General features: G+C 36.9%; 2 protein-coding genes and 1 non-coding gene across 5 annotated transcripts; 2 read left to right on the forward strand and 1 right to left on the reverse strand.

Moving 5' to 3' along the window:
• The first annotated feature begins 15,114 nt into the window (after positions 1-15,114).
• Positions 15,115-34,367, forward strand: DUSP19 (dual specificity phosphatase 19). The gene is made up of 4 exons (XM_046657744.1): positions 15,115-15,513; positions 20,621-20,667; positions 27,973-28,125; positions 33,008-34,367. Exons 1-4 carry the CDS (start codon positions 15,288-15,290, stop codon positions 33,245-33,247), a joined length of 666 nt encoding a protein of 221 aa, XP_046513700.1. The 5' UTR covers positions 15,115-15,287; the 3' UTR covers positions 33,248-34,367.
• Positions 34,368-53,525: 19,158 nt separating this feature from the next.
• On the forward strand, positions 53,526-91,495 carry NUP35 (nucleoporin 35). 3 transcript variants are annotated; one of them, XM_046659235.1, is made up of 9 exons: positions 53,526-53,636; positions 62,977-63,147; positions 65,173-65,300; positions 68,004-68,064; positions 84,202-84,343; positions 87,438-87,507; positions 88,536-88,664; positions 89,735-89,899; positions 90,842-91,495. In XM_046659235.1, the coding sequence occupies exons 1-9, from the start codon at positions 53,597-53,599 to the stop codon at positions 90,917-90,919; spliced, it is 984 nt and encodes a 327-aa protein (XP_046515191.1). In that variant the 5' UTR covers positions 53,526-53,596; the 3' UTR covers positions 90,920-91,495. The 3 variants fall into 3 exon arrangements, with proteins under 3 accessions (XP_046515191.1, XP_046515192.1, XP_046515193.1); XM_046659236.1 differs by lacking the exon at positions 53,526-53,636 and adding an exon at positions 54,098-54,248; XM_046659237.1 differs by lacking the exon at positions 53,526-53,636 and adding an exon at positions 55,729-55,827.
• A 45,471-nt stretch (positions 91,496-136,966) lies between these two features.
• LOC124238762 (U6 spliceosomal RNA) lies at positions 136,967-137,073 on the reverse strand. The gene has a single exon (XR_006888368.1). It is a non-coding gene; the product is annotated as a U6 spliceosomal RNA (small nuclear RNA).
• Between the last annotated feature and the right edge of the window lie 7,106 nt (positions 137,074-144,179).

Below are 144,179 nucleotides of genomic sequence, written 5' to 3' on the forward strand. Positions count from 1 at the left end.
TGACATAGACCTAAAGCCCATGAATTGAATCCGAAGAAAGGAATGAAAGGAACAACTCATCTTTACTCATTTCCCCCAAGAACTCAAAGAAGAAACAAAAACAAAGCTGCCATCATTTTTTCTTTACATGTTGGTCTTTACAGGCCAAATTAATTCCTGGTTCTAACTAAGATTCCTAATTAGCTTTGCATCATGGACCCCAATATAAATTTAATGAAGCTATGCATCCTGTCCATAAAAATATACACATGTTTAGCACAATCTTAAAGAGTTTATGGTCTCACTAAAGACTGTATAAAGCTCCAAAGACCCAAGATTCAGAACCATTCTGGATTGTAATGAGTCCACCCAAAAAGGCACAAGAGGAGCAATAGTACCTAAGTAATCATGTGATTAAGTGTCCACAATGTTAAGAAACAAACTTTTTAGACCATCATTCAGAGATGTAAAAAGCATCTCTTTCCTGATCAGTTCGATGCATTACAACCAACTCTATAGTAATCTTCCCACAGAAGCCATAGGGTAGCCTCTGTAATCAACAACTAAATATCCCACTGTAGATGGATTACTCAAGTTCACTCTTTTATCTGCCTCCTCTGGCTGCCAGACCTTTGGCGCCTCCAAGGGAAGGTGAGAAAGAGATCTGAAAGCAGGAAACTCAAGTGGTTTTGTTTTACTTTCAATTGAATACTTTGACTAAACAGTTGAGTACAGAGATAAAAATGGAAACTGCTGTTTAGCACTAAGTCTTTGAATTGCACGCAAGTTATCATTTGCCTACATACCCCTTTCTCTTATTGCTATACATACTACGGGGTTGTCTGCCTTCTTAATGAAATGTACAGTGCTTTAAAGAGATCCTGTGGCTTCTGCACGTTACATAAGCCACAGTCTGCCTCAGAATGATGCAGGAAAATTGTAAATTTAATCTCGGAAACCTGCTGCTAAAGCAGACTCAGCCAGCTTTTCAGCTTTCAAAGCTGCTCTGTATAAAGCAGCACATTTGGAAATCTGTTGCTAATTCACCCTGTTCATAACAAGTAAAACTTAACACAAGAAAGAAAGGGACATAGGACATATGAAAGGATCACAAAAATGGAAGAAGCAATGAATTCTAAGAATATCCAGTATTGGTTAGGTTTTCAAATACCTAGACATTAATATGTCTCTGAATGTTGACAATATACTCTTGTTAATGAAATAACTCCCCTCTTGATTTCTCTGCCAGTGGCAAATTCCCACTCTAGCAGCCCACAATTAGCTCTATGTTTCATACTGTTATTGCTTTGCCAGGTAGGCAAAAAGTAAATATAAAATAAATACCACCACCACCATCATTTAGCATTAAATAACAGTTTGACACAAAGCAATGGACTTGACCTCAATTATCTGGGTTAGGTTAGCTGCCTCAAATTCCTTGTAGAACGAAGTCATGTAAAAATACAATCAAACATTAGGATTAAGGGATTTTTCTTTCTTCCCTCCATGGGAGCCAGATTAATTTTATGTGAAAGATTTCTTTTTCTTTTATGTCTCTTTTATTTCAAGAATTATTCCTATCTTTAGGAAAGTTTTTTAAATTTTAACGTTTTGTTACAAATTGTTTCAAACATGAAAAGAGTAGAGAGAAGAGTATAATAACCTCCTGTATACCCATTAGCCAGCTTTGACACAATATTTTTTCAAACTTGAATGTAAAGGATTTTAATTTGTCTATAATCTAAATCAGAATTTTTTAGTTTATACTATAAATAATAGAATATAAATAATATAAATAACAAACAACAACAAGACATTCTTGAAAGAGATCACTGAATTATTTTTAAAAAGACAACTATTTATTGTTCCCTCAGAAAGGACCTGGAGTTATAAACAGTATTCTTAATGTGGAGTTAATTTTATTTTCATATTTCTTAATGGTAATTTTTAGAAAGATTTTTTTTAAAAGGAGACTATAAGAATAAATATCAAAATGGCATGCCTAGCAATAGCCAAACCAGGGGTAAAACTTATGAAGATAATTTAAATACATATCTCTCTATTAAATGGAAGCGAAGCTAACAGCATGTGATATCATGAGTGTGTGAATAGTGCTTCCTAAATCAAGAAGCAAGTGAAGAATGTAGCCAGTGCACTCATTATGCTGAGTCGCTGGGTTGGAAGAGAGAAAGCTAATCCCCCACTGAACAATGACGTTTTTTTCTTCTACGTGAGTCACAATTCTTTGAGGACTGGCAGGCATGAAGCCACCAGGCCTTGTGCTACCTGTCCTGTCTACAATAATACCTGGAGTTTGTTCCATGTATTTTGATTCCAGGCAACTCTGATTATTTGATTATGTAAAAAGCTCTCTGGCTAGTATGTAGGTGTAAGCAAAAACATTTTTAACTCAGATAATATTCAGAATCACGGTGAAGTATTTTATTGACTAAAACCTGTCTCAGTTAGTATTAAACACTTGCGAGATATTTAAGCTAATTGACAAGAAAAACTACAAAATCATTTTGATTGACTTAGTCTAAGCACCGTTTCTCCTTTTCTTATTTCCAAAGAATCATGGAAAAGCATTTTTGCTGGCAATATTAGCTGTCTTTTTGGGAAATTCAAGTTATTACAATGACAATCTTGATTAATATACTCTTCATTTAATTTTTTGTTAGTAAATTTTAAGTTAAGCCTATGATTTCTTGTAAGAAAAAGAGCTATAATAAAATTGAGAAATATTAATCTTTATAATTTTGTATTGTTTGTGATATCAAATGCCTTTTCTTCTCTATAACACACAAAAAAATCCAAACCGTATTTTCTTCATGAATTTACAACATAGGACAAAAAGAGGTCTCCAAAATTTAGAGCAGCAAGATTCCATGCTTTGGAAAACAGGAAAAATTAAGTTTAAAAATAAATTGCTTTTGTAGTAAAAACGGCACTTTCCTACAGTGCTGTAATCCTTTGGGAGATCAATTTGGACATATCTGTAAAGAACATTCAAAATATCCATGCCTTCTAAATATGAATATACATTCATACATTTGAATATTCAACTCCTGGAAATATTCCCTAAGAAAAAAATCCTAAATAAAAAAAATTTGTGCACGAGTACTATTTATAATAACATGGATTAGACACAACCTAAATTCTCAACAGTAGGGAATAATAGTTATAGGAGTTATAGTATACCTGCACCTAGAAATCTAAGCAATTCCATGTCAATGAAAGAAAACATGGATATCCAAGTCTTACTAAAACCTGTTTTATATCTGCTGCTAGCCTGGGCTTTTTTTTTTAAGGAAGATTAGCCCTGAGCTAACGTCTGCCACCAATCCTCCTCTTTTTGCTGAGGAAGACTGGCCCTGAGCTAACATCCATGCTAACATCTTCCTCTACTTTATATGTGAGACACCTGCCACAGCACGGCTTGACAAGTGGTGTGTAGGTCCACACTCAGGATTCAAACCAGCAACCCCGGTCCACCATAGCAGAATGTGCAAACTTAATCCCTGCGCCAAGAGGCTGGCCCCCCTAGCTGGGGCTTTTGACTGAAGTTCTTCGTCCTCTGTTAGCTTTTGAGAACTAAAACGTGGGTTTTTATTGGTGGAGTAGGTCCCATAACAAAACCAAGAAGATCACCAACTTGATGTGATATGAGTAAGACTGTAAGCTCTTGATATTCAAAGTATTATGGTATTACTTATCCTTAGCTCAGATTCTATAGCAGAAGGGAGAAGGAGGGTGAAATACTAAACTCTCTCTCAAGCCCCTTTAAAGGCACTAGGGTCATAACTCAAGATTAAGTAATTTAGACAAGAGGGCCCTCAGAGAGGGGTACCTAGAACCTTGGTGGTCTGACAAGAGGTCAGGACAAGGCAGGCACAGCAGTTTTGAGCTCCACTTGGCCTATGGACAATGACTGATAGAGGTGGACTTTTGAGGTACAAAATCCACTAACTTGTGGGGGCAAAATGAAGTTTCCACTTGGGGTTCTTTTCATCCTCTGGCACTCACAAAGCCCAATGCCCAAACCACCACTCTCATGGATTGAAGAGGCCAATGGTAAAACCGTGCCTTTTGTAGGCATTCTATGGTGCTGCTCTACCCTTTTAAAACCCTCAACACTCTTTAGTGTGGCCAAAAAATGTAATGGCATTGACTGCAAAGGGCTGCTTTTTAAATGACTTATATCCAAAAGGTAGATACAAATTCTCCAATCTTTTCTTTTCCTTTGTTAGCATGGATTAAGTCAGTAGGCAGCCTTGTACCTATCGGGAAGACCTAAGAGGACTTAGTACATTTGGGAGTGAGTTTGGATTGGTACAAGAACTAACAGTGATAGTCTTGGTGGTCTGGCCAGGATGTGCTGATAGGAACACCTATGCCTAGATAAGAGAAAGAAGAAGTTTCCATTCTCTGAAGACAGCAGATGAGGAGGACTTGTCAGCATTCAGGTGTGTTGTGAGGGAAGATGAGACACCCCAAAGGCAGGAAACAATTTAAAAGGAATTTTGAAGGAGTTGGGCCTAAAGTAAGAATTGCCCTCCAAGGAAAAGTATGGTGTCACAATTCTGCCTGAGGCTGCTCTGAACAAAGGTTTAGGGAAGCTGCCTCCTCCCTATCCTTATAAATCTTGGAGCAGAGAGAATTTAATGGCCCTGGAGGTTGTTGTGGGAGGGGGAGTAGCAGAGATGCTAAAACCCAAGGAATCAGCCTTCCATTCGCCAGGAACTGAAAGGGGCTGGGTAGAATCAGTCCTGCTTTTTCTGTTCTCTCCATTGACTACATTCTGGCCCAGCCCATCCGAGGATCACAAAGACTTTCCTGATCCCTTGGGGAACCCTGACATTGAAACTCCATCAGAGGAGATGTGGAGGAGTATGTGCAAAATGAGTACCTTTAAAACTACAGAAAGGATTCTCCCTAATGTAAGTACCCCTTTCAATCCGGCCTCATTTTAGAAAATTAAGATATTCTAAAGGTTAAGAAAATGTTGCTAACTCTAATAGGAAAAAAAAAGACGGGGTTAGGGTTAGGGTTGTTATGGTAAATAGTTTTAAAACTCTCCTTTATCTAACCTGGTAAAAGAAAAAGATTACCAGGCTTAGGTTTCAATTATCTTTATTTCCTGAACTCATGTTCTCATAATGGTTCAGATTGAGTAGATAAGTTATAAAATCATAAAGTTTTAGAGCCGAAAGAGACCCGGGAGATCATTTCTGCCTCTTCATTTTATAGCCGAAAAATCTCAGAAAGGATAAAAGGCTAAAATGTAGGAAGTCAAAAAGTTGCAGGAGAAGCAATAAGTATAGATAATCCATAAGAAGAAAACCAGTCTGACTGAAATCTTGAGTTTATTATAGAAAGTATCTTTGCACTTAACCATAGCTTTTCTGCAGGTCTGGATATATGTGTGTCCTTTCTGTTTTCGTTGGTTAAGGAATAGAACAAGGTTTTTCAAAGTTATTTTTTGCTGCTACAGTGGAAATCTACAAAAACAAGTAATAGACTATTTTGGGACCATTGTTCAGAAGTGCATTTATCTTAGAAATGGTTACCATGGAGATGAGCACATGTTGTGTGACTCTACAGCTTTCGAGTTAGAGTCATCTATGGTACCAAGACATAAATAGCCTTATATACACAAAGATGCACATGAGGCCATGCGCACATGCACACTGAAGTTATATTGTTCCTCTCTTTTTGTAAAATAGTAATAAAATCCCAACCAGTCTTATCTCTGATGGTGGAAGGACCTGCAAACTCTAGACATTTTAAAATGTAATATTGTACAATGATATAAAAACTACCTTTTAAAAACATTGTAAGTTAGTCTGAATGAAGCTTAAAGACTAATGACATAATTAACATGCAAAGTAAATGATGAGAATATACTTCTTAGACATCATTACTCTTTAAAGTAGTATAATAAAAATAAGAAAGTAAAAAAAGAAATAAACCAGGAGTATATTACGAAAAAGTTATTGAGTAATTTTTTCCAAGGTACTCAATAATATTGGGCATAGTTTTTTGGCTAGTCTTTCTCTCCCCGCTCCCTCTCTCTAGCTAACTAGCTAGGTAATTTCTTTTTTTGTTTGTTTGTTTCCTTTCTTTTCTTTGCTTTTTCTTCTCCTTCAATAAATAAAAATTTTAAAATACGCTTAAGTTCCCAAGAGACTGGCCACTATCAAGAGATCACAAAAGTATATATTCTGATAAAAGTTAATATGCTTTTATCTATTTTACTTTTTTGCTTACTTTTCAATAATGGACATTTTCAAATTTTCAAACAAGGAGAAAGGAGAGTAAAATTAACACTGCTCCCATGTACCCGTCATTTAGCTTCAATCCTTATCAATGGATCACTAATTCCATTCAATTTATAACCCTCCTTCCACCATCATTTTAAATCAAATCCCAAACATCACAATAAAGACTCTTGAATAACCTCACTAACCAATAAGAAAACTTTTTTCCTCCATTATTTAATTTTTCAAATATTTTTCTTGGAAACTTCAAAGGTTTCATTGTGTGTAGGATGCAATACTAGGTGCTAAACATAGTAGTGTAAGTAATAATGAATAGAACTACAATAATAATAATAATAATGCTTCCTCACACATTCAAGCAATTTAATACACCAATGATTTAACCACATTTAGCTTTGAAGCTACACACCATCGTTTGTTTCTTTTCTTATGTGAAAAGTAATCTTTTCTTATACACCAGCATTAATTTTTTTTCAGACTTATTAGTACATATGTATTTAAAAGTATGTTAAATTAAGCCATGCACTTTGACTTATTTTATAGAAACACAAGAAATGTATATAAACAAGCAAAACCAATATATCTTTTTGCTTTTTTTCCCCAAGACAGCTATATTAACATATTTGATTAGTAAACACATACTCTAATAGCTAAAGAGTACACAAAAAGTACATCTATAAAACAGCACATAATTGTTGGCAGTCTTCTCATAAAAAATAATCACATAAAGTTTCTCAATATTTGCTGCTATTTTCAAACTGAAGCATCGTGTAGTTTGAGCTGGGGTAAATTCCTTAATTGAAAATCAACCAGATCCAAAACTGAGGTCAGCAAAAAGGAGCACTATAACCTTTATTCCTTGACTTTTGCTTCACTACTCTTCAACACTGCCTTCTAGAATTTCAGCACTGGAAGATTTGTGAAATTTGCGTTCTTTCCCAAATTCATCAATCCAATATGCCTTACTCTCTTCATGTTAAATACTTATTTATCAATGTACTTACATTAAATTCAAGTCTTTAAAAATTTAAAGTTTTTAAATATAAGTGTCAGGAAATGAAAAACTTACCTCTCATAGAATGAGAAACCTCTCAAATCTCAGGAAAAAAAAATCCTTTCACTCTATGTAGTCTCATCTCAAATTATTATAGTTATAATTAACTGAAAAGAATGAGTGCTTTCTCCTATATGCATAGCTCTAGTGATTCTGGCTTCTACTATTCATCCTCATAGAATATCTATAGGGACATTTCCAGAGAAATATATAATTCTTTGAGAGTATTTCCAGGGGAAAAAAGTTACTAGGAACTCTTGACTCAATTGAGAGAGGATTGACGATAAAAATAGAAGACATGTCATATTGCATTGGACCAATGGGTCATCTAACTGAATGTTGAGACCAAGACACATCTTGAAAGGAAGCACTATGGCTTTCTAATTCATTCATCTAAAATCCAGAAATATAGATGATTTCCTTAATGAATTAGATCCACTGATGTATGATCCAAACATTTTCTAAACTTCTTGGCTGTTATTCTGTTGTTTGCTTATTCCAGTGCTTTAGACAACATATTTTGTTAACTTGACTACCCACCATGTTCTTTTGGTTGACATAAAATTACTTCTTTTAAACTTCAAGAGACACTCCCTAGTATATTTAATATCCCAGGATTTTATTAACTTAGTTAACATTATCCATATTATTCCTGAGTCTTTTAAATAATTTATTCATAGTTCTCAGCTTTTTATCATTTTAAATAAAAATATCACATACATTTTATATATACACATACATTTTTATAACTAACATAATTAAAGAAGTTTAGAGGATGATAAATTCCTGGCAGAAAGTGGAGACATTAACATTCCTTGAGGATGACACTGTGGAAGGGAACTTTCTGTCACTGACTATTTAGTATTTTCTGAGCACGACCTACATCTGCACCACTTCCAATCCATCAAATCTCCTCATCTCCTCTAACTTGACAGCTGTCCCTACACTCTATCAAAGCTGTTCTATGTAAAAACACCAGTTAATCTCATTTTATCGTGTCAAGTTCTCTCTTCTCAGTGCTCTCTATCCTAGCCTCTCTGTAACTTTTTATACCATTGGACAACTTTTTTTTTCTAAACCATAATTAACCTTTGATTACGTGGCCCAGGTTTTCTACTGGCTTCTATAACTTCTCCTTATTGTTTTTTCCTCAAATTTCACTTGCTTTTCAGGTCCCCAAAGTTTGTCCTCAGGGCATTGTCCTTGACTGAGTGTTCTCTAAACTGGCTCCATTGAGAAATTCATATTTTCTGACTCAACCATCACCTCTACATGAATGACCTCAGGTCAACTAGATGTCTTGGCTTCACTCACTCTTTTATCCATTCATGAAATACTTACTGAATGCTTATGATATGACAGGCACTAAATAAAGAAATTGGGTTCCTCAACACTCTATAAAAATATGACTCATAACCCTTATTAGACTAGTGTCCAAGTTTCCCTAGCTTTAAACTGTCAAGCCATCTCTGATAATCCTCTTTCTTCAATCCCTGTATTCATTCTTTTAATATCTTTCATTTATTTTTTAAAAGTGACTTTTGAGTCATCAGTTTTTTGTATGGGCTTCAACATAATCCAAGTTGTCACGTCCCTTATACCTGGATTATTACTTTAGCTTCCTAGTTGGTCCTCTGACTATTTTCTTCAACCTGTATAATAGTATTTTTTTCTCATGTCACTGCTACAGTTCGTAAACACAACAAGCCCAAACACCACCTGATTTTTGAAGCTTATATAATCTAGACTCACCATACTATGTAAGTTTTATTCCCAATATGCACCCTTTTTACAGCTAGCAAGTTTCTCCACAATATGAATTATTACTTCCATGTTTTTGCTAATACTATTTTTTTTATTCTGTGATTTATTTTTTCTCAGCTGATTTTCCCCCTTCCAAATGGAATTGTAAGCTCTTGGAAATTAGGATCTATTTTTAGTTGTGGAATTTTATCAATTCTGAAATGCACATTTTTTCATATTATTAACTTCCCTGATATCAAGACGCATGTTATAAGCAATGATGTTTTAAACATTGTAATAGATTAACTGGAAGTACTTTTTCTTTCTTGGTGGTACATGAAATAATGGTGTGTCTTATAATCAATGGTATCTTAAATTCAATGAAATACCTTTTTTTTAACCTTTGCAGCCCTTGATGGAGTATTAAGCTCACTGTAGATATTCCATAAATGCTTGTTGGTTTATTTATTTCCTAGTTATATGGTTTTGAACCACAGAAGTGGATGCAGAAAAAGATAACCCACATATCCAGCATGTTACTAATTTCAAAAAATTTTTAATGGTTTATTTTATTTTTCAAGAAAGATTAGCCCTGAGCTAACATCTGCCACCAATCTTCCTCCTTTTTTTTTGCTAAGGAAGATTGGGTCTGAGCTAACATCCCTGCCCATCTTCCTCTACTTTAAATGTGGGACTCCTGCCACAGCAAAGCTTGACAAGCAGTGCATAGGTCCACACCCAGGATCTGAACTGGTGAACCCCGGGCTGCCGAAGAGGACCATGTGAACTTAACCACTGCACCACTGGGCTGGCCCCTTAACGGTTTATTTTTTGAGGGAGGTAGAAAAGGTGAAAAAGCATTAGACAAGTTTGTGAAGCCTACTTTTTCTTTTAAATGTGTATCACAAAGGATTGAACTCTAAACTTCTGAATTTTATCCTAAGCTCTCTTTCTCCAGGCTTTGAGAAGATCTCACTTATTTTGGGCCATGTGAAATCCTTAAATATCACCACAGACATGGAAATAATTAATATTTGGAAGGAAATGTAGAAAATTTCTACTTCCGTTTTTATTGCTTCTTTTTATATTATCCCTATAACAATGCTTATATAAGCCAAAAATGCTGTATGATCAAAGTGCTCCAGCAACAAATTCACATGAGGCATTGTATTCATAAAGAAAATACACATTCAAACTTGCTTTAATTGAACTAATTTTTTTGAAAATGTCTTTAAAAATCTCTTACAGGGAGTGATGCCATAATCACGAGAGAAGTTTGGTTTTTCTCTGTATTCATTTCAGGCTGTGTCTGCGTGTTCTCAGTCAAGTGCAGAATTGAGACTTTCAACTCAAGCCAAAAATTGTAATACAAAGTAGACTTTTGATTATTTATAAGTGTTTTTACCCATATAAGTCATATCTCAATTAATGAAGGTTACATGTTCCCATGATGATTTTATTGTATAATATGTCAGAATGTGTAATGCAGTGGGATGAAAGTGGGCCTTGGGATCCAAGAGACCTGAGACTGAACACAAGACCTACTGCTTACTAGCTCTTTGCATTTCAATTACTTTATCTAAAAGTGGGATTTTTGAGAGGATTAGAGATAATACTTGGAAAATGCCTAGTATAGCACTTGGGATAGATCCTCCAACTCTATAAGGAGAGAGAAATTATATGGCGGGGCACAGGGACATATTCCAGCATGCACTCACTTCACACTTTCCTCTTTTCCCCAGACCCAGGGCCCCTTAGTCCTTGTAAGCATATGCCCCCTCTTTCAGGAGAATCCCTTGCCAAGCATGCTCTAGTGTAGGCAACGCCTCCTTTATGGATGGAATGCTGCCCTCTCTCTCTAGCCTGGGTCTCACAACCCTTTGCCTCTTATTTCTCTTCTGCCAGCACCCCAGGCCTGAGAAACTGGTGCTTCTCCCAATCCCTCTGCATCCAGCCTAGCTATGTGAAAAGGAGTTTTGCCCTTAATGGACTTTTTGGAAAACCATGGAAAACTAGTGAAGTAGAACAAGCATTAAATATTGAGCCAAGAGGCCTGGCATAATGAGTGATGTGACATTAAACAAATCAGTTTACTTCTCTGGACCTTGGTCCTTCTTCTGTAAAATGAAGGGTTGAGTTGGGTAGACCCAGACAATGAATCAGTGTAGTATTAGTATCCAATGCTACTGCAGGCATGCTAGTACTACAGTATGATTAGCAGGGACGGCAGCTATCAATGTGGAACCAACAGCTCCACCCATCCTCTATAGCATGATGTGATACAAAGAACATGGGCTTTTGAGTAAGACAGAACTGTGTTCAACCATCCGTGTTACTAGAGTCTAACAAACAAATCCAAACTCTGTAACCAAAGGCTAGGTCCTTAAGTTCCAAATTAAATGTCCTTCTCTTTTAAAAATGTAGTAATTACCCATCTCATTCAGTTGTCATGAGGACTAAATCACATAATGTTTGTGTAGCGCTGGGACATAGCATCTGCTCTTGCTGAGGAAGTCTTTAAATCCAGTATTAGTGCTCAGTCTTCATCTTACTCAGCAGTATCAGCAGCATATGACACAGCTGATCACACTGTCCTCCTTGAAACACTTTCTATACTCTCAGATCTCTCTCTTTTTCTTTGCCTCCTATCTTCTGGCTGTCTCCTTCTTAGTCTCCTTTGCTGGATCCTCCTCATTTTCCTCACCCCTTAATGAGGGCATACATCAGGCGTCTCTATCCACCATCACTACTAGATCATCTCATTCAGTCCCATGGCTTTAAATGGCATCTTCAAGCTGATTGCTCCAAAATTTACGTCTCCAGTGGAAATCTCTTCTACAAAGTCCAGAATCACATGTGCAGCTGCCCACCTGATAACTCCATTTGGTTGACTAATAAGCATATTAAACTTAACCTGTCATAAACTGAACTTTTCAATTCCACATCATTCCTTTCTTGGTAAACGGCAAATCTATGCTTCAGTTGCTTAGGCCAAAAAACTTTGGAATTCTCCTAATATCCCCCACATCAAACTACTAATAAATCATTTTGGCTTGGCTCTCATATGTCTAGACTCTAACTACGTGTTACCTCCCCCTCTGCTGTCATTCCACCCCAAGCAACTGTCATCTTCCATCTGGAACATTGTAGTAGTCTCCTAACAAATCTCCCTGCTTCCGTTTTACCCCCTCTCCTCACAGCAGCCAGAAAGATCCTTCTGCAGTGCAAACATGATATCATGTCACTTATCACAGATTGGGTTTCCCTGGAAGCAGACTGAGGTAGAGTTTAGCATGCAGAACTTTTTTAAAGAAGTGTCCTTGGGATTGACATCTGTGGAAGGGCAGGGAAGGATCAGGACTGGGCAGATGAGGAAGTCAAAAGTCACCAGGCCCAATGACGGGCTTGGCTGACCACATGTTGGCCTTTAGAGCTAGAATGGCCCTTCAGAGTTGTTTCAAGTTGGGCCAAGATGACCAGGCCTTTGTTCTCCCTCATCAATCAGTCATGGCTGTGGTCTGTCCTGTGAAGTATGCAACCTCGGGCAAGGAAGCCCTCCACAGCTGAGGCAGTCCCTGAAGAGACTGTTTCAAGTCAGCCAACAGCACTCTCAGACAACAGATATTGGTTGAAGGGGGACCTGGGTAGCACAACACAAGATCCACCACTCCTCTCTAGCCATTTCCCTCCAGTGGCTTCCCATCTCACTCAGAATAAAATCCAAAGTCTTTATCATTTCTCTGTGATCTCATCTCCTACCACTGTTCCCTTCACTCACCCTCAAAAGCCACATTCACTTGGAAGTTTCTTAAACCTCCCCATCTCCTACCTCCCACCAGTTGGCTCCTGTCTCAGCACTTACTACTCCTTCTGTCTGCAAAGCTCTTCCCCCAGATATCTACAGGGCTGGTTCCTGCACTTTATTTAAGTCTCTGCTCAAATTTCACTTTATCAGAGGGGCCATTTCTCACCAACCATAGCAAATGGCACTCTGCTCTTTCATTCTCTTCCCTTATTTCACTTATCTTTTTTCCTTTTAGGACTTAAAGCATGACCTAATCTGGTTATATATTTATTTATTGTCTGTCTATCCTCTCCCTCCACTTGGATATAAGCTCCATAAAAGAGAGGATTTTGTTTTTATTCACTGCTATATCCCCAGTGATTATAACAGTGCCTGGCACATAGTAGATGCTTAGTAAATATTTGTTAACTACAATTGTTTTGGGAGCAGGGCAGTGTTCCATAGTAAATAAGAGCTAAGGCATTGGACTGAAACAAACCGAGGTTTTATTTCTGGTTATAATCTTAGGAGCTGGGAGATGCAGGGTATGTTATTTGCTATCTCTGCATCTTGAGTTTCCTCAGTGGTAAAATGTAGATGATCATAATACCACATACAGAACAGATTTATGGTGAGATCAAATGTGTAAAGCATCATTAAGCATTTGATGGATAACACTGAGAAATTAAAAACTGCTTATAAACACAGTACCTAGCATGTAGTAAGTGCTCAATGGTTGGTCATTATTTTTTTGATCATTTTATGATAAATATATGGAATAATTTGTGGTTAGAGTTGTTTTTGATGAACCTGTGATTGTTTGGTGCAAATAATTTGTTCAACTCTTCATTTTAGAGCACCCTGTTGATAGTCTGGGCTGACATCTCACTCTTTTCAACAGGGAGAAATTTGGTTTTTTAAATTTTACATCAGAAAATTTCAACAACAACAATTTTAATGTGGTGTTGGAGAATAAGTTTTCATTAAGTACAACTTCACTTTATACATGTGTTCATGCATTGTGTCTAAGTCGATTTAAATTTAAAAAGAAATTATTTTTATTGAGGTAACTGGTTTATAACCTTATATGAATTTCAAGTGTACATCATTATATTTTGACTTCTATATAGACTACATCATATTCACCACCAAAAGTCTAGTTGCCATCCATCACCTACAAATGTGCCCCTTTACCTCTTTCGCCCTTCTCTCTTACTGCCTTCCCTTTGGTAACCATCAGTCTATTCTCTACGAGCTTGTTTGTTGTTGTTTTATCCTCCGCATATGAATGAAATCGTAGTGTATTTGGCTTTCTCCATTTGACTTATTTTGCTTAGCATACTACCCTCAAGGTCCACTTAAAATTGCATTTTAGTGGTGTAAGGAAAATTCCTATTTAAGGTAATCTTGTGATTTCTTTTGCAAAACAAATCATCCTTTTGTAATCAGAGTCATCATTCTATCATTGATCTGTTTTGTAAGTGTGGATGTTTATACGTCCAATTTTCTGAAACTCTGAAGGGGACTTGCTGCAAATGCTTCCTATAAACCGAGTGCATATTTATTGCATAGGCTTCTTCAGCAGTGTTGCTGATGGTGAGAACGTAGGAGGGAAGTCAGAAAACACATGTTTCAAGCTCTTGCCAATCTGCATATAGAAACAATTTAGAAATTAAAAAGAAGAAATTAGAATTAAAGAATTAAAGAAAGAATTTAGAATTAAAAAGAAGATTTTAAGTTGTTGCCTCACAAATACACACAACAGTTTCGTCCAGTAAGTTCCTCTCGGCAGTAACAGCAGAAAAAGAAAGTGTGCAGGACAGAAGCAGGGAGAAAGAACTTTTAACGTGTGCTGTAGCCCCCCGGATTAGCGGAAAAACAGGCGGGCAGGAAAGGCTCTGCCAACTTAGAAGGTTTGCACTGGGACTCCTCCGCCTTATTAAAGCAAGAGCCATACCCACCCAGGTCATACCCAGGTCAGCCCGTGTCGTGCACAGTCATACCACTAGTGACACCAATCGAACATATCTAAGAAATCGCTGCTTTTAAAGAGCGAGGAAATATCAGCTCTCTCTTCAATTAAGTCATAGTTTACCACTCTGCGCAAACAATAAAGCTGGATCTAAACAGCAACAGGAAGAAGACTCTTAGCAGATTCCCTGAGCCTGTAAGGATAACGCAGATTTTCCGTCGACCGGAAGAAGAAACAGCATCCAATCGGCGCCCGTTTCTCAACGGCCAATCATACTTCGTCTTACATTGCAGCGCTGGGACGAACGGAGCTAGAGTTCTCTGTCTCTCGGCATTTTGCTACTACTGTCACCTGGAGCGGAGTGCACCCCTGCGGCTGTATGTATTGTCACCTGAGCACTAAGGGACGAGCAGTTCAGCCCTTCTCAGTGCTGGCTGGATTTGCTTGTATTTGTTCCCAGTCGCCGCTCATGTAATGCACTCCCTTAACCAGGAAATTAAGGCATTCTCCCGGAATAATCTCAGGAAGCAATGCACCAGGGTGACCACGCTATCTGGAAAGAAAATTATAGAAACATGGAAAGATGCCAGAATTTATGTTGTGGAAGAAGTAGAGGCGAGCAGTGGGGGTGGCTGTGGTTATGTGCAGGACGTTAGCTTGGACCTGCAAGTTGGCGTTATTAAGCCTTGGTTGCTCCTGGGTGAGTATATCTATTTGCCACTAAGTCATTGAGTGCTTTTAACGATGTTACTTTCTCTTTTTTTCTCCTAATGTGTAATAGTCTGTACTATCAGCTCTCCTGACGAAAAGTTGAAATGTTTCCTTTTTTGGATGTGGAACGTACATTAGCTAGTTAGGGATGTTTCTGCACCACAATATATCCATAAGAAGCATAGATTTTAGTAGCACATAGCACACACATAGGATAACACATTGATGTTGTGTTTTCTTGGATTATAAAAGGATATAGCCTTTAAAAAATTAAATTAAAAAAATGCTTTTATTAGGCAAAACTACAAGTGACAAGGATTAGAGTTGTAGAAAAGTTAATCCTTGAAATAATCAAGTGCTTGTTTGCCTGCTTTACTGTTACAAACCATATGGAATGCATGCCTTCTATGGCCACATCTGTTCATATCTGCTGTGAGAGTTTGGGAGAAGGCGGGCTTTTATTTTATAGCTATGAGTCTGATGTTATTATGATTTCTTGTATTATGGAAAATATTGTTTCCCTATACAAAGCATAATCCACAAATAGAAAAACGATGCAAGATTGTAAAAGTACGAGCTTGTTAGCTTGGCGAGAATACTACATGGTATTCTTAAAAAAAGTCAACAATGTTTTCAAGTAGGTTTGAATTATTTTTCATTTATGAATAGAGAAATTAAGACTTGGAAAGATCAATGATTTGTCAATATTTATGCAGTCAAGCCATTCTTGAGTAAAAGGAACACTGAACGGGGAGTCAGAAATAGCCAGGTACTATGCAAAGTGCACACAGCATCTCACTCCTTTTTTAAAAAAACTGTGAAGTAGAGATTATCACCTCCATTTTACAGATGAGAACTGGATTTAAGATTGGTGAAGTACTTTCACAAAGTAACACACCTAGTAAATAGCAGAGCTGGGCATCAAGCTCAGCTCTAATTGGCACCTCCTCTCCATCCTTGTATAGCCTGCCTCAGGGAGTCCAGATTTTCAGCCCTGCTCTGCCTCGAACTTAATGGAGGAGCCAGTGCAAGTCATTTATCCTCTCTGGTCCTCTAAAAACCTATCTGTAAAACTGATGTTAACAGTATCTGCTTATCTCCTAGGGTTGTCCTGACGTGGTTGTGAAAAGTTTTGAAACAAATCAATTGCAGTATATGAGTTATGATTGTATTATGTATTATATGAATTGTTACATAAGCCATCTTTAAATTCACCAAATAAATATCTCCAACTCGGGTCTACCCAGTGGCGTAGTGGTTAAGTTCTCATGCTCCTGCTTTGGCAGCATGGGGTATGCGGGTTTGGATCCCGAGCGCGGACCTACGCACCACTCATCAAGCCATGCTGTGGCGGCATCCGACACAAAAAATAGAGGAAGATTGCCACAGATGTTAGCTCAGGGCCAGTCTTCCTTACCAAAAAGCAAAACAAATCTCCAACTAATTTCTGTAGCCCAGTGAAAAATTAAGTGGGTCATTTAGCTGGTCTGGAGGGTTCACCCAGGAATTGCACACCATGTCTAGGAAAGAAAATATGTACAGGCACATTTTTCGGTTATTTGGCTTCCATTTTAGTAATAATGGTTTTAAGTAATTACAGTAGAACTTTAAAATATCATTCACCTCAGAGTCTTCATGAACTTTGCTTGTTATTTTTTATCTAGACTTACGCCGCATGAACTGATCAAGGAAATGTTCTCAGTTTGGCTTTGGAACCCTTCCCAGGATCCTGGGAGAGTTCTGGGAGGGACTTGTGAAACTAGGCCTTATCTGGTCTCCTCTCTGAACGAGGAAATGGGATATTTTCATCAGGCACAACCTCCTTTCTTCTGAGAGGTAGATGGACCTTTTTCTGCCTAGTTACAAGTGCCTTGTTCCTGAGGGACCTGCGGATGGTTACAGCTAAAGTTCTTCCACATGAATGATGCAGGGGTTGTTACTGACCAGACTAGGTTTCTCTCTGGAGATGGGGGTTGTTTTTAGGTTGCTTCAAAGAGCTTCCTTCATCTCTTCAAAGCAACATCACTCCCACCTAGCGCTCCATGCCAATTAACTTTTGGTTTTGGTGGGGAATAAAGAAAATGGAGAGTTGTAAAGATAATCTGTCTTTTTTGGTTAGCTCATAAATTCAAACAAGCTTCTGCATTTCAAAAATCTTACATAGGCCCTTGAACTATCTAACATAGTCAATGAACATTTTCATCCTAAGCTTTGCAAATTATATTTTTACAAGAAAAAATCACTAGGACTTTTCTTAAATCCAGCTTGATTTGTAAAAGTAGAAAATTCCATTTCTCTTGGGTAGTTAAAAGGCACACTTATTATTTGTTATATCCATCCTGTTAAGAAGTCCCAACTGCTGACATTTTCAGATCGTCTCTTCAATTCTAGGTGAAAAGCTTGGCATTCTTTATAAGGTTCTAGAGGATTTCTGATATCTAGGAAGCCCAATAACCATGGGAGGCAGATACTACATTAAATTTGTATAGCTCTTTATTTTTAAAATGATTTCACAAATATTATGTTACCTTATCCTTACAGTAATTTATGATCCTATTTCTATCCACTTATGAATGTTTACTCATACAAATTTTCTCTAATAAAACATTTCTGTTTGGAATATCCTTTATTTCCCTTTTCAATAATGTAATAATGTTTTTTGGTTTGTTTTCATGATGATGAAAATAACAGTTTGTAAATTAAGACATGCTACATCAGAATTTATACAATACTTGGCATTTTCATAAAAAGGATTTCTTAAAAAAATAGAAAAAGGATTCTAGAGATCTTATGTAGCCTATTTTTTACGTTACATATAGTATGATTGCAAAACATTGAACTTGTTAGAAGTCCCAACTCCAGTAGCATGTATTCTTTCTAAACCAATCACCTCATCTGTAATACTTTCATAATAATCATTGGCCAAGATAATAAATATTAGTGGTTTGTAAGTGTCAATGTAAAATATAACTATAAATTGTTATCATTATTAGACCCCTTTGTTTAGTTGTATTCCTATTCATTAACTTCTTTTATATTATTTTTAAAGTTATCATACAGTAAAATTAACTTGGTGTTCAGTTCTATGAATTTCAACACAATTATAGATTCATATAGCCATTGTTAAAATCATCAAATTCTTAAAGTTGGTATTTGTTTTTAAATTTTGATTGAGAGAGTTTATAAAAGGATAACATTCTGCTTTTTCAAAACAAAGGTCTAAATAACACATTGTCCTAATATATGATTTACAGTGTTTTTATCTTTTAATGATGTTTTTCCAATAAAAGTTTTAACACAAGACTGCAACATAAAACAACCATTTAAAATTGGAGAAAAGCTAATGTTTGTAGCTAGAATTTAGAGAGAATTAACTTGAACTGACTACTCTCAAGTATTGAAACACAAGCCAATGACCTGAAGTCCGTTTGTGCGGACTAAAACTGTTCCCCACACTATTAACACTCATGTAATTTTGCTATTGTTTGAAATGGCAGAACATATAAGTTGCATTTTTCTCATGTCGAGAACACTAAATTTGTATCAATATAGTCATATTCTGGAAGTCACTTTCAAAATATGACAGCCAACTCTAAAATATTATCCACCTGTTCTGTTTGGTGTGTGTGTGTGTTTAATGGAAATGATCAAAGTGTCCAGCTTTGATAAATATAATAATTACGGTCTAGGGTGAAAAAAGGAAAGAATTTCATTCATGCATGTTTCATGTTTTTGCTATTTTAAGAAATGGGCAGAGTAGAATTATTATTTAAAAGATGACATGCATAGTAAACCACCAAATTTCAGTTAACTTATTTGAACTTATCTTTTTTCCTGAAGATAATTAGAACTTTCCACAGAAAACTGAAAAAGAGAAATTACTTTTTAATTATGAAGTATTTAAAATGTATAGAAAATTACAATAATATAACACACAATTATGTATCCATCATCCATTTTTAGCAAATGTTAATGTTTTGATAGGCTAACTTTTAAGTAGAATAAAGTTGAATGTAGGCTCAGTAAGGAGACCATGAGCTACCTATTACCAAGAGAGTATTGGCCAACCAGCATGCTTGCTGGCTTTTCAGCTACCTAAAATCATGTAATAGAAGCTGGCAGATTTCCCAGATAGGTAAGGTAAGAATAGCATTGTTTATGGAAATGGACCCTAATTCAGGAAAGTAAAATACTTGACATCTTTCAATAATAAATGCCCTATCTTTTTCAGTTGTGTAACTCACTTTATTTTAACTAGTTATCCTCCTGTATGAATTTGCTTATTAACTAGAGTCATCTTCCGAGTGTGGGAGATCTGGAAAGCCAGCTTTGACAGGAGGAAACTGTAGATGCATACAGCCCTAGTGGTACATGGAACGTGGGTGGACTTCTACAGACCAGCAATGTTTGCTCTAAGCTACTCGGTGTTCCCAAACCAGCTGGCATGAAGTCATTTTGTGGGTATCTTTTTTTTAATATCCTTTTTTAAGTTACAAAAGAATTAGATATTCATTATAAAAAATACAAATGAGCATAAAGAAGGAAAAAATCACCTGAATCCCACTGCTAACATTTATTTCTATATACTTCCTGTCCGTTTTTAAGCATGTATTTTTTGCTTTTACAGAAATGGGTGATGGTATTTTGTAACTTGCTTTTATCACCTATTTATTGAGAACATATTTCCATGCCATGTATTCTTCTACATTTCTCATTTCTAATGGGTGTATATATTTCACTACATAATTGTACCATCTTTTATTCAACCCAACCCCTATTATTGGGCTTTTGGGGTTTTTTGCTTGTTTTGCTTTTTGTATTACGAACAATACTATGATGAACATCCTGATAGCTAATCTTTGCAACATCCAGGACTTTTAGGACAAATTCCTAGAAGTGGGATTTCAGAGCCCAAGAGTATATACAAGATGAATATTTTTTGGTGAATATTCCCAAATTGTCTTTCAGAAAGTCAGACTGAAGTCCTCCCAAGTTGTATTTTTTAAAATAAATGAATGACGGAATTGTTGCAAAATTGGATAAAAAGTCAGGATGATTATTTTTGTGTTCAAGGTGATATGATTTATTTCTTACAGGGTCACAAGACGCTGCTCATGATCTGGATACACTGAAAAAGCACAAGGTAAAAAAAAATGCTTCAGGTCTGGGACTATGTATAGGAAGTATTTTAATTGTTACATTTATTTAAGAAAAACTATTGGTCCATTTCAGAGTTTAATTGGTAACATTTTAAGCTATCATTTTAATAAAGCTGCAAAAATTATTGCACCTAATTCAAATATGTGGATTTGTAATCCATCTTTCCAGTTTTATATTCTCTCAGTCTCCCTTCAGGTATCCTCATGAACCTGACTTTGGAGGCACGTCTTCTTGCCCTGCTTATGTAGTTTCTCTTTGTGGGCCAGACTTTCCTCTCCTTTCTTCTTGTTCAAGACCTACCCATTCCTTGAGTCCCAACCCACATACCACTTCTTCCCTAATGCCATTTCCTCCCACCCTCCCCTATACAACTATGTGGTTTATTACTTACTTCAATATTTACTAAAACAGTTTTAGCCGTCTATTTTGTCAAGCACTGTATCAGCCTCTTGGAATTGCTATAGTCAGAGGAATGCAAGAGGTTCCTGTTTACATGAACCTTATGATCTGAGGGGCAGGGGAGGGAGAAAGAAAAATAACCACCTACAGTATAGTGTATTAGGTGCTTTCATAGGGAAGTGCAGGGTGCTATAGGAGTGCATAGGAGATGATGCCCCTAACCCATACTGGGTTAGGTTGAGTTGAGATCGGAAGGTCAGAGAAGTCGTCCTGGAGGAAGTAATATTAAAGTTTTGCTCTGAAGGAGATAGGGAGGGAATAGACAGAAAAGTGTTCAGATAGAAGAAATGGTTTATGTGAAGGCCCAGAGGCAAAAGACAGGCTGATGGTTTTCGGGACAGAAAAGAAGTTCAGTAACCCTGGAACAGAAAGTGTGAGAGAGAAGGGTACCAAGAGACAAGGCCGGAGAGAGAAGCGTGAGCCAGGTCATGAGAGTCCCTGTAATCCAGTGTAAATTGTTTGAACTTGATCCAAATGACAGTGGAAAGCCATTGGAAGGTTTTACCCAGGGATGTAACAGGATCAAATTTGCGTTTTGGAAAGTTGCTTGTTGGAGGCAGTGTGGAAAATAGATTAGAGGGTTGCTCAAGCTAGAAATGGGGAGACTAGTTATAAAGCTGTTGCAGTAATCTAAAAAAGATGATGGTGGTTTAGATTAGTATTCAGTGGGAGTAGAGAGAAATGGATGGATTGGAGGGTTTTTGTAGGAGGGTAGAATTCTCACAATTTAGTGATCGACTACCTAGGACAGGATTGGAGGGGAGGGCAAGGTTGAGGGAGAAGGAGTCAAAGCTGATATCCAGCTTTCTTGAGTCAGTAAGTAGGATTGGTGCCATTCCATGAGATAGGGAAAAAAGTAGGGAAGAGCTGGTTTTGGAGGAAAAAGAATGAGGTCAGTTTTGAACATTTTAAATTTCAGATGCTGTGGATAATCTCGGTTGTTATTCAGTAGACAGTGTGGATATATGGGGTCTGAAGTTCAGGAGAGGTAAAACTAGAGATTTAGGAATCTTCAGCTTATAAACAGTGATTGAAACCATTGGAGTAGAAGAAACTACCTGGGAAAGATGTAAAATGAGCAGAGAAGGAGGCCTATGACGGATCCCTGAATGCTACCAACCTATAAGAAATTGTCAAAGGAAGAAGACTCTGCAGCAGGAAAGGAGGAACTAAGGGAGGTCGTAGGAAGTCAAAAAAGTGTGGTGTCATGGAAGCATAAGAAGGAGTGTTTTAAGAGGAAAGAGTCACTGGTGTCAGATGCTGCCAGAAGTTTAAGTACAATGAGTACTAAATTAGGTCCGCTGAACTTTGCAACAAAGAATTTGTTAGTGACTTTGGTGGGAACAGTTTCATATGAATTGGAGGCAAAAGCCAGATTTCTGAAGATTGAGAATTGGAAGAAATGATGGCAGCAAAACAAAAAGAGAGGAAAACGGCAAGAGCCAGAAGTGATGAGATCAAAGGAGGGAGATGGGAAAGTTCTAAGTATGTTTTAAGGCTGATGGTAGAGGAAGGAACTGAAAATACAGGAGAGCAAGAATTGTGGCTAGAGGGAGGTGCCAAAAAAGTAGGAGGCAGTATGACCACAAACACAGGTACCAGAATGAGCCTTATAAAGGATGTTGGAACACATCTTCCACTGTAATAAGAAGGCAGACGGAAAGGGTGGGTACACATGTAGGCAAGGTTGTTAAGTTTGATGGTAAGATGTGCGGGTTCCTAGGTGATGGCTTCTCTTTTTATTCTAAAGTAGTAAGTGATGTGATCTGCTGGGAGTAAGGAAGAGATGGTAGGGTTGAAAGTTATTAGGAGAGTGGGGAAGGTTTGAAAGAGCTGATATGGAGAATGAGGGAGAGAGCCGACTAGGGAAATAGAGTAGCTAAGCATTGCTGAGGGTCAAGAGAGGTTGGCTCTGATGAGTTTATGGTGGCATGAATGGCAATATTGTGACTTTTCTCCAGCAATGCTTAGCAGTCTGGGGACAGAGTGAATTTTTACCAGACAGGTGCAGGGAGGGTGGACCATGGACCATAAGCTGAATAGAAAAGGAAGTGAAGGCAAGAGGGGGCTGACAGATAGGAAGAAAATATAAAGATCAAGGACTCAATGGCTCTTGTGAGGTCTGGTGGGAGTAACTGAATGAAAGAGCTAGAAAGAGAAAGAGTGGGATGCCTAAATTAATGTCATCAGAGTTGGAACAGTTCTGGATATTGGCCGTGAAGGAGTGTGATTGAAGTGAAGGGGTGGTGAAAGTCACTGGAGATGAGGTAGTCAGGGAACTGTTAAGCCCAAATGGAAATTGATGTCACCCAGGATAATGGTAGGACTTGAGGTGGGATTCAGACAACTGACAGCCAGGTGCTTGAGGAATGCAGCGGATAGAAGATGGAATAATCAGTTTGTATGAACCTCAAAGAACAAGGATTTTTACTGGACAGTGAAAAGATGTGAATTGGAAGAGGCAAAGAATAGCCAAAAAGAATGCAGCCCTGCCTGTCACCATGAGGTAAACGGGATGCTAGGCCCTTTTGTAGGTGCCGGAGATACAGAAATGAACAAGCAATAAGGTCCTTGCTCTTAAAATATGATACTTTCAGATGAGAATACATTCTCTGAAAGAATCAAAACAAGGCAATGGGAGGAGGGGCAGGAGGCCGCACAAGTCAGGCTAGGGCTGTCTGAGGGTCTTACATTTCAACTGAGACCCTAAGACAGGGTCAGCCATACTTGGATCAGGGAAGAGCACGTCAGGCTGAGAGATTAGCAAATGCGAAGGCTCTGGAGGGAAACAAGTAATCTCTTCTTCCCTTTTGGTCCCAGAACATTTTGTTCTTCTCCTACAGTGCTTAATACCACTGCTTTGTGTTAATAACCATCAGTGAATGTGTTTTCTCCTCCTCTATCATTTAGCTAACTTCTAGAGGATTGGAAACCTTGTTACCCACAGTTCTGAGAAAAGGTTTTGATTGAATTAAGCCTAAAAATTTTAAGTGATAAATACTTGCCATTAATTTCTCCAAGGAAATAACTACTAACCAATTCGATAACTAATTTGATGTTTACTTGTCAGCTTACTTATTTGTGTTTAAACTGGACTCTCCTTGTTTTGTTATAGTAATTACTGGCTGACAATAAGAGATAATGGCCTGGAATTGCATAAGGATATGAGAATTACTGTATTTCTGAATAGGAACCCTCTTTGATCAATATTTTAACATAAATAGAACAAGTTTCAAAGTCTCACTTACACTAATAAATTAATATTTCTCAGGGTAAAAATGAAAAATAGAAAAATGGATAAATTTGTTCATTGGCAAGTCTTGTTATTATTTATGCCCTCTTATGTTACACTAGTTCAGATTATGTTTCATCCTGGTGATGTGAGCCTAGTAGCTGTTTATAAGTTCCTTCTGCTCTGCACACATGACCCTGTACACAAGAGGCAAAGGTAAACTGAGCAGCTGAATAGAGGGTTTCTAGAAAAATTTAAGGATGCTGCAAACCAAAATTATTGATTTAAATGCATGGCACATTTCAAAGGGATATCCTAGCATTCAAGTAAAGTGCTGTGACTAGTAGAAATTCCTACAGAAATTTAATTTTAATGTTTAGATAGGGTAATAATAGTTGCTTTATTAATAAGGTACTCATTGAGTGCTTGTTGTGTGCAGAATAAAGCACTATGGGGGATAGAAAACTAAGTGTAACCTAAAATGTTCCAAGTTATTTATTGCAGCATTGTGTTTAATAGCAAATTATTGAAAAAAAGCATGTGTCCATCAATGGGGACTTAGTTACGTGAACAGTAGCACACACACCATAGAATACTATATAACTATAAAAAAGAACACACACAAAGGGCCTCTACATACTGATATGAAAAGATCTCCAGGACATATTTCAATGGGGGAAAAAACCCCAAAGTGTTGCCTTTATGAAAGAAAGGGAGTAAATAAAATATCTGCATAAAGATACTCTGAGAGAATGTACAAGAAACCAACAAAGCTGGTTACTGTTAGGGTGGGAGATACTGGAGTAGAGAGGGACAGGGTGAGAGCAAGACTTCTTAATGTTTCTTTTTATAATTTTTTATTTTTGAGCCAATTCAAAAAATAAAGTTTTATTAAAAATAGAAATAATAATGCCTAAATGTGAGGATTAAGTGAGATAACCTGTATACCTAGCACATACTAAGCATTCAATAAAGGGGCTGGGGCCGGCCTGGTGGCACAGCAGTTAAGCGCTCACGGTCTGCTTCGGCGGCCCGGGTTCGCTGGTTCGGATCCCAGGTGTGGACATGGCACTGCTTGGCACGCCATGCTGTGGTAGGCGTCCCACATATAAAGTAGAGGATGATGGGCACGGATGTTAGCTCAGGGCTAGTCTTCCTCAGCAAAAAGAGGAGGATTGGCAGCAGTTAGCTCAGGGCTAATCCTCCTCCTCAAAAAAAAATAAAAGATAAGGACTTCAAAATGTATTAAAAAAAAATAAAGGGGCTCTTTTTATTATCCCCATTATGAAGGGCATCCCAAGGACAGCCATCGTTAGGACCTCTATAACTACATTTGGAAGTATGCTTGATTACTAGAAGGGTTTTAGGCTGAGTCCCCAGCACCAACACTACCTGTGATTCAGAACAGTTCTTTTCAATCAGGACCATTCAATCAATACATACATAAATTACATTTCCAAATAGCTGAACTACCCAGGCATTGGGTAGTTCAGTAATCCACAGTATTTGTAAAGCACTTTTACCTTTTTACATGTTGTACCAAGATTCTTATTTGGTCTTCTCCATAATCCTGTAATGAGAGATATCTATCTCATTACCCTATATATCTTCGCTGTATATCACAGGATGTGTGTGTGTATATATATTCTGTTAGAGGTCAGAATACACATATATTCCTGGTCTTTGGAAATCTAGAAAATGGTTGCGAAGACAAGGCAAATACATCAATATTATAAGACATTGGAGGATATCACGTAATTAAGGACAGAATCATATAATCCTGGGAGTGAGAAAGTGACTTGACATAGTCAGGTAAGACTTCACTGGGGAAAGCAGAAAGACTTTTCACACTTTAATCTCCTAATGAGGTTCTTCTCTTCTTTCTGGTTTCTCCCATCTCCTCTCAGAGTCTCTCCTGAGTAGACATTTGAGGTTTTTTCTCTTGTCTTTCTTTCACAAGGCAGTTAGGGTAGGAAATGGCCTATGGCTCCTTCTTCATGAGGCCTTGCTCCATGAGTGTCTTAGTCCTCTTTTAGTTTTGAACCATGGAAACATGAACCTTCTAAATAAGGAAGAAGAATGTGTACGCTGGTACAGGGCGATCTCTGGAACGAGGACAGAGAGTGGCCATACCAGAGAATGGATGGCTATCCAAGCTAGCCCTTCTCTCCCACTGGTACCATGGCCTCTCTGCACATTGACTCTAATTTTCTCACTTGGCAGCAGGAATTTTTCAGTTTCTCTGAGCACTTAATAGAAAATGGCCGTCTTAAAGCTCTCAAGGTTGTGGATCATTTTAGCTGTCTTTTAAACCTATTTAAAAAATTTCTAAAGATAATATGATCAGTCTAGCTTAAGTCAAGTGTCCATCCAAATCCAGTCAGCTGTGCTGAGAGGAGAACTGGGGCCCTGCCAGAGCCATACGTGTGAGGGTGGTGGGGGCAAGAGAGGCAGGGCTAGACAAAGACTCTAAAATATGTGTGAAATACGTGAGAATACTGAGATTAGGTGAAACCTAAGACTCATGCTAAGAAAAAGAATAAATACAATGAGAAACATTGTCATGACAAGAAACAGTGACTCATTTTTCTGATCCATTTAGCCTTTGGATTCCCTTAATGGACTTTCCACATGGCTCCTTCCTCATGCTTGGTGGACTCAAGGAAAGAGGCTCAAATGCAAGGAGGAAGTAGGAGGTTGCTTATGTGCACCACCTGAAGGAAAATCTTTCATGGCCATCCCCTCTTTCAACCAGACTAATTCATAAGAATCTCTGGATATGAGGCCCTGTGGCATTGATAGTTTTAAAATCTCACCAGGTGATTCCAAGGTGCAGCCACACTTGAGAGTCGTTGTACTAATAAAGAATCTTAAAGAAAATAGGGAAATAATTATTGAAAGGGAAGTTGCATGCCACTGATGCACTTCCCCTGTTTAATAAGCTTTTTATCTGGACGTTCTTTGATTGATTGATTGATTTTTTTGGTGTTTTTTTTTTTGAGGAAGATTAGCCCAGAGCTAATATCTGCCACCAATCTTCTTCTTTTTGCTGAGGAAGACTGTCCCTGACCTAACATCCATGCCCATCTTCCTCTACTTTATATATGGGACACCTGCCACAGCATGGCTTGACAAGTGGTGCATACATCTACACCCAGGATCCAAACTGGTGAACCCTGGGCCACTGAAGCAGAATGTGTGAACTTAACCACTGCACCACCAGGCTGGACTCTATTTAACAAATATTTTAAGCATTTTCTGTGCTAAGCTCACTCACAATGCTTACTTATACTGGTGAGTAAGCTAAACCTGGTCCCTACCCTCATGGAGTTTATAGCACAGTGCAGGAGACAAATAATCTCTAAGTGATAGGGGATGTAATAGGACAAGTATAGGGGGCTATGAGAGTATATAGAAACAGCACTCCTGGTGAGGGATGAGGCAGTCAGAGAAGGCTTCCTGGAGGAAGTATCATTCAAATGAGTCATACTTAAATTTTTTGTTATTCTTGTTACAGATCTCAACATCCTAGTTTCTTTTTAATTAACCTAATTCATGGGAATTTTTAAAAATCATCTCCTTTTTTTGTTCTTTAAGGTGACTCATATTCTCAATGTTGCATATGGAGTTGAAAATGCTTTCCTCAGTGACTTTATATATAAGAGCATTTCTATATTGGATCTGCCTGAAACCAATATCCTGTCTTATTTTCCAGAATGTTTTGAATTTATTGAACAAGTGAAAATGAAGGTAAGTATTGTTTTGATCTGCAGTTCTTCAAAAGGAGAAATTTAAAAGTATGGGTCCATTACCCAATCTTTATTCTTTTTGTAAAGAATATATAAAGAACCAGTAGGAAATTTCCCCTCCAGTAATATTTCGTTATTCCCTACAATTATTTAGTTATGTAATTGCTCTTTTCTCAATGTCATATTTACTTTTAACATTAATTCAGTTTCTCATCTTCCTAGGCCTTCCTGAGAAATCTTAGGGGATAAAATTCTCCACTTACGGAATTTTCCTGTGAATATATGCACTTAGATTTCCTTTGACAGTTTGTGACCATCTGCCTTCTGACCACATGTCATACTCCATCTGATTATCTTGCAATAAGACTGCTCTAGTCCTGTTAGTGTATTTATGAGGATTAATATGCATTCATTTTCATGGCTGAGGTGGGGATTGTGAATCTAAGCATTTTTGACAATGGAATTTTAGGGCCCTCTAAGGTCTAAATGTGTTGCTTTACTGAGATTGGATGAAAGTGCTGATCAGAAGCTGTCCATTGGGTCTCTGACTTTAGAGGACCAACAGATAATATAATACTTCAATCTTGGTATTGGATTCGAGCCAGCACTCTGACAGGCAGGGCTTCTAGGTTGGCTATTACCAATAATTATACCTTGAAATGACATCACTTTTAGTAGTGTATAATTCTTACAGAATTTATGTGGGATAAATGGATGGGACTGTAGAAGTGCTTACAGAAAGAAGTTAACTCTCCTGGTGCACCTAACAATTAATGACGGTTAAGATTGGAATCCAGCTTAAATGAATTCTGTCTGATGATCTCCCTTCTACCTGCTCTCCTTCTCTTTCATTCTCCCTTCCTTCCTTCCATTTAGTAATATTTATTGAGTGCCTTATGTGCTCAGCACTGTTCTGGGTGTCTTCCTGTAGATTACCAGGAAAATATAAAAGTATTCAACCCTACTGTTCAACTTTATTTAATAGCAGATATTTGGATGAAAGAAAAGGAAGAGGTTTTCTAAAACAAAGCCTAATATTGGCCACTCTGTTCTCTTGTGAAAAGTTTTATAGGCTCTAGATTGTAACATTTCATTGTGCCAGTTAATAGTGTTAAAAATAAAAATGATAAAGTTTCTGTGTTAGCCGCTTCTCTAAGGAGATATAGAATATACCTTAGATGGTAAAGGAAAAATGTAGACATCATCCATATTCATATTAATATTAGAAGATATATACATGTTGCTAGTAAAAAGTGGAAAGGGTAATAGTTAATTAAAATGGTTCTTAACTTGGGTTTCCTAAAAAATGAAGCCTGAATTAAGGATTAAGAGCCGATGCTTCATTTGAGAGATGCAATCCCTAGGCAGTGAGAGTGAGAAGAAAGAGAAGTGATTCAGAGAAGTCTGAGAAGCAATGCAAAATGATGTGTTCACCTGCTGAGCACAACTTTACAATGGGCTGACTGTGAAATAGCTGGGTGCTCAGCAGGTACACCTGCTCTGCCACCTAAGACATCTCTGGGCAGGGAGTACAAAGAAACTGTGCCTCAATATAGACTTTGGGAGGGAGAGGAGAGAGAGAATTTATCTGCCTGGCTCTCTGTCAGCTCCTACTTCCCATTGGTCAAAGTTTACCCATGGAGGAGGTAACTAACCCCACAATTCCAGATTACAACACTCCACTCCTTTAGCAGCCACCTTGAAGACTAACCCAATGCCCTGGGTGTGACTTTCTATCCAGGTGCAGAAGCAACAAGAGAATCCAGAACTCAGGGTGAACCTTCTATGCAGAGGTCACCACAGGGAAGAGTCAGGCCTTCTTAAGCAAACAAAACTCAGTAGACCTAAGGAGAGCAGCTGGCCAGAGGTGGCAGCCGGGGTGGAGCAAGCTGAGTGACCATGTGATGATGGCACGAAGAGAATCTGAGAAGGTGCATAAAGTGTTTCTGCTGCAAGATGTATTAGAATTCCACAATGTGTTCTAATTTCTCAAGCTGTGTGTTTTATACTGGGACCCTAACCTCAGCCAATAATTCCTTGTCCTGAAGACTCTTTCTTGTTTAGATTAATACATATTTAGTTTTAGCAATAGACTTCATGAATTTTCTTCATTTTTTCTAGAAGAGATATCTTCATGACTTTGTCTATTGTATACGCAACTGTTGTTAAATCTAATTACTCAGTGAATTGCTTATTTCAAAACTACCTTTTAGGCTCTAGTTTGTTGTTTTCATCTTTTTACATACAGCTACCAAATGGAATGTCTTCCATTTTCCCACATCTGTCTTCATTTCCCTCTGTACTTATAAAACTCTGTTTGGTTTCTCTGTCCTTCCTCTCTCTCTGCCTCATGCATCATTTGTCAGGTTTCTGCCCAACGGGACAGAAATACACATGAAAGGAAAATAGTAAGGTAACTTCTATAGCCTCAGGAGTTCTTTTAGGAGCTAAATTTACTTGGCCTCTCTTTTTATGTGCAAAAGGTTTTGCCTGTTAGTATGAAAATGACTATTTGATATTCTATGCATATTATTTATTTTATAAGATATGGTTTTAAAAACATGAGATAAGTAATCCATGTTCACTATAGAAAAATTGGAAAATACAGATAAATAAAAATTAAGATCACCCTACTCTCACCACTTAGACATAACCACTGTTAGCATTTTGATATATTTTTCTAGACCTTTATCATTTACTTATTTAAAAAAGACCTGGATTTGGCTCAGTTAATCTGTCAACAAGTATTAATTACACATTCTGAGAAGATGTGAGGGATACCTATTGCTGCCCTCAAGGAGCCTGCAATCTAGTTGAAAAGCTATTCATAACAGTGTGAGAACAAAGAAAACATTAAAGTGGAAATACTGTAGCATTAATAATAACTATCCGCCCATAGCAAAATGGTGATTTGACTTTTTTGAGAGAACACTTTCCTCTGAGGAATGCAGAACAAAATGAATTTATTCATTTAGCACACTTTTATGGGCTACCTACTATGCGCCAAGAATTGCACTAAGCAGTAGGCATAAAAGATGGCTAAGATATCCCTCCTGTCCTCATCTCACTTGGAGAGAGCCAGGCCTCTTGGAAGGGGAGCCAGAGTTAGCTGGACCAAGAAGAGGAGCAAAGGTCTTCCGGCGGAGGACAACAGCAAGTGCAAAAGAAAAATTGCTTTATAAATTATTTCATTGTCACTATTTTGAGTTCTGGAAAGGGGACCTAAAGCCAATAATTTTTCTGGAAATACTTTCAAGGACAATATGATACCTAACGAGTAATGAAACATAAATACGTCAATTTAAATGTTGTAGGAACCAACAGAAAGGTAGCTGTCACCTAAATAATGTAAGAGAGAAGAAAATACTAACATTAAACACTAGCTAAAAATGGATGTACAGTGTATAGGACTGAAAATAAAGCTAGTTTCATTTTCAAAGGTATATGTATGGATCATAAATAGAGATGACTAGTATGTAGTCAAATATTAAAAATGACATTGAAGGTTGTATCTTATAACCTTATGATTCCAAGTTTCTTTGGAATATCTAATTTGCTTTGAGTTCAAAGAAGTTCATTAATAGTTTTCATCAGTTACTGTAATATGATTTTTAAATGTCTTAAGTCTCATAAAAATGAGCTATTGTACAAAGTGGTAAAAGTTCCATGTATGTATAGTGAATATTTGTGTTTTGCTTTTCTTGTACAGAAACAGTTAAAATTTGTAAATGAGTCGAAAACAATTGAAATTGTATTTTTGATATGAGGATTTGCAAAATATTAACACATTTTGTTGTCAGTCATTTGGCTTTCTTGAAGTGAGATGCACTTGCAAATTTAATACAACACATCTGGAAAAGGAATTTTGCAACAGATTTATGAATCTGAGAAAACTGCCTTGCAAAAGTAGAATAATCCAATGAGTCATAAACATGGTATTGTTAATGTATGCTTTGGGTAGAGAGTTTTCAGGAGTAAGTTTTGTTTTTTTCCCCCTTTCCCTGTTCCCATCTTTCTTTTGTGTTTTATCCAAGAAGAATAAGGAAATGAAGAAACTAAAACATTTAATTCTGTAGGATGTGCTCACAGTTCGCTACATTTCATTTAGATCATTAACTTTTTAAAAGGCTGAGCTAGGTCACCCTGCGTCAGTGCTGCCCCATCAGATCTATCACGTTCATTATTAATGCGCTATTACCCCATCAGCATTGGTCTTGCACTGTGTCCCTTTTTACTTGTAAAGTATCACTTGCAAGTTACCTGAAACGTTTTTCATTTCTTGACCTCATGCTGGTGTCTAATTACCTTTTCCACTTCACATTGTCATGAGCTATTTGTGTCATCATTTTACTACCTCATAAATTTAACTATTTTTTAAGTTACTTCCCTCCAGAATAAAATATATCCAGTGTTTCCTTGCTGATCATTTTACACATAGATTTCCAAGCCAGTGACACTAGTTTCTTTATGGGAATGCTCTGTGGACCTAGAGTGACTCAGGCTTTCTGTTTAGTTTTACAATTATGGTTTTATTTATGTTTGCATATTTATTCCCTGTGATTTTTCTCTTGTTTATAGACATGTAGCTACTAAGTTACAGGCCTTTATGTATTCTTTACTGGATTGGTTCAGTTTATAAAAGATACTATTTCAAAATTCCAAAAACATCATGAAAGCATTTCATTCCTGGGGGATGGAAAGAAAAGGTGTTGGTTGGTTGATTGATTTTTCCATTCATTGCTTACAATGAATTGTATTTTGATAATTGTATAAATTGAGAAAATGATTTTTATTTTATAATTTTAAGCAGTATAAGAATGTGCAGTTGATTTAATAACCTTTCTTAAGTGAATAATGAAGATTTTTGTTGGATTTTATTGCAGGATGGAGTGGTTCTTGTTCATTGTAATGCGGGAGTTTCCAGGGCTGCTGCAATTGTAATAGGCTTCCTGATGAATTCTGATGAAATCTCATTTACCAGTGCTTTTTCTTTGGTGAAAAATGCAAGGCCTTCCATATGTCCAAATGCTGGCTTCATGGAGCAGCTTCGTACATATCAAGAGGGCAAAGAAAGCCATAAATGTGACAAAATACAGGAATTAGAAGGGGATAACAGGTCGTGAGTTACATTTTAGTGGATGATGGACCGCTGTAATTTCTGAATTGGCCTCTCCAGTCACCTCTCCACTTTTTTGAAGTAGACTAGTGAAAACTTCCTTTTCTCTTGCTGTTTTCAAGTGGAAATGGAAGTCAATGGATTGTCCTGAGCTAGTGTATAAATAAACATTTAAGTTATATTAGTTTTCTTTGGTATTATAGTGTGTGATTAAATGCTTCTTTGATTTGCTAAGGGAAAATAACAGTGTATTACCAATAATTGACTTCTGTAGAAGGAAAAGGTTTAAATTTAAAATCCGTATTAGAGCATGGAAAAATCAGTTGATTGAAACTTTTGCTATTTTTATATTCCAGCAACTGTTTCCATGAAGGAAAAAACTTGAAGTGCTATTTGACGTACTGTTTCAGAGGGAAGTAAATTTCTTTGTAAAGAATTTAAGATTAAAAACGAATACCTTAAACTTCCCAAGAGAGGTAACCAAAATCTGGAGGTTTACACAATATCTATATAGTGGTTACAATATTCACAAAATTTTTGTTCTTTTATGAAAACTTACCCACTTTTCATTTTTATTTTTACTTTAATTCTATCGCTTGCGTTTATTTTTTATTTTTAAAATTTTTTGCATACATGTTCTCTCTTACGTTATTGTGAGCTTATGGTTCTTTAATTAGGTGACCTGGGCTGTTTTTTTTAATCCTGGGTCCCTAGCATTCTGTTTTTGAGTCCCATGTCATAATTTTTGGTCTTCTTGGATCTGTTTTACACTGAAAGTTCATTTTTTAGATGGGATTTGTTCAATGATCTGTTTTCTAGTTTGGTATTCGACTAGAGGACATTTTTAAGGAAAGAAGACTTATGGTTTTGTAGGAAATTTGAAATACATTGTTAGGAAGCCTAACATAATTTGCTATTTTATTTCCAGCCAGAGACTTTGAATCATTTCTTTTTTTTTTTTCATTGTCTCCATATTGGCAAGGCTGAATTCTGTACATTATAAATTTGCTTAGGGGTCAGCCCCGTGGCTGAATGATTAAGTTTGAGCGCTCTTCTTTGGCGGCCCTGGGTTTTGCTGGTTCAGATCTTGGGCGCGGATATGGCACCACTCGTCAGGCCATGCTGAGGTGGCATCCCACATAGCACAACCAGAAGGACCTACAGCTAGAATATACAACTACTTACTGGGGGGGCTTTGAGGAGGAGAAGAAGAAGAAAAAAAGAAGATTGGCAACAGATGTTAGCATAGGTGCCAATCTTTAATAAATAAATAAATAAATTCGCTTAAAGATATTCTTTGAATTATTCAGAATAAAATGTACTTAAAATTAATTATGGTAATTAAGATAGAATTCATTTAATAGCTTTCAAGTAGCCTCTCATGACTTAGACAATATCATTGCCATTTAGGTTTTATTGACAAAGTCCTGAGCTCTCTTTAAATACACATTATAGAGAGCAAGCACATTCCTACACGTAAGTTGGAAAGTGCCCATTGAGCACATCTGTGCCTTTGAGAAGGCAGGCTTTCTTATGCTGTCATGAGCAAAAAGTATAAGTGATAAATACAAATTATGTTTCGAGATTGCTTATAGTCTGAAAGGTGCCATCAAATGCAAAACTGTGAACTTTGCTTCTGTTGAGAAGCAACATAAATGTAATCAACCTACAGTGAGCTGTTTGAAGCCACCCATGGAGACAGAATCCTCTTAAAATATAAGACTGATGTATAATGTTGTCTTTATGGTCAGTATTGCTGAGGGTCTGCTAGGTGAAACTTTTCCATTCACATGAAAGCATTTATTTAAATATGGTTTCTTTGGCTAGGTGCGGTTTAGTTTTCAGCTTTTAAGTGTTGTGACATGAAGCCTTGAGTAGAACCCGTTCATAACGGATAGTATATTATTTATGTCTGTAGTTTGTGTGCTTAGTAGTTTTCTGTAGTTATCTGGTTATGGTGCAAACACATATCTTCTGTATCAGCTACAGAAGTGCTTTGAGCATCAGTGTTGTTTTATCTTAAATGATAGTAGTTTGCTGTATCTAAAATGGATCAATGAATGTAATTCAGTCTTTTAAATTAGGAGTACTGTGTGCGGTACTATGTACAATAGGTCATATATATTATATAGTAGGTTTATTGCTCTTCCCATGGACATAAGTCACTATGTCATACCTCGCTATTTATAAAAAGGAAACTCTTTCATTATGATCCTCCATCTCACATATTATACATTTTAAACAATGTATACCAAATATAGGTCTGTTTTGAGGAAGAGGAAAAAATATTTCAAGGAGTTTTTGCATGTATTTTAAAACACATTTTTCTACCATTTTTTAAAGGGAATAGGAAATGAAAATATTACTTGTTTTTAAACATTGGAAACAAATAAAGAGCCTTCTTAGCAACCTGAAAAAGATAAGCAGAACAAAGGTATTGGAACATATGATAAAATTCTACTTATTTAAGGTTAATGTTTTTTAAATGTTTTGCTTACTTTATGTTTTAATATAGGTTTATGATTATATATAATTCGAATTGAAAACCCAAGAAGTATTTAGATTTTTGGAAAACCAAAGAAATATTTTTCTTAGATTCTTCTGGGAAAAATTTAGACCATTATATTGATTTAAAGACAAAGATTTCAGAAGAAATGGAGTATAGGATTTAAAATTGTTATTGCAGTTTTACGTTTGCATCCCTTCTTCTCTACCGAAACTTGATTGAAATGTATGACTATAGCACTTGGAATTTTTGTTTTTTACATGTGACTTGGGGAACCTACTTTGATTCTGATTGGTAATTTCACTGGTGATGGGGAAACCTCTTGAACTTGTCAGTGTCATTATTAGAAACTCACATGGTTCAAATATGTATAGAAAGTACCCCTCAAAGTAGTTTTTCCAAATAGTCTTGAATGTAGCAAGTATAAATCAGAGTATTGTTTTATAATGTTATCTAGTGAATTAACTCAATGAATGAATACCTTCATAAGCAAAACTATAATACATTTTAAAGTAACAAATGTAGCACAATGAATTATTTGGTTTTGCCAGGCGAATCTAAATAGTTGATTTTTCTGCCCAAGGATCCTGAGCATATTTAGTCACTCTGTAGTTATTTAAGAATTTAAACCAGAAGATTTGAATGTTTTATATTCTTGTAATACATATAGTAGCATTTACAGTTAACAAATTTATGGTTTGTTTCCATTATTATACTTTTAAACATAACATAGTTAAACTTTTCTATTTCAAGTGAAGTTTTGACTTACTTATTTTATATCTATATTTATAATGTACTCTTTATTATTTCTAGATATTGATAAACTGTAATAAAAATAATAAATTTACTATTTCCCCCTGTTAATATCTTTATTTCTTTGAGGTTACTTGTTTTAAAAGACTTAACACTTATTTGCTGTCAAATTCTGGGTTAAAAAAATCTGTTGGGAGCCAGCCCTGGTGGTCTAGTGGTTAAGATTCGGAGCTCTCACTGCTGCAGCCCGAGTTCATTTCCCGGTCAAGGAACCACACCACCTGTCTGTCAGTTGTTGTACTGTGGTGGCAGCTCACATAGAGAACTAAACTAACAACTAAGATAGACAACCATGCGCTGAAGCTTTAAAAAAAATCTGTTAGAAGGACACAAAATTATACCTTTTGGAATATAAATTAGTTTAAGGTCTATGGAGATTTGTTGTTCTAGCTAATTCAGGAAATGAAAAGCTAAAGTAAGGTCTTATAATTGGCATTACTGGGGGTGAATTGGCAGTGAAAATTCAATAGAACATCCTACTACTTGAAGTCAAGAGAAGATGCCGGATTACTCTGGGCTTAAACCACTGACTGTTCCAACCATGACAACACTGAGACTGTTTGGACAAAGTCCGGCTCCCACCTCCCGCCTTCACACATCGGGACTTGTTCTGACCTCAGTGCTGACTGTTTTCTCCCTCACTCTCTGCTTTAACCACACTGGCTTCTTTCCTATTCCTTGAAAATGCATAATCAAGACCCCATTTCATTACCTGCCGTTCCCTCTACCTGCAACACTTTTCCCCCAGAAACAGCAGATCTTTGCTCCAATGTTATCTTCTTAGTAAAGCCTTCTCTGACCACCTTATTTAAATTTGCCCCCATCCCTAAAACTTATATCTCCCTTTCCTGTTTTATTTACTGCATAGCCCTAATTATTACCAACATTCTACATATTGTACTTATTTATTACTTTTTCCATCAAAATTTGGGCTCCCCATGAGGGCAGAGATTTTTACCATGCTGTTTATCTATACCAATGTATATTCCATTGCAGGCTTTCAAAAATTGCTTGTTAGGAGGAAAGGAGGGAGGAAGGAAGGAAAAAAAATTGATGCATGCTGTTGTGGCAGCCTAATAGTACCCACTGTAGATTACAGTTCAAACTCTGGAATGACCCAAAATGTACATCTGTAGCCATGTCTGATAGTTCATGAAGGTGACAGCTTGAAATGACAGGTATGAAACAGGATCCACATAGGACCCTAAGCAGCAGCAAATATGAGTGTCCTTTTCCTAAGGTAAAGTCTTCTACCAAAATTATTTAGAAATTAAAAAGTTGATCAAATAACCAGCAAGAGTATTCAATATATGGTATTTTGGATTCACTGAAGATATGAAAGAACCGGGGCTCATGTGGCCAATTATCAATTTATTGTCTCTGAGCTCCAAACCCACTCTTCCTTGCCCCTGCAAAAAGCAAGATGAGCCATTGAAATATTTTTCCTTTGACAACTGGCATGATGTTGAACTTTGTCAGTAGAAGTCACTGTGTTGGAGAGAGCTTTCAGGATTAAGGCACATTTCTACCTGGTTCTGGTGTGCTCTCTAGGCAGGCTCCTGCAGTACAGACAGCTTCCTGGGAGCCAGGATCCTACAGTGCTCACAGCTTCTCTACCGCTGGTCCTGTAGTTCTGGTGGCTTCTCCAGCACTTGGCACCTGTTGCATCCTGAGGCCAGCGGCTTTCCCAGATAATGCTCTGGGCGGTTTTATAGCAGAGTATCTATGATGAGAAACCTTGGTCAACAGCTTTACTTAGCATCCTAGAGGGTGGATTTCCAGCAAGTTCTACCAGTCAACACAACAGTGATATCTCTGCCATTCAGTCAGCCATAGTTTCACTCTGCAATAAGATCCAGATTTCAACTCCAGGGTTCCTCTTCCTTGAACTCTCATCCCCAGGGATGGCGGCTGTTCTTTACATCTGCTGTTCCTTTATTGTTCAGAGTTTTATTTACTTCTTTCTTTCTAACCAATCCCTTATTACTCTACTCCTGTTACAGTTAATAAATCTTTGTATTAAACTTTCCCTGTTCAAATTATTGTGTGATTTATCTCTTCTGATTGGACCCAGACTGATGCAGCCTATAATTTACAGTCAATTATTTTAATAATTGTCCTTGTGGAATATTTCTAACAGTAGTTCAAGCTATTTTACAATCATGCAGATTGTGATAATATAAAAGCTCAAATGGCAATTAATGTAGGAATTTTTTTGAGAGTCTAGTTCTATCAATATAAATACTGCTCAATGTAAGAATATATACACGATGATCTGATGTTGTTAATGCTTGTTATCTACAGAGTGGTGAATCCTTCAAAGTTAAAAAAAAAAAAAAGCACACAAATAGTGCAATTTGGTTTGCTCTTCTGTTTCTTACCCACTCTTCCCACCTGTATGTCATTCCAGTAGGAGAGGAAATGTGTTCTATTCTTGCACTAAGCCTGCACTCCCCTCTTTCCACAGTTCAGTTCTGCTAACTTTGTGAATTTACTTCATAATAGTTGTAATTACTGCTAATGCAACTTCATGAACTCTGAGGGGTAAATGACAACAGATAATGCCTCACCACTAGAGATTTGTTTAAATACACATTTTATAGAAGCAAATGTGTTCTTCTCTGAAATAAGGGCCTGAGCTCTGACGTCAGATTGTCTTAGTTTAAATTTCTACTCCACTGCTTACTTGGGCAAGTTAACTTCTCCAGGCCCTTCACAGAGTTGTTTTAAAGATTAAAAGAGATAATGAAAGCTCATCATTTAGCACCTAGTTCTCAACAAGTATTAGTTACTATTATCATAGTAGTAAAAGTATAATAGTTACCGGAGTGGGATCAAGCTGGCAGCCTCACCTGATAAACTTACACCCTTAGAAATGACTGAAGAGACAGATAAGTACATATATAAATCTTCAAGAGCACAGGAACATAAGAAACAATGTCACCAGTGGAGTAGAAATTTTGAGCAATTTCTGAAAGATAACATGGGACTAGGGATAAAAGCAACCACAGCTCAAATCACGTCACTTAGGACTACAGTGTTGGTGGAGTCATTGCAGAATTGCTCTAAGCTCAGAGACTATGCATGGATACTGTCCGGGGAAGGAGTATTTTGGTGAGGGCTGGGAATGGGGAGCACGAGGGGGTGAGATGTGCATTTGGCCAGCTCCTCCCCACTTCCTTGTGCTGAGGAACTAGCAGTGAAGGCCTTTAATAAAACAGGGATGTGGGTGCTTTGGCTAGTGGGGCAGATAGCTACTGAGGAATAAGGAGCATTCTCCCCGCCATTGAAAAGACAAACTCCCCAAATGCCCCTAATGGCATTTAGCGTCATTCAAATAGTGTGATGTTTATGCAAGAAGAGACAGATCAATGGCACAGAATGGAGTATAGAGTAGATCTATGTATATGTGAGTATGACTTCTCTTGTTCTGGCCACTGATAGTGGCACTAGAGCAACTGAAAGTTTTATGCTTTCCCAGGAGCCTTGTCACATTGCTTATATTTTCATATTGCATTTGTAATTAACTATAACTCCTGCTTTTTTTTTCACATCTCCATATTATGCTTTTTGGGGGGGGCCAATCTAAATAGAATTTAAATATAGGTGAAAAGATGTCATACTCAAAAAGTAAAGATAATTTAATAAAGAATCTAATTACAAAGGTGTGGACAGAGTAAGGGAACATTCAAGAGATGGAGAAGCGCCTTGATCTAGCAATAGTGGACAGCCATTGCAACCACTTGGATGGAACGTGTGGGGGCGAGGAGAGAAGGTACCAGAACATTGAGAGAGCTGTAGCCATAGACAGGAACTGCTGAATAGGTGCATTGGCCTTAGGTAAAGGCACACAGCCATTGCCAAACTGTGGCATGACAGGGAGGGAAGCCCCTGAACTTCTCTTCCCTCCTGTCCTCCAATCTCTTCCCTGTGACTTTAATAGGCCAAACTCAGCTGGAAGCAGGAAGTCAGTGGAGCCCAGGATGATGCAGTCTTTAGATATAGATCTCCTGGAGTGCAAGGCAGGACAGAAAAAGGTGGAAGGTAGATCTATAGGAGCCAAGAGAAAAGATCCAGCACACTAAACATTGAAAATCATTTTGGATCCTCATTCTGTCACCTCCATATTTATTATTATTCTTGGTTTCATAAAATCTGTGAACTTTGTAAGAATGCCATAGATATCTTTATTCAAGTTATTGACAAAAGCGTTCAACTGCCTAGCATAGAGCAACTCTACTTATATATATACTTACAACTGAGATAAAATGGACCACTCCCTTGAAAAACACAACCTACCACAACCCATCCAATATGATTAGAAAACCTGAATAGCTCTACAATGTTAGTTTGGAAACTGGCCGCTGTACACAGAGGGCAGGGAGAGACTAAGAAAGAGGCAGGCCATTCCAGATTGGTATGTGGCAGGTTTAATAAGCAAGGGAACTTACATATGAGGCTTGTCTTGGGTAGGTACAGGATGAGTAGACTTCCACATCCATCAGTCAGAATCTTAAAAGTTTATATAGGGCCTTACCTGTGTTCAGTCACATGCACATCCAGATGGTCTCAACAGCACATTACTGTCTCAAGGCTGTGTCCTTTAGGCCACTTCTAGTTTGGGAAAGGCAAGTGGAATGCACATTCCAAGGATGGAGGAGGAGATGAGCAGCCTCTGATTGCCCGGGTCCAGCTTATGGGTCAACCAGTGGTCACGCCCTCTTGATGACCTCCTCTAGCATATAACTATTAAGTAAATTGAATTAGTAATTTAAAAGCTGCTAAAAAAAGGAAACAACCATGGTCAGATTTTCCTAGAAGTTCATTGGAGAGTTCTACCAAATGTTTAGGAGGCATTAACACCAATTCTACAAAATCTCTTCCAGAAATTGAAGAGGAGGGAATACTTCCCAATTCATTTTATGAAGCTAGTATTAGTCTGATACCCAAACCAGACCAAGACAATATAAAAAAACAAAACTACAGCCAATATCACTCCTGAAATATAATTGCAAAAATCCTTGACAAAATATTAGCAAGTAGAATTTTGCTATATATAAAGAGAATTATATAGCATGACTGAGTGGGGTTTATTTCAGGGATGCAAACCTGGCTCAACATTTGAAAATCTGTCAGTATAATCCACCATATTATAAGGCAAAAGAAGATACATCACATAATAATGTTAATCAATGCAGAAAAAGTATTTGACAAACTTCAATACCCATTCAACACCCTCCCAGAAAAATGAGAAGAAGGGGGAACCATCTCAACTTGATAAAGAGAATCCACAAAAAACCTACAGATAACATTATAGTTAATGGTGAAAGACTGAATACTTTCCTCTTAAGATCAGGAACAAGGCAAGGATGTGCATTCTTGCCACTCTTCTTCAAAATATTGCTGCAATTTCCAGCCAGTGCAATAAATCAAGAAAAGGAAATAAAGGGTATACATTTCAAAGAGGAAGAAATAAAAGTGTTCCTTTCTATGTAGACAGCACAATTATCTACATAGAAAATCCCAAGTAATCTACAAAAATACCAGAACTAATAAGTGAGTTTAGCAAAGTTGCAGGATACCAGATAAATATACTAAAGTAATTTGCATTTCTACATACTAGTGATGAACACTTGGTTACCAAAATTAAAAATACAATACCATTTACAATCACTGAAAAGAGAGAGAGAGGGAGATAGACTTACATCTTACAAAACATGTATAGAACTTATATGCCCCAAACTACAAAATGCTGATGAAAGAAATCAAAGAAGATCTAAATAAATGGGGCAATATACTGTGTTTTTGGATTGGAAAACTTACCATAGTAAAGATGTCAATTCTCCCCAGACTGATGTATAGGCTTAATGCAATTCCTATCAAAATCTCGGCAGGAATTTTTATAGATATAGATAAGATTATTCTAAAATGTATATGGAAGGGCAGGGAACAAGAATAACTACAATAATTTTGAAAAAGGAGAATAAAATTTACTTACTATATAGCTATATGACTTACCATACTGCTACAGTAATCGAGATTGTGTGTATTGGCACAGAGATAGACACATAGATTAGTGGAACAGAACAGAAAACCCAAAAATAGACCTACACAAACACGCTTCACTCAACTGATTTTGGACAAAGGTGCAAAAGTAATTCAATGGAGGAAAGATGTCTTTTCAACAAATGACGCTGGAGCAGTTGGACATCTGGACTTCAATAGGCAAAAAAATGAACCTGGATGCAGCCTGATACCTTCAACAAAATTTCTTAAATTTTGTTGAAAAATTCACTCAAAATAGAACACAAACTTAAATGTAAGACTGTAAAATTCTATACAAAAATTCTAGAAAAAACAGGAGAAAATCTTTGGGATCTAGGGCTAGGCAAAAAGTCCTTAGACTTGACACCACACTCATGATCCATAAAAGTAAAAATTTATAAATTAGACTTAATCAAAATAAAAATTTTTCTCTGTGAAAGACTTCACTAAGAGGATGAAATGATAAGCTACCAAGTGCAAGAAAATATCTGCAAACCACATATCCAACAAAAGAGTAGTGCAAGGAATATATAAAGAAATCTCAAAATGCAACAATAAGAAATCCGTCTAATTAGAAAGTGTACAAAAGACATAGAGAGACATTTTACTGAAGAGGATATACATATGGCAAAGAAGCACATGATAAGATGTTCAACATCATTAGCCACCTGGGAAGTGCAAGTTAAAACCACAAAGAAATATCACTACATACCTATCAGAATGGTTAAAATAAAAAATAGTGACAAAACCAAATGTTGTCAAGGATGTGGACAAACCAGATCACATATATGTTGCTGGAAGGATTGTAAAATGGTACAGCCACTCTGGAAAACAGTTTGGCAGTTTCTTAAAAAACTAAACATGCAACTACCATTTGACCTAGTAACTGCAATCCTGGGCATTTTCTGCAGAAAAATAACAATGTATAACAATACAAAAACCTGTACATGAATGTTTGGAGCAGCTTTATTTGCAATCGTCCAAACTGGAAACAACTCAGATGTTCTTCAGTGAGTGAATGCTTAACCAAACTGTTGTGCATTCATACTGTGGAATACTACTCATCAACAAAAAGGAACAAACTACTGATACCTGCAACAACCTGGATGGATCTCCAGAGAATTATGCTGAGTGAAAAAGCCAATCCCCAAATGTTACATACTGTATTATTTCATTAATACAACATTTTTTTTGTTTGTTTTTTGGCTCCAGAGTTTGGCTTCCAGTGTTTTTTGTTTTTTGTTTTTTTGGTGAGGAAGATTGGCCCTGGGCTAACATCTGTTGCCAATCTTTCTCTTTTTTTTCCTGCCCAAAGCCGCAGTACATAGTTGTATATCCTAGTCGTAAGTCATTCTAGATCTTCTATGTGGGAGGCTGCCACTGCATGGTTTGATGAGCGGTGCTAGGTCCACGGCCAGGATCCAAACCAGTGAACCCCAGGCCACCGAAGCAGAGTGCACAAACTTAACCACTGGGCCAAGGGGCTGGCCCCAGTACAACATTCTTGAAATGACAAAATTCTGGAAACAGACCAGATTAATGGTTGCCAGGGGTTAAGAAGGTGGTGGCAGGAGAGGGAAGTGGGTATGGTTATAAAATGGAAATATCTTGTAGCTTGATCAAATTGAAATATTCTGTATCAGTGTTCAATATTCTGGTTGTGACATTGTATTATAGTTTGGAAAAAAGTTACCATTGGGGGAAACTGCATAAAGGATATATAGGATCTCTCTGCATTATGTTTTACAACTTGTGAATCTACAAATAGCTCAAAATAAAAAAGTTTAATTTAGAAAAATATTAACCAAAAAAACACAAAGTACCTGACTTCATGGAGCTTACAATGTAGTTGGGGGGATAGATATTATTTTAAAAATTACAGAAGTCTGTAATTCAAATTATGACCTTGTCTAGTTATAAGGGAAAACTTTCCTGACTTCTGAGTGACATTTGAGATCACTTCTAAAAGATAAGTAGGAGTTAACTGAGGGGGAGTGGGTTGTTGGAGACCTTCCAGAACTCAAAGAACACATGTAAAGACCCGGGGGTGTAAAGGAGCATGACGCATGGGAGTAATGGAGAGAAGGCTGAGTGGCTGCAGCAGGGAACAAAAGGAGATGAGATGGCATCAGGTGAGACTGAGCTGTTAGGCCGGATGAAGCAAAGGCTTGTAGGCAGCCTTAGGGTTTTCGTGTTTTAGAGCAGTGGAAGAAATTGAAAGCTTTTAAGCAGGAGAGCAACTTGCTCAGAATATTATTTTTAAAAGCTCACTCTAGCTGCACTGTGGAGAGTGGATTAGGGAAGGAGGGTAAGACTAACCAGGAAGCTAAATCCAATTACCAGATGGTAAAGCTGGGATGTGGTTAAAGCAGTAAAAATGAAAAAAAGTAGATGTATTTGAAAGGTATTTAGGAGGTAGAATTCGCAGTACCTGGCATTGGACTGATGTTGGAAAGAGGTTTTCAAAGCCATTTCAAGGTTTCAGGCTTTAACAACTAGATGGCTGATGGTGCCATTCTCAGAAATAAATATTCATGTTTTATAGAAAGGACCATAAGTTTGGCTTTTTCTACGTGATTTTGAGGTGCCTTTGAGATATTCAAGTGGAAATGTTGTGTAGACAGTTGAATATGTAAATTTGGACCTCAGAGAACGATCTGGATTGTTGGTATGAATTGAGAGTCATTAGGGCAAAGGATGTGGATGAGGTTATATACAGAAAGAGTTTAGAGTAAGACCAGACCATAAGATGGAGGCTCGGGAACAGCATTTCAAGGCTGGACAGGGGAGGATAAGTCAAGAAAAGAGACTTAGACATATGGTCAGGGAAGTAGGAGGGAAACCAAGGGAGTCAAAGACACTCAGAAGAATTTTGGAGTATTTAGTGTGAACTAATGCTATTGAGAGTTCCAAAGACTGAAAATGTCTTGGATTTAGCCTCATGGAGGTCTTTGGTGACCTTGGCAAGAGCTGTTGGGTGGATTAACGGGGGAAGAAGCCAAATTAGTTTATTAAAAGCTATGTAATATGCTGAATCACAGATAAGAGTGTTAGGATAAATTTCAGTTAGTGAATACATATTACATATAATGTATTTCTATCACCAGGTGAATAAGTCAATGTATTACATATGAGGTAGCTACCATTATTCCCACTATTCAGATTAAAAAACTAAGTCCTAGAGATGTTAATGTCACACAACTATTAAGTATTTAAAGTCAAGATTTGCACCCGTCCTCAACAAAATGCTACTTCACTAAATGAAGACATTATCAAGTAAGAAAAGATTTATTTTTTTCATTGATTTTTCACTCTCATTTTTTCACACGAGCTGGGACAGAATATATGACCTTTGAACACCCTAGAATTTAGGCTTATTGATTAAAAAAGAATTTAATGAGGGGAAAATGTCAAACATACACAAAATTATAGAGAATAGCATTATCGATTAACCATCAACAGTTATCAGCTCACGGCTTTTCTTGTTTAAAGGACACCCTCGGCCATCCTCCTCCTCCCCTGCTCCTGCCCTCCCCTACTCCAGCAAATTATTTCAGGGCAAATCCCATACAAAGCTCTTTCTAAAGTCAATCCTATATTTTTTCCAACGTCCATTTTGCCTGCTATAAACTCCCAAGGGGCTTTCAAATATCTGATTAAACCCATCTGATCGTTCAAATGTAAAAGCAGGAAATAAAATTCAACCTGAAAGTTATGTTTTTTTAGAGTAGTTTTTCACAGCAAAATTGAGCAGTAGGTACAGAGATTTCCCATGTACCCTTCGCCTCCCCACATGCTTAGACCCCCTCATTATCAACACCTCCCATCAGAGTGATACATTTGTTACAATTGGTGAAACTACATTGACACATCATTATTACTCTAAATCCATAGTTTACATTAGGGTTCACTCTTGGTGTTGTACATTCTATGGGTTTGAACAAATTTATAATGACATGTATCTACCATTATAGTATCATACAGAATAGTTTCACTGCCATAAAATTCTTCTGTGCGCTGCCCATTCATCCCTCCCTCCCAAAGTTATGTAAGTTTTTTAAAAATTTGAGTTCATAATAGTTTACATCATTGTGAAATTTCAGTTGTACATTATTTCTTGTCTGTCACCACATAGGTGCTCCCCTCCATCCCCTGTGCCCACCTCCCACTCCCCTTCCCCTGGTAACCATTGAACTGTTTTCTTTGTCCATGTGCTTGTTTATATTCCACATATGAGTGAAATCATCTGGTGTTTGTCTTTCTCAGTCTGGCTTATTTCGCTCAGCATAATTCCCTCCAGGTCCATCCATGTTGTTGCAAAGTGGATGATTTTGTCTTTTTTCATGCCTGGGTAGTATGCCTTTGTATATACATACCACATCTTCTTTATCCAATCATCAGTCGATGGGCACTTCGATAGTTTCCATGTCTTGGCTATTGTGAATAGTGCTGTGATGAACATAGGGGTGCATATGTTACTTTGGATTGTTGATTTCAAGCTGTTTGGGTAGACACCCAGTAGTGGGATAGCTGGGTCATATGGTAGTTCTATTTCTAGTTTTTTGAGGAATCTCCATACTGTTTTCCATAGTGGCTGCACCAGTTTGTGTTCCCACTACAGTGTATGAGTGTTCCCTTCTCCCCACACCCTCTCCAACCTTTGTAATTTTTAGTCTTAGTGATTATAGCCATTTCAACAGGCATAAGGTGCTATCTTAGTTATCTTAGTGTAGTTTTGATTTGCATTTCCCTGATGATTAGTGATGTTGAACATCTTTTCATGTGTTTATTGGCTACCTGTACATCTTTTTTGGAAAAATGTCTGTTCAAATCCTCTGCCCATTTTTTGATTGGGCTGTTTGTTTTTTTGTTGTTCAGTTGTGTGAGTTCCTTATATATTAAGGAGCTTAAACCCTTATCGGATATATGATTTGCAAAAATTTTCTCCCAATTGGTGGGTTGTCTTTTGGTGTTGATCCTAGTTTCCTTTGCCTTGCAGAAGCTCTTTAGTCTGATGAACTCCCACTTGCCTATTTTTTCTTTTGTTTCCCTTGTCTGAGAAGACATGGTATTTGAAAAGATCCTTTTAAGTTTGATGTCAAAGAGTGTACTACCTATATTATCTTCCAGGAGTTTTATGGTTTCAGGATTTGTCTTCAAGCCTTCATGCATTTTGAGTTTATTTTTGTGTATGGCATGAGATAATGGTCTACTTTCATTCTTTTGCATGTGGCTGTCCAGTTTTCCCAACACCATTTATTGAAGAGACTGTCCCAAAGTTATGTGAGTTTTGATGTTACTATTTCACTTCCAGTAGGTGATAGGAAGCATTTAATTGATTAAAACACAACAGAGGAATCAGCCAAACTCATGTTTCCTTTGATATTTGGCTGTCCCCTTTGTGCCAGTTGTTTACTGGAATGATCAGAAAAAACTCATAAATTTCCAAAAGTAATACTGTTTTAATCTATAAAGATGTAGGTTTGGTCATTATTATTTATAGAGGCAAATAACCACTAATGGACTTGTATTTTTCTGGACACCATCTCCACATCTTAAACACCATGAACCTCTTTTGGGGATCACTTGTCCTTGGGCCCTATGAAGCCATGGTTCCTCTGTGTGCTTTATGTGACATCACAGTCTAAGTGACTGACAGCCCATGTTACACCAACTGCCAAAGACTGAGATGATGAGCACATGAGTGACAAGATGTTCCCTCTCCTTGCTCTCTTTCCGAAGGTGACAAACTCCATCCTTTTCCTAAAGTCTTACTAAAGGTGGGTATCTTTTTTCTTCATTTCAATTTCTAAAAATTCTTAGTTTTTATTTTTAAAATAGACTGAGAGTGAGATGTTAAGATAAACAAGTTGAATTTATATTTATGTACAAATACTGCATATTAACAGACACTTATAACTAAGATGATGGTATTCAGCATATGTGATAGATACACAAGCAGTTTGGCTATGTATATATCAAATACATTGAAAATAGATAAATTTTTAGATTTCACATATTTATGAATTTTTAAAAATTTGTTTTGAGTCTAGAAGAAAGTTGAAATATATATAGCCCAGAGCTAATTTTGAGGTTGGCCTCTCTGCAGCCCTAGGTATTTCAGGGGTCATCTGGAGGTGTGAGAGTCAGCCGACAGTTTAGGGGGCAAGAACCCTGAGTTAGTGGGACTTGTATTCTTCCATTTTTTCCCCCCCAACCAGAGTAGTTCTGTTGTAGGTATTAAGTATCTGCATAATACCTTGTTTAAAGAAAGGATTCCCCATCTAAGTTTGAAAATCAATGTCTAAAAAAATAGCACTTTGATGAAATCTTTTGTCAGTGGAGGGCAGCATTCAGGGAAGCACAAATCCAAGTGTTCCACTTTGTGATATTTTATTTAATATGTTCAGAAAAGAAAGTAGGAAAGCAAATATTGTAATTAAGATAACAATATTCATGTACAGAAGAATATGGTGAACATGCGTTATTTCTAAAGATTGCTGTTTAACAAGAAATTTTATAAAAAAGTAAAATTGTGCCATACAAGTATTTCTCATTCAAGATAATCCAGGTATGAAAATCTCATTTTACCAAAAAAAAAGATAATTATAACTACAAACAGGTCTTCATTTTATAATATAAATAATAAGCACTTCTGATAGAATTAATGTGCAAAATTATGATTTTAAAAATCTGAAAACATGCAAAATTGCATCAAATAAGTTATGTCAGGTAATTACCCTTTATTCAATGTTTATTTAATTAGAGCTTGTCATTAATTTGTTCATTCACTTACTTTTACAACATATATTTATTGAAAAGAGATAGAAATATAGAAAAGAAAAAGCTATGGTCCCTGTCCTCAAGAAAATCCATCTAGTGGGGCCGAAAAGAAAACTTACAAAGCAAGTATCTTACAGCAAATGAGCTGCAGAAATAATGTGTTCCAAAATGGGATGATGATTGAGGGCTGGCAGGGCTGGGGCAAGTTTCATGGCGCAGGAGAGCTGCTACTTGTAGGAAGGACAAGACTTTGTAAATTGGGGTGGAAAGCAAAGAGATGCTAGGCAGGGGGGTGCTGTGAGCAAGGAATACAATGTGAAGATCCTTCACAGGGTAAAGGTTTGTAAAGGGGAATAATGGGAGAACTAATGGGAGCAGAAGGTTAGGGTGAGAGGGTAAAGAGGCCTTATTTTTGAAGCCAGGATTGTCAATCATACTAGGTGAATGTGTATTCCCTTTAGTGGTGCCTATTGAAATCTCTTGATGCTCCTACCCTCCTGTCTCAATCTGTTTGGCCTGTTATAACAGAATAGTATAGACTAGGTGACTTATGAACAACAGAAATTTATTTCTCACAGTTCTGTGAACTGTGGAGGCTGGGAAGTCCAAGATAAGGCACTAGCATATTTGGTATCTGGTGGGAGCCTGCTTCCTGATTCATAGACAGCAGTTTTGTGGCTATATCCTTACACGTGCAGGTGGAGGTGGTGAGGGGAGTTTTCTGGGATCTCTTTCATAAGAGCACTAATCTCATTCATGAGGGCTCCACCCTCATGGCCTAATCACTTCCCAAAGGCCCCACCTCCAAATACCATCATATTGGGAGTTAGGATTTCAACTACGAATTTTGGGGGACACAAACATTCAGTCTATGACACCTTCCGCCCTAAGAGACTCTGTTTTTCCCCTTTCCTTGCTGCCCGGGTGAGAATGTATCTAGTGTAATGAGGGACATTGTTCGGTGTCATGCATTGCACACGTGAATCTTGTAGAGCTGAAGAAAACAGGCTGCTGTAGAGAATTGGAAGTCAGTGAGGGGTTTTGGGTAGCCAAGTAACATGAACAAAGAAGGGAGTATTGGCTAGTGGTGTGTTAGATTTGGTGGGGGCCACTGAAGGCAGGAAGATGTAAAGAGTTAACTGAAATTGTCTAGGAATTGAGGAGGGAAAGAATAGGACTTGTATCTGATGGTTTGATGGCAGGTAAGGTGGAAGCCAAAAAAAGCAAAGTGGCCCAGGAACTAAGCATAACCACCTTTCAAAGTAGGTATTGTTTCTATTTTACACAAAATAAAATCTACAGAGATTTAGTACAAATTCAAATAATATAAGATTTAAGTTGGAAAGTTGGGCTCTGAATTTAGGTCTGTTTGGCTTTAAATTCTGCTCTAACACCCTGTGCTTTTAATTTTCAGTTTCTAAGAGACTAACAGAAAAAGGGACAACTGGAATAGGGCTAGTTTTAGGGGTAAGATGAATTTGTTTTTAAGGTTTGATGCGTTGGTAGGTGTTTAGCACGCATCTGGAAAAGTATCATTTGGCTTTAGAAAGAAGTGGGGCAGACAATAGCGGAAATTATTTGCATAGACGTGACAACTGATGAGGACTCCAAGGGAGACCATAAAGAACTGAGGAAGAGAGAGAGGACAAAGGCTTGACTAACAAGATTATGTCCAGGTGAGAATGAAATGGGATTAGGTATGGAAAATACAAGGAAAGAGTAGAAAGTTGTGAGGAGAAACAGGAAGCATAGCATCACCAAAACAAGGCAAACACTCATATATAAGGAGAGATCGTCAAAGCTGTTGAATACTGCAGAGTCAAGGAGACAGGTCTAATTTGGCAATTAGGAGAAAAATAGTTGGGGTCAGTGGTTTCAGAAGAGGATTTACACAGGAAGCAGTGTTTAGTGAACTGGTGAAGTTAGGGAAACAGACCATCTACTAAAGTCTGTAGACCTTTTTTTTGGATCTTGAAAAAAAGAAGACATGTGAAAGAAATTAGTACATGATAGCTAGAAGAAAAAGCGACTTCTAGGAAAGGTTTTTTGATATGGTAAACTGGGCATCTTTATAACTTAATAAGGAAAGAGCCAGTTGAAAGGGTAGAAGATTGAAATGAAAGTGAAGAAAGGAAAATGACTTTCTTTCTTAAAGGAAAAAAGTTTTTAATTTGAATACTAAAAATAATAAATAACACCTAATAATAAATAACACCTCTAATCAACCACTAAAACTTATATAAAGTGAATTACAGGCCCTTCTTAGCCCTCCAATTTACAAACTCCTCTCCCCCTCCATCTTTCCTTTTAATGGTTTGGCACAAATGTTTTCCAACTTCTTCCCTTATTTAAACAAGCATCTCTCTCTTTGCATCTGTGCCCAGATATACTTTTTTTGTTAAATGAAAATAAAATGATGCCATATATATGTTTTCAAATTGCTTCTTTCAGTATATCAATCATGGAGATTTTTCTAGGTCAATACACACACACATATCAAATCCACCTTAGTTCTTTTTAATAGATGTATAATGTTCTTTTGTTTGGCTAAATCATAATTTATACAGAAATTCCTTCATTGATGAACCTTTCTTGGTACCTAAATTCTACAAAGGAGATTGCTGGGTGTGGTGGGCTGAATGATAGCCCCTAAAGATAGGCACACTCAAATCTCTGGAACCTATGAATGTTAGCTTATATGGCAAAAGGTACGTCGCAGATGTGATTATTAACTCAATCATCACAACTGGATATTGAAGTGGGAAGATTATCCCGGATTATCTGAGTAGGCCCTAAATGTAATTCCACATGTTCTTATAAGAGGTAGGCAGAGGGAGATTTTACTATGAGAGAAAAAGGCCATGTAATGACAGAAGCAGAGAGAAGCAGTGTCAGAGAGAGAGAAGATGCTATGCCTCTGGCTTTGAAGGGAGAAGACAGGGCAAAAGCCAAGGAATAAAGTTAGCCTCCAGAAGTTAGAAAAGGCAAGGAAAAATTTTCCCTTGGAGCCTTCAGAAGAAACCAGTCTTCCTGACACCTTGACTTTAGCCCCATAAACTCATTTTGAATTTCTGGTCTCCAGAACTATAAAAGACAAATTTCTGTTGGTTTAAGCTATCAAATTGGTGGTAATTCAGTATGACCTCATCTGAACTTGATTGCATCTGCAAAGACTCTCCAAATAGGGTCATATTCATATGTACTGGAGGTTAGGACTTAAACATATCTTTTTCCACAGTTCAACTCATATGCTTGTTAAAAAAAAAAGGTCAAGTCATCTGTAAGCGGTTTTAAATTTTAATTTCTGGGAAGTTGCCACTTAATGCTGGAATTGTTATTGCCTTACTCAAATTACAAAATTCTTACTGGATTTGGGATTTCAGGAAATCCCAGAGGAAATAGTGACGGAAGTTGGGTGGGTATTTTGAGGATAATGAGTTTGGTATGGACCAGAGAGCATCCTGGAACATAAACATGTAGCACATCACTTTTACAAAGTCAGTAAGTGAGCAAAACTAAACAACATATTTTTGTACACACCTATATAGAATGTGTGTGTGATATCGGAATATACTCTAAAGAAAAGCACCAAAGTGAGGGGAGGACAGTCGGGATGGGACAGAGAGCAGCACACAGGATTCCGCGCTGCAGTGGGTTCACGGATGTTTATTATTAGCCTCTGTTATTTAATATCTTTTGTATGTATTAGTATGTAATAAAACAGTAAGTATGCGTTATGCTTTAATATAAAATTGCGCCTATATCACACAAAATTTTAAAAAATGGCATACATATGGTAGAAAACACGCTTTGAGAATGGGCTCTTACTTGGAAAAGCTGACAGACGACAGAGCACTAGGTAAACTCACGCTGACTATAAAACCGTGAGTAAAAGAACTTGTGCTTTTATGAAACTCAAGGAGCAACCAATCAGGAGGCTCACAGCATCCTGAGCTTTGAGCAAAAGCATTCCCAGAACCAGTTCCCACGCTGGTTTATCCCCTTACCAGTGAAAGCCGCCTCCCAGATGCTGAGTTTGCGCAGACTATTGCCCTATTCCAAAATGACGGCTCCGGCGCCCACTACCTAAGTACGGCGCATGTCCGGAAGTTGCGCAACCCCATAAGGTAGGGTGCCCCTCCCCATGGGGAGAGTTTCCGCCATTTTTGAAAATCGGAAGGTCTGGAGCTAAGTGCAGTTGCCGCCGGGATGGCAGCCTTTGCCGTGGAGTCCCAGGCGCCCACGTTGGGTGAGTGAGAACCTGCTTTTCCTCGCTGGCACTGCGGTCCACGCCGTCGGCCTGGCTGCGGGAAACACTGACAGGCAGCGGTCATCAGGCTCTCCTCTGCTAGTTTGAGTCGCGCAGGGGGAGTCCCTGGCTCGGCCCCAACTTCCCGAGAGGCCCCCTGCTCCAGGCGTCGCCGCACTGCCGCTACCAAGGCGGCTCCGGGAAGCCGCGGGCCCTGGGGAGGGGGAGAAAACGGCCGTCGAGTGGTGACTGAGCCGTTTTGTGCCCCGACACGACAGCCACACCACACCTGCCCATACCTGAGACTCCCCCAGTGCCCAGTACGCGCTGCTGGGTTCCGGGATCCCGCGAAGCGTCGATGGGAAGGAACTGCCCGGAGTACACGTGGGTGGGCGGTGCCCAGGAGGTGGGGTTGCAGGCCTCCGCTCTCTGGTCACCTAGGCTTCTAGTTCCTGAGTCCTTCCGTCTTCTGGGCTTTGCAAAAAGGAATGTGTTATTAATGGACGCTTGAGTCGAGCGACATTTATTTAACCAGGTGATGACAGCCATCGAGATATTGGCCTTAATAGGAAGCCTGGAATTGGCATCTGCCTTTATCTTGAGAGTGACCAGGTATTGTAGGTGGTCTTTTCCTATAATTAGTCACGTAGTGAAAATTCATTCCATTATTTAATGGGGGGCCTTGCTGAAATTTGTTGTCGTTGGAGAAAATGTACCGAATTAACAGGATGTCGATTTCCTTTTTGTCTCTTGAGTTTTGGGACTTGTGAGAACCGTCGAAAATTTTAGAAGAGAAAATAAACTGTCTGCTGTCATAGAGACATTTGAAAATTGGGTTACGTCTTGCTGAGTTTGGAAAAGAGCAAGCGCTATATCTATCAGTAGAATGAGTGTTTTTGGATTTGAAGGCTATATAATGCCATCTTTTGTGCAAAATAAGTTTCTTTTGAGAATTGAGTAACGAACTGTTTTAGTGTTAGTCATGAGAAACTAAATGCATGTCAGTGCAGATACTCGGCTATGTTTAAACTTGTGTACAGATGTTGGTCTAGGTATTTATGTTTTGTATTATTTTAGAGATCAGAAAACTGTTCATTTCCAGTTCGAGAGTTTTGTACTCAACAGAAACATTTTGGAGTGCATATTTCTTGGGGTTACAAATGTGAATAAACCTGTTCCTTTTTTATTGCCTGGTCAGAAATCTGACATGAACTGATATTAGTTGTTCAAGCCCATATATTGCAGATATTCCAGGTGAGGAATAAACATTTTCTCGGCACCTGATGATATCTTAAAACTAAGGGTTACTTCGGCAAACAGTGCTAGCCGAGTAAGATATAATGCTTATTTTAGGAGTACAGACTGTGAAATGGAATGTAAGACTTGCAGGATCCATTGGTATAGTTGACTTTAAGGGATATTTATCCCGAGGGGTGGTTAATGACAGTTTGTTTGAGTCCTTTGTGCTCTCCTCGCTCTGGTCCCTTCTACTGTATCACAATATATCTCCAGATATATCAGAACTTTTCTTGACTTAATTCTTCTTATACTTGCCCTGTATATGTTTTTTCTTTTGGAGGATGGGAGAGTGAAGGTAGTTGGTGGTACCTAAAATTTTGTATTTATTATGGTGGAACAGATAAGCATATATCTATTCAGAATATGCTTTTGGTGTGTAATGTTCTTTGGAAATATGTAATAGTACCATAGTAACATAATAACTAGCATTTTAAAATAATTACAATGAAACTATAGTTCTTTACACCTATTTCAGTATTTGTTTTATTCTTTTCCAGAATTACTTTGTCTTTTTCTCTTTTATATGCTTGCATTGTTCATATCTAGGTCAACTGTAATGAGAAATAAGAGGAAGAATAAATAATTGACAGCATTTGGATAGCAAGAAACAAATTTTTCTTGTGTGTGAGAGGAAGATTCACCCTGAGCTAACATCCGTTGCCAATCTTCCTCTTTTTTTGCTTGAGGAAGATTAGCCCTGAGCTAACATCTGTGTCAGTCTTCATCTGTTTTGTATGTGGGATGCCTCCACAGCATGGCTAATGAGTGGAGTAGGTCCGGGCCTGGGATCTGGACCCACAAACACTGGGCCACTGAAGCAGAATGTGTTGAACTTTAACCACTCAGCCATGGAGCCGGCCTCAAGAAACAAATTTTTGATACTCTTTAGAAGTTAAGTAATACTTAATAAAGACTGTATAAACAACATAGCAAATGTTTGACTTTTCTGAGTGCCATGAGTCACATTCCGCTTTTCACTTAGTTGAAAAATTAAATTTTCATCAGCAGAAATTGCAAATTTTACATTTATACGTTAGTTACTCAGTTTTTGCTATTATAAGATACTGTTGGAATAATAACTAATATTTGTTGAATGCTTACTGTCTATTAGGCACTGGGCCAAGTGTTTCACTTGTTATAATTCTAATCAAAGCTGTGTGAGTGGCTACTACCATTATGCCCATTTTGCTGAGATAGTAGAACCCAGGTTTCTGACTCCAGAGCCCTTGTTTTCCTTACTGTGCTACTTTGCTCTGAAATTAGACTAAGTATGGCTTCCTTATTTCGTAATGGGAATAATAATACCTACACTGTACTCTGTGTGAAGATTAATTTTGAATTGATTGTGGAGTGTCAGTTCTCTTTTTAAATTGGTTGTGACTTTTATTGATTATTTCTAACTTTAAAATGAATGATTTTAAAAAATGATCCAAAGAATAATCTTTCCAAATCTTTTCAGTCTGTTTCTTAGTTGGGATGCTAATCATCACTGTTATTTCATATGTGCTCTAATGTGTGTATGATTACACCTTTATTATGAAAATGATTTGCAATTTTTGTGTATGGGGAAGAAAAAAATGGGACATGTAGTGAGCTAAACACATCGTGTTTGGTTTGCTAAGGAGCTTTGTGTGAGTGGATAGTGCGCTCTATCCTTGTTTTTGATTGTTATATAGTAGAAGCTGACCCAGAAATGGAAAGAGGTCATTCTGTATGTATTAGGGATTTTTTTTAGATAATAAACTAAAATTTTTAAATTTAAAGATAAATGTTGATTCTTAAACCTGTGAGGAAATGTAAACAAAAACAGCTGTCAAAGATTAATATTGTTAGTACAAAATACTTTCACATTTTTCTAGAAATAATTTTTATTGGTTTTTAAAATAATAACTTCAACTATGGTTCTGGTATTTAGCAGGTTTTGTTTTTGTTTTAATTTTTGTTGAGTTAATGATAGGTTACAATCTTGTGAAATTTCACTTGTACATTATTGTTTGTCAGTCATGTTGTAGGTGCACCCCTTCACCCTTTGTGCCCACCCCCCACCCCATCTTTCCCCTGGTAGCCACTAATCTGTTCTCTTTGTCCACATTTTTAAATTCCTCATATGAGTGGAGTCATACAGAGATTGTCCTTCTCTAACTGGCTTATTTCACTTAACATAATTCCCTTAAGGTCCATCCATGTTGTTGCAAATGGGATGATTTTGTTCTGTTTTACGGCTGAGTAGTATTCCATGGTATATATATACCACATCTTTATCCACTCATCTGTTGATGGGCACTTAGGTTGCTTCCATGTCTTGGCTATTATAAATAATGCTGCAGTAAACATTGGGGTGCATAGGACTTTTGGAATTGCTGACTTCAAGCTCTTTGGATAGATACCCAGTAGTGGGATAGCTGGGTCATATGGTAGTTCTATTTTTAATTTTTTGAGGAATCTCCATACTGTTTTCCATAGTGGCTGCACCAGTTTGCATTCCCACCAGCAGTGTATGAGAGTTCCTTTTTCTCCACAACCTCTCCAACATTTGTTACTATTAGTTTTAGATATTTTTGTTATTCTAATGTGTGTAAGGTGATATCTTAGTGTAGTTTTGATTTGCATTTCCCTGATGATCAGCGATGATGAACATCTTTTCATGTGCCTATTGGCCATCCCTATATCTTCTTTGGAGAAATGTCTGTTCATGTCTCCAGCCCATATTTTGATCGGGTTGTTTGAGTTTTTGTTGTTGAGTTGTGTGAGTTCTTTATATATTATGGATATTAAGCCTTTGTCAGATGTATGACTTGCAAATATTTTTTCCCAGTTAGTGGGTTGTTTTTTTGTTTCAATCCTGTTTTCATTTGCCTTGAAGGAGCTCTTTAGTCTGATGAAGTCCCATTTGTTTATTCTTTCTATTGTTTCTCTTCTCTGAGAAGACATGGTGTCTGAAAAGATCCGTTTAATACTGATATCAAAGAATGTACTGCTTACATTTTCTTCTAGAAGCCTTATGGTTTCAGGTCTCACCTTTAGGTCTTTGATCCATTTTGAGTTTATCTTTGTGAATGGTGAGAAAGAATGGTCAATTTTCATTCTTTTACATATGGCTTTCCAGTTTCCCCAGCACCATTTGTTGAAGAGACTTTCTTTTCTCCATTGTATGCCCTCAGCTCCTTTGTCGAAGATAAGCTGTCCATAGATGTGTGGTTTTATTTCTGGGCTTTCAATTCTGTTCCATTGATCTGTGCACCTTTTGTACCAGTACCATGCTGTTTTGATTACTGTAGCTTTGTAGTATGTTTTGAAGTCAGGGATTGTGATGCCTCCCGTTTTGTTCTTTTTTCTCAGGATTGCTTTAGCAATTCGGGGTCTTTTGTTGCCCCATATGAATTTTAGGATTCTTTGTTCTAATTCTGTAAAGAATGTTATTGGGATTCTGATTGGGATAGCATTGAATCTGTAGATTGCTTTAGGTAGAATGGACATTTTAACTATGTTTATTCTTCCAATCCATGTACATGGAATGTCTTTCCATCTCTTTATGTTGTCATCCAATTCTTTCAGAAAGACCTTGTAATTTTCATTGTATAGATCTTTCACTTCCTTAGTTAAATTCACCCCGAGGTATTTTATTCTTTTTGTAGTGATTGTGAATGGTATTGTGTTCTTGAGTTCTTTTTCTGTTAGTTCATTATTAGAATATAGAAATGCTACTGATTTATGCAAATTGATTTTATACCCTGCAACTTTGCTGTAGTTGTTGATTACTTCTAAAAGTTTTCCAATGGATTCTTTGGGGGTTTCTATATATAAGATCATGTCATCTGCAAACAGCGAGAGTTTCACTTCTTCCTTCCTTATTTGGATTCCTTTTATTCCTTTTTTTTGCCTAATTGCTCTGGCCAGGACCTCCAGTACTATGTTAAATAAGAGTGGTGATAGAGGGCATCCTTGCCTCATTCCTGTTTTCAGGGGAATGGTGCTCAGTTATCGCCCATTGAGTATGATGTTGGCAGTGGGTTTGTCGTATATGGCCCTTATTATGCTGAGGTAGTTCCCTTCTGTGCCCATTTTGTTCAGAGTTTTTATCATAAATGGCTGTTGGATCTTGTCAAATGCTTTCTCTGCATCTATTGAGATGATCATGTGGTTTTTATTCCTCACTTTGGTGATGTGGTGTGTCACGTTGATTGATTTGCAGATGTTGAACCATTCCTGTGTCCCTGGTATGAATCCCACTTGATCATGATGTATAATCTTTTTGATGAATTGCTGAATTCTGGTTGCCAAAATTTTGTTCAGAATTTTTGCATCTGTGTTCATCAGCGATATTGGCCTGTAGTTCTCTTTTTTCGTGGTGTCTTTGTCAGGCTTTGGTGTCAGCGTGATGTTGGCTTCGTAGAATGTGTTAGGAAGTGTTCCATCCTCCCTAATTTTTTGGAATAGCTTGAAAAGTATAGGTATTAAATCCTCTCTGAAAGTTTGGTAGAATTCCCCAGGAAAGCCATCTGGTCCTGGGGTTTTATTTTATTCTGGATGTTTTTGATTGCTGTTTCAATCTCTTTCCTTGTGATTGGTCTGTTCAAATTGTCTGCTTCTTCTTGAGTGAGCTTTGGGAGATTGTAGGAGTCCAAGAATTTATCCATTTCCTCTAGGTTATCCATTTTGTTGGCATATAGTTTTTTGTAGTATTCTCTTATAATCTGTTATACTTCTGCAGAGTCTGTTGTTATTTCTCCTCTTTCATTTCTGATTTTGTTTATTTGAGCTTTCTCCCTTTTTTTCTTTGTAAGTCTGGCTAAGGGTTTGTCAATTTTATTTATCTTCTCAAAGAACCAGCTCTTTCTTTTTCATTGATCCTTTCTACTGCCTTTTTCATTTCAATAGCATTTATTTCTGCTCTGATTTTTATTATTTATCTCCTTCTGCTGACTTTGGGCTTTGTTCTTTTTTCTCTAGTTCAGTTAGGTGTAGTTTAAGATTGCTTATTTGGGATTTTTCTTGTTTGTTAATATGTGTCTGTATTGTGATGAGTTTTCCTCTTAATACAGCTTTTGCTGTATCCCATATGAGTTGGTATGGCATGTTATCATTTTCGTTTGTCTCCAGGTATTTTTTGATTTCTTCTTTAATTTCTTCAATGATCCATTGCTTGTTCAATAGCGTATTGTTTAGTCTCCACATCCTTGTGCCTTTCTCAGCTTTTTTCTTGTAATTAATTTCTAGACTTATAGCATTATGATCGGAGAAGATGCTTGTTATTATTTCAAGTTTTTTAAATTTGTAGAGGCTTACCTTGTTTCCCAACATATGGTCTATCCTAGAGAATGTTCCATGCGCACTTGAGAAGAATGTGTGTTCTGTTTTTGGATGAAGTGTTCTATATATGTCTGTTAAGTCCCATTGTTTTAGCTTTTCGTTTAGCTCCACTATTTCCTGGTTGATTTTCTGTCTGGATGATCTGTGCATTGATGTGAGTGGGGTGTTGAGGTCCCCTACTATTATTGTGTTGATTTTAACATCTTCCTTTAGGTCTGTTAATAGTTGCTTTATGAACTTTGGTGCTTCTGTGTTGGCTGCATAGATATTTATAAGCGTTATTTCTTCTTGATGAAGTGTCCCTTTGATCATTATATATTGTCCCTCTGTGTCTCTCTTTACCTGCCTTATTTTGAAATCCATTTTGTCTGATATAAGTACTGCAACACCTGCTTTCTTTTGCTTTCTATTAGCTTGAAGTATTGTCTTCCACCCCTTCACTCTCAGCCTGTGTTTGTCCTTGGGGCTGAGGTGTGTTTCCTGGAGGCAACAAATTGTTGGATCCTGTTCTTTAATCCATTTTGCCACTCTGTGTCTTTTTATTGGAGAGTTCAATCCGTTTACATTGAGGGTGATTATTGATGCATGAGGGCTTAAAGCTGTCAATCTGTCGCTCTTTATCTCCTTGTTCAATCCGTTTACATTGAGGGTGATTATTGATGCATGAGGGCTTAAAGCTGTCAATCTGTCGCTCTTTATCTCCTTTTCCTGTGTTACCTTTGTTTCTCGTCCTGTGTTTTTTAGCCTACCCATTGACTTCTGCAATTTCTTATGCTGGGTTTCTTAGATTATTCCTTATTTATGTTTTGTGGCTCTGTTCTGTTTTTTAGTTTAGTGGCTACCCTGAAGTTTGTATTTAGAATCTCGTGTATAATATAGTCCATTCTCTGGTGGTCTCTTACTTACTTGGCCTAGACTGATTTAATCCCTTTCCTCTTCCCCTCCTAAATTATTATTTTCATCTGTTATTCCTACTCTTGTTATGAGTTTATAGTTAGAGTGATAAGCTTGTCTTTGCTTTGGTGGTTTCCTTACCTTTATTCTAATGCTATAGTTGAATATTTGTATCCTGTTCTGGTTCTATCTGTCTCCCTACTCTATGGTTTGTGACTGCTTTCTGCCTTTTCTTCTTTTTTCAGGTAAGAGAGCCTTCTTGAGAATTTCTTGTAGTGGAGGACTTTTGGTTACAAATTCCCTTAACTTTTGTTTGTCTGGAAAAGATTTAATTTCTCACTTACATCTGAATGATATTTTTGCTGGATAGAGTATTCTTGGCTGAAGATTTTTATCTTTTAAAGTTTTGAATATGTCACTCCATTCTCTCCTAGATTGTAAGGTTTCTGTAGAGAAATCCGCTGAAAGTCTGATAGGAGTTCCTTTGTAGGTTATTTTCTTCTGTCTTGCTGCCCTGAGTATTCTTTCTTTGTTGTTCATTTTTGCCATTTTTACTATTATATGCCTTTCAGTATGTCTTTTTACATTGACAAATCTAGGAGATCTGAAAGCTTCCTCCACACACGTCTCTCTCAATCCCTAGATTTGGGAAGTTCTCTTCTATAATTTCATTAAGCACACTTTCTGCTCCATTTTCCTTTTCCACGCCCTCAGGAATTCTGATGATTCTTAAATTGGTTCTCCTCATTGAATCCGCTATTTCTCTGATATTTTCCTCGTTCTTTTTAATCCTTAGTTCTCTTTTTTCCTCTGTCTGGAGCCATTCAGCCTGTCTATGTTCGATTTTGCTAATTTGCTCCTCTATGGTGTCTACACGGGCATTCAGGGAATCCGTATTCTGTTTTATCTGATCCATTGTATTTTTCATCTCTAGTGTTTCTGATTGATTCTTCTTTATAGTTTCAATCTCTTTTGTGAAGTAACTCCAGAACTCGTTGACTTGTTTCTCTATATTTCCCTTTACCTCATAGAGTTTTTTGATGATAGCTACTCTGAACTCATTTTCACTTAGTTTACCTATGTCCAAGTCCTCAGGACTTAATTCTGTGTTTTTATTGTTTTCCTTCTGGTCTGGAGCTTTTATAAATTGCTGAATGGTAGAGGAGCAGTTTTTGCACATGATGGTAGTATTCGGTTGCAGTTACAGCCTGTCACCACTAGATGGGGGTCAAGAGCCGTGTGTGCTGAGCCCTCCGCCTTCAGCCGCGATGGCAGGTGCGCAGCGCGGGTTGGGGAAGGAGGGGCACTTTCTCTCATGTGCTGATCTGGATTCTGATCAGCTCTCACTCTCTGGTCTCCCAGGGCCGTGGCTTGATGGGGTCCCTGCACTCAGAAGGTTTCCCCCGTCAGTGGGTTTCCACTGCATTGGCGGTGGGAGTCCTGGACGATCTCTGGACGCACGATCTGCCCCCTGCTCCTACCCTCACCTGCGACAGCGATCCCAGTCTCTTGGGGAGGGAGCGAAGTTCTCTCTTACCCCGTTCCAGCTCCTCCAAGGCCGGCTGCACCCTCTTCATCCTCTGTCGTCTTGCTGCTGTAGGTCTCTGACAGTCTCTGTATTAGGGTTGTTGGTTGAAATTCAGTTGTTCCGGTTCTTCAGTTGTAGTTTGGAGGGGAGAGAGTCCCGGGTCAGCTCACCAGCCATTTTGCTCTCACTTGTGCCTAGTATTTAACAGTTTTGATTAAATTATCAAAATTATGCTATATTCTTGCATCTTTTTGTTAGATATTGTAGCATTAAAATCCTTACTTCGTTTTTATTTTTTGATTAATTTAGGATCTGAACCAATGATGCTGGGTTCACCCACGTCTCCAAAGCCAGGGGTGAATGCCCAGTTCTTACCTGGATTTTTAATGGGAGATTTACCAGCTCCAGTGACTCCACAACCTCGGTCACTTAGTGGCCCTTCAGTAGGAGTAATGGAAATGAGATCACCTTTACTTGCAGGTAGGTAAATTGCTTAAAATAGTTTCATAGTACTATCAGTACATGTACTAGAATTTTAAAAAGAATAATGGTGCAACTTTCACCCTCATCAACATGTTTTTTAATTTAAAAAAATTAAGCACTGCATCTGTTTTTTATTTTAAGACTCTTGGAATAGAGGTGTAAGCAGTAAGCTATTATATATAAGCTACTATAATTCCAAGAACCACTTATTAAAAATATGTGTACTACATTTCATCCAATCTAAGATGTTATTGATTATGAAACTCACCATTATTTTAAGTACCACTGAGAAAGAAAAACACTAAATATGATACAGTGCCAAGATGCCAATTTTTTGTAAAGTATCCCTGTTTCAGAGATGTTGAAGTGTGGGAGCAAGAAAAATATGGTCGTTTAACTTCAACTGAATTCAGTTTAAATAATTCCTAGTAAATATAATAATGGGCAAATATTCAGTTAAAAGAAGTGTAATTTGAAATTTGTAGATATGAGTTGTACTTCTAATTATAATGAATTAAATTCTCACTTGTGTGTTTTCTGAAAGGACTAACTCCACAAACTATGGGGAAATCTTTTACGCAGAATTTGCGGTTGTCAGCACAAAATATTGTTACCTAAATGCAATGTGTATCTTTTATAAGACTCCTTTAGTAAAGAAAGATCTTGAAAGATAACTTTTGAAGTTTTGACTATGAGTAGTGAGGATTAGCTACAAAAGTGGTTGAATTCCAAATGTGAGCTAATATCCCTTTAGTAGGTGTTTAAATAGAAACTCTTCTGATTTTAATTGTCCTTAAGCTATTGTTTGGTTTAAAGTGGTTTATTAATTTTTTTAGGATTGATCAGGGAGAATTACTTAAATTGTATTTGAAATAGTTGACTAGAAAACCTTATTCTGGACATATTTTTGTTTTTTATATATTTCAAATGTATTTGTTATTGTAGCTACCATATATTGAGTATGTATGAGCCAGGCAGTATGCTAAGCATTTTATATGTTACTTTCACTCTTTCATCAATCTTAAAGGCTAGTAGTAGTATCCCTGTTTTTCAAAGGAGAAAACTGAGGCTAACTGCAATAAAGAACTTGCTGAAGGAGCCGATCCAGTGGCATTAGTGGTTAAGTTCGTGCGCTCCACTTTGGAGGCCTGGGGTTTGCTGGTTCGGATTCTGGTTGCTGATCTAGCACTGCTCACCAAGTGGTACTGTGGCAGCACCCCACATGGAAGAACTAGAAGGACTTACAGCTATGATACACAATTATGTACTGGGGCTTTAAAAAAAAAAAAGAACTTGCTGAAGCTGACTTGTTAATAACTGACAGAGCAGGAGGTTAAAGCCAGGTCAGTCTTGTTCTATAGCCTGTTCTCAATGGCTTATGCTGTACCGTCTAGGCTCAGACATTAATCTTACAGAGGGCCTGAACTACTTCACTATTTGGCATTGCTCATACTCTGACTTATAAAGACATCTTTATATCCCCAAAAGTTGGTGCTTTTCCTGTATCTTCATGATGTACTTAAATATATTTCTACTGTGAGAAACATGAATGGGATCTGTTTAATCTTGACAGTCAAGTTCCACTTTAGGGGATGCTATTTATTAAAGTGTATACAAACTGGAGCTGTTTAATACCTACTTTCAAGTGAGAAATAGGATCAAATTTTGTATTGAAATGTTAAGCGTTTTGTAGAAAAAGCAAAAGTTACATATGTTTACTAAAAACTCAAGTTTCTATTTACTTATTCTGGACACTTTTATTCCAAGTGCAGTCTGTGGATCACCAGTGTTGGCATTACTGGGAACTTGTTAGAGATTCATATTCTCAGGCTCTGCCTAATTAACATTCTGAATCACAATCTGAATTTTAACAAGAACCTGACGTGACTCTTAGGTCTATTAAAGTTTGAGAAGCACTAGGAGACAGGAGTTTGTCTGTTTTAAAAATATAAATTGAAAAAATCTTATCAGAGAGATGGAAAATTTGTTTACTCATCTAACTGTAATTTTTGTACATTGTAGGGGGGTCACCACCTCAGCCAGTTGTACCAGCTCATAAAGATAAAAGTGGAGCTCCACCAGTTAGGAGTATATATGATGACATTTCCAGCCCTGGACTTGGATCAACACCTTTGACTTCAAGAAAACAGGTGATGCATGTACCATCATTCACGATCCACAATAGATAATTTCATGTTTTTATGTGGCTATACAGTGAGGGTCAGTAATTTGAAATGGTTCCCTGAGGTCTATTTAATGTAACGAAATATGTAGCTGCACAGAATAAGCATTAAGGACGTTTATCATGGAATCTACTTAAACTGTGTTTATCATGAAATGTATTTTAAAATGTAGCAGAGCTCCAGATTATTTTCTCATATAGGCAGTTCCGAGGTTTTTATAGGTATGGCTTATTTATCTGTCCATACCCCAACCTACTTAATATACAGGTAGAAATGATCATGGTTTTAAGTCATTTGTATTGTTTAAAAAGTTCAGTATTTATACATAATTTTGTGAAAGAACAAATGAAGATTCAGGGTTTTATCCAGATGCAAGGCACTTTGTAATCATTTGAGACCTTTGTTTTAAGAATGATTTTATTATTTTAAGACCAATAGCCTTTTAGAGCTACGTTCACACTTTACTTATTTTACTAAAAATGCTGCCTCCTGCATATTTATGAGCTGATGGTTTAGTATGTTCCAGGTGGCGGTGTTCTGATGGTGCTGTTTAGTTTTGGTTGGTGTAGGTGTAGGTGGTCTGATGGTGGTGTTTTCAGTCATACAGTGTGCAAGGTAGGGATTCTCTGTTTTGATGGGACTGATAGCTACAAGAAAGTGTCTGTTCTTATGAATTATCTGCTGTGCACAGGCCCTGATCTTATAGCTTCTTGTGTATTATCTCAATTAATCCTCACAGTGAATCTATGAGGTAGCTACGAATGAGCTTTGTTTTATCATTGAGGAAAACTAGGGCACAGAAAGCTTAAGTAATTTGTCAAGGGTAAGGCAGCCAATCTAGCAGAGCCAGGCTTTAAACCCAGGCAGCTGTGAATCTAGAGCCACTGTTTGTGACAGCCAGTCCATGCTTATATTATATGATAGCTCTTGGTTGTCAGTTGAAAGATAGCATGAATTTTTCTTTTAATTAGGAAGTTTAGTAGCTTTTATAGTCACAAGTGCTCTACTATCACTATTGTGCTTAGCATAAACAAAGTATCAGTTAAACTGATAAGTTCTTGGTATAAAGATATTTCTGCTGTTTGGTTTGGAGAAATAAATAAGATATAGCATAAATAAAATTCCCTAAATAAAATATAGCATAGTTGTTGGAAAGTTTAAGAATAGTAGAAAGCATCTTTCGGTAAATTTTGTCTGTTTATTCGCTTGATATGCCTAGCATGGTAGTCCTATTTGTCAAGCAAAGCAAAATTAATTCACTGTGTTGAACAGAATACTTTCTCTTTCCGACATTTCTAAACCTGCAGTACTATCCAATACAGTGGCCACTAGCCAAGTGTGGCTGTCGACGCTTGAAATGTGGCTAGTCCTGTACTTAATTGAGATACACTTAAGTGTAAAATATACACTAAATTTTGAAGACTCAGAAATAAAGAATGTAGACTATCTCATTTATCTTTTTATGTTAATTACATATTGAAATGATAATATTTTGGATGTATTAGGTTAAATAAACTATACCTAGTTTTATTTTTTTAATGTATCTACTATAAAATTTAAAATTACTTGTATGGCTTGTGTTATTTTGGGACAGTAGTGTTCTGGACTCACTAAATCTAGAATATTCTGTTCTGGAATATTTTTCTAAAGGTTGATAAATAAATCTGATGTTTAGTTTGATATGAAACCACTGGCTTATAAATTTACACTAGTTTTCATTACTCTGATGATGATATGTTAGAAGAAAGATAGTTCACCATTACTACTATGTTCAGAATTTTTAAAAGTCTTGTGGGTCATAATTTGTAGAGAATATTTTTGACTTGAAAGTTGATGAGAATATTATTAGATTAACGCCCAAATTAGTTTTTCCCCCTGAGAATCTGTTTAACCTCTCTCTAATCATGAAAGAAGTTGACATTAAAAATTGACCAGTACATTTTGTATCTCTCCTAACCATATCTCAACATTTGGTTCTGGTTGCTAGATAGTAGCCAAATTTTAGATTTCTTTAGTTTAATTAGAACTTGTTTAAAAAAATCTTTATTTATATAATTACTTATAGAGAAAGAGCCTGTTCTCATTCTTGATTGGATATTGTTGTCTTTGTTTATAGAAGGACATTTAACTATTTTAATCTTTAATTTTCTCACATTTAAAGAAAATAGTACTGATAATTTTCCTGCTTTGTAACTTTCAACTAGTAGAAGCAGAGGTATGCTGTCTTTTATTGTGTAGACTGATTTGAATCTGTAGTATTTCATGGTTTGTAAATGGCTGTTTAAAAATAGAATTGTGCAATCTTTCTATTTTTCTATGTGAGCTTGGTAATTTGAAGAATCACCATTCTCTCTGATTTCAAATATTCTACCTTAAGAACTAAAAACAACTAGCAGTGTTACTTTCTACTAAAAATAACGTCTTTTTACCTAATGTAACTTTTGTTATTTTAAACAAATATTCTGAAGGGTCTAGCATATTTTAGATTAATACTGCTTAACTTAAAGAAACATTGGAGTACTCTTAGATTATTAGCTAATTAGAGGTATCTTTCAGTACCTGGTAGGCATTCAGTTGCTTGTTGAATGAAGCTTTTCAACACTTACTGTGTTTCTGTTACGGTTAGAGCTTTGCATTTTTGCCTGAACACTTTCTTCTGTTTTTGTGTAGCTAAACATTTCAGTAATGCAGAGTCCTCTTGTTGGAGTTATGACAACTACTCCTGGAGCAGGTGAGTAGTGCCTTTCAACACCAAAGACTATTCTCTACTCTTTGAATGAAGATAATATACTACCTTTGTTGATAATTGCTAAAATTTTTTCTTTTATATTTCAAACTGGCAGACTTTCTCAAATGTCAGTAACTTCCTTCAGGGAGGAAATACTTTGTATATTGATTCTTTTCTGAACCTATAGATAAGTTGTGGTATTTTGCTCAAAAATATTAAGAATTGAAAAAATATGTGTATACTTAATATTATCTCCTAAGTTATTAAAAACTGTGGTTAAAAAAAGAGCTGTTGCAATTGAGAAGAAAAGGAATACAGAGACTGAATAATAAAAGTGTTTTGAGAGATGTTAATGCATAGCTATAAATCTAAATGTCATTGAGTATAAACAGCCACTGATTATATCTAGTTTTTCTTTAAGATTAATGGTATTTTTGTCACCATCAGCATTATCATTAGCATCACTCTTCTAACATATTCATATATTTATAATTTATCAAATGTCATTCAGCAAATATTTGAGCACATAACCATGTACCAGGCCCTGGGAAACTGAAAAAAATAGATAACCCTTGCCTTTATGGAACTTTTATTTATTTACAGAATTTACATTTATATGTAAAGTTTGTTAGAAGATAATACGTTTTATGGAGGAAAACCAAGCAGCAAAGGAGAGTGGGGTGAGGGCTTGTGGTTTTAAATAGGGTAGTGTATTGGTTTTCTATTGCTGCCATAACAAAATTACACAAACTTAAAAGTGGCTTAAACAATATGGATGTATTTCATAGTTCTGGAGGTGAGAAGTCTGAGGTGGGTCTCAAAGGGTAAAAATCAAGGCATTGGTAGAGTTACATTAATTTATGGAGGCTCTAGGGGACTATCTATTTTCTTGCCTTTTCCATCTTCTAGAGGCTGCACATTTCTTTGTTGTGGGGCTGTCCCCTCCTCCATTGTCAAAGCCAGCAACTTTGCCTCTCTCTGACCATTCTTTTGTAGTCACATCTCCCTCTCTCTCTTTAAGGACCCTTGTGAATACATTGGGCCTTTCTGGATAGTCCAGGGTAATCTCCTTGTTTTAAGGTTGGCTGATTAGAAGCCTTAATTCCACCTGCAACTTTAATTCTCCTTTGCCATGCAATGTAACATATTCCCAGGTTCCAGGGATAAGGGTATGGATGTCTTTGCGGGGGGCCATTATTCTGCTTACTACAGGTAAGTTAGGGGAAAAGTAACATTTGCTCAAAAACCTGACCTAGGTAGGGGAGATAGGGAAAGTGTTGTAGACGGAGGAAATAGCAAGTACAAAGGCTGCTTGTTGTGGTGAGAAGAGCCTTTGGGGTAAGGGGCAAGGGTGGAAGCAAGGAGACAGACGGGAGGCTACTGTGTTAATCCAGATGAGAGGAGCGGGTGGCTTAGACTTAAAGGAAGGCGGTAAGGGAAGAAAAGAGGAAAAAGAACAACCAAAAGATGGAACCAAAGAAACAATAGCAAGACAGTAGATTTAAAATGAACCAAATCAACAGTTCTATAAAACGAAATGCACTAAACACTCCTGTTAGAAGGCAGAGAGTGTCAGAATGGGTAACAAAAGCAACGTCCAATGACAAGTCAGATCTTTTTATCCTCCAAATCCACATTTCTTCAAGCAGTCTGTGGATCCTCACTGGCAGTATCCTTAAAGTCTAAATTTCTACTTCCAGTTTGTTCAAGGCTATATAGGCTTTTTCTATCATGCTCCTTAAATTTCTTCCAGTATCTACTGACTGCTCGATTCGAAAGCCACTTCCACGTTTTCAGGTATGTTACAGCAGTACCGCTTGTGGTACCAAAATCTGTGGTAGTTTTAAATTGCTGTCATAACAAATTACCACAAATTTAGTGACTTAAAACAGCACAAATTTATCTTCTCAGTTTCTCTAGATCGGATGTCTGGGCACAGCTTGCCTCTTTGCTTCAGAGCTCAGGTGTCAGCAGGGCTGTGTTCCTTTCTGGAGGCTCTGGCATGACTCTGCTTCCAAGGTCTTCAGGTTCTTGGCTGAATTCAGTTCCGTGTGGTTCTAGGGCTGAGGTCCCTTTTCCTTTGATGGCTGTCACCCAAAGGTTCTCAGCTTCTAGAGGCTGCCCTCATTCCTTGACTTGTGGCTCCCCTTCTATCTTCAAAGACAGCAATGGAAGATCAAGTCCGTTTTATGCTTTGCGTCTCTCTGACTTCCTTTTTCTGTTGTATCTCTGACTTGACTTTTCTGCCATCTGCTGCTAAGGGCTTATTTGATTACATTGGGCCCACTGGAATAATCCAGGGTAATTCCTTATTTTAAGATCAGTTGATTGATTAGTAACCTTAATTCTATCTGCAAAGTTTCTTCACAGCAGAACCTATTAGCATTTGATTGAATTACCCACCAATTAATCACACCAGGGGACAGAAACTTTGGGGGTATATCTTTAGATTTCTGTCCACCACATGCATCATGGTGAAAAATCTAGGATGCCACCTCAGCCTCAGTTACATACTTGGGGTGGGATCTTCTAGGGGAGTTAGTTTAGGTTTTAACAGTCTTAATCTGATCAAACAAATAGGTAGATAGATGACAATGCTTTTGTTATGTGTGACTGTTTGTTGCAGTAGTGATTATTCAGTTTTTTAATTGAGTCAGTAAGCGATCCCAAGGACATTGAAAATGCGAAAGCATAATGTTAAGTAATGTATTTTATGCTTTAAAGGATCTCTTAGTTGTCTGAAAAGCATGTGTGATAATATTCTTATTGTTGTCAAGGGGAAGAGTACAGGATTAAAGTTAGCTAAATAGTCTTTTAACTTATTTTTTTCTAATGTAATTTCTTTAGGGTTCTAACAATTTTGGAAATCATATATGAAAATACAAGAACTGTGATAGGAAAATATACCTATCATAAATTGGCCACTGGGAGCCACTGCTGCTTCTGCTTTGAGTTTAAGGAATTTATATTTATAAAATCTTAGTGGGGCATAAGTGAAAAAGAACATTTTTGAAAAGATATGACTGGTATGCAGACCTATCATGCGTGGCCAATAATAAACAAGAAATGGAAAAAAGATGTTGACTTGAGAAAATTTAGGGGAAAATGTAGACTTTTCACTTAGAGCTATTTTTTTATCTCCTATATTTAGTGTTAAATAAATGAAAATTTCTTTTATAATTTGTAAATTTTAACTTTCTAAGATGGACAGCTTTTATAAAGAGATGTCATGGGATTTAGTGGCAGAAGTGGTATGTTATGCTTAGGTCTTTGTTCCATAAGGGGTTTTTTTTGTTTTTAATTCTGTACCTGATGTTAAAATCTCTTTTGGAATCTTGTTTCTGGTCCTGGAAAACCTTGGTCATATGACGAAGAGGGAAATCTGGATTAAAGAATTTCAGGAACTCTTTTCAACCGTAGTATATTATTGCCCTGGTAAAGAATATTGAACATGTTTGTGCTATCTTTCCCCATCCTCACCCCACAGTTTTCTTTAGCTACTGTTTAAATATTCCTCTGCTTTTTCATCTTTTAAACTTTTGCTTAATTTTTTTCTGGAGAAGTTCTTTCACTAATCTGTCAACTCTCTTCTCAAATGGTATACCACTTATATCTCCTGAATTAGAATCCCTGTTTGTGTTAGCATATTGTTAACAGATTAAGTGTGATATTTAGACTATAGCACTTTCTGGCTGCTTTTATTGGTCCTAGGAGTTCAGAGTTCTGATAGTGTTGCCAGAAGAGGGGAAAGGGACTAATTTATCTGTGAAGGACCTTTCCCTTACACTTGTTTTTCTGATATGCATTAGCTGCTCCTTTTATGTGCTCCTGTAAATAGCTCTTTCTGCTCAGCTCTCTTCTTTCCTCATCACTGGATTATGAACTCCTTCAGGACAGAGATTCCTTCTGTATCTTCATTATTTACGCATCACAGAGCTGGGTATAAAGGGACTTCAGTAAACGTTTGTTGGCTGAATAGATTGGTGGGCGTAAGTTGTAGTGAGTTGAATGGTGGTCCAAATCCTAATCCTTAGAACCTGTGAATGTTACTCTGTGGCCAAAATAAATGGTTAAGTGAAGGATCTTGAGAGGAGGAGCTCTCAGGGAGACTTTAGAGGGTTAGGGGAGGGAGAAAGAAGTAATCCTGATAATTACCTGGATGATTCCCTAAATCCAATCATAAGTGTCTTTATAGGAGAGAGGCAGAGAGAAATTTGACACAGAATAGAGACATGCAGAGGAGAAGGTGATGTGAAGACTGAGGCAAAGATTGGAGTGTTGTGCCACAAACCAGTGAACACTGAAATATCCTGGCAGCCACCAGAAGCTGGAAGAGGCAAGCACTGGGTTCTCTCTTGGTGACTTCAGCAGGCATTTGGCCCTGCTGAAAACTTCATCTTGGACTTCTGGCCTCCAGAACTGTGAGAGAATAAATTTATGTTTTTTTAAGCCACCCAGTTTGTGATAATTTGTTATAGCAGACATAGGAAACTAATATATGTGTATAGTGTTTTGAGGCAGTGACATCCCAACACCAAACAAGGATTGGAATATTTGTGTCCAACTTGGCACAGCATAGTTTTTCTTTAATAATAACTAAACACTAACCTTATTCTAGATTGTGTTAGTTTCTTATTGCTACTGAAACAAATTATTACAGATTAATGCCTTAAAACAACTCAAATTTATCTTAAAATTCTGGAAGTCTGAAATGGGTCTCAGTGGGCTAAAATCAAGGCATTGGTAGGGCTGCATTCTTTTCTAGAGGCTCTTGGGGAGAGTCTTTTTTTTTCCCTCTGTTTCCCAGCTTCTAACAGTTTCCCGTATTTCTTGGTTCATGGCTCCCTACCATCTTCAAAGCCTGCAGTGGCCAGTGGAATCTTCCATCACTCTTTTCCCTCCCCATATAAGATCACTTGTGATTGTGTTGGACCTACTGCATAGTCTAGGATAATCTTTTTATTTAAGATCAGATGATTAGTGATCTTAATTCCATCTGCATCTTTAATTCCTCTTTACCATGTAGTGTAACTTGTATCTGGGTATTAGGACATGGACATCTTTTGGGGACCATTTTCTGCCTACCACATAGACTTCTTAAGATTAGTCACCGACATTTATTTAGTCTCATGCCAGACTAGCCATAATACCATTGAGTGGTTTCTAGTTTTGGTGGAAGTAATATTTTATGTTTCAGTCAAAATAATAAATGCAGATAGTTAAAAAAAATCGAATATAGTCATGTGCCACGTAATGATGATTCGGTCAATGATGGACCACATATAGGATGGTGGTCCCATAAGAGTAGTACCATATAGTCTAGGTGTGTAGTAGGCTTTACCATCTAGATTTGTGTAAGTATACTCTATGATGTTTGCACAATTACAGAATCACCTAACGATGCATTTCTCAGAATGTATCCCAGTCTTTAAGTGATGCATGACTGTAGTATGTAAATGCTTATAATGAAATGCAGTGGTCTTTAGCCTTAGTCCTCCAGAACTAACCAGTCCAGATCTTAGAACTATTCCTTACAGAATTTACCTGTATTTATCTAAATGAAGTGCTGTATTATTTTCCTGTTGCCTCTGTAACAAATTACCACAAATTTAATGGCTTAAGACAACTCAGATTTATTCTTGTAGGTTCTAGAAGTCAGAAATCCAAAATCAGTTTCACTGGGCTAAGTCAGGGTGTTGGTAGGACTGCTTCCTCCTGGGGGCTCTAGGGAGAATCCATTTTCTTCTTTTTTTTTAGCTTCTAGCAGCTACCTGTGTTTGGTTTGTGGCTCCTTCCTTCATCTTCCAAGTGCATCACTCCATTCTCTGCTTCAGTCGTCACATCATCTCTCTGTAGTAAAATCTTCCCTCTCCTCCTTGTCAGGATTGTGCTGGATATATTGGGGGTCCACCTGAATAATCCTGGACAGTCTTCCCCTTTCAAGATCCTTAATCACATTTGCAAAGTCCCTTTTGCCAAATAAGGTAACATTCACAGGTTCCAGGGATTAGGATGTAGTTATCTTTTTTTTTTTAATTGGGTTATTGATAGATTACAATCTTGTGAAATTTCGATTGTACATTAATGTTTGTCAGTCATGTTGTAGGTGCACCACTTCACCCTTTGTGCCCACCCCCCACCCCACCTTTCCCCTGGTATCCACTAAACTGTTCTTGGTCCATAGTTTTAAATTCCTCATATGAGTAGAGTCATACACAGATTATCTTTCTCTTGCTGGCTTATTTCACTTAACATAATTCTCTCAAGGTCCATCCGTGTTATTGCAAATGGAATGATTTTGTTCTGTTTTGCAGCTGAGTAGTATTCCATTGTATATATGTACCAAGGATGTCGTTATCTTGGAGGGCCATTACTCAATCAGCCTTATATGATTATATTGCTAATTCTTGAGTTTCAGTTTTCAATATTGCTATGTTTATCTTAAGGTAATTGAAGATATATCTTACCTCCCCCACATTATCAGAATATAATTATATCAAATTTTATTCCTTTGTCAATGTTTTCTGTGTGTCATTTGTTCCTTTATTTTAAGCAAATGTTTTGTTGCTATGATACATATTTATCTTTTAAAAATGCTCAAACATAGTTTCAAACACATTTTGTTGTTGTTTTAAACTGAGAAATTCTCTGTCACCCTCTCTTTTGGCTGTTTCCTGTTTCAGCACGGTATGCAGCTATCATCCTAGGACTTGCCTTAACAAGTTTCTAGAGTTGAGCTATTTTTCCTAGACAATCTGTTTTCTTCTTTCTTAGTTTATTTACTCATTTTGGTGAAGAACATATTTGGGTAGCTTTCTAGGAAAGCTTGCATGGGAAGTGAAATTTAGGACCTCATGTCTGAAACACATTTTTTCTGTCTTCATCCTGGATTGCTAGTTTGGCTGTGTGTAGTATTTTAGGTCAGAATTTTGGAGACATCATTCCATTGTCTGCTAGCTTCTAGTGTTCCGTTGAAGTCATTTGCATTGATGATTCCTGAGTCTTTGTATGTGGCCTGGTTTTGAAAAATTTAAGATCTCTGTATGGTTAGTGTTCTCAGTTTCACAAATGTGTCTTGGTGTGGGACTTTTTCATTTGTTTTACTGGGGAATTAATTGCTAGATCCTTTAGATCAAGACACTTGCCTTCAGTTGTGGGAAACTTCCCTGTATTTATTTGATGATTGCTCTCCCTCTGTTTTCTCTGTTCTCTCTTGCTGGAATTTCTTGTTTGTGAGCACTGGAGATTTCCAATTTTCTACTTTTTCTCCCTTTCTTTGTCTTTTGTATATGTATTGTACTTTCTGAGAGATGTTCTCATTCTCAATTTCCAACTCTGGTAGTAATTTTTTATTTTGCCGTTTAATTTCCAAGAACCTTTTTTTTGGTTATTCTCTGAATGTACTTAAAAATGTAGCATCCTGTTCTTGTTTCATGGGTAAAATATATTATCAATGAGATTGATGTTGGCCGTTTTTATTGCTACTCATATTGTCTATTTCCTTCTAGTTTTTATTTTTTCTTTTTTCCACCTCTTCTGTCTTTCTTGGTGGAGGCATATTTATTTCTTGAGTGAGGCGCTGAGAAGTTACTTGGAATCTCTGCGTGTATGTGGATCAGTGTTGGCAGGAAGGGGGAAATTGGTGGGGAGAGGCTGTTTTGTCTCTTATTGGGCTTCACTTTAAGGGGATTGGACAGTTAGCTAGATTTTTTGGGGAAAATCTCTGTTTTCAACATATGTAGGTCCTTTTTTCTTTTAAATTTTCCCAAAGAAGAGTGCTTTAATATTCAGTGTTAATTTCTAAGCTGGTGTTCTGAATCTAGAAAGGGAGAAGTCTCCTTTTTAGTGGGCAGATTTTCACTTAATCAGTCTCCTTATAATTGTACTCTACTGTGACTGGATTCATTGAGTCTTGAGCCATTTAATATTTTTTCCTCAGAGACGAAATCCGTGGTTTCTTGGGGGATTTCAGTGGCTGAGTGACAGTCATCTGGCTGCCTGAGACAAGGAGGGGCCTGCCATCTCATCCCTTATTTTACACACTTTAAACTAGTTTTCCTTGACTTCAGCCAGCAGCCTCCTTCACAATTCCTGTGGTCTCCAAAACCTGAGACTTTCTAGAATGACTGTCATTGGGTGTCTGACAGGGAGTAGAGATGAATACGAGTCTTCATTCATGTTTGATTGGATGTTGTATCCATTGTTCAATATTCTTTTGGGTACAATGAGTTTGTCAAACTAAAAAGTCTTAGGAAACAGCTCCCACAAGATTGCCCTTATTTCAGAGGCCAGCTGCGGGTTTGGCGATCCCCAGGGCCCCCTCACTTCAGACCAGCTGACTACAAATTCAGGGGTTTCCAAACCTGCCCTAAGGTTTGATAATTCACTAGAAAGATTCAGAACCCTCTGAAAGTGCTATATTTATGGTTAAAGTTTTATTATAGCAAAAGGGTACAAATTAGAGCCAAAGAAACATGCTCAGGGCGAAGTGTGGGAGGGTTTCAAACACGAAGCTTCCATGACATGTTACCTTCCTGGCATTGATACACATAGAGTATTGCCAACTATGGAAGCTCTCTGGAGCCTCCATGTCCAAAGTTTTTATAGGAGTTTCATTATGTAAACATGATTGATTGAATCATTAATCAAGTGGCTAAACTCAGTCTCTAGTCCTCTCCCCTGCCCAGACGTGAGATGGTATCATGTGGCTTAAAGCTGCAATGTTTTTGTCAGATGGCTTGGTCTTTATGGTGTGACCTGCCCCCACCATGAGTTACCTTGTTATTGTAAACAGGTGCACTTGAGGGGTCCTGCCCTGAATAACAGAAACATTCCTGTGGCTGGAGGAATTCCTAGGGTTTAGAGGTTAGCTTCCAAGGAACCTGACAAAGGCCAGACCTCTCTTTTGGCTGAGGCCAAATTCTTTGTTACACAATATGCTACTTTATTTCATGGTAAGAAGGTACCACTGCCAGGAACCTCTTTTTTCCAAGTTTCTATGCCATGTAACTGTTTCAAATTTGCCGCTCTTTTTATCTTTTGTTTTCCTTTAGGTTGGTAGTCTCTTTTGAAATAATTGAATCTGTTCTTGAATTGAAGACATTTTCATAAAGCATAATAAGGTCTTTTGCCCTCCACTTTAATCTGATCTTATGAAGAGTGTTTGAGTAGTGATTTACCAAGGGAGACACATTACAGTCCAATCTGGTGTGGTTTGCTAGGCACATTTTTTATTTTCATCTTATAAAGGATAGCATGTGGGTACCAGAAGTCTGATTGAAAGGAAGTAAAATCATCGGAGCAATTAAACATTAACACGGTGGGGTGGAATTATGCTAGGGTTATGTAAATAGTTTTAGACTATGTATAAGTAATTATGTTTTGCAGAGTAGTTGACAGGGCAAAAATTAGATTGCTTATTCGTTTGAGACTTAATTTTGATTTGTTTTATTTTTAAAGGTCATAATGGTTGTCTTGTTTTGAGCCTTCATTTAATTTCTTGCTTGAAGGTTATTACATGATGTAGCATAACTAAATTGTACCTTCTTAATGGTAATACAGAGCATAAAAAATTTGAATTGGCTTCAGATTACATACTAAAATGCCTTTACTATCTTTTATGTGTTAAAGGCATGTCTTTGTAGTAAGAACTGAATTTGTTTAAGAGTACGTTTTGTGCGCTTCTGTTTATTTACTAAAGGGGTAGTTGATAAGTATACACTTGTCAAAGTGGAGTGTTTCATTTTAAATCAGCCTCATTTTAGAATTGTGTTGTACCTATTAAATATATTTGTGATGATGAGGAAAAAGAATAATTGTTAAATGTATTATAGCATGTATGCAGTTTGATGTTCTTTTCAGTTATTTATTTTGTATTTTTTTTTTAAGCATGAACTCAGTTTTAAAAGTCAGATAAATCTATCAGACTGAGCCATGTAATATACTGGGATTCCGTTTCCTTCTTATATACCTTTTTGTGTTCCCTAGAGTTTAATAATTGTTGAATATCTTCCTTGCTTGATTGCTTTTATAAAAATATTTGAATATTCCTTTCTCAAGCTTTCTGTCTTCTAAATATTTTTTGGCTTGGTTACTTGATGACTGAACATAACGAATCAGTCTTGAGCATCTTTCTTTGTTTTCTAGTAGGGTCTAGGATAGTGTTCTGAATTAAATAGATCCTTTAATAAGCCTAATAGATCTGAGATGATTTGAAATGTTTTTTTTTTTAAGCAAAGGCTACATTAAAAGATTAAATTAGATTAATTGTGGTTTCTAAATTTGAGTCCAAATGAAGTAAAGGTATCTAAGTCGTATGGCATACTTAAAGAGTTAAGAATTTTGAAATCTTTTGGTGACCATATTTTTTTTCTCTTAGTTAGAATCACATTGTTGCATTGTAGTTTTTACTTGTGATACCTTTAACTTTTGATCCTATTGAGGGTGCAGTTTTAGTTTGGTACTGTTTGGAGGCAAAAGATGGATGTCATTCCTAAGAAGTCTTTTAGACTTGACTCTGAATATATTTGTGGTGTTGATGCAAAAGAGTAATTGTACCAAGTGCATTATTTATATTGAAGTTATATATTGTTAAGGCAGTTCTTTTTGTGAGTTCTTGTCTATCTAGTATTCCATTTAATTCTTGGAATAACAAGTGAGTCTTGTGTTACAAGTTAATTTATGGATATAATAACTAAAGTAAACAAACATTTATTATAGGTTTATCGACGTATAATTGACATAAAACATTATGTAAGTTTAAGGTATGCAATGTGTTGTTTGATACACTTACATATTGCAAATGACCATAACGTTAGCTAACACCTCTGTCATGTCACATAATCATGGTGAGAACATTTAAGATCTACTCTCTTAGCATCTTTCAAGTGTATAATCCAGTATTATTAACAATCACCATGCTGTACTTTAGATCCCCCAAACTTATTCATCTTATGCCTGGAAATTTGTACCATTTGACCAACAACTCCCCATATCTCCCATCCCCCAGCCCTTAGTAACCATCACTCTACTCTCTGTTTCTATGAGTTTGGCTTTTTTTACGTTCCACATATGAGTGAGATCCTACAGTATTTGTCTTTCTGTGTCTGACTTCTTTTTCACTTAACATCATGAACATCACGCCCTCAAAGTCCATCCATATTGTCGCAAATAGCAGGATTTCCTTCTTTCTCAGGGCTGAATAACATCCATTGTATACATGTACCACATCTTCTTTATCTATTCATCTTGTTGATGAGCACTTAGATTGTTTCCATATCTTTGCTATTGTGAATAATGCTGCAGTGAACGTGGGAGTACAGATATCTCTTTGAGATCCTGTTTCATTTTCTCTGGATATATACCCAGAAGTGGATTGCTGGATTATGTGGTAGTTCTATTTTCAAGTTTTTGAGAAACCTCCGTACTGTTGTCCATAGTGGCTGTACCAATTTATATTTCCACTAGTGGTACACAAGGATTCCCTTTACTCCAAATCCTTGCTAACACTTATCTCTTATCTTTCTGATGATAGCCATTCTAAAAGGTGTAAGGTGATATCTCATGGTGGTTTTGATTTGCATTTCACTGATAATTAGTGATGTCAAGCATCTTTTTTTGTACCTGTTGACCATTTGTATGTCTTTAGAAAAATTTCTGTTCAGTTCCTCTGCCGAATTTCTTACTGGATTGTTTGTCTTTTTGCTATTGAGTTGTATGAGTTTCTTGTGTATGTTGGATCTTAACCCTATCAGATATATGGTTTGCAAATATTTTCTCCCATTCGACAGGTTGTCTTTTCATCTTGTTGATGGTTTTGTCAATGGCTTTGAGAAGTGTGGACTTTTTAGCAATATTAATTCTTCCGATCCATGAGCACAGGTTGTCTTTCCATTTGTTTGTGTCTTCGGTTTCTTTCATCAAAGTCTTTTGGTTTTCAGGATACAAACCTTTCACCTCCTTGGTTAAATTTATTCCTAACTATTTTGTTGTTTTTGATGGTATTGTAAATGGGATTTTTTTCATTTCTTTTCCCGATACTTTGTTGTTAGGGTATAGAAACAGACCTGATTTCTTTATGTTGATTTTGTATCCTGCATCTTTACTGAATCCATTGATTAGTTCCAACAGCTTTTTGGTGGAGTCTTTAAAATTGTCTGTATATCATGTCATAAGCAAAAAAGGGCAGTTTTACCTCTTTCTTTCTGATTTGGATGCCTTTTTTTTTTTCTTGCTTGGTTGATCTGGCTGGGGCTTCCAGTACTTTGTTGAATAGGAGTGTTGAGTGAGCACACTTGTGTCGTTCCTGAGAGGAAAAGCTTTCAACCTTTCTCCATTGAGTATGATGTTAGATGTAGGCTTGTTGTACATGGCCTTTATTATGTCGAGGTATATTCCTTCTATATCCAATTTATTGAGCATTTTTATCATGAAAAATTGTTGTATTTTGTCAAATGCTTTTTCTGTGTCTATTGAGGTGATCATGTAATTTTTGTCTTTCATTCTATTATCGTGGTGTATCATGTTTATTGATTTGAGTATGTTGAACCATCCTTGCATCCCAGGGATAAATTCTGGTTGATCATGGTGTATGATCCTTTTAATGTGCTGTTGAATTTGGTTTGCTAATACTTTGTTGAGAATTTTTGCATCCATACTCATCAGGGATATTGGTCTGTAGTTTCCTTTTCTTGTGTTTGTATCACGGTAATGCTGGCCTCATAAAATGGAAACTAACATTTCTTGAACTTCTTAAACATGCTCTCTCAGTTAATCTTCAACTATGTTGGATAGGCATTTCATATACATTTGTGCTTTATGTTCCTTGTATGTGGAACGGAGATGGTAGTTTCTATCTCAAAGAATTGCTTTAGGATTAAATATGAATACATGCAAAGAATCTGCAATAACACCTGTATGTAGTATTAAGTGCTCAATACATGCTGGCAATCATTAGCATTAATATTGTTATTGTTTTTATTTTTGTTCTATTATTCGGGAAGTGAGACTCAATAACTTGCTCTAGTTATGACAGTGAGTAATAGAACTGCAGTGTGAACTGACTGCAAAGCCTATTACTCTCTTCCCACGACATGGTGCTCTCTGCCAAGGTGAATGATTGGCTCAGGGCTAGCAGCACTAGCCATCTGCCATCCAATCCGATACAGCTGGGCTCCTAACACAATTACATGTTGCTTTCCAAAGAGTGAGATGTTGTGCTGCCTTTTTCTTGCTATACGTTAAAGATATTTTCTTTATTTTTTTGTAGTTCAGTTGAGTTGGAACATGATCTAGAATAAAGTAGTAATCTCCCAAAATTAATTTTTGGAGGCTGTTTAAGGTTTTTTAAAATTTACTTTGACCTTTTGAGTGTTATATCTTGAGTAGCTTGACTGCCCAGTCCTTGTTTGTTGTGGGTTAACAGTGTATCACCGTGACTGGTCACTGAATATAAGCTTGTTTGTTAACAGAACTTTTTGTATGATTCTGAGGAAGTCAGTCTTTATCCATGAGTAGGAAATTAAAACTCAGTTGGTAACCCTTTTGGCACCTCAGCTTTGGATTTGGATAGTAGCTTTATTATTCATTTCCTAATAGGCTTGGTGGGTATAAATTCTTGTGTTAGCCAAGCATTTATAAGGCATACCAGAGTTATTTGACACATTATTTACCAAAATATGTGTTTTCTGAGGGTAAAATGTGGTCTGGTATAGCGTAGGAAATTTTGAGTTGAATGAAGTTATAAATATTTCTTTATTGAATAACCTTTGAGCATCTTTTATGTGCATTGTAAATCTCCTATCAGGACAGTATAGTATTATGACCTTTCATAAAACGTTTACCACAGTAGTTTTTTTCTTTCCCCCTCTGTAGAGTATCTACTTTATTTTTTAAGAGCATACTTTGAGAAATCCATTTGACTGTAAACACTTTAGAATGGCTTAGGGATATTTTCAACTCAGTTGGGAATTCAGGAGAAATGACAAGGCAGCAGATATAGAGTTAGAATGTGTTGAGCAGAGAGCCTCTAGAACATTGGTAAACATGGAGTGTGAATCATATACAAGGCCCTATAGAGCATTTATTTTCAGACTTTTTAGTTTTAGGGCCCTTAATACTCTCTTAAAAATTGAAGACCAAGGAGCTTTTGGATTACAGCTATTGATAATTACTGCATTAGAATTTAAAACTGAGAACATTTTAAAGTATGTATTAATTCACTTAACAATGTTTTATGTAAACATAAATAATCTTTTTTAAGGTGAAAACCATTTTCTATAAGAAAAGATTTTCTTGCAAAGAGTGACATTGTTTTATGTTTTTCAAATCTTAATGTCTGCCTTACAATATAGTTGAATTCTCATATCTGCTTCTGTATTCGATCTGAATCAATTGACTCACATCAGGTAGCTTCTGGAAAAGTCCATTGTTCACTCATGAGAGAGTGAGAGTGAAAAAGACGAATGAAACCTTAAATTAATACGAAAATCTTAAATTGTTGTGATTTGACTTGGCTGATCCCGTGAGAGGGTCTTGGGGAGCCCTCTGGGATGAGGGAGTCTCTGGACTACACTTTAGAACTGCTGCTCGAGTAAACACGAGTGCTGGATGACTGCTTTAGAGCTCGTGCTTTGCATTTGGATTGCCTAGATTGGAATTCTAACTTCCCTTCTGGATGTTGTTTATCGTCACCCTGTTTCCTAATTTGTTAAATGGAGCTACTAATAGAACCTATCTTACAAGATTGTTAGGATCAAATAAAATTATACATGTCAAGAATGGTGTAAGAAGTACTCAATAAAGCAGTACCATTCATTATCATTTAAAATTTCTGTCCTGTTGTGTCACCTTTGTTCATAATTTTCCGTTGGCTTCCTAACTCTTTTAAGGTAAAAGCCAAAGTCTTTATGGTGGCTTACGAAGTTTTTCTTCGTGATCTGACATCTTGTTACCTCCCTGTGCTCATGTGCTTCTGACCTCAAATGCCCCTCCACACTGCGCAAATACTGGCCTTGTTGCTGTTCCTCAAACACCAGTCATGTCCTTTCTCACGGCCTTTGTACTGGCTTTTTTCTCCACCTAACATTCACTTAGTCAGATAATTGGCTTATTCTGCCTCCCATCTCCTTCAGGTTTTTGTTTTAATGACATCTTAGTGAAATCTTTTCTTCATTTAACCCTTCGACATACATATGTACATACTTACTCCCTAGCTCCCTTCTCTCTCTCTTTTTTTTTTTTTTAGGATTTTCTGTTCTCTAGCATACTAGGTATTTACTTACTTGTCTCTCTTCCACTAGAATTTAAGCTCCATTAGAGACAGGTGTTTTTTTTGGTCTAACTTGTTCTCTTCTGTATCTTCAATACCTAGAATGATACTTGGTGCATATTTAAGTGCTGAAAAAAATATTTCTTGTATGAGTAAATCATTATTCCTACTTCAAAGATGAAAGGAAAATAGTCTGTGCTTCTCAGAAATGTGTCTTCTCAAGAGGATAGTGCCTCTGAGATAAAATGAACATGTGAAGTGTTTAGCTTGGCATGTTGGACATGTAGAGGTACTCATTAATTGGTCACTGTTATTGCAGGATAAGAAAAGAAAGAACAGAATCAGACATTTCAGGTAGAAACAATCTGAATAGAAGAAAACTGCATTCACACGTTAGGGGCTAGGGTAGGTACTGTTTGGGTGCATATTGGAAAAGTAAGATTAGAACTCTATTGCGGAGGCCCAGGCTTTTGGATTCTGTTCTGTGGGTAACGAGCAATTATTGGATATTTTTAAGGCTGAAGTACCATGATGCAAGTGGTAGGTTTGGGAGATGAATCCAACAGAAGTCCTTGAGATTGACTGGAGGTTCTTCTGGTATAGGATTAACCTGAAATTAATAAAACATTTAGCAAATTTATAATAAATAATAAAATAAAACATTTGCAAAATCACAAATTATGCTCAATTATTAATGTCTTCCTCTCAACTTGTACAGTAGTATAAAATTAGTTGATTACAGTTGGATATTTTGAACTATGGATGTGGTTTCCAACTTTTAATATGCTTTTTCGTGTGAAACTAAGAGCTTTGATTTGAAATAAACCAAGATGTTTATGTTGGTAACTAACTTACTAAATATACTAATGTAGGGCAAAGTATGTTTAGTCCAGCAAACATTGGTCAACCACGAAAGACAACATTATCTCCTGCCCAGTTGGATCCTTTTTATACTCAAGGAGATTCTCTGACTTCGGAAGATCACCTCGATGACACTTGGGTGACTGTATTCGGGTAAGGTTTCTAGATCATTTACCTTCTTTTTTTTTAAAAAAAATTTTATTTTTTTCCTTCCCAAAGCCCTCTAGTACATAGTTGTATATTCTTCGTTGTGGGTCCTTCTAGTTGTGGCGTGTGGGACGCCGCCTCAGCGTGGTTTGATGAGCAGTGCCATGTCCGCGCCCAGGATTCGAACCAACGAAACACTGGACCACCTGCAGCGGAGTGGGCGAACTTAACCACTCAGCCATGGGGCCAGCCCCAGGATCATTTACCTTTTTGAAAAAGAATACTCCCTCCCCAGTGTTTCATAATGAATATTATCAAACATAGGGGGAAAAAAGAATTGTACAGCAAACGCACATATACCTACCACCTAGATTCTGCTGTTGTTCACAGTTTGCTACATTTGTTTCATCTATCTATGTATCCTTCCTTTAATGCATTGTATTGTTGTTGGTACATTTCAGAGTAAGTTGCAGACCTCAGTGTACCTATCACCCTGACAGTTCATCATGCATATGATTAACTAGTGTTCAATATTTGTTTATAGTTTTTCATCATTTATCTGTTTGCATCTTAAACTATTTTCTCTTCAGCATATTCACTGGATATTGGAATAGGGTTGCCCCTTTAGACTTAGAGAGCGCCTTTCTCTCTTTTTAGTAGCTATTTCTCTGCTTCTAGTGGACTTAACCAGTTTTGAACTAACAAATTGAATTTCATTTATAACATATCTACTGTATTACAGAGTTGATACGTTCTAGTCATAGAATATTGAATATTAATAGAAATTTTTCATGATGGTCCTAGATGCATTTTGAATAGATTTTTTAGGTTTAAAAAAGTACTTTAAGGCATCTTAGAGATCATATTGCATCGTTTACAGATGAAGAGACTGAGGCATAGACAGATTAAGTGATTTATTCAGAGGTTTACATCTAGTTATTAGTAAAGCTTCAGCAAAACCCCAGGTCTTTTGATTTTTCAAGCTGCTGTTGTTTAGACTCTACTACGTAAGATTTGTTTCTGAAAGCATGATATGTCATAGTGATATTGGACCTTACTATATATAGTAATAGGGTAAAAAATTAAAAAAATAGCACGAGTTCCTTGAAGGAAGAACAGTGTGCAGTAAATACTAGTGGAATTTATATGTTCAATTTATTTAACATTTAAAAACTCAAAACATATATAACAATAGACAGTGAAAATTTTTCCTTCCCACTTTTATCCTCAGCTACAAATTTTTTCCCCTTTAGGGTAATAAGTGCCATCTTTTTTTTGTGTAACTTTCCAGAGAGAGTCTATGTGTTGCTGGTTCTATTTAGGTAAAAGGCAGGATCACTGCTTTCCATTGTTCTCCAGAAAGCCCACGCCCAGCGCTGTATCCGTAGCACTTGGGCTGGCTTCTTGACTTTTGTTGTCATTGTTGTTCTTTTGTGTTTAACTTTTTGTATTCTCCCATGAAATGACTGTATGTTTTTGAGCTTGGATGTCTACTACCAAGTCTGTTTTTCAGGCTCAGTAGTAGTGCTGTCACTTTTAAGTTTCCTTAGTAGTTGGATAAATTACTTCAAGTACTTCTGCTAGTCCTTTTTTTCATTTTTAGGACATACACTTTCCCAGTTATTTATTTTCTGTTGGTTTTATGTGCTAGTAACCCTCTATATGAGTTTAATTGCAAGAACTGAACCATTTCTTCTAAGGGATAAAACATTTTATTTTGATCATTTGTAGGGAGGTGCTTCTAAAATATATGATATATGGTCTTTCTTTGATAATTTAATCTTTTCCCGCTCATTCAGGATCATCATGAAATATCATTCATTGTTTTAGGGTGATTATTTTACAGAATTTTGGAATGTTTTTACTGATCTAGTCCTAGAGTCTTAGAATTATGTTGCATTTCTCGAGTACCTCTCTCACTTGCAACCATTATTTCTTTATTTCATTTTTCTTGTCTTTTCTTTTTTATTTTTTTTTAAAGATTGGCACCTGGGCTAACAACTGTTGCCAATCTTTTTTTTTTTTTCTGCTTTATCTCCCCCAACCCCCGCTGTACACAGTTGTATATCTTAGTTGCACGTCCTTCTAGTTGTGGAATGTGGGATGCTGCCTCAACGTGGCCTGATGAGTGGTGCCATGTCCACGCCCAGGATCTGAACGCTGGGCCGCCACAGCGGAGCGCGCGAACTTAACCACTTGGCCACGGAGCCGGCCCCTCATTTTTATTTTCTTTAGCTCTGCTTCATAGGCACCCTGCCTCATTTGGGTTAGAAGTCTTATATCCAAACTTATAAAACATTAAATTCCAGTTCTGAATGCAGTGACTATTTTACTCATATAGATTTTAATGTGTGGAGTTTCTTATTTATTTTTGTGACTCAGATTTTTTTCTTTAGGGTTCTAATCCAAGCTCCAGATAACTTAAGTTACTGGTTAATGAAACTCTAGACTTTCAAATTGGAAATAGATTTATTGTTTAACTATAAAAGTAATAATGTGTCATTGTAGACTATTCAAACCATACAGAACTTTGTAAGAAAGAAAGTAAAATTCACTTAAAATTCCCGTACATGGATATATGGCTATTAAAATTTTGGTAACCCTCCTTTTAAATGTTTTTATACCATTGATCTTGGTACTGGTTTGTTTCAGGACTAAATTCCTGAATTTTCAGGTGGTGCTAAATGTATAACGATAAGACTCTATATAATTTAAAATTCTTTTCCTTTTAAAAATTGTAGTATAGTTAAATATTTCACACACACCCCCTCTTTGTAATATAAATTATATACCGAACTACAACGTCATAGTTCTTTTCTAAGGACTCTGATAATGGCAGTGAGAGTAGAATTTTAGAGATTTCAGAGGTGGAACCTGGGGATGTAGAACAATGGCTGAGTCAAAACTAATTTTAATGTCTTCGTTTTTGGGTGATGGGCAGTGATAGATTTAGCTGATTAAAGGGGAAAACAGGATGATCAAGGACCTCCCGTTAATATTCTAGATAGTTGGGGGGAATTTATCTCGAAACACTTGCAAGTATGGTAATTTGCATTTGTATTGTGGAAGTTGACTCTTTGGACAACTCTGTTTCTTTCAGGTTTCCTCAAGCATCTGCTTCCTATATATTACTACAGTTTGCGCAATATGGGAATATCTTAAAACACGTGGTAAGGTTTAATTCTTTTCAATGTTTAGGTTGAGGAAAGAAAACTGTGAATTGAGGGTAACTTTGCTGCTGAGTTTTGTCCCTTTTCCCCAAACTTAAAGGTTTTCTTTCTTTTTTTCAAGTTTTTGTAGAATATGTCTTTTTTGGAGTCTGGAAGGCTGAAAGTTGCATAGTATTTGATAAAGAGAGAAGATAAGCAAGACAGCGAGAGTTTCAGGGTCCACCCCCCTTTTCTTAAATAGTTCAGTCTCTTAAAAAAGATTATGCCAAATATTATATTACTGTTTTTCAGTTTGAGCTTGTTTTATTTGGAATAAAGGAAAATGGAGAAGTTCCTGACTTATAGATTTCTTAGAGACTTTTTAGCTTGTAGAGCACTTTTTTAAAGATTTTATTTTTCCTTTTTCTCCCCAAAGGACCCTGGTACATAGTTGTATATTTTTAGTTGTGGGTCCTTCTAGTTGTGGCATGTGGGACGCCACCTCAGCGTGGCCTGATGAGCAGTGCCATGGCCGCGCCCAGGATCTGCGAACCGGTGAAACCCTGGGCCGCTGAAGCCAAGCACGCGAACTTAACCACTTGGCCATGGGGCCTGCCCCGAGAGGTTTTTTTTAAAAAAAATTGTTTTACCTTGCACAAGTTATAGATAACGAATCTTTTTTCTGTTACTAGAGATTGACTTATTTAATTCCTACACAAAATCAGATTGATAAATATAGTTTAAAAAAATTTCATAGCAAGTGTTGATAGGACCTTTTTATAGAAACAGTTACCTTTTGATAACTTTTTACTTTCAGAGAATGTATTCCACATATTCTTTAGATTAGAGAATTGAGAGCAACATAGAGATTATTGAAATTATTGAGATTATTGTTTAATAGGATTTTGTGAATTCCAGTGTACAGCTTTTTACAGGGGATCAAATAAAAAGTGGAAGCAGATTTATTGTTGTTATTTTCTATTTTCTAATGGAACTCATTGTTTAGATTTTATATATTTTATATTTTGAGACAATTTCATTCTTTGCAGATGTCTAACACAGGAAATTGGATGCATATTCGTTACCAGTCTAAATTGCAGGCCCGGAAAGCCTTAAGCAAAGATGGGAGGATTTTTGGAGAGTCCATCATGATTGGTGTAAAACCATGTATAGATAAAGTAAGTTATCGCTGATGTAAAGAATATAGCTTAATCTCTATTAAGAGCGCAAGTCTGAGTGTTGACGTTGGTGGTTATGTCACTGCTTCACTGTGCCTCTTTTTCTTAGTTTGTAAAGTGTGATGATATTATGGTACTCTTTTAATGGTAAGGCAAAGGTATTTAGTCACAAGACCTTAGAATTTAGAGGTAATCCATCTTAACCCCTTCATTTTACAGATAAAGATAAGAGACCAAGAGGACTTAAGTAATTTATTCAGAGTTGTTAAAGGTGAGGCCTAGATTCTGGGTCTCTTAACTCGTAACCCATTCTTTCTTGTGCAGAGCAACATCAAATTCTTTGAGTACTTTAAAGAAATGGTTCTATTTCTGAATGAAATTTCACATAAATGGTAACTGAGGGTTAACTTAAACGGCAGAAGCTTTTTTCTGTTTTAAAATATTAAAAAATTATTATATATTTCTATACTTATAAAACAATACTAAGTATAATTTAAAATTTTCTTCGTGGCTTGTATAATCAGCATGATCATTCTTTAAGTAAATATAGGTGAACTACTACCTACTGGGCACTATGCTTGGTGCTTGTATGCATACATTAGAGCACAAAGCAGACAAGGCTGCTCTTCTCAACATTAGTGTCGCTGTGTAGTTGTGTAAGTTTTATACTGTGCTGTAACAGATGTTTGCAGAGGCTAGAGGAGAATTCGGCATTACTGGATACTAAATAGCATTGAACTCTGATTCCCCCACCCCCTAGATTTTCCCAAGAGTTCTCTTTCTTCCTTGCTGATTTTCCATAGTGTTAGGAGATTCTTACTCTTGTGAGTCTGTAGTTGTCTTCAGGATATTTGAAGTCATTGAAGTGAGATTTCTGGCTCAGTATTAGATCTCAAACGCTAGCAAAGAAGCACATATTGTTTTATCAAGCCTAAAATTATTTGAAAAGTTAATTAGATCAAATGAAGTATGCATCTTTTTGGTAAAGTTTTCTTTGTAAGTGGGATGTAATATTGGATAATATGTATTATGTTTATAAACAGAGAAGTTCTTTATCTTTGTTTCTCCAGAGTGTTATGGAAAACAGTGACAGGTGTGCTTTATCATCTCCATCTCTTGCCTTTACACCACCAATCAAAACCTTAGGTACACCAACCCAACCTGGAAGTGCTCCTAGGATTTCTACCATGAGACCTCTTGCTACAGCATACAAAGCTTCTACTAGTGATTATCAGGTATTTTAAGGATTGGATAAGAAGGAAGTACTTTAAAGATTGAAGAGATCGTATGTTTAACTTTTTCATTGGATTAATTTGTATGCCATTATATATTTCCTACTGAAGTGATTGCCTTGATGAAGCCTACAAATGTCGCATTCTTAAATTTCCTATTTTAAAAATTAGAGGTTTGGCTCATTAGAAAGTTATCTTAGATTTAAAAAGTATTTCCTTGCCATTTTTAAGACATTTTGAGAGTTTGTTAGGTTAGCTTTTTCTGAGTTATATTTGCATACATAAAAAGTTTCTCCTGTCAACATTTCTAGCATGAGGGAATATTTAAACCCTATTAAATTGACGACTAAATGTGATGGCATCACAAATGAACAACCTCAGGTTGGAGTGGCTTTGGTTATCAAAAGCATATTGACCAGCTACCATTTCAAAATAGTTTAAATGATAAGTTCATCGTATTCATTAAAGAGTGATAGAAGCATTGTGACTCTCATTCGTTATGTTATTGTCTTATACTTAATTAGCCAGGAGTTCTGAACTTGCCTAACTGCAGACACAGGTCTTTAAACAGCAAATAAAACACTTGTGCTTTTGTAGGGCAGGTAATGACAATTTAATCTTTTGACTTCCCCTAAAATTTTTCCTTTAGTTGTTTTCTTTTTACCAATATTTTGGTGCCCTCATCTCTTGTAGCTTTTGTGTTATTTGTTTCTTTGGTTCCCTTATTTAAAGAGCAGATGTAATTTGCCTTGCCAAAGGAATAAGATTTTGCCATTCTTAAAAACATAAGGATGTTCTAACTAAATTCATATTTTAGACTTTTAATACACAGTTGATTGCTACAAATGCATATCAGTGTTTGGCTCTTTTAAATTAGCCATTAACTCTAGAATTGACTGACACTGAAGAAACTATAACCTAACAATTGTGTGTTTTTTTTAATAGGTTATTTCTGACAGACAAACGCCAAAAAAAGATGAAAGTCTTGTATCCAAAGCCATGGAATACATGTTCGGCTGGTAGTATAATAAGAGCTAAGAACTCAACTACAAAGGAGGGGGCTGCTACACTAAACAGATTTAGCAAAGTACTGCCGGGTTTCCTTGGGTTAGTTATATAACCACTCTTGGCAGTGCTGGATGGCTATCTCATACTTCCTTTAGAAGCCTTTTTCTTTAAGGATACAGCATATTTGTAGCTCGCACTTTACAAAATGCTTGAGATACCTTTTAAAGAAACAAAAAATCACTGTAAATACGATTTTGTGCTTTCTGGGATAGTGCATGCTTAGCACAAAGACTTCAGCATTGATTACTGTAAATTGTGCAGTTGAGTTTGTGGTGAGGCTTTGTAGTCTTCGTGAGTTGGTGGGGTGAATTACATGAAGGGTGACTGTACACTTCTAATAAGACACAAAGATTACAACTAACAATTTGAATTATGGTCTTTTAATTCAGATAGTATTTAATATTTTAATTATCCTTGTTTGTATATGTCCTGTCGTGGGTTGTCATTTTTCAGTATTCTAAAACCAAAGCAGTCTTTTTAAAAACCTAGTAAATTTCTTGATAATAAACTTTGTCAATTATATGTATTGCACATTTTTTGAAAGAGTGATTATTTTATGAATTATTACAAAAACATGTTTGCTGAAATAGAGAAAATAATGTCATGAACCACTATGTACCTGTAATCCAGCTTAAATAACAATCAATATTTTGCCATACTTGTTTCTTCTCTTCCCCTTTTACTTTAAGCATATCTCAGATATAATGTCATTTTAATCTAAGTACTTGAGGATATATCAGAAAAGAACATCTCCATATGTTACTGCAATATTATTATCACACCTAACAGATTTATTAATTTCTCAACATCTGATAGCTGGTCAATTTTAAAATTTCCCAATTGTCTCCTAAATGTATTTGTGGTTCGTTTGTTCGAATCATTATTTAGACTAGGTCTACACAGTGTGTTTGGTTGTTTTGTCCTTGGAGTGTCTTGAAATCTACATTAGTTCCTCCTCTTTTCCCCGCTATCCCACACACCATGACTTATTGAAGGAACCGTGTGAGTTTCCTGCAGAGTGTCCCACAGACTCAATTTGGTTGATTGCTTTCTTGTTTAACTTGTTCATCATTTATCTCATAGCTTAGAAGGTAGATCTAGAGAGGATTAATTAGATTCTGATTCATTTTTTTGAGCAGCAGTACTTGATAGTAGTATGGTGCGCTTTTTATTATATTAGATCAAGAGGTATTTAATTGTGGTTGTCTGGTTTTAATGATACTCGGATTGGTCATTGGGCACACGGGCGGAAGCTTGACACCTTCATTGGAAAGTTCCCTGTAACCTTTTTACATAATGCTTTTAAACACATGCATTAATGATACTTGCCTGAATCAGTTATTTCATTAAGGTTTGCAAAATGATGTTTTTCCAAATCTGTCATTCCAGTTGGATTTATTAGCTGGAATTCTTTAGTATAGAAGAACTTTGTTTCATCCACAAGGCCTATTTGGTTATCATGGAATACATTGATACCAGAGTGGCAGGACAAATATTTAATCCTTTTCCTTTATCAGTTTTCAGAATAATTTTTGGTACTGTAGCACCCTCCACTGATGTCCTATGAGTTAAAAAAATTTTTTTCCTTTGGTATCACTATGCACTCGTAGCTTATTTTTTGTTTTTTAATTCACTTGTAATCACTTGCAGTCATTATTCTTTTGTTCAGATTATCTCCCTTGGCCAGTGAGGACCTTATCAGGCTGGCTCTTGTGTGAAAAGGAAGTTTTTAATTGAAATAATATTTCGCCGTAGTACATGTGTATGTAGTACATCTAGATAATCTGCATCTTTCCTTATCTTTAACATCTTTATAGAGAATAATTAAAATAACACATTGTATGGAAGGTTTTGATATGCTTTTTCAGTCACAGCGAGGTGCCATTGCAGACTTGTTTGGTTCTTCGAGGTGAGGTGCTACTAAGGAATGCACTGGCATGGATGAAAGCATTTCTCATCTGAAACTTAATATTGTATTTTATATCCTATTTCATTTTGTGCAGAACTCAATTATTCAAGGTAGAACTGGCTACTAAATTCCATTAAGCTCTTGCATTTCTATTTGAGTTATATCCATTTTTGTATAAGGGCTGTGTTTTTTAAAGTTTTTTGAGAGAGCGTTTTATTTCCATAGACCTTTGAGGGGCATGAAGTTTGCTTTGTGGCTAAAAATATTTGTTTGCTATGTTTGGGTGTATTTTTTTACCTAATGTTGTATCTTCCCTATCTTTGTATCCATCACATCATTTATTAAAAAGCCAGGAAATATATAAATGTATCAAACCAACACGTTGTACACCTCACACTTACACAATGTTCTATGTCAATTATATCTGAATAAAAAAATATAGTAATAAAAGAAACCAAAAAAGAAAAAGAGAGCCAGGAAAGTTTCTGAAACCAAGCTACCATATTTTTCAATTCTATACAAAAGCAACAGAAGTGGGAAATCTCTGAAGCTAGAAAAGTTGCCCTGAACAAAGCCTCTTTCGAAAAGTTTAGAGAAGGTGGTTTCACACAAAAATAAGTAACGTAAAACGATAGTCATGCAAAGTTCTTACCAAAAATAGATAAGGAACAAAATACCATTCTGTAGACATTGAAAGCACACCAGAAAGACATGCCCATAAAATACAGTCATGCATTGCTCAGTGATGGGGATAAGTTCTGAGAAACGCATCGTTAGGCGATTTTGTCATTGTGTGAACATCATAGAAGTATACTTACACAAACCTAGATGGCATAGCCTACTACACACCTAGGCTATATGGTACCAGTCTTATGGGACTACCGTCATATATGTGGTTTCTTGTTGACTGAAATGTGTTTATGTGGTCAGTGCATGACTATAGATTAAAACTATGACCTATTATTTAAAAATGGGTTACAAGATGTTTTGAAAATGGCACAAAATATGAAAGAATACCAAAAATCAGAATTTGAAACACTTGAGAAAATGTTAGAGATAAAGGGAAAAAATCATTTAGAAATGAAGACTAAACTAGGATAAACACAAAACAGATAATGCCTAAAGAGAGAGAGAATGTGAAAAAGAAGAATGGCTTTAGGAATCAGAAAAAAAAAGGGATTATTGGGAAAATTGACAAATTTTAGAGACAAAATAAAAATATACAGAGCAAAATTATGTGAAGAATGTTTTGCAAAAAAAATATATTTGGATCTACATATTGAAAGAACTCCTTGCCTACTGAGAATGTTATTCCAGATAAAAACTTTGAGTTTGGCTATCCAGACAAAGACAGCAAGTGACTTAAAATATAAGAGCAAGACTTAAATAGCAGCACTATGCCAGGAGAAAGTAACACATTCAAGGTATTTGTGGGGAAGAAATGTGAGCAGATTTTCTATCAGGGCCGGCCTGGTAGCGTAATGGTTTGCATGCTCCACTTCAGCGGCCCGGGGTTCGTGGGTTCGGATCCTGGGGGCGGACCTAGCCCTGCTGGTGGAACCACACTGTAGTGGCATCCCATATAGAGGAAGATTGGCACAGGTGTTAGCTCAGCAACCATCTTCCTCACACACAGAAAACCCCAAAATATTTTATATCTAACACAACTGAATTTTTAGTAAATCACTGTTGAGACGTTATCAACATGCAAGAATTCAGGAAACAATGTTTCCGTTGAGTACTTCCTAGAGAGTGGACTAGAGAATGCCCTCAGGCAAGTTAAATAACTAGAAAGATGTTGAAATAAAGTCTGTGGTAAGCATTAAATTTGACATCACATCACTAGACCAGAGTGCTGACCAGGTTTATTGCTTGAAGCTCAGCCCATTGGGTGGATTTTCCCTCATTACTGTCTTTCAAGTCCACTCTCGATCTAATATGGCAATAGTCAGGTTTTGGCTTACAGCAGTATACCAAGCTGACGCATCTGTGAACCAAACCTGGATTTTTCTCTCCTCTGCCAGCTGATGGTAGTGAACTTCAATGAAGTCATAGGTTGTGAATTGAGGGAGAGATGTTAGTGTCTTGGAGGTAAGTGGTGTCGGGTTCTGGGCCACATTTTCATGAAACTTGGAGCCTTTCATCATGCCTGAGCCACATTCTGAATGTACAGTGGGTTACTTCTGTGCTGGTCCAGGCTTATCGCTTGATGGATCTGACAAGACTGAGCTTATGATGAGCAGCTTTGTCACATAGTTGATATGCTATGATGTAGTTGATGGTTAGGTGCTAAGTCACTTGTTCTATGCCGTCTCTCACTCTGGACCCCACTAAAATCTTCCAAGTCACCTGAGAAGTGGATCAAAGCATTTTTCCCATCTATATTTTGTGTTGTCTCCAACATCCAGAAGCCTACCAAGTACTGTCTCTCTTCTTCAGTGATGGGAGGAGCAAGATGCAATAATTTATCCTGTATGAAGGGATGTCTCATCATGCTCCAGACCGCTGGACCACTTACAACTTCACCAATGTGGTGAACCTGAGTTTGTGGCTTATCTTTCACCTTTTGGCGTACATGTGCCTTACCAGGATGCCCAGAGTATTTGCCACTTATTGCTTGCAGGTTCAGTGAACGTGATGCTATCAATGTAGTGGACCAGCACAATGTCCAAATGATCAAGAGTTCTCTTACTATACTGTGACTTGCCTGCTGCGAGACAATCATGGACCAAGGTTTCATTTATCTCTTGGCTTCCTTATGGCCCCACCCTAACAGGAACCATGAGAATATTTTGGTTCATCAGTGTCGACTAAGACCCTGTATCTAACAGCCCTTGAAATATGTGGGTATTCCTCTTCTTCAGTGTACAGTTACTCCAAGAAATGAGGAAGTCCTGGGCGAATTGCTACTGTAGAAACTTGACTGTGGCATTGAAAATTCCTTCTTGATTGGAACTGCCCTCTCATTTACCCTGGGTCTAAGAATTATGTCTGCTGTGTGGCAGCTGACATCATTCTGCGTATCTGCTCTTAATCTTTTGAAGTTGTATGTAAAGCAATACTTTTGTTAGCCTCCTTCCCCTTCCTCCTTTATAAAAAGCATTTTAGTTACCAAATAAAATATAAATACAACTTAATAAATTGTAAGGTGAATTATCTTGTAACTATCACTCAGTCAAGAAAGAGAATTTTACCAGCTGTCTTCATATGCCCCATTCCAATCTTTATTCTCTCCTTCCCCACAAAATTAATATAACTTTTATAATTACTTTATTGGTAATAGTTTTATTACTCAAATGTACATTCCTGGATACTATAGCTTGCCCTTTAAAAAGAATTGATGTCTTTTAATCTATTTTAATCTACAGAGTCTTCCTGCATCCTTTTCTTTGCTTACAATTTATTGTTGAAGAATCAGTGTCATTTGATGTATAGAGTCGACCACATTCAAGATTTGCTGGTTGTATCCTCTTGAGTGGTTCTGCATGTTCTTCTGTCATCTGTATTTTGCAAATTGACACATGGATCCAGAGACTTGATCTATTCAGGTTTGATCTCTTGGCAAGACTACAGCTAATGTGTTCTTTTATCAACGTTCCATTAATTCACTGGGGGTTAAAAAGGGTGATGTTATAATTTTATTATTATATTTAATAGCGTTTTTATAAAAAGACACTTTCCCTTCACTTGCATTTTGTTACCAAATGGTATGGTTATACAAAAAGCAGAATGTGTATGTATCAGTTTTGAAGTTACTGAATTAGTTCCCTATCATTCTCTGGAGGTGACCAATAAATTAATTTTATTTCATTACAAACTCCTGAAATTAAGTATGTTTGATGGTTTCAGTCCATTATAACAAACACATTGAAGCTCAAATCATCCCATCTTTGGGAGCTTCTTTGTTGGCTCAAGTTGGCTCCTGAGTCCTTTTATCTTAACCCTTGTACTCTGATAGTTTCTTCATTATCTGCTGTGAAAAGATGTTCTGTGGTCATTTTGTTACATTTTACTGCCTCATTTCTCCAATAAACCCCAACTCCTTTTAGGGAAAATAACTTTTTGATCAGACCGTAATCTGAGTACTTGGAATTGCTTGTTTCTACTAAGTTGGTTATTATATTTAATAAAGTACTTCATGAGCTCATACTGATAGAATTTAAACTCAGGACTACAGTTTTGTTTGTTTGATAAACTTAATATCTTCTGTATTACACTCATATCTCATAGAATTCTGGCTTTTAAAGACATAGGTAATGTAGGGAGCTGAGAACACAATGGAGAAAGGATAGTCTCTCCAATAAATGGTTTTGGGAAAACTGGATATTTACATGTAGAAGAATGAGAATGAACCCTCACACTATGTATAAAAATTAACCCAAAATGGATTAACCACTTAATTGTAAGACCTGAAACTATAAAACTTGTAGAAGAAAAACATAGGGAAAAAGCTTCTTGACATTGGTTTTGGCAACAGCTTACTAGTCATGACACCAAAAACACAGACTACAAAAGCAAAAATAGACAAGTGGGATTGTATCAAACTAAAAAGCTTCTGCACACCAAAGGAAACATCAACAAAATGAAAAGACAGCCTACAAAATGGGAGAAAATATTTGCAAATCATATATCTGACAAGTGTTACTATCCAAAGTATATAAGGAACTCATACAACTCAATAGCAAAAAATCTCCCTGATTTAAAAAATGGGCAAAGGACCTGAATAGACGTTTCTCAAAAGAAGACACACAAATGGTCAAAAGGGACATGAGAAGGTGCTTAATCATCATCACTAATCAGGGAAATGCAAATCAAAACCACAATGAGGTATCACCTCATGCTTGCTAGAAAGGCTATTATAAAAAGACAAAGGGATGACAAATGCTGACAAGGATACGGAGGAAAGGGAACCCTTGTACACTGTTGGTGGGAAAGTAAGCTGATATAGCCACTATGGAGAACAGTATAGAGGTTCCTCAAAATTAAAAATAGAACTACCATATAATCCAGCAATTCCAACTTTGGATTTCTATCCAAAGGAAATGAAAACAGGATATTGAAGTGATGTCTGCACTCCCATGTTCATTGCACAATTATTCACAGTAGCTAAGATATAGAAACAACCTAAATGTCTGTTGACAGATGAATGAGTAAAGATTACGTGGTTAAATGTTATTCAGCCATGAGAAAGAAGGAAATCCTGCCATTTGCAATAACATGGATGAACCTACAGGACATTATACTAAGTGAAATAAGCCTGACACAGCAAGATAAATACTGCATGATCTCACTTATATCTGGAATCTAAAATAGTCAAATTCATAGAAGCAGAGAGTAGAATGGTGGTTACCAGGGGCAGGGGAGAGGGGAAAATGAAGAGATACTGGTTAAAGGGTACAAAGTTTCAGTTATGCAAGAGAAATCAGTTCTGAAGATCTAATGTACAGCATGGTGACTGCAATTAACAGTACTGTATTGTATACTTGAGATTTGGTGAGAGGATAAGATCTTAAATGTTCTCACCACACACAGGGAAAAGAAGGAAGGAGGAGAGAGAGGGAGGGAGGAAGGAAGGAAGAAAGATGGTAACTTGGTGCTGAATATGTTAAGTAGCTTGCTTGTGATCATTTCACAATGTATACATATATCAAAACATCAAACTGTACACCTTAAATATATACAATTTCTATGCGTCAGTAAAGCTGAAAAGAAAAAGACATGTAATGATAGAATTAGAATGAATTATTAATCATTCACTTTATCCTGCATTATATACACATCAGAATAATGATGCTAATACTCCTTCCATCTACATAATCGTTGAAAACCATTTTTTTAATCTACCTTCCCCTGCCCCACCCATTTTTAGTTGTTTTACTATATCTACACTTTCTGAGCATTTGGCCTTTACAATACAATACTCTCTCCCTTCTAACTTTATCTTAGTTGTACAAGTAACTATTTAATGCTCATGCTTATGTAGATATCTTTTTATTCATTTTCGTTGTTGAAACTAGTACATTGCTAAGGAAGTGTTCATGGAAGCTTGAACACTGAATTATTACATGTAGATAAGTTTTTACCCTTTATACTTGAAAATCAGTGTTGCTAGGTATAAAACCTTTGGCTTGTATTTTCTTCCCTTGAGTATCCTAAATATATAACTCCATTTTCTTCTGGCATATAGTGTTGCTGTCAAAGTATCTGATGATATTCTAATTTTCCTTATAAGTCACATGCTTTTTTTGCCTACATGAATGAAATATATATATATTTCATAATATAAATAAAAAATATATATAATAATAAACTATATATATATAAAATATATTTTTTTTGAGGAAGGCTAGCCCTGAGCTAACATCTGTGCCCATCTTCCTCTACTTTGTATGTGGGACGCTTGCCACAGCATGGCTTGACAAGTGGTGTGTAGGTCCACACCCAGGATCTGAACTGGTGAACCCTAGGCTGTTAAAGCAGAATGTGTGAACTTAACTGCTGCACCACTAGGCCAGCCCCTAAAATATTTTTTTAAATTTAAAATTTAGTAATTTTACTAGAATATGTTTTGGTATTGGTCATTCTGGGTCAATATTCTCAGATATATAATGCAGTACCTGTGAATTCTGATCCAGAAACTTCAATATTGTATGTAAATATACTGATCCATAAGATTTTCATATTTATTTTCAGATCTTTTTTTTTAAATTTTAGGAAAATTTTCTTGAGTTACTGCTTTTATTGTTTATCCTGTTCCATAGGTTTGATTTTCCTTTGCAGAAACCACTATTTTTGGTATGTTGGATCTTCTTTGCCTACCTTCAGTATTCGTTGCTTTCTCTTAAATGCATTAAAAAATATATGAACAATACGTATATTTTAATATATTTCTTATATGCTGTTTATACATATGCTAATCTTCAAATTATTTTTGTAATTATAGTGTTCTTTAATATTTATATACATAATAGAAGCTACTTAATTTTCTACTTAACTCCAATAATTAGAGTAGAAGGAGTGACTAGGGAAATTTGTTTTTCTCCTACACAGTTGTTCTTTTTTAAAAGCATAGGAATAAATGGGAGAATCTAGACAAATGCTTTATTCCCAACGTGGCATTTTTTTCAGAGCAAGTTTTATAAAGAAGTTAATAATCTATTTCGATTTAATTATTTGGTTGTCAGTGTTTGGACAGCACAGGAGTGCTAGGAAACACGGAAAGAAGGTAGTAGTAGAAATGCATTTTATCATTTATAAATTAAAAACCAGTAAAAGCACCATCCTAGATATTTTTAGAATATGTAATCTTGTCCATTTGAGTAGGAGAGGAAAAATTAGTAAAAACAGAGAAGGTGGGAAAAGCTAAATTAAATACTTTCTGTATCTTTTTGAGTTTTTCAATATTCCTTCTTTTCGCTCTCTGTTTTTATGGCTTTATTTCTTGTATTTTTTCAGTCTTGTGTTCCTTCTTGTTTAGTCCTCATTTTGAAATGATTTTTTTCTTTAATTTCTGTTTCTTTTCTTAATTTTGTACCTCATTTCTTAGTTTTTCTAATTCTGATTCATGTTGTTCTTTCGTGCTTGTATCATTTTCTTGATGTCTTTTAGCACAGTGTGAAATAGAAGGTCACAGTTTTGATCTTTTTCAGGGTCTGTCTTTCTGGCATGCTTTCATTGTCTATGTCATTCTTCTCTTTTTTCCCATAATAACTTTGTATGGGATTTGACCTCAGTACTTTGCTCTCGCTTATTTTTATATGAAATTAGTTTTCCTGAACTTTTCACAAAAGGTGAGTTTCAGGGAACCCTTCCTAACTTCACAGTGATTCCTTTTGTTTTCTTATAGCGTTCAAAAGTACGGCACTTGCCTTTTGCTATTTTCTGATTCTGTTTTACTCCCCCACTTTTAAAAGGATTTCTCTTCCTTTTGTCTCCATTGTCATTATCCTACTCAATTTTGATTTCACCTTTCTTCCTCTTCCAGCTTTGCAGTGTTCCTTCTGCACTGTCTATTGGCAGAGTCCAATATCAAATTTGCTGAAAATTTCAGTAAACATTCTGCAGTAAACTTATGCAGTTCAGATTACTGTCGTACTAACAGGTTAATTAAAAAGTAGTGGTTAAAGTTACTGGAATCTTAGAATTTGCTTTTTATAATGATTGAGAGCATGGATTTTAGAGTGAGGCTGGTTCTAAATCCTGTCTCTGTCTACTAGCTCTGTAACCTTGGACAAGTTCCTTAAGCATTTTTGTGCCTCAGCTTCATCATCTATCAAATGGTAATAATGATAGTATCTTCTTCAAAGAAGATAAATGAATAGATAAATAGACAAATAAAAAGATAAATGAATGAATACATGTAAATCATTTAGAATAGTGACTGGCATGTACTAAGCACCCATTAAACATTAACTATCATTATTAAGTAGTTAGCAAGTTTAGTTAGTATGCTTGCTAATTAGCCTCATTTTAAAAAAATGAGTGTGTGATGGATTAAAGATGGCTGCAAATTTTTAACATTCCTCTTCATTGAGAGACAGGATCTATTTCTCCTCCCTGTGGGTTTTTTTTTTTTTTTTGCCAATATGGTACAGGGGAAGTGATGGTGTGTCAGCTCCAGAACTAGCCTATAAGAGGACCAGCAACTTCCACCTTGGTCTCTTGAACTCCTGATCTTATATGTAAGAAGACCTGTTACCCTGTGGGAGAGATATGGAAAGAGCCTGAGACTACATGGAGTGGGAAAGGGACTCGGCTAAACCCAGCCTTCCAGTTGACCAAGGTACCAAGCATGTGAGTGAGACTGTCACAGACCTTTCTGCACAGCCTGACTGCCAGCTCAACATCACCAAGAGCCCATTCACATTACATGGAGCAGGGGAATTACCCAGGCTTGCTTGAATTCCTGATTTACAAGATTGTAAGATATAGTAAAATGGTGGTTGTTTGAAGCTAAGTTTTAGGGAGTAGGTTACATAGCAACTGGAACAGAAGGTAAGAACACAAAACACATAAATGTTTCATCTAAGATCACATAGATATATACTGATAGCAGTAGGACAGAAATTCAGATCCTTTACTCTAGAATGTAGCATTGTGAAATCATATTGTGTTTTCTTTAATACTTAGGTTACTTGATTTTTAAATCATTTCAATTCAAGATACACTAGAGTTTAAGAGTGTTTTAAATGAATCTCCTGGGTTCCAATTGCAGGTCTAGATTTAACTACTATGTAAAAGAATGTTTGAAAACAAAGTATTAAAAACAACATAAAGCCAAATAAGTGAATTATTTTTGGCCATATAAAGTTTACTTAAAAATTTACAATATACAAACATAAATCACTGTACACATTTGTTAATTACGAATATTTAAATATTATTAAAGTTTGCTGAATTCTTCGTGTATTTGTTTGTCCTAGCACTTATTATCTAGGCTTGATCATGGGAAACTTCTTGGGACAAAAAGGCATCTCTGGCCCGGAGGACACATATGTGTCCTTTAGCTCCAAGTTTCTGCAAACAGGGATAAACCTCAGGGCAGTGTGTGCTGGAGTAGGGACATTGGCACTGGGAAGGTGACTCAGAGCTTTCTTCTAAGAGGTGGGTCAGTGAAACAGGGTTCTTTGGAGCCTTTGGGTAACATTTTAAATGATCAGGTTATTTCTTGGTTAATCAATGGAAGATATTTTATAAATTTTAACCATTTCTCTCTTCCTGATTATTTCTTATAAGTAGCTGTTAAGTCTTGCAGGGGCGGTTTTTGAAGCGTAATTTCAAGTGTAATTTAAATAGCTGGATTTTCTATTGTTAAAATAATGTTCATGTTCATAATACTTCAGAAGCATATTTAACTCAAACTACAGATGTACCTCCATCTTGTGGTGGCTGTCAGAAGTGTCCAAAGTGAAAAGATTTTACAGTAAACTTTAAAAACAGAAGCTGGAAAATCTGAGATAAAAAGCAATTGCTGTATTTAAACTTTTGGAAATAATGACAACTTCCTTTTTGCATCTTTGTTTCTTTCTGCCTTTTTTTGAGCCTTGATGTTCGTCTTATCATACATATTTACTTTTATCATAAAAGATCAAAAATATTTTTTGGAGAGAATAGACATGTATAAGTCAGTCATTTTTCTTTTTCAAAGTTTTCTTTTGAGCCAGAATAAAAGGAGTGTTGGTCTTGATGAGTTGAAATATGCAAACATTGAGGTATGTCCTTGGTTTAAAAAGGAGAAATTAGTAAGGATCAAGGAGATATAATTCAGTATTTCAAGTAGCTCTCTGCAGTTTTTATGACCTACAAAAAGAACATAGAACATAGACCTGTAATTCCATCAATCAGTTAATATTTGGAAAACTTTGTTCAACAGCCAATTCAAGTATTATTGAGCTCCTAATATGTGCTAGAACCTTGGGATACATCAGAGGAATAAAGACAGGTTCCCACTTGTGTGGAGCTAATATTCCAGCAGAAAGAGACAGCAGAAAATAATCGTAGTAAATAAGTTATGGAGTAATGAAAGGGCATATAGGTACAATGGGGAAAAAATGATCAGAAATGCTGGAGTTTTAAGCAGGGCACTCAGGGTAGGCCTCATTGAGAAGGTGAGATTTGAGCAAAGACTTGAAGGGGATGAGGTTGTCAGAGTGGAATCTGAGGAAGAACATTCCAGGTAGAGGGAACAGCAAGGACAAGGCAGGAGTTTGCCTGGTGTGTTCAAGGAACAGCATTGAGGAGGCTAGAGGTGAGTGAGCAAGGGGAAGAGTAGTAGGAAAAGAGATCAGAGGTAGTGGGGCTCAGATCACATGGGCTCTTCTAGATCTTTAGAAGGATTTTGGCTTTTACTCTTGGTGGTAGGCAGAATAATGTCCCCCAAAGATGTTGGTGTCCTAATCCCCAGAACCTGTGAATATGTTACATTATATGGCAAAGGGGACTTTGCAGATGTGATTAAAAGTATAGACCTTGACAACAGGCTTAGGAAAAGATGCTCAACATCACTAATCATCAGGGAAATGCAAATCAGAACTATAATGAGATGTCACCTCACACGTATTAGAATGGCTGTTATCGGAAAGACAAGAAATAATAAGTGTTGGCGAGGATGTGGAGAATAGGGAACCCTTGTGCACTACTGGTGGGAATGTAACTTGGTACAGCTACTATAGAAAACAATATAGAGGTTCCTCAAAACATTAAAAATAGAACTATCGTATGATCCAGCAATCCACTTCTGGGTATTTATCCAAAGAAAACAAAAGTATTAATTCAAAAAGATAAATGCACTCCCATGTTCATTGCAGCATTATTTACAATAGCCAAGATATGGAAAAGATATAAGTTTCCATTGATGGATGAATGGATAAAGAAGATGTGTGTGTATATATATAAATACACGTATACATATAATGGAATATTGTTCAGCCATAGAAAAGAAAGAAATCTTGCCATTTGCAACAACGTGAGTGGACCCTGAGGGCATTATACTAAGTGAAATAAGTTAGAGACAAATACCATGTCTCTCACTTATACATAGAATCTAAAAAAACCCTGCAGAAACCCAAAACCAGGTCATGGATACAGAAAACAGGTTGGTGGTTGCAGAGGTGGGGGTGGGCAAAATGGGTGAATGTAGTCAAAAGGTATAAACTTCTAGTTATAAAATAAGTCATGGGGATGTAAGGTATACCATGGCGAGTATAGTTAAGAATACTGTACTGCATGTTTGAAAGTTGCTAAGAGTGTAGATCTTAAAAGTTCTCATCACAAGAAAAAAATTCTATAACTGTGTGGTGACAGATATAAACTAGATTTATTGTGGTGGTCATTTGGCAATATGTAAACATACCAAATCATTATGTTGTATACTAATGTAATGAAACTGATGTAATGTTATATGTCAATGATACCTCAAGCAAACAAACAAAAGAATATGGCCCTTGAGATAGGGAGATTATCAATGAATATTCATTCAGGTGGGCCCAATCTAATCACATTAACCCTTAAATTCAGAGGGCCTCCTCCTTCCCCGAAATCAGAGATAGAGACTCTGGAATCTGGGAAGAGCCCTCAGCCGACAGCCAGCAAGGAAGTGGAGACATCAGTCCTTCAGCTGCGAGAAACAGAATTCGGGCAACAACCTGAAGGAGCAGGGAAACAGAATCTCCAGTAGAGACTCCCTAAGGGAACACATCCTGCTGGCTTCCAGATTTTGGCCTGGTGAGAATCTAGGCAGAGACTCATCTGAGCTCACCGGACTTTTGACCTATGGGAACTGTAAGATAATAAATTTGCCTTGTTTTAAGCCACTAAGTTTGCGATAATTTGATTTGACAGTAAGAGAAAACTAATGCACTCTGAGTGAGACAGGGAGTGGTTGGATACTTTTTAGTAGAGGACTATCATGATATGACTTGTGTCTTTTTTAGTAATTATGTAAATTTCTGTGATCTCTTGAGAACACAAGTGGTTTTTGTAATTAATCTCTCACTAGGGGGTAATCACCTTTTGACTTTGGTAGTTGAAAGCCAAGTAATTTATATCCTTGATATCGGACGCTATTTTGACAATTTGAAGACTCTTTTTCACTTTCCGAATTTCACCATTAATATATATTTCTTTTCTGGGAACTCCAGAGTAGTTTGATCCAGAATGACAAATAAAAATGGCAAGTAATAGGATATATTGGAGTATATGAGGAAGCCATTTTGTGTAAACCTAATTCGGCCTGACCTTGTCTTTCCAAAAGGGCCTGACTGAGGCCGTTGAGCATGCATTGTATATCTGCTTTAGAGATTCCCTATGGCAAGAGCAAAAGTCCCTTGAGATAAAGGTGCAACTTCTCTCCCCCTCCCAACGTTGGCATCTCCTTAAAGATTAAGCATCTTTCTTTAGGCTGGGAACCAATTGCAGCGCTCATCTGTGACCCCCCAGCCGGAGGCCACACACCTGCCACCCCGCGGTGTTCACTGAGACAGCAGACCTATCTGCCGTTTCCATCAATCGCTGTGCTGACAGAGCAGCCTCGTGACTATTGTCAAAGGGACATTTCAATCATATGTGAAACATACTCTTTGAGGGTATATAACCACCCTGTATACCCCCACTTGTTTGGAGTGCTCTGTTCCTTTGTGGAAAGACTCTCCTGGGTTATAATCCTAAGATTTAAACTCAGAATAAACTCACCCAAATTTTCATTTATAGATTGGTTATGGATTATTTTCGTCGATGGGAACAATTAAATGAATGTAAAATTATTTCATTCATTTAGAGAAAAATGATGCCTAATAGCAAAGCCAAACCTGAATTATCTTCGAAGCCAATCCTAATCCTTTTCCATTTCTTTTCTTATTTTGCCTTTTTCTTTCCGCAAACTAAGTCCTTGTTAAAACCAAAGTTACCAAAGATTAAGTCAGGGAAAAAAAAGATATTAAGATTGTCTTTAAGCTCCTGTCTGAATGTTTCTTAAAATTTTGGTATATTTTCCACAGCATTCCAAGCAGAAGCAGCACATGAGTTTTGTGAGACAACCTTCAGTAAATAACTGTTTGTCTTCTAAATTTGTATGGAATGTAACTCAATAAAGCCCAGCTCCATCTGAGGCCACACATTTCAGCTGGAGCCCACAGAGCCCCTCCAATCAGCTATTGATAAGAATTTGCAGCTGTGGGAGAGTATGACAAAGGGAAACCTCTGGGCCAGCATGCAGAAGGGCCAAAAATGAGACTTAGCAGTTACGAATAGAATATTCTTAAAAAGAGATTTCCTCAAAATCATCCGTGTTCAGTATTGTATACACATTGATGGAAGCCAATCCTCTATTGTGCTTTTGTGTTTCAAAATAAACTGGCCAACTCTGTACTAGAAGGCCACTAGCTTTAAACAATCACTTTTAAGTGATAGAACTGTAATATGTAAGTATTAGGGAGAAACTCTCATTCCTCTGAAGAGGAAAGAATTTAATCTTCTTTCCTTGTGGTAAAATACTGGGCACAATGGATCTGCTGCTTCCACAATTTTTTCTAAGCTAAAAAAGATGAAGTTACTTTACCTAAGATTAAATTCACTTATGCATTGTAAATTGCACCAAACATTAAGGCAATTGGTTCTCAAAGGGTCAATAAAGCCTGTTCACATGGACTCTTTAGCATAATGCAATTTCTCAGGGCAGCATGTTCCTATTCCCACTAAAACCCAACCCCAAAGTAACATTGTCAGATTTAAGTAAAAACTTATGAAATATTCATGCTTAATATTATGATTAATTTAGGAAAGAAAATTTAGTACTATAACTTTTAAAATATTAATGATTAACATTGTGATTAATTTAGGAAAGAAAAGTTAGTACTATGCAGCACTGAAAACCAAGGAGACTGAGGGCTGGTGAAATTTAATATAAACTTATGCATAATAAGTTAAGAGGCTTCACTCTGGGAATTTGGTGGGGGACCCAGACTCTTTATTGTGGTGATTCAAGTCAGACCTAGAACATTCCACTTCTACAAATTAAGACTTTAGCAGGCTGCCCATCTAATTCAGTTCTAGGGACACCAGGATCAATTACGCCAAAGATATCTATTTACGTCAAACTATTCTGATTAATGCTTTGGCTCTCTTACCCATTTGGAATGGGCAACCACATCAACCTTGTCTTTGGCAATTTAGTGTTGCAACCTGGACTCCATCACTCTGCCACTATCCCTGTTGAATTCAAGGAGCCTAGTTCAATAGCAGGAGTTTCCTCTATCTTTCCTGGCCTGCAGAGAACAGGCACTTTGGGGCTAAAGGATGCTGGGACTCTCCTCATGAATGATGTTCCCAGCCTTGGTGAAAGGAGTGTCCTCTGGACCCTGGCAGGAGATATAGTTAGGGGGTAGATGAGCAAGTCTTAAATGATCAGTTCCTCTAGCATTCCAGTCTACCTAATCCTTTGGATATCTTCCTGTTGAGATTCTCAAAAGTATTGTCTGGGGACACCCGGGGGTTTCTGAGAGCTTTTCTGGGTGACCATGAGCTCAAAGCGTTTTTTCATAATAATAAGACATTATTTGCCTGTTCTGTTGTTCTTACATGAGTGCACAGTGGAATTTTTCAGAAGCTACATGACATGTGATGATAATATCTCTGTGATGGCTAATGAAACGTGATTGTGTATTCTTGTGTTTTAAATTCTGGGGGGTTGTTCTCAATAATTTCTAAGAGTGTAAAGGGGTCCTGAGACCAAGAAGTGTGAGAACCAATACCCTATAATATCTCAAGGACGTTCTCATTTCAGTTTCATTTAGTGAGAGCTACTTTGATTTCATAGGTTTTTCTCAATTGTTTTTATATTTTTAATTTCACTGATTTCTGCTCTAATATTATTTCATTCCTTCTGTTCGCTTTAATATGTTCTTTTTCTGGTTTCTTAAGGTAGAGCTTAAATTATTGATTTTGGATCTTTCTTCTTTTCTCATATAGACACTTAATGCTATAAATTTTTCCTTAAGCACTGCTTTAATTGTATTCTACAAATTTCGAAATGTATTTTAATTTTCATTTAGTTCAAAATACTTTAAAATTTCCTTGCGACTTCCTCTTTGACCTATGGGTTGGTTAGAAATGTGTTGTCTACATTCCATGTATTTGAGGATTTTCTAGACACCTTTCTAGTATTGATTTTTAGTTACTTCTGTTATGGTCTGAGAATGTACTTTTATGATTTCTGCTGTTTTAAATTTGATAAGGTTTATTTTATGGCCTTGAATATAATCTATCTTGTTGCGTATTCTGTATACCCTTGGAAATAATTGGGAATTGACAATACGTTAGAATGTTTCAGAATACTGCAAAAGAAATGGCATGTGAAATGGCAGCTAGATCACAAAAAAGCCCAATTATTCACCTTATGTCTATACCCTTTGCAATGTGACTTGGCAGTTCCTTGCTTCACAAAGTGCAATCCATTTTCCCACCCCTTGAATCTGAGATGGCCTAGTGAGTTGCTTTGGCCAATGGAATCAATGGAAATGATCCTGTGAAAGTCCCAAATCTAGGCCTCAAGAACCTTGCACTCGTCTTTTCTTTCTTGCAACCCTGCCGTCTTAATCATAAGAGCAAGCCTGGGTTAGCCTGATGAAGGATGAGAGAGTAGGTAGAACAAAGCCAAGACACCCCAGGTAATTGAATGGATGCTGCCTGGTGCAGATCAGAAGAGCTGCCTGCCTGCCCCACAGCTGACTGCAGAGGTATGAGTGAGGCCAGCTGGGACCGGAAGAACTGCCCAGCTGACTGATAGACTTATGAGAAACAATAAATGCTTGTTATTTTAAGATTCTAAGTTTTGGGATAGTTTATTAAGCAGCATTGTTGTTGATAATTACTATGTGGCCCAAGCCTAAATTTAGTTACCCGAAGTATATTTACATGGAAACATATATAGACACTAAAAAAAGAGTTATAAAGATTTTCAGTCAATTAAATTCAAAGTATTACAGATTTTGTGGTGACAAAGGGTCATGTTTCCCCCCAAAAGCACATCTCTCCCTCATCCCACTTTTGATCACCTACATCCGTAAAAAAAGACATCCTATTCAGTAATGCTCCTAAAAATAACGTGTTTCCACAACAGAGACAAATGGAAGACAGTTTAGTGTAATGATGAAGAGTGTGGCCTCTGGGGCAGATTCTTCCACCTGCTAGCTGGGTGATCTTGGGAGATGCTATTACTGTCTATCACATGGGACTGATGAAAGAACTGCATGAGTTAATGTATATAAAGTGCTTGGAATAATGCCTGACAAGTAGCAAATATTATATACGTAAATGTTAAGCAAGTTATTTTTAGTATTATTAAGCTTAGATTTCCTACTAGCAGGAAATTGTAAAGCTAATGTACTTTAAAAAAATTACTTCATAAAGAGAGCAGTCTTCAAGAAATCATTTTATTAGTGAGGTGGATAAATCTTAATGTTCTTGAAATATTTTATTCCATTTCCAATCCCTTCTCTCCAAATGTGCTTAGACTTCCTTGCTGGAAAAGAGCGTCAGGCAAGCAGGCAGGAGAAAAGTGACAGCACTTATGGATCAGCTCAAGGAGCAAATGTCCAGTCTGTTAGATGTGCTAAAGCGAGCTTCCCTGAGTGGTTTTAGAGCTATAGAAGTTTGAGGTTAGCCATACTGTGACTGTACAAAAAAAAGGGACCCTTACAGCTTTAAAAACATCCTTGAAAGTTTTAGCTTTGGTTCTTTGCTGGGCATGAAGCTAGTAATATTACCATGCAGCTATAAGGCCCTTTGCACCCTGCTAAAGATGGTGATATTTGAGGCTCTTAAAAAGTTATTTATATTTATATTAAGCTTGATAGATGTTGCTTTAATTTTTTTTTTTTTTAAACCACAGTCTGTTTAAGAGGTTTTTCCAGAGTGGGGAAAAATGTTTTTTTTTTGGAAGATTATCCCTGAGCGAACTACTGCCAATCCTCCTCTTTTTGCTGAGGAGGACTGGCCCTGAGCTAACTTCCATGCCCATCTTCCTCTACTTCATATGTGGGACGCCTACCACAACATGTCTTGACAAGCGGTGCCATGTCTGCACCCAGAATCCGAACCAGCGAACCCCAGGCCGCCAAAGCGGAACATGTGAACTTAACTGCTGGGCTACCGGGCCGGTCCTGGGAAAAATACTTTTACAAGAATTAGAATGTGAAGGGTCAGAAGAAAATATAACTGTGTTATGTAAGTATGTATGTCTATGTTTGTACTCTGGTTCTTTCCAGAAAACATTGGAAGTAGCTTCCAAAAATATACACAATATAACAGGCTGAAAATTATTTAAAAGGAACATCAGTTGAAGAACATAAATAGGAAATTGTTTCTTCATTTTGTCTATCCTCCTTTTTTTGTTTTTCTGTTTGAGAATTTTTGCATAGAATAGAAAATCAGGTGTTATGGGAAAGCTGATATAACCAAATTAGTAATAAGGAGACTATATACTAGTTCTAGTAAATGGCTGACCTATTTGCAGGTTGAACTACCTAAGCAAAGCACAATTTTCAGGAGTAAAAAGTCCTCAATAGGTAATCTGTCTATCTATCATCCATTTATCTCATATCTATCCAGTTAACTCCAATGCACTGATTACTGTTGGGTATCAAAGTAAATCAGAGCAAAGGGTGGGGAATTCTGCGGTCTCTTTAATGCAGACTGTGTGGAACTCTTCTCTATAGGATGCGTATTTCTAGTTACAAGGCTCAGTCAGGTCTTCCAAATACACAGTCTCCTTTGGGCAACGCTGGACAAAAACTGTACTTAATCCCGCATTGCTGAGTAACAGAGGCAATGAAAAGGATTTATTGGAGTTGAGTCACACAACATTTTTATGTTTTTCTGTCAGTAAAGACTGTACAAATGGTTTCTCAGTAAATAATATTTTAGAAAATTTAAAATGAATATTTAAATGGTCTCACCATTAAGAAATCCAAAACAAATGACAAATCTTAAGAAAGGAAAATGGTTGAAATGCTTGCTTCCTAATCCGTTTAATGTGGCTAGTTCCTGAAGACGCAAAACTCCATCTTGGATGGATTTTGGAGATGGTGGAATTGGGTCTAGGGTTCATAGAAAGAAAGCACTTGAAGATGAAGAAAAGCACAGAAAAACGTATGCAAGTAGACTCTAGTGATAACTATAATGGCTCAGATACCGTAGAGTTATCTCAGATTTAGAAACTTCTGGTCTGGCTCCTGATTTGGGAGGATGCAAGTGGTTTTGTAGACTGGTGAGATGCAGAAGTGCCCAGAGCACCTGAGGAAGATGATCCCTAAGACAGAACCAAAGAGGGGGCGCAGAAGCCTTGCAAACCACTTGGGATATGTGATTAATAAACCTTAATCTGGAAATTTGAGGAGAATTTTCTTTGGCAGAGTTCTTGGTGGACTGGTCTCTTAAGAAAAGCAGTTGTCCTGGGGTACAAAATCCTTATCCTAAAAGGCTACTAAGAAGGGTCATAATTTGGAAATATACGGGGACTGTGAAGAAAGTTTAATAATGGCCACGTATGTGACACTTTGAGAGGAGGGAAAAATGTCAAGAGGAAGTTTAGGCAGCTTTCTGTGTTATGTGCTATGTAAAACTTACCTTGTACTGCCTTTTTTAGGAAAACTGTGGTAAATAGATAATTTTTCAAGTCTTCTGCAATGCTTTTTTGTTTTTTAGTTCTTTTTGGTTGATAAGCAGAAATAGGCTTCATGGAAGCCCAGCTAGGAGGAGGTATTTAGGTTATATCTGTATCTCCTCTTACCTAGGGTTCTCCAGTGTATCTCCCCTTAAAAGAGTGAGCCTCCCCTCTAAGAACTTGACATATACATCAAAAATTCTCTAGGAGATGGAAAATTATTTCCCCAAGTTTGAAGATAGGAATAGAAAATATTAATTCATTTTTTAAAAAAGAATAAATCACTATCTCTTCTACAGACAGCTGCTACCTAACACTCTACATCTAATTCCTTCTTATGGGCATACTGTTTATCTTATTGACATAAAATGCACTTTTTACACAAGCCAAATTCTTGTAGTTTTCTGAACAGCTGATATCATAAGACTTCTTCATTTTTAAAAATTGGGAGCTATTTTGTTATTACCCTGTATTACTAGTGTAAAAAAATACTTTATTTAATGTTCTTATATTCTCCACAGTCCACAACTGTAGATTGAGTAGTGTTGGGGAACAAGTCCCTGGGGTCTAGTAGAGGGACACAGTAGACAATTAGGCATGGTACATAACACAGCTCTAAGCAGCCGACTAAATTGTTTGAAGTTTAAAAGTGGCCAGCAAAATCTTCAGAGTCATTTGGTGATTGTAGTAAAAAGCATCTGTAATTTTCAAAGGCTACGTAAAATCGATGCCAAAGTGAATATCGATGCTAGTGATAGGCCTGAAAATCTAGCACAGTCCTAAGGCTCCCTTTTTATAACAAATGTTTCATTATGCTTCCTTTACTGTCTTAACATGGAATTCACAGATCATTTAACCTACTTAGACTCACGAATTTAGGAAAATAAATATAATGCTGTAATTGTAATATAATAAAGGAACAAAAGTAAAATGACATAAACATGTATTTCAGTATGTAAATCCACGAGCACAGTTACCCTGGAAGACATCAGGGTTTTGTGAGGGGCTTGCATGTGTACGTAGAAGCGCACTGAACGCAATAGCTCCTAATGAAGACTATCTAGTACTGACATGTTGAGAAAGCCTGATTGATGATGATATGATTTTCCAAAATGATGAGCAACTCCTGGTTAACTTCTGAATTTAAGAAATGCATTTTTTCCTTGATTACATGATATCACATATATGATCATTGCATAAAAGAATGCAAAAAATACTTTGTATTTACATGGAAAATGGAATTAGGTTCTAAGCTCAAGTAATTACAGGTTTTCACCTATACAAATCATGGGGGTTGCCATTTCATACTTAATTTGTGTAGTCCTAGTCCTCACGTTGCAGTGTATCTGAGACGTCTGACCCCCACCCATTACATGCTGCTAGTGACCCTCCCAATCATTTTGACAACCAAAAACATCCCCTCTAACTGCTCACTAACCAAGAGAACTAACTAACTGACATATCCACCAGCTACCGAAGAATCAGTTCCGCCTCTGTGGAAGAACATTGCTGTAGCACTTTTTCAAATACATTGATTACTTGCATGTATGAAGCCCACAAACAATAGGCCCCTCTTGACTGTTGTAACAAGGCTAATTTTCTCATTTTGACTTTCTCATATACCAGGAACTGCCTATCTTTAGGTCTCTAGATACTGCACCCTCCCTATGCAGTCTATTTCTGAAAACTTCTAATAAAAATGGCAACTCCTGGAAGTGTTTGTGAAAAGGGTTTATAGGTAACTAATTGTAAAATAAAACCTCAGTGTGGTAGGCAGAATAATAGCCCCCCAAAATGTCCATATCCTAATCCCCAGAACCTATGAATATGTTACCTTACGTGGCAAAGGGGACTTTGCAGATGTGATCAAATTAGGGCTCTTGGTTAGTTATTCTGGATTATCTGGTTGGACCCAATGTGATCACGAGGGTACTAATAAGTGAAAGAGGGAGGCAGAAATGGTGATTTTCAAGTTGGCTCTGCAGGACCCTCTGATGCAGCTGCTTAACCAGAGCACATCTGTTTCTCTGTGTTATGTTTAGGACTTTCACACAAGGTGACTTCTGAATACAGCTTAGACGTTTTTGAAACTCATTGTATGATTACATAGGACAGTTAGTGCACTCACGTGGAAATACATTAGATTATTATTTAACTGTTAGACGTGTCAGCTTCTTCAAAGCTGGGTGGTAAGCTCCTTGAGAACTGAAAGCAAGTTTTTAAAAGAACCTATCCCTCTCATTTACCTAGTGTAGTAGTACACGCATTTAGTAGGTGTTCACTAAATATCTGCTCACATTAAATAGACTCCAGGACAGTGAAAGATGTGCTTTCATTAAGTAGGAACCACTGGTCCTAGAAAACTGGAAACTGGGAGTATCTGAGGACGAGAACCATCAATTATTTTTAATGTTCCTTAGGGCATTTATAAGAAGATGAAAATTTAATAAATACAAATAGTTTTAATTGTCATTGTATGTTTTTCCTCAATTGGCTAGATTGGAAAATATTTTCCGGACTCTTTCTGTGTTCAATGTGAAATAAAATAAAGCACAAAATATTAATAGAAAAATTCCACTAACAAGATATAACATAAACACTACAATGAAATATAAAATTTTGGGATGTTATAGACCCAATATCATTAAGTTCCTCCTGCTATATAATTTAAAACTTATTTTTCCATTATAAAACATTCATATTACTACTTTACCATTCTACCTAACCTCCAATATATGGGTAGTTTGGCCCCACAAAATCCGTGTTCTCACATCACAAAAACACATTTAACACAAATGAATCGACTCCCTCCTTCGTAAAACAGCTCTATATGATTAATGAAGTAGTCTGTTAATCCTTGAATTGAAGAGGAACAATCAATGGAGTAATATTTTTGATCCATTATGTACAATGTTAATTCACAAGCAAACCTCTTTGGGGAAGCTATATTTTTATATAATGTTTTCCGTGCATTATTTGACAAGAAGCAAAGTTCTCAGTAAGGTTGTGGTACACAAGTATTAATAAGCATTGAAGTCCTAAAAGCAGTGGCTGTCAAACTTGTGTATATTAATGTGAATTAACGAGCTTTTCTCCTCCCAAGAGGAAAACAGGTTTGTTAGAGGTTAGATAATGATGAACAAAACACAGGCAATGTCAGTTTGATAGAAAGCCTTCAATTTAGGGGAGTGACCTTTAAAAGGGAGTGCATAAATAATCTCGACATAATCACTTGGTGTAATATTTGGGTTTACAGTTTAGATAGCAGTAAAGCATATTTATTGATTGATTTGATTTTTACAAATTGTGCCCTTTGGGAAATCACTTCAGTGCAGAATTAAAGCAAAAAGATGGTGATGACAACAAAACATGAACGACTAAAACACAGAATGAAAAAGTCACTCTTTTAATGACATAATATTGTGGGTGGTCAGGTATTTTTAACTCAACTCCAAATTACACAGAGCAAGGAGAAAGTAGTTGTTGGTATAAAAGGGATGTTAAACCAATACATTTCATCTTTAGTAGTAATCCCAAGTTCCAAGTTGATCCAAGGCTTCCATTATTTTGAGTCATGTCAAGAGGACTCAGATCACATCTTTTCTTCCATTACATAGTAAAGATAACCCTTCTACCATTCAGACTGAGGAGTCAGGTTTAGTATGCAAAAGAAAAGAAGGAGTGTGTTATGCTCTGGAAGACTCTGCCAAAAGGAAAGCGGCAAGTTTGTTTCTTCTGATCCCAGAATTTGTGGGAAAGAGGTAGGCAGACATAGGTGTCTGAATTTCCTTCTTCAGGCTGATAAATTTGCAAGAAAGCCAAAAATAGAGTAGCTTTTGTTTCATGCTCCTTCTGGAATGTTGGTATCAGGCTGCCATTCAGGGTGGCTCGTGTGCCAACATGGCAGGCAATAATGTGGGAGTGGGTGAGGAAGGTGGCTAGAAGGGTGAGTCTGAGGCAGCATTCCTGGCTCCACAGTCCAGGCCTGTCTGCAAGGGATCTTACTGGGATCTTGCTGCGATCTTGCCCAAAGTGGTTTGCTGCAGTGGTGGGCAAGGCCAGACACTCAGTGGGAGTTAGCACCAGATTCCATGAGGACATCTGTTCAGCAAGCAGGGTGTGACTGGGTGTTGTCACTGAAGGTTGGGTGGATAGAGGATGGAGTCTCACCAGGCCATGACTGAGCAAAGAAAACAGATCTTGTACTCCTCAGTCACACAGTTTGGCACACCCAAGGATCATACCAGCTCTCCCACAGTGGAGACCAGGACGAGGGTGGTAGGCTACATGGAAGGGACAATTCCTTGAATTCTGTAAGCTTTCCCATATACCCAGATGCCAGCTTGGGAAGAGGAGGGTGAGTAGAATGGCTCTGATAGGAGCTGAACGTTGAGTTGATTGAATAGTTTACGTTATAGACTGTTAGACTGAAACGGTTAATTGGCAGTTTTGAGATATAAGTCTCTGTGTTCTGACTTCCCTCCAAATGGGATGGAGTATTGAGAAGACTATTAAACGAGTTATAGAAAATACAGAAGTTAGACTTTTCTTTGCTCGTCTTAGGAGTAGTGTAAATTTGAGAGTTTGCTAATGAGTCTGCTGTATTGCCCCCTCCCCCTCTAGTCCTCACCTTCAGCTGATAGCCTGGCTTCCTTTCTCACTAAGAAAGTGAAAGTAATCTGAAGAGAACTTCCACAGATTTCCATCACTGCACTCCCTCACCTCCAAACTTCTGTGACCATATACTCTATTTTCACTTTTATAACTATAGAGGAATTGTCTCGTCTTCCATCTAAGGCCAAACACTTCTACTAGGGCGCTGGATCCTGTCCCTTCTTGCCTACTACAACACTTCTCCCTTCTCTTTTGAGTCATCAGTTCTTTGCTTGCTGTGAATCATTTCATCATAAAACAAACGTAGTACTCTTTCTGTCCTGTATTAGTCAGTTTCTACTGCTATCACAAATTATCATAGACTGGGTGGCTTATAAAACAAGGCTTTATTTCTCATAGTTCTGAAGGTTGGCAAGTCCAAGATTAAGGTGCTGGCCGATCTGGTGTCTGGCGAGAGGCTGCTTCCCGGCTTGTAGAAGGTCATCTTCTTGCTATGTCATCACGTGGCGAAGAGCAGAGGGAGGGAGAGCAAGCTCTCAGTGTCTCTTCTTATAAGGGCACAAATCCTGTCATGAGGGCTCTGCCCACCTGACCTAGTTACCTTCTGAAGGCCCCACCTCCTAATACCATTACATTGGGAGTTAGGATTGTAGCATATGCATTTGGGAGGAAGATGCAAACATTTAGTCCTTAACATGCCCATTGAAAACAACAACAACAACACTACCACATCCTCCCAATGCAATTTTACCCTCCTTTAGTCGCACGACTCTAATTTTTTTTTATAGCAAAACTCGAATGCTTCCAGTCTCTCTCTTCCAGTTCGTCTTAAACCTGCTACAATGTGTTTTTACCCCAAACATTCCAATGAAACTGCTTTTATGCAGGTAACCAATGACTTTCATGTTGCTAAATACAATGGCTAATTCTCCATTTTCATCTGATTTGACCCCTCCACAACGTTTGGCACAGTTGATCACTCTCTTTTCCTCTTTTCTTACCTCAGTGGCTGCCCCTTCGCAGTCTCTTTTGTTGGCACCTCTTCCTCTTTCCAACTTCTCAGTGTTGGAGGTCCTAAGGATTTAGCTCTTCAATGTCTTCTCTTTTCTACCTACACATTCCCCTTGTGATCACATCCAGGAGTCTCCTGATTTTTAATATCATTCCAATGCTGACATCTGCCCAATTTTTTATCCAGCATGAAACTGTCTTCTGAACTCCTACCCTCTACAGTCAATTGCCTATTCAACAACTCCATTTGGATATCTAATACACATCTCAAACTTAACATGTCCAAATGAAACCTTCTCCTTCCCAGTTAAAGGTAACTCTGTCCTGTGGTCACTCAGGCTGAAGAGCCTTGGAGTCGTCCTTAATTCCTTTTCCCTCTCTGTATCAAACCCACCAGCAAATCCTAGAATCCAGCTCCTTCTCACTACCTCCAGCATCACCACCACCACCACCACCACCACCACCACCACCAGCATTTTTCACTATTCTATTCCCACCTTACTCCCTAGAGTCTGTGTTTTTTTTTTCAGATTGGCACCTGAGTTAACATCTGTTGCCAATCTTTTTTTTTTTTTCTTATTCTTCTCCCCAAAGCCCCCCAGTACATAGTTGTATATTCTAGTTGTAAGTCCTTCTAGTTCTGCTATGTGGGATGCCGCCTCAGCATGACCTGATGAGCGATGCTAGGTCTGCGCCCAGGATCCGAACCGAGGAAACCCTGGGCCACCGAAGTGGAGCGTGTGAACCTACATCCTTGGCCACGGTGCTGGCCCCAGAGTCTGTTCTTAACATAACCAGAGTGATGCTTTGGAGTGTGAGGTCATGTGACTTCTTTGCTCAAAACCCTCCAACGGCCCCTGTGTCCCTCAGAGTAGAAGCTAAAATTCTTTACCCAGTCCATGAGCTCCTGCATAGTCTTCCTGCCCCCTCACTCCCACCTCTTTACCTCATCTTCTACTACTTTCCCCCTTGCTTACTCTGCTCAACCACACTGGTCTTCCGTTCTTCAAACACAGTAGGTACATTTTGATCTCTGAACTTTTGAATGTACTGGACGTTCTGTTTGGAAAGCTCTAATCTTAATATCTACATAACTCAAACTCTCACCCTATTTGTTTTTATTTTTCAAATGTCACATTCGCAATGGAGTCTTCCCTGAGGACCCTATTTAAAATTTCAATCTCTGCCCCCTAATCTGGCATTCCCTATCCTTTTTCTGACTTTGTTTTTCTCTATAGCTTTTATGGTTTTCTAACATCTTATGCAACTTAGTTATATTATTATTATTATTATTATTTTTGCTGAGGAAGATTTGCCCTGAGCTAACATCTGTGCCAATCTTCCTCTATTTTGTATGTAGGTGGCTGCCAAAGCATGGCCATGAGTGGTGTAGGTCCACGCCCAGGAACCAAAACCAGGCCACTGAAGCAGAGCATGCCAAACTTTAATGACTAGGCTACAGGGGTTGGCACCTTAGTTATTTTACTTTTAATAGGTGTCTACTTTAATGTTACACGAATATGGTAAAGAAGTAGAGGTTAACTGTTTTTAATTTGCTAAAGAGACAGCATTCAGTTCACTGGTAGTCAAGGGCAAGGCTGAGTACATTTAAAAGGAACTCTGTTATCTGGGAAAGTGTGAAGGAACACAGAATTTATTTCTGGGGCAGTTTATTGAGGAATATTTCCAGGGGCTCTAAGGAATGCTGTTGGTTTATAAAGATATAAAACAAAAAATGAGAGACCTCATGCAGAAACCTGTGCTGTCTTCATTCCCTCTAGGTTAATTGAATTTATATTTACAGCAAGTTTAAGTTTATTGTACTGTTCTAGGAGTGAGAGAAGAGTCCTGAAGATGCTTCCATTTTGTGAGTGGTACCCAATTCTACATCAGAGCACAGAAGACAGGACCACAGTTAAGAGTTACCAAACCACAGTGGTTCATGGGAATTAGTATGGGTAAGAATCACCTGGAGCAGGCTGGGTGGTGGAGAAGCTTGTTAAAAATGCACATTTCCAGGCTCTACCGGAAGGCACTCTGAACTGGGAGGTGTGGGGGTGGGGTTGGTAATCTGTACATTTAACACGTTGCTAAAGTGATTCTGTTGCAGCTGGTCCATCTACCTTCCCCTGTGAAACACTCTCCCATTGATTATTATGGCAGAATTGAATTATATAGTTAGAAGAATTCTGAAAGGAATTTCTGGAGAATTTTATATTTTGGTAGAACATTGAAGAACTTAGGGATCCAGATGGCATCCTTATTTCATCTTTCTGTTGATGATTGTTTTTTTGTAAGAGGAGATGAGGAAATCGAACAGCTGGAGAGATTGGTGATATCAGAAATCTGGATTTCACTTCCTGTATCACTGTTTATAAAGTCGGAATGATGGAATCCTAGCAAGGGACCCAATTTATTTTATAAACACCAAAAGAATGTGTTTGAAAACCAACACCTGATCAAAGTCGATATTAGAGATGCAGAGAGAAATTCCTGAGAAGGCTGTAAAATGAGACATTGTGTAGTTTAAGAGAAAATGAAGCTGGCTGCACAATGGAGAATATTTGTAAAATAACAAAACACGAGGTCTTTCTTTTGTTTGAATTATTTACACGAAGCGTGCAATACTTTTGTGAGTAAAATAGTTAAACAAATACATAGATAACTAAGAAAATGGCCACAGGGTACACTTCTGGTCAAGCGAATCATTTACACGGACATGAACGTTTCTAAGATTGGGTTTGCTGTTGTGGCACCTCTGGCCGGAGTGGCTCCGTGTTGGGCCTAGAAATTTATTTCTGGATGCCATCTCCCAAATTCTTCAGCTTAAAATATTCAGTATGCCAAGGTACCATATTTTGGGGTAGCATGTCCTGAGCCCGTCAGGGACATTTCAAATCTGGAGACTTCCTATCTCATCTGACCAGGTAGGAGAGCACAATTCTTATCCCAACTAACTAGCTGATTGACCTCAACAAGTCGCTCAATCTCTCCAGACCTCTGTCTGGTCATCTATGAAATCACAGGAGTGGATTACATAATCTATACAAGCTCCTACCTTAAAAACAAAGCTGTGAAATTGAAATTTGCATCTTTAAAATTAATTTCCAGCTCAGAGACAGAGTACATTTCTGTTTCCTTTGCCAATCAACTTTTTAAAAGTATAGTGTTCATTAAAATGAGACTATTGGATATTAAAATTCCAGTTATATTTTTAAGGAGAGTCTATATATCTTACTGAGATAATCTTTTTTGGGGGGTGTGTGTGTGTCAGGTGGTTAGCTTAATTTTGAGTTTTCTATTGCACTTTTGAACACTACTCAATTCTACACCTACCCTGTGTATTCCAATAAAATTAAACTAAATGTATGTCACTTCTCATGTAGGAATGCACAAGCAAATAAACAGTATATAGCCACATATTTCAGTAGATTAAACTGAGCTGAAATTATCCCTCATGCTGGCACTGTAATAGGCTATTGATCTCAGATTGCATTTTTCTGTTTCTTTATAATTGAATTTTGCTCCCAAATGAAAGAGCATGTTCATTTTCAGTTGCGTTTAGTGAAATAAAAACTGCAACTGGGATCAGTTTTATCATGTGCTCAATGGAGAACTAAGCCTTTCATAGAATTAAGTATGAAACACTGTGAGTATTAAAAAAAGAGTGCACCACCTTCTTGGAAGAAACATTTTTTTTTTTTTTTAAAGATTTTATTTTTCCCTTTTTCTCCCCAAAGCCCCCCGGTACATAGTTGTGTATTCTTCGTTGTGGGTTCTTCTAGTTGTGGCATGTGGGACGCTGCCTCAGCGTGGTCTGACGAGCAGTGCCATGTCCGCGCCCAGGATTCGAACTAACACTGGGCCGCCTGCAGCGGAGCGCGCAAACCCAACCACTCGGCCACGGGGCCAGCCCCTTGGAAGAAACTTTTTTCCAAAAAAGCTAAATTTTAGACCCTAACTGTTTTAAAAATTCTGCGTGATTATATCCACAAATCAGAATATACATAAAACTACAGAATTTTCTCCTGTGGATTAAAACTAATGGAAGATATGCTACAATTACATAAATTAACCCATCTATAGGAACTAAAAGAAATGAAGACTAAAGGAAATAGGACAGAGGGTTTAAAAAGAAAATAAAAAGATCTTTAAGAAGAAAATTGTTGTCTGCCAAAACTGGAAGCAATTTTCCATCTTAGAGTACACTTTCCTCTGAGTTTTTTTAATAGCAATGAGATGGAAATTTTAGGAATTCAAGAGAGACAGATCCTTCAAAGACTTTTGCGCGCCCTTTATTCTCTATCAAATGCAATGCTCCCAATAATAGTCAGATATTAATCCCACTGCTTTCAGCTCTCTGCCAAAGGTGAGAGTCTTCAACTGTCCACAAAGTCCTGGGTCTTAATTTACTCATTGGTGATTGTGTGCAGATAACAGAGGGTCTGACTTTCATCCAACAGCCTATCGGAGGCATGGGGTTACTGTTGAAACGAAGTGGGGCATTTTCTGACTCCTTTTGTTACTTTCCCTTGTTGGGGGAGGGGAGAGATAAAGTGCTTATGGTGTAATCCAATTACAAAACATTCACTCTCAGGGAAAAGTTCTCTACTTCTCTTGCCCCAAATCCTTGAAACAAAATGATGTAACGGCTGTGTGCTGTGTTGTTGTTCACCTTGGAAAGGACACAGCTTGAAGGCATGGGGAGAATGTGAGCAGAGGAAGCAATTAAGTAAGAAGGAAGACAAATGAACTTATCAAATCCTCCCTATCAGATATCGTGATGGCACCCACCGTGCCTACTGCCATTTTCTTGTTTTCCTTTGTGTTCCAATGTGTGGTTTTGGAGGTACTCATGAGTGAGTGAAGCATTCTCTGTGGTTGCATATGGTTGCTGAGGAATATTTTGCAATGATAAGCCATTCGTTTTATTCTTACATTTGTATGTATTTATGTGTAGATACAATATGCATTAAGGATGATACCACACTGGCAACTCGATGGCTATTGAAGTTGGAATTGGGAATGTTTTTGTTTTCTAAAGGCTTTAATAATAATTAAATTGTCAAAATATTAATACTTTATTAATTAAATATTAATTAAATAATAATTAATTGTAAAAAATTAAACAAAGCTATTGGCTTTCAATAATTTTAATTTAAAAATTGATTTCATTAATAATGTGCCTTTTAATTTTAAGAAATAGTTTTGAATATTTTAAGAGAAAAATAAACTATTTGAAAACATATGAGGAATAATTTTTCAATTTTTAAACACTTTAACTTGTATTTTTTTTTAAAGATTGACACCTGAGCTAACAACTGTTGCCAATCTTCTTTTTTTTTTTCCTGCTTTTTCTCCCCAAATCCCCCCAGTACCTAGTTGTATATTCTAGTTGTGGGTCCTTCTAGATGTGGCATGTGGGACACCACCTCAGTGTGGCCTGACGAGTGGTGCCATGTCTACGCCCAGGATCCGAACCAGCGAAACCCAGGGCCACCGAAGCGGAGCACGAGAACCCAACCACTCCACCATGGGGCTGGCCCCTAACTCGTATTTTTGATACAAATATATCCACATTTGAACACTTTGAAAACAATTAGATTCACTTTTTAATTCTTTAAGTCATTGGAGATGAATATGTCAAGATTGTGATAAAAATAAAATAAAACAGAGCCAGCCTAGTTAGTAAAGTTCAGTGCTCACTGCTTCTGCTGCCCGGGTTTGCTTCCAAGTGGTAGAACCACACCATCCATCTGTCAGTTGCCGTGCTGTGGTGGCAGCTCACATAGAAGAACCAGAAAGACTTACAACTTGGATATACAACCATGTACTGGAGCTTTAAGGAGAAAATAATAGAATAAAATCAGAAGAAAATAGAGTCTTACTTTTTAAGCATTTCCCTCAAAAGTGAAGTTCAGAAAAGAAGACAATTGGGGGAAAAATAGAAAATTTACAAAGAAGCAGTCTGCTTAAATTTTTAAAAGCTAGAAACAAAGCAAAAAGTTTCTCTTGAGTATGACCCACATAAAATCATGAATATGACATTATAAATTTTTTTAAATGATGATTTAATTATTGATCAAAACAAGGAAAATGAGCAAGAAAATTATTGTCATCAAACCCACAACTTGAATAGGTCATGTGAAATCCCTGAAAGTTCATATTCCTTACCAAATAAAGATTTAATTACTGGCTAAAATGATGAGAATGTATGTTAGCCTCCATTTGTACTTGGGCCCTGGTTCCTCAAATGTAAAGGATAGATCTTTCTTCTTCTTCCATTCTCTCTAAGCTCACTCCTTTTAGGTTTTTGTCCCCACAACCCCACTGAAACTACAGGGATGAGGTTACCAGTGTTCTGCTCCTGCCTATTTCCATGGTCGATTCTTAGTCCTTATCTTACTTGACTTTGTGGCAACCTACGATACAGTCGATCAGTCCCTTCTCCTTGACACACATTTTTGCTTTCTCCTAGGACACCGTACTTTCTTGTTTTCATCCTATCTTATTGGTTACTCCTCTTTTGCAGGTTCCTTTCTTCTCTCTGTCTTTTCAATGTGGGAGCACCCTAGGGCTTAGTCCTAGGCTGTCTCCTCTGTATCGGCACTCCTTCCTTAGATGATTTCACCTATTCTCATGCTTTTAAATACCATTTATGCTGACAACTTCCAAATTTATGTCTCCTCCCCAGGTTTTCTCCTGAACTTCATATTCAAATGTTCAACTGCTTAATTGCCATCTCTCCTAGGGTGTCTAATATGTATGTTATACTTAAGATGTCCAAAACGGAACTGCTGACTCTAACCCCCACAGTTGCTACCTCTGCAGTTCTATCTCAGTTAATGATAAACCCATCCTTCTGGTTGCTCAGGCCAAGCAACTTGCAGTCAGTTCTTGACTTCTCTTATTCTTTTATAGCTCATTGTGTTCATCCCCCAGTAAATCCTGCTGACTCTATTTTTAAAATATATCAAGAATCCAACCAGTTCTTAATGTCTCCATTGCTACCATCTTGTTCCACCCTATTATTATCTTTCACTGCACTAGCCTCCTAACTAGTCTCCTGTTTGTACCTTTGCCCTCTGTGGTGGTTTAAAATATATTCACAAACTCTGACTCTTCAAAAGATAGAACCTAATTCCCTTCTCCTTGAATGTGCGCTGAACTTGGAGACTTGCTTCAAATGAATAGAATAAAGCAACAGTGACAGTGTGCATCTTCTGAGGACTGGGTCATAGGAGCATTGTAGCTTTAGCCTCTTTCTCTTGGATTACTTGTACTGGGGAAACCAGCTGCCATGCTGTGAGGACACTCGAGCAACCCTGTGGAGAGAACCCATGGCAAGGAACAGAAGTCTTTTGCCAACAGCCAACAGGGAACTGAGACTTCTTGCCAGTAACTACGTGGGTCAGCCATCTTGGAAATGAATCCTCGGCCCCAGTCGAGTCTTGTGATGACTATAGCCACAGATGACATCTGACTGTAACTTCATGAGACACCCTGAGCCAGAATGACCCAGCTTAGCTGCTTCCAAATTCCTGACCCACAGAAACTGAGAAATGAGAGATGCTTATTGTTTTAAGCTGCTGTGTCTTTTGGAAATTTATGTAGAAATAGATAACTAATACACCCTCCTTTAATCTCTTCTCAAAACAGCAACCACATGGATGCTTTAACAATATGTCAGATCATGTAACTCCACTTCTTACAGTGGTCCCATGGTTCTCCATTTCCCTTACAGTAAAATCAAAAGTCTTTAATGGCTGCTATGGACTGAGTGTTGGTGTCCCCCTACATTCGTGTGTTGAAACCCTACTCCCTAATGTGATGGTATTAGGAGATGGGGTCTTTGGATTAGATGTGCTTACAAGAATGGGATTAGTGCTCTTATAAGAGTACTAAGAGAGCTTCTTCTCTCTGCTTTCTGCCATGTGAGGATATAAGGAGAAACACCCTATCTCTGAAACAGGAAGTGGATCCTCACCAGACAACAAATCTGCAGGCACCTTGATCTTGGACTTCTCAGCTTCCAGAACTGTGAGAAATAAATGTTTGGTGTTTAAGGCATCCAGTCCGTGGTGTTTTTGTTATAGCAGCCCAAACAGACTCAGACAATGGCCTACAAGCTCCTGCAGGACATGGACCCCTCTACTACTGTTTCCTCACTGACCTCATCTCCTCCTTCCCCTCCTCACTTACTCAGCTCCAGCCACCCTATTCTCTTTGATGCTCTTCAGACATCCTAGGAATACTCTCACCTTAGAGTCTTTAGTGGTTCCTCCAGCACAGCTAACTCCTTCATTTCCTTTGCATCTGCTCAAATGTTACTGTTCCAATGAAGTATACTCTGCATATATTTAACACTGCACCCCTATCCCTAGCTCTGGGACTCCCCATGTCATTGGTCCTGCCTTAACTCACAGTAACATATGATCTAATTTATTTTTTTATGTTTGTATTATGTAGTGCTTATTGTTTTACCGTCTCCCTCTTCCAAAGAGCAGATATCTTTGCACATTTTGGTATTGATCTATCCCAAGTACCTAAAATAGTACCTGGCAGATAGTAGGAGCTCAGAATATATTTGTTGACTGATTTGTTTTTTCTTAGAGTCTCACTTTTTTTTTTTTTTTTTTAAGATTTTATTTTTTCCTTTTTCTCCCCAAAGCCCCCCGGTACATAGTTGTGTATTCTTCGTTGTGGGTTCCTCTAGTTGTGGCATGTGGGACGCTGCCTCAGCGTGGTCTGACGAGCAGTGCCATGTCCGCGCCCAGGATTCGAACCGACGAAACACTGGGCCGCCTGCAGCGGAGCGCGCGAACTTAACCACTCGGCCACGGGGCCAGCCCCAGAGTCTCACTTTTTAAGTACTTCGCTCAATAGCAGGCACCCACTCAATTTAAAGCACTGAATCCTGAAGTTTGCATGACCAATTTTAGGCTTTTAAAGGATATATGCAAACTCCATGAACATGGCCTTCATCATTCATTCATTCAACAAATATTTTTCCTTGAGTGTTTGTTAGATGACAGGCATTTTGCTTGGTCCTGGGACTACAATCATAAGTAAAACATAGCTGTAGTCTAAAGAGATTTATAGTTTAATAGGAGGAAAAAGACAGCAAACAGGAGATGGGGTATGATGGGAGCCGTGATTAGTTTAGATTTAGACATGTTAAATTAAGGATGCTTTGGAGGTATCCATGTAGAGATCAGTGGATCTGGAGTTTATGAGAGAGGTTTGGGAAAGACATGTAGATTTGGTGTCATTGTCAAATAGAAAGTGAATGAGCTCACTCAGGAAGAACGTACACAGTGGAAAAAAGGAGGTTAAGACTCTAACCTTGTGAAACGTTTACAATGGGAGGGAGAGGATATAGTGATAGGGGCTGTTCACAAATGATCCTGTTCTCTCCTTCTGGGTGTAGGGTACTATTGCATTTCTCTGAACTCTGCGAAGTTATGGTGTGCAACTTGCCTTGGTTGATGGAATGTGAGCAGAAGTGATAGTGTCTCTTCTCAGCAGGAGCTTTAAGGGACAATACATGAGCCAGCTGGTTCCCTTCTCCTTGCCTTGACGGTTATGGAATGTGTTGAGATGGAGCCTCTGTCATCCTGTTTCCTTAGTGATTATTAATATTGAAGCCCCTCAAGACCTGTCCTGGACTTGCAGTGTGAGTGAGTAATAGACTTTTGCTGGGCAATGCCGCTGAGTTGTTTGTTCCCATGCTATAACCTAGCCTGTCCTGTCATTCCAGGAGGGCTTCGAGCAAAGGAGACTTTCAGGGAGATTAAAAAAGAAAGGTGAGAGAAGGTTTCAAGAAAATGAAGATGTCAACTGCTTCACTGCAAGATATAGATTGAAAAGTGTTTTGATGTGGCTGGCATTTAGGAGGTCGTTTGTAATTTTAGGAAGTTAGGCAATGTGAAAAAAACACAGTCCCTTTCAAATGGTTAACAATCGAAGAAAAAAAAATACAGGTCTGGGTTGTAGCTAAAGTGAGGCTCTCGCTGTTGCCATTTCTTTGCCTCTCATTCACCTCGCAAATGTCAGCAAGTGGCTTCTGACCTCACCACCTTCTCCCTTCTCTTCTCCCTGCTCACTTCGAGCTTCCCTTCCTCTGTCCTCCTTCCCTCTCTTCCCTCCGTCCTGTCGCTTTAGAGTCCTGTCTCGCCTTTAGAGTCCATCACAGTTTCCTCCTCCCTTTCTTGGTGAAGCTTCTTAAAAGAGAAGCGCGTCATTTCAATTCACCCTTGACTCCTTCAGCCTACTGCAAATTGACTTTGGACCTCATTCATCTACAGAAATGACTCATGCCAAGGAGATTTTTTCATAAAAACCACACATACCTTTTTTTTTTACTTTCTGCATAAATCTCTTTAATTTTATATTATGACACAGTACGTGATGACTTGCTGAGTAGTTCATTTTGTATAGCCAAAGAGAAAATTGAACCTGTCAGTCAAACTGCATGGAATAAGAAATAATGTACTTTTATTAGCAGTAAGCAGAAACTTGTACAATAAAAATATTTTTGTATCACTTGAAATATTAGCATTGGTTGAAGGTTTTGAAGGTGTGCAAGGCAGCTTACTTTTTATTTTTTTCCCTTTTGGCTTGCAGTCACAATACTTGAGCACAAATATAATGAAGCCTTGTTCAATTTGAGACTTTCCTATAGTAACACAATAGAATTACAAAGATTTTTCAAAGACATTTCCTCATTTAAGTCTGAAACAACTCTTTGAAGGGTATTTAATTTCTCCCTGTTTACAGATGAAGAAACTGAAACTCAAAGAGGAAGATGAATTGCCACATTCACATTGCCACAGGTTGTGAGTATGTGTTTTCTGATTCCAAATTTAGGGCTGTTTCTATGCCCAGCTACTTGGATGCAGTGCATGTGCACAAGTAACAACAAAGATATAGTATCTCTTCAAAGTCATCTTAGTTTTTAAATTGACATTTTTCTTCAAACGTTATAAGACTATACATTTCCCATAATTTTGTTTTGGTTTTTTCTTTTTGGTGAGGGAGATTAGACATGAACTAACACCTGCCACCAATCTTCCTCTTTTTGGTGAGGAATCTTGGCCCTGAGCTAACGTCTGTGCCCATCTTCCTCTATTTTGGTATGTGGGTCACCACCACAGCATGGCTGACGAGTGGTGTGGGTCTGTACCTGGGATCCAAACCTGGGAACCCTGGGCTGCCAAAACAGAATCTGCAAACTTAACCACTATGCCACTGGGCCAACCCTCATTTCCCACAATTTTAAGCTATTTTGATGCCTTATCAAAATGTTATATATTGAATGAGTTTAGATATTAAATGAGTTTAGGTTGTCAATAAAGAGCCACCATATACGTTAACAGAGATTCTTTCATGTCACTTTGCTTTGAACAGAGACAGTTACATTGCCTTTAATGTAGAGATGGGTGTTTAATATTCTTTGGCAATAAGAAGAGGTAAAAACACTGTGGGTAGAAATGGTGGGAAAAATAATTGGATATGATTGTTATCTTAAATATAGCCACTAGGCTGTTAAGTTTCAGTCTGTCCTAAAATATTCATAACAAAATTTCATGGGCATCTCTGGCCGTTTATCAGCGTCTATGAACCAACAAAACACTATCTGTAAGGCTGATATATGTATATGATAAACTAAAATCTAGGCTCTCTAGATACCTTTTAAAGTTAAAATAATAGATAAGTGAACACTCAGGTTAAAAAAATCTGGCTTTGCTTTTCCCAGTTCAAATTTATATTAATAACATTCTTCTCAAAGGCAGCCTCCTTGAGGATACGCATAGACTACTGGAAACAGTCAAGACAATAAGATTAAGAAGATTAATTTGCTGACTCAGCAAGAGAAGGAATTCAGGGAATTTGTTTCCAGAAGGGAACTAGAACAAGCAAACAGGATGAGCAGCCACTTATTGGAATAAATAGAATTTTTTAGTTTCATGCATATTTTAATTTGGGAAAAAGTGAGTTTTTTTCAGGAGTTAAGAGCATGATAAAAAGCCTGGAGTGGAAAGGACAGTGCTTGTGGGAGAGAATGAGGCCATCTGCCCCACTAGAGGAGGCGGACAGAGACAGTAAGGCCAGTTACTGTACAGTAGAGCTGCTGCAGGTGTTGGAATGCATGTTGAATGCAGCAAAGAGCTGTACAAGTTTCTTTTCCCCCTAGTTTTATTTAGATATAATTGACATACAACATTGTACAAATTTAAGATGTACATCATGATGATATTATGATATCATTGATATATTGATATGACATATGTATTGATACATGGATATATGTATATATTATGAAATGATCACCACATTAAGCTTAGTTAGCATCCATCACCTCACATAATTACAAATTGTTTTCTTGTGATGAGAACCTTTAAGATCTACTTTCTTAACAACTTTCAAATGAACAATATATTATTATTAATTAGTCATCATGCTGTATATTACGTCTGCTTGGCCTGATCCTGGGTTTACTGGAATTTGGAAGGAAGTAACCGGACTCTGGTAGATCAGCTATTACTGTTTTATAGAACTTTCATAGATTTCATAGACCAGTAAAGTTCTTAAAAGAATTCTTGAGAACTAACATATAGTTGTCACATATTTATTTTGCTAAAGAAAGAGGTTAAGAAAACTACAACAAAGAAGTAAATTACCACATATTATCTCCACTATTTCATAAAGGAATCAAACTTTAACATCAAATTAGTGGGAAGGACATACTCCCAGAGTAAAGAACTTTAAAATGAATAATCTTGGTGTTATTAAAGACTAACTGCATTGTCATTATTTTTTCATTTCTCTCTTGTACCAGTAAAACTTGGTCACATACCTGCATGCCTATTCAGATTGATGTCTGAGATCTGAGCTAAGAGAACAGCATAATTATTCACGCCTAAGATGATGAGAACTTGGGAAAGGAGAAGAAAGAACAAGTGAAGGAAGGAAGATGATGATGGAAGAATGACAGCAGTTGGCGACAGACTAAATATAGAAGATAAAGGAAGAGAACGAAAGACACCTACGAAAATTACATTGTGACCGGATACAGTTTTTCATTGTTGCTATTGCACATAACATTGCCCTAATTCATATCATAACAGATCCTTTGGGATGTCATATCAACTGATTGATGTCTTGCTATCTTCCTTCTAAGGATCAGAAACCAGAAATGCAATTGCCAAACGTATGAGGATGGTGTTTTTATTAGTGATTGATGAGTTAAAATATGTCTCCATCTAAAGCCAAACTGATCTTGAGTAAGATTTTAAAGGAGGCAAGAAAGTTGATTTTAAAGGTGGTTAGAAAGTTCACTTTAATGAATCATCATCGTATAGTCATATAAAGCTTTCATAGATTTTTTTAAAACAATTACCAAGATTTTTAGAGTTTATTATTGATGTCTTGTTCTTGACTCTCGAGAATTGCCATTTAGCAATTGCCAGGTTTTACTGTTGTAGTTGTGGAGTTTCTGATTCCTTTTCTTCTTCAATGGAATGATGTTATGATATAAGTAGACATAAAAGAGTTGTTATATTTGAGAAAAAAGAGCAAAGATGCTTTGTGACTTTGGAAATCATATTACAAGGTTACTTGCAAGAGGATATTTTGTTTAGGAAAGAAAATGCATTCATTTTTTTTCAAGCAGGAGATTTATTCAAAAATAGTTAATGGCAAACGTGTTCTTTGCTGAATGTTAATATACAGCATTAATTTAAGATCTTCTTAATCTGTGTTTCTGGACTTATTTTAAATGTCAAACTCTAGAAAGGCCAAACTGGCTCACTCCACTGCTACATAGCAGCTAGTATTGTCTTTGCTGCAGGGCATTTAAAATGAAATTTTGAGGTATATTGAAAAAAGTTACCAGTTCACTTACTATACAATGGCTTGGAATGTGAATATCTGAAAAGAGAAAAATTCAATAAATGGCCATGGAGTTATTTGCTGGAATTCACAACATAATAACAAGAAAAGGTTTGAGGCTTTGATCATAAAGGAAACAAGTCGTTTAATTTTACCCTTAGTACTGGTATACAGTTTCAGCATTCAGTGAGAAGTCTGCATCCATTTAAATAATTTAAACAGTTATTAAAAGAAAGTTGCAAGAAATAAAAAGCATTTATATAAAAAGAAGACTGGGTTCAAGCTTTGAAATTTCCCTAAGAACAAATTTAAGCTCAGAACAGGATTTAGAATTTAGTAACAATTAAAGCAATTTCAATCCCTTAATCCTTTTGTGATAACTATATTCGTCATTTAACCATTTTACAAGGAAAGGAATAAAAATGTTAATGTTGAGTGGGGAGAGGTCAAAAAGGGGTAAAGAAGAACATATGTATGATGACGGATGGCAACTAGACTTTTGGTGGTGAACACAATGTATTCTATACAGAAGTCAAAATACAATGATATACACCTGAAATTCAATAAACCAATGTTACCTCCATTTAAAAAGACAGAAGTATAATAAAATAAAAATAATAAAAATTTTAAAACGTGTCAATGTCGATTCCTATTAGCACTTGTGACTGAAAAATTTATTATATATTGTAAATATTTATCACCCCAAATAGCTATTTGGTTCACAACTTAGGTACTGAAAAGTAATGAAATACTTTTTTTTATATTTCTAATCACTGGAAGAGCAGCATGAATCATTCTTCAAATATGAATACTTCCTTTTTTGACCTTTCTCAAAGATGTTTCAAAGTACAAGAATGCATTTTCCTTTTTTGTCTGATGTCTCCAGAACTTTACTCATCATCTCAAAAGTGACCGTTTTCTAAGTTGATCCTAGCCTTGCAAAGGGAACTCTATCTAGAGGTTTAAATACGTTATTAACTTAGAAAGTAAATTTAAAACTATTCATACTGTTTTACCTAGAGTTATTACATTATTAAGAGTAAATGTCTTATTAAACTCAATAGGGAGCCACAAAATGAATAAACAAGATTCCTAAAGGAAGTACCTGAGTGTACATAAAATAATAAAAAATAAAAGTTAATGGCACAGGGAAGCTAAATCATATAAGTCAACCAAATTTATATTGAAAAGACGTTGTAAATATTAACTTCAGTTTTCCCAGATTGCCATACGGAATTGCTAGTATTTGAAGTCAAAACAAAACATAGGGGATATCTGACATTTTGCTTAAATTTATTTAAACAAAGTTTGCATGTGTCCTGAACCAGCTACAATTTTTGAGGCACTATTCCAAGCGCTTATGTTCATTAGCCATTTAAATCTCACACCACCACCTTGATCTGGAATCTTTGATTTATGCCCATTTTATAGGGGAGGAAAGTACAAAGTAGAGCTCCAAATGGACGGATAGTGCTTAGCAGCTGTGTGGTCTTGGGCCTGAGTCATGTCATCTTTGGAGAGTTATTTGATTCCTTCTCATCTCCTGAGGTCCTTCTGTCACCAAGGGCTATAATTTCATCATTTCTTTGGATTGTTCTTTCTTCTCCTTTTCTGGGTTCTCACCACTTATGCCTAAATGACCACGAGGCAATGGCCTTTAGTTTAGTGAATCTCAGGCAGACAAGCTAATTTGTGATGAAATTTCAGCACCCACCCTCTTAACCTATTGATAGAGCTCTGGGTTTCAAAAAATGGTTCATATGCAACAGCTATTATTCATTTATTGCAGCAGGAACCACTATTTGCAGTCATTTAGTAGCATTACAAGGGCACTTCATAATCTCCCAAACGGTCTCCCTGCAGCCACTCTAGTTCCCTCTATTTCGTTCCTTATTATACAGCAGCCAGAACTACTGTTACAGAATGTAAATTGGATCATGTCGCTTCCTTTCCAAAATCCTTCCAAATATTTCCACTACACTTAGAATAAAATCCCAGCTCCACTCAAGACTACAGGACCCTGAATAAACTCATTCCCGCCTACTTCTTTGGTCTCCTTTTGTGTACTGTTGCCCTCTTGTTCCCTCAAATGTGCCTTTGCAGAGTCATTTCTCTTTAACGTTTAATTCCTTGGGTCCCTTGCATACTTCAAGTCTCACCTCTGCAGAGAGGCCTTCCTTGACTCCCCTGGCTAAAATACGTCCCCCGGCTACTCTCTCTTGTGGCACTCAGTTCTTTTCCTTCAGAGTTCTCACTCCAGTTCATGATTCTAAATTTATTCACTGTTTACTTTCTTAATTTCTTTCTTATGCTCCAAACTGTAAGCTCCCTGAGGGCAAGGGCTCTGTCTGCTTTGTTCACCAATGTATTTTCAGCATTCAGCACAGTATCACGTGTGTGGTGAGTTCTGAATACATATTTGTGGAATATGATTGCAATCTTTTGTATTACAATGTGTTTCAATGATGGCAGCAGAAACATGAGCCTTTTGCCTGACAGTGATGACTCTGAGGTGTCCATTTGCATGGTATTTCACTTCTTTGCTATGGTACATGTAGCTATTTAAATTCATAGAATTTGTCTAGTGGCTACTCTATTGGACAGTGCAGATATTGAACACATCCTTCATTGCAGAAAGTTCTCTTGGATAGCACTGCCTTAGATTATTCCTAAAAGACTTGAATTGTAGGTAGACATAGCACAGCTTCTCAGCATTGAGCTCAGGTGGCTGTATTGCTTTGTTCACATCTAAATGAAACTTACAATCACAAAGGCTCAGCTAATGGACCAATAATCCATATTTAATTGTCATATACTTTTGAAAGGTAATGAAACTGGTAAAATATTAACTATCTGTATAAAACACTAAGGAGCAGAGATTGTTTGTCCTAGATGAAAAGAGGGAGGAGATGTTATTAATGTAGTGTTCAGAGGAAAGAGAAATCAACTGTAGATCTGTTACGCCAGAGTTGAGTTGGCTGATGTTGGTTGGCCAGGCAGGTGTCCTTTTCCTCCCGTGCTGTTCCTGACCTCCCCAGTGAAAGAGGTCTCCTAGATGAAACAAGACAATGGTTTTGACAAAGATCTAAAAGTAATAGTTTTTCGGTACATGAGATTGATCTAGGAATTGTGTGGTTGATAGTACTAGTTGCAATTACTCTGTTCTAAGAAATGAGGCTAAATGGTAGCAAAATGATGACCTTTGTTTTGTGGAACTTTCCTAAAGGAAAGCCAGAGTTGAACTTAAAGAAGTTAAGCCTGTGGCATTTCCTTCAGCAAAGTCCCAAGAAAAGGTAAACTAGGTAGTTAAAAAATCCTAAGGGTTAGATTACATGAGCAATCTAACTTGCTTTAAGTAAGCATTTAAAAAATTCTTATCGAATGAATAATCTTTTTCCCATTTGTAACTCTATTCAGATTTAGCCCCATAATGAATGTTCCATAAACAACTTTTCACTATGATGACTCTTGAAAAGTGATACCATTTTGGACAACAATTCTTCTTCTTTTTTTTTTTTTCTAAAACAACTTACACACCAAAAGATGCACTAAATAAATACACTATAAAAAGTGAGATTTCAATATTATGGTTCAGGCAAAGACACACTCAACAATTTACTTCACGTAACAATTTCTAGTCAGAGGTTATCATATGGAACACATCTCAATTGCCTGCCATGTATGGGTGAATCCAAAACATTTTGCTCTGTGTGCTTAGGGGAGGAAAATATATCTTTTCCCTCTACACTCGTGGTTCTCTGGATGGGACCCTATAAATTAGATTGACAAAAGACAGATTAACAAGAGAAAAGCTTACAAGTTTATTTAATGTGAGTTTTATGTGACATGGGAACTTTTCTAATGAAATGAAGACCCAAAGAAATGGTTAAATCTGAGTGTTTTTATACTAGATTTGATGAAGAGTGGAAAGTTGTGGAAAAATGTGATAAGACAAAAGGTATGAGCTAAGACTAGTAAACTGGGGGAAACTTAGCAAGGCCTGTTTGGATTCCTCTCCATGTCCTTCCATCTTTGCAGATAAGAATGATCCTTTCCTCTGGGTACAGGGAGGGGACCTCTCAATGAGGGTTACATGACCTGCTTCAGGGGAGAGAGGAAGGTCAGGGAGTCCTTCCTGCACCTGCTATTTCTCAAATTCCTTCAGTTTAAAATATTCAACATGCTAAGTCACCATATGTTAGGGAAGCGTGTTCTGAACTCCATCATGTTCATACTGTAAGGAGAGGGATGAAGATTTATGGATTTATCTTCTATGAATCCTTAGTCTCTTATCCCCTCCCATACTTAGCCTATATTTTGCCCCAAAGATGTTTTTCTGGTATATGATTTTATTTTTAAGTGAAATTTAAGCACAAAATAATCATATTTCCCCAAATCCAAAAGATTGGAGAAGAAAATATTTCAGAAATAAGAAAAAAGGACAAGTGCAATAACATTGCATTTTTTGTACAAGCTGTATTTGTTTACTTTCAAATTGCTGTTATTACTAATATAAACACGTTTTCATTCAACTGATACATTTTTCTAGCTGTGAAAATTGTTCAAGTATCTTGTGTTGAGATCAAACACATCACAATTTTCCCATTAAATTTAATGGAAATATTTTTTTTTTCACTTAAAAGCTCTTTGCTTAACAACACGGTTTTCAAGTACTAATGAAAATCATTAAGCAAGGGTTAGGTGTACTTGAAAAACAACACTTTGATTGGGACACATAACGACTACTAAGCCCTGTAGAAGATCCTGCAGTTTGAGAAGCCATCATTGTAAGTGAGAAGTTTTGACAATTTTGTTATTGCTTCTGCCTAATGTTTATCTACGTTGAATTCTTTTGGCGTAAAGCTGTCAAATTTTCCATTCTGCTTTTCTGTCTGCCACTTCTCATGGCCTCCAACAAGAGGAACAAGTTAGCAACATCATCCACCTTTGCTAACTTAACATTATTCTCACTCCAGATTCACTAACATTTATGAAATAATTCAAATGGTTGAGATTCCTCTATTATTTCTCCCATTTTAAATTATTCACCACAAATCCGTCTTTTCTATGTATGTAATCAGTAACAAGTTTTGCCTTGAAGCTGTTTTCTTTCTCAAGAAACCTTTGATAAAAGACCAAAATATTTTTGGAAAATTCCCTTGCTATTTCTCTACTCACTTGTTTCTTAACATCAGGGGCAGTTTAGAAAGTATAAAACTATATAACTAAATATGTAGCTATAACTATATATAAATGTAGCTATAAGTGTATATGTACATACATAAATATTTTTCCTTTCTAAAATTTTTTTAAGTCCTTTTATTGGGGTTATAATGGTTTGTAACTGTGTAATTTCGAGTGTGCATTATTGTTTATCAGTTCCTGAATACACTTCATCGTGCTCACCCCTAGTAGTCTAAAAAATATGGAATGCTTCACGAATTTGTGTGTCATCCCTGTGCAGGGGCCATGCTAATCTTCTCTGTTTAGTTCCAATTTTAGTATATGTGCTGCCAAAATGAGCACTCCTTTCTAAAATTTTTGGGCTGTATTTTCAATACAGCATTAAAAAAATCCTGTTTAGTGCTTCTGGTTGTGCAAACCTGTCTTTGTAAATCTGAGCTAGATTTTGGGGGCTAAATGACTCGAATGAGGTTTTATTGTGGGTGATTATGAAATATACATGGCTTCTCTGTTTGTAACCCTCTTGTATGCAAAGGAAGAACTTTTTATTAGCCAGGACTAGGGGTCATTTTATTGTGGTCATTTATTTGCCCTTCCAGCACAACATTCAAGGAGAGGAAGACAAAAAGAAAATCAAATTATCTCACTCAGTTATTTAGTAGAAGAGAGAAGTTAAAATTAGTGACTAATAACATATACTATGGCTTTCTGGTCATAGACTGTTGAATAACAATTTTTAGGTCTAAAATGTGAGGCATCATTAATGTCATCAAAAATGATTTTAATCATTGATTGTGTCACATTGCCTTGTATAAAATAAGCCTTTAATAAATACTGATTTATTGATGTATACAAACTTGTATATTTATTTTAATAGGCATTTTATTTATTGAATTTATTTATATAATAATGTGAGGGACATTAGTGAGTATTAAAATTAAATTATGAACACCCTATATCATATTACCATAAATACATTGTTTAGGCAACAAAAACATATCTTCAAATAATTTCATCTGATTTACTTCTGATATTAATTTTTATCTGGGGGCATTTTAAAATGTAAGATCTTGGATTATAAGTAGTGAGGCTGTGCCGACATGAGCTAGCTAACTAAAGCAAGGGTGTAAAATACTTTGGCTTTTATCTGGGTAACTTTAGACCAAAACACATCCATTATTAGGGAAAAGTTTTTTTCAACTGAAGAGGGAAAATTTGCCTCTACACTTCTATGTTCTTTTGGCTGGTCTATTAAATAAATTGATATAAGACAGACGAACAAGAGAAAATCAAATTTAATTTTGTTTGTACAGAAGCCTCACATGGGTGTTAGAGGTTCAAAGACAGTCAGGCAATTGAGGCTTATACGCCGTCCTGAGCTAAAGATAAGGGGCTGGGATTTGGGGCTTCAGAGGCAGGGAAGACAATTCACAGGCAGATGGGAAAAACAAATGTTTGGTAAACAAATGTTTGTCATGCCACTCAGGGACAATGGTCATAGAGAGGACTTTGGACAAACAGGCCCTGCTGAGCTCTCCCCAGCTTACCACACCTAGCCCCTACTATTTGTAGTTGTCTCTGGTGACAGTTCTTTTCCTGGAGGAGGCCCTCTATTGAATTTCTCTTCGGCAGTTAAGGGGGAATAAAAAGCTCTTTCTGAGCCTTGATTGACTTCAGCTCAAAGTAATCCACAGGCTAAAGTGGCACATTTTAGGGAGGCTTGTTCTGAACCACTTCAGAACACAAGCTTTTAGGGTTTCTGCTGACTGAATTACCTGTCTACTTTCTACATTCATTCATTCATTGTCATTATATGATATGCTTAGAGAACAATATTAACTGGCTGATTAGTCCTATGTAAAGTGTCTAATATTTCTTAACTTCGTATGTAGGATCTTTTTGAATTAGTTCTTTTAAAAATTCAACCTCACTCAATAACTCTTAAAAAATCATTATTATATAATGAACTCGTGCAATTTTATACTAAGGAAAATACTTTATTTGGATAAAATATTTACTCAAACACATTATAAATTAAGCATTTATAATACAATATAAAATTGATTGTCATCCAAACAAATGACAAATTCACAGTTTATTGAACACTTGACATGGTATGGGCTGACATTTTAAAAATATAATTATTTCATTTTCATTGCTGTTTCCTTAAAGACACTAGAACAGCCATCATGTATAATTGAGTTTTACAGAATACGAATATCTTCTTGAAGGACTTTTTTTAAAAAATGGGGAGTCCATTGGCTGTCGTCTATAGGACAAGGTGAAAGTGGGAGAAGGGACTTGACTTTGAGTTAAGACAGATTATGTGTTAGTCACTGTGCTTTAGAGAGTAAATCTGTTTTAATCTTTTCAACAGCACTTTGAGGCATTATTATCTTTGAGGTATTATTATTATTTACACAGGAGAAAACTGAAGCTGAGTGTGGTTAATTAATTTGCTCAAGGTCACACAGTTAGTAAACGGTGGAACCAGCGTTTGAATGGTTATGTCTGATATGATATTTTTATACCATAACATGTTACTTTCATTCCCTACTTATTGAAAAGGGATTTTTAAATTAGCTTTTGACAAAACCCAATGTCATTTCAGTTTCACAGGATAGAGAATTGACTTTTTAAGTGCTGATCTGAAACTGTAGCCTGGAGAGACTTGCCGAGTCGAGTCTCCGTGGCTGCTTGTTTGATGCACCCTATTTCGCCTCTACATCTCACTTAGTCTTCAGCACAGCCCTGTGAATTAGGCATTATTTCCCTTTTAGGAACTGGGAAACAGGAGGAGAGAGATAAAGTGGCTTGCTAAAGTAGTGTTCAGACCAAAGGTAGATAACTAGGGCTCTGATTGAGGTCTCCTGTCCTTTCCTCCAAAGGATTTTTTCACCACACTACAGTGAAGACACTTGGGAGAACGAAACAGATCCTAAGAAACGCAAAAACCAAAACAAATTCTAGACAATTAAGTGGAACCTATCTTGTTTATCTGTTGAATAATGATAATAGAATTTGCATTTACTGAGCTCATCACTCTACGAAATATCTTCTGTTATTATCTCTCATTTAATATTTACAACAAATCTATGAATTTCCTTCTTTTGGAAATGAAGAAATTTAGAGATTAAATAATTTGCCCAAGTTCACACAACTGAAAGAACGAAGTTTTAAATCAAAAACAATGCGTCTCTGAAGTTCTTACAAGTAACCACGAGATATTCTATCTTTAACCTCTTGTATTCATCCTTCTCAATTATTCCCTCCATCAAACCATTCCTACTGGTGCCAGCTGGATGAGGCCTCTTTAAATCTATGTATTGTCACATTTGTGTCTTTGTTTTGAAGGCATCTTCTTGTTTGTCTGGCTTTTTTGGAAGTTATTTGCATATTTAGTCTATCTCTGGTATTAGACCTTAAGTTTCCCGAGAGCTTGTCAGGGATCTGGGTCAGCCGAGAGCCCTTACATGCTCCCACCTCAGCTTGACAGGAGGCCCACTTCTTATGTACTGTTTTGGGTTCCACGGACTTCGGCCATGAAGACCCGTTACCTTCTTTGGGCTAGTGAGGATTTTAATAGAGTGTGATTGGATTGAAGAGGTACAAAAGGCTTTGGAGTTTGAGGAGATTATTTTTAAATACTGTTGCATTTGCTCTGCAAGTCTAGTTAAACAAAAAATCTAAAATAATTATAAGGCAACTAACCCTCAACTCCTTCATTCAGGCAAAGTCAGTGAGGAAACCTTTATAAAAAGCAACTGAGAAAGTTGAAAGGCGATGAAAGTCTAACAAAGGACAATCTGAAACTGAATTCCACTTTGATGATGTTAGAGTAACGTTTAATGAATTTCTATTGTTCAGGATTGTGATCAATCCTTTTGCATTCTTTTCTCTCTGTCTGACTGCAACATGATTTTCTCAGCTTTATTATAAATTAAAAACTCACAGTTCGATCAGTTTAAATGTTTTTTAAGTGTCTTCTCTATGCAAGGCAATGAGAGAGATTTGGGGCACAACAACACAGTCTTTGTCTCAGGTTAATTAAAATATCGTTGTAGAAAAAAATGCATAAGCATCTTAAAAACTAATTAAAGAGACAAAATAATAATTCAGGGAAATAATAGAAGAAATGTCACAAGGCACTTTGTGATTAGATGTCCAATGAATAGTACTATTAGGCATGTCATTTAACCTGGTAGTCTCAAGTTTCTTGAACTCTCTCAATAAAGTAAAAGGTCACAATAACCTGCCCACAGTAACGTGTGTTTGGATACAACACAAATGGTGACTGGCCCTCTTTCTTCACATCTACTATAGGTGGGAAGAGTGTGAGGCAAGGTGGGAAATGTGACTGGGAAATTGGAAGGCTGTCTCTGAGTCCTCAGTTTTCTCCCCAGATTGGGCTGATGGAATGAACATGAACTAACTAGAAGCTTCCTGGAATCCCTGGAAGTCCCAGACACCAGAATTATCCCTATTAATATTTAAGCTTGAGTTTATAACTGCCTACCAGGTGGTGCCAAAGCGTACTGAGATCAGAAGATTTTAACTCGCATAATTAGACTAATAGAACTCTTCGATGGCTGGCTCTACAGGCTTATACATTTCATTAACCTCACCGTAATGTGACCTATATTTTATGTGATTGATTTTTTTTGATGCCAGTTTTTGCATTATGGCAGGATTTTACAGTGTAAGCTTCTTCATTTTTAGTTAAATGTAGTATTAAACTCATGTACTTGTTGCAAAGATCAAATGAGATAATTAGTGTAAAGCACTCCAATACATCCTGACATGTAGAAAAAACTCAATAATTGTTGGGTATTACTATTATTAGTAGGTTTGGATAGCCGGCTCAAAATACAAGTACTTTTATTAGTGCTGCTGGTCAAAATATTTAACAACTGCAATGGCATGGACACTGACCAGTCAGAACTAACATGGCCCAAAGAATTAACCCATTGGTCTCTGATCATGGGGAGATCCATGGGGCCCCATGGGAGGGCGGGGTGGTTGGGGAAGTTAAGGGGGTCACCTGAAGGTTCAAGCCAATGATTCAACTGGTATAGAAGGATTTCAGTATTTTAATAATTGCTGCATTTTACATTTTGATACATATTGCAAGGAGTATGAAATGATTTTTTCTTTCTCACCTCAGTTTTGGTGTTGCACATTTTTATTTCTACCTTGGCCAATTTTACCTGATTGGTCATTTTTCTCAAGCTTGAAGAATGTCCATGTTCTTTTTTTAATAACAACTTCAGTTTGAAATAATTTCATGCTTAAAAAAAGTTGCAAAAATAGCATGCAGAATTCCCATATCTTTTCAGAGTCTCCAAATGGTAGCATTTTATATGGTACTTCGATGCAATTATAAAAATCAGGAAATTAACATTGATATTATACTAATATCTAAGCTAAGAATTTATTAAAATTTCATCATTAGATAATAGTATTGCCTGTCGTGCTCTTGACACTTTTGAAGTACTGGCCAGTTATTTTATAGATTGTCACGCAATTTGGATTGTCCTGATGCTTCCTCGTTATTAAATTCAGTGATGCATTTTTGGCAAAAGTACTACAGAAATGTTTTTGTGTCCTCCTTACATTGCATCAGGAAGCTTGATGACAAGTTGTCCCATTATGCCTGAACTCAACTTTTGTCACCTAATTAAGGTGGTGTCTGCCAGGTTTCTCCACCATACAGTTGCTATTTTGTTTCCATTTTTTGAGGGATATTTTGGGACTACGTAAAGATCCTCTTTCTCACCACAATTTTGCCCACAAATTTTAGTATCAGTTGATGATTCCTGACTGAAAAAATTTTACTGTGGTATTTTGCAAATGGTGATTTTCCATTTCCATCTTCTTTGTACCAGTATTAACTGGGAATTCTACTTCAAAGAAGAGCTTTCTCTTGTACTCTACTTATTTATTCACTCAGTTTATTTATGTCAGTCCACACTTGTGGATTCATATTTTATCCTATAGATTATAATCCATTACTGTCATTATTTATGTTGTTCAAATTTGCCCATTGCCCATTGGGAGTTGGTTTCTATGTCTTGACATGTTCTTATCCTTTGTGTATGTGTGTACGTATTGTTCTTTACTTTTTGGAACCCCAAGATATTCCAGGCCAATCTTGTGCTTTCACTAACCCAGGCCTGAAATCAGCCACTTCTCAAAGGAGCCCAGGTTCTTTTTGCTTAGGAATAGTATTTCAAAACCAAGATCTGGGCACTAGGTGTGTGTATTGGCACTGGGGTATCATTGCTTCTAGACCCTGTAAGTGGACAGACTTATGAAATATGTGAATGCATACCTACGCATATAAATTTATCTAACTATCTATCTTAAAAACCATGAATTTATGTTGATAGCTTCAACTCCAATCTAACCCCATTTGCTTCATTCTAGTTTTCCCTCTTTCCTTATTTGTAGCTCTATGTTCTGACAGTAAAGAGCATGGCCTTTATTATTCATAATATATTTATGTATTTGTTTCATCCTGGAATACTTAAATGTGGTTTCTGAATTGCTAACCCATACCCCTGTGTAAACAAACCTATAATTAGAGAAGGATATTTGTATATTGTTTTTAGAGTATATAGCCAATATGCTGTTTTCCAAAGTTACTTGTTAGTTTTTTTCTGTCCCTCTGCTTCTATGTGGTTGTATTATTCATTTGTAAAACAGTTAAGTTCATTTGTTTTTGTCTGTATTCAATTTTGGGTTCCCCACATACTAGTTGATTCTAATTATTTATTAATTGAGATATGTAAAACATTTAAAATGACTCTAGAAGTCAAACCATAAAAATGATAAACTCCGAGAAGTGTCATTCTCCCCATACTTTCTACTCTATTTCCATTTTCATCCATTTCACCCCATTTCCATTTACTCCTTGTTGATAAGCAATCTCATTAGATCCTGGTTTATCTTTCCTGTGTGTTGTTTTGCACAGATGAGTAGATACACATATATGTTCTTATTTCCTCTTCTTTCTTACAAGACAGTAGCATACTATAAATCTTGTACTTTGCCATTTTCCACTTAACGACATATCGTGGAAATCATCTATATCAGCATATAGAGATCTTCCCCCATTTTTAATAGCTGCATAATACTCCGTTGCATGAATGTTCTATAGTTTATTATATTACTCTCCTTTGTATGGGCGTAGATTGTTTCCAATATTTTGTAACTGCAAACAAAGCTGGAAAGAATACTTTCTTGTATTTGCATTTCTGTTTCTCAATCTTGTTTTTGTTCTGTGAGGAAGATTGGCCCTGAGCTAACGTCTATTGACAATCTTCCCCTTTTTGCTTGAGGAAGATTGTCATTGAGCTAAGATCTGAGCCAGTCTTCCTCTATTTTATGTGGGATGCTGCCACAGTGTGGCCTGATGAGTGGCGCTAGGTCTGTGCCTGGGATCCAAA

The sequence above is a fragment of the Equus quagga genome, chromosome 4 (assembly GCF_021613505.1).
Source record: "Equus quagga isolate Etosha38 chromosome 4, UCLA_HA_Equagga_1.0, whole genome shotgun sequence".
Taxonomy (NCBI): Eukaryota; Metazoa; Chordata; class Mammalia; order Perissodactyla; family Equidae; genus Equus; species Equus quagga.

What these genes read in the sequence shown, in the direction of transcription:
- DUSP19 (XM_046657744.1), top strand. Translation starts at nt 15,288, where the DNA reads ATGCACTCCCTTAACCAGGAAATTAAGGCATTCTCCCGGAATAATCTC. An exon ending in TAAGCCTTGGTTGCTCCTGG is followed by an intron (nt 15,514 to 20,620) that starts GTGAGTATATCT and finishes TATTTCTTACAG; the next exon opens with GGTCACAAGACGCTGCTCAT. An exon ending in ATACACTGAAAAAGCACAAG is followed by an intron (nt 20,668 to 27,972) that starts GTAAAAAAAAAT and finishes TTGTTCTTTAAG; the next exon opens with GTGACTCATATTCTCAATGT.
- NUP35 (XM_046659235.1), top strand. Translation starts at nt 53,597, where the DNA reads ATGGCAGCCTTTGCCGTGGAGTCCCAGGCGCCCACGTTGG. An exon ending in GACAACTACTCCTGGAGCAG is followed by an intron (nt 68,065 to 84,201) that starts GTGAGTAGTGCC and finishes ATACTAATGTAG; the next exon opens with GGCAAAGTATGTTTAGTCCA. An exon ending in ACTTGGGTGACTGTATTCGG is followed by an intron (nt 84,344 to 87,437) that starts GTAAGGTTTCTA and finishes TGTTTCTTTCAG; the next exon opens with GTTTCCTCAAGCATCTGCTT.